Source organism: Schistocerca serialis, chromosome 5, assembly GCF_023864345.2.
Source record: "Schistocerca serialis cubense isolate TAMUIC-IGC-003099 chromosome 5, iqSchSeri2.2, whole genome shotgun sequence".
Taxonomy (NCBI): Eukaryota; Metazoa; Arthropoda; class Insecta; order Orthoptera; family Acrididae; genus Schistocerca; species Schistocerca serialis.
The window spans coordinates 367452831-367597009 of NC_064642.1; the positions used below are offsets into that span (position 1 = coordinate 367452831).

General features: G+C 43.5%; 1 protein-coding gene across 1 annotated transcript; it reads right to left on the minus strand.

The window, feature by feature from the left end:
- Positions 1–5995: 5995 nt before the first annotated feature.
- LOC126481399 (facilitated trehalose transporter Tret1-like) lies at positions 5996–102059 on the minus strand. Its single transcript, XM_050105129.1, has 5 exons — positions 101968–102059; positions 72189–72574; positions 41801–42010; positions 26194–26652; positions 5996–7792 (listed from the first exon to the last, which is right to left on the minus strand). The coding sequence occupies exons 1-5, from the start codon at positions 102038–102040 to the stop codon at positions 7445–7447; spliced, it is 1476 nt and encodes a 491-aa protein (XP_049961086.1). The 5' UTR covers positions 102041–102059; the 3' UTR covers positions 5996–7444.
- Between the last annotated feature and the right edge of the window lie 42120 nt (positions 102060–144179).

Below are 144179 nucleotides of genomic sequence, written 5' to 3' on the forward strand. Positions count from 1 at the left end.
ACTATTTCTTCCGAGTGTTAGTTACGTAGTGCAAGGATGGTGAATTCTAAAATATAAAACGTACTTACTTTGACTGATGTTCGACTTTATGGCTTACTGATATGGGAAGGAATATTAAAGTTGTGTTTCTCGTCTGGGAAGAAATATTCCAGATTCCAGATTTTCTATTGCTCAGTACAAGGAATACGGTGGGATACGGATGAGGGCGCGTCATATGTCTCGGAGTATGGGCATATCGCTAAACGGCGTTCAAAAAGTTACTCCCTAGAAGGAACTGTATCTGTGACCACAATGAGATGGTCTGATAGCTTCATTATGATGGCTGGAATGACTTCTTGTGAAATGATATGATGTGTTGTGGATGAGTGCGGAATGTGGCGAAAACGGGGACTGAAAATCGGTGCTACCGTTTAGTCCACTTTCCTTAAAACGCACTGAGCAGATCTCAGGATCTAGCAGTCCTATGGGAGAGATGGATTACCACAACACTGATGCACGTCATCGCTCCGTGAGACACTGAGGACAAAGTTAGGATTCAGACCAGGATATTTCAATACTGTTTTGAGATTATGCTGTTGCGCCTTCTTCCGTTGTTCGCCAAATTCTTACGCCGCCCTGAATGTGCTATTTCCGCATTACTGCAACATTTCGACTTGGCTATGATACAGAAGAACAACACGCGTTAATATCTCGACAGCGTATGAGTGCAGTTGCGACTGAGATTTTTGTACTCCGTAAAATCCATTCCAGTAAAATCTTCTCAGTTTTTGTTTATGGAGGTGATATACATGTTTTATTGATTTCTTTTTACTAAAGTTCAAATGAAATTTATATTAAATGTATTGTAACACTTTAAAGAAAAGATCGGTAAATTCATTTTGTAAAAATGATCTTCTGTCGAGCACCAATTCAAGATGCTTGACATAGAACGGTTCAGTTGATATTTTTACGCTATAGTTTAACGAGTAACACTTCCAGGTGGAATGACAACCTTCTATACGCCAACCTTGATACTGACATGTACTTTACAGAAAATCAGTCGAATTACTTTCTTCAAATTAACAATATTTTATTACATATCAAAATTACTAGCACAGTTGAAAAGACACAATAAATCAATACTAATGAATAGCGAAGCAGTTAAAACACGAAGTTTCTCAATGTAGCCAGTTAGTAAATAACATTGGTAACTGCCACATAATGGAAGAAACACAGAAATTCATGAAGTGCATAATTTATTAAATTTCGTGATTACCTTTACAAGAATTTATATCCTATTTTTGCACTACTAAATGAATTGAACAACAAAGAAAAAGTAACATCTTAATGAAAATCATTATCGAAATACATTTTTGACGATAAGACGCCAGATTCACTTTCTCGTCAAATTAGTTGTACTATTAATTGCCGAAATTGTAAAAGTATGTTTTCGTTATTAATCATCGATACAACACTACTTTTTTATTAAATAAAACATCAATATCTGACCTATTTTAACACTAGTATTTTTTCCTAATAAACATGGTGTGACGAAATTACGTTATAGTTGATGCTTTGGTGCAGGACGTTTGCCAAAGACTTTAGTTATTTCTGATGCGAAACTTACTTGTGATGTGAATGTCCTGATAAGGATATAAATTTCAAACGCTCTGTAATTGTACTTACTGCGCAACGGTGTCGAGGATTGTGCAATGAATTATGCCGAGTAGAGATTTGCCTACCAGTGAATTAATGGAGATACGCGCATAGCAGTTTACACTTTCTGTGGTTTTCGTTGACAAGCAGCGGAGAACATCAAACCTTGCTACACGAATTCCAGGACCGGGGAACACACTAGGCAAAGTTTCCATTTAGAAGAAACCAACGCAAAGAAAGATAAGTACTAATATTTCGATCTGGCTCCATTCATCTATCTTGCAGTAATGAAGTCTGAAGTTCCAACCTCACCGCATGCGAGAGAACTCCTAAATTCCAGTGAAGAAATTTGAATGCTGTGTTTCAGTATGTAACCACGTCTGTAAATGTATGTTTAGTGGTTTATTTTATGTAACGTCAATGAAAACATTGTGCCGGATGTGAAACAAGTTCTGTGTCAGTAGGCTAAATACCCAGTATTAATGTCTTTGTAATGGGTAAGGAGACAGTTGAAGAGTGGCGTAAAGGGAGTTTTAATGGAGAGCGTTAGCGAAAGGACGATCCCGATTGGTGTGGGAAGAAATTTTTTTCGAGTTAATTTCGTACTGTGACCTGTATGAAGCAGAAAAAGGAACGATTACGAGACGTGGTTAAATTGAAGCATTTTGGAGGATTAGAAATGAACGTTACGAAGAAGTTGTCGGAGATGATATAATGGCTTCACGTTATAATGACTCAATTAACTTCTCGACAGAACATTAGGTTTCTAAAGTATTGGACGGAGGAAGGTGTATTACGAGAAAGAAGAAAAACAATAAACTGAAGTCGCCGCAGAAGGAACATAGAACACAATAGAAGAAAAGGAGACATCGCAAGAAAGACGGCATTTGCGTTATCTTGCAGACAATTAATAACTTCTCAGACTTTCATCGATAATACGTGGACTTGGTAGTCAGATATTACGTTATCCTGAAGAAGTTAACTACCCAGACCCTTTTGGTAATGTGTGGATGGAGGGAGTGAAGACTGGGTGCGAACTCTTATTTGTGGGCCTAAATGAAGACGTGCATATTAACATTTGTTAAGTGCCTGGACTGTGATTTAGCAGTGAGCGAATTTGTAAAACTTGTTATCTGCATAGCACATTGAGCTATATTATGTTTGTAAGAGCATCGCATGTACTCGAGAATGGAAACTTTGAATTAATTGACGCCACGCCACTTGGAATATATAATCGCATTGTTGTCAGTTGCCACCTGTAATAGTTGTGTGTGTGTTCTACGAAATAACTCACTACATCCCGTCCAGATACATCGCCTGAAGTGATTTAAAGTATTTCTTGCCGCCGACCAGTGTTCCAAAGTTATATTCTTGATTTGAAGAAATTTTCGATTAACTTATTTAATTTCTCGAGACGGGACGTCGCCATATTAATTGTTAGAGCGGAGTATTGGTCCAGAGATCCTCTCGCCAGCAGCTGAAGACAATGGAAGCTCGACAGCGCAAGATACAGAACTTTCTGATTTAATACTTTTGTCCTCGAATCAAAATAAACAGACTGCCTGTACACAGCCAGTGGTCTTTCTACGATAGGGATGTCGAACTCTAGCTGTCTGAATGTGCCGGCCAAAGAAGCTCGTATTTCGTTTCTTGCCTAATTACAATATGGTTACCACGAAATTTCATGAGAACATAAAATGAAAATACTTTTCGGTTCTGTTTTCACATCAGTCTATTACATCGCATATTGATATAATGTTCAAATACAGAAAGAAGTAAAGAGTTGTTTATCATGTAAAGACCGATGAAAACGTTTAAGCTTAACTATAACATGGCGGATAATGCAGATGACAAGAATCTGCGGCACATTCAGACGACTAGATTGTAGAGTGTTTCATGCACTGAGATCTAAGATCTACATCCACATAGTATAGAGATCACTTACACAGCTATACGAACGCTATAGAACTGCAAAGAAGCTTTCAGCTCGGTTGATAAAAACATTCTGAAGGGCAAAATTTTAAATATAGTGAGCAATTTATCAACAACAGAAATATTCGTGTGTTACAGTAAAAACCAAACTCTTGGTTGCAGCTAGATAAAGTATGGTTGCTCGAGTGAAACTTAAATCTGTGGGATTATCACTTTGCGATGAGTTTCAAAAAAGTACATTAAATTCAGTAAGCAGTGTAAGACTTATCCACAGGACTACATATTCTGTGCAAATACATTACAATAATCAAAGACAGTGCAACATTAACATTATTCGGCATATCACAGTAGATGTGGACACTAACTTGTTAAATGTATGAAATAGTCAATCATCATCGTAGTTCATTGCTGTTTATTTTATGTTCTGTTTGTCTCGTTGGTATGTATGAGACTGTGTGTGTGTGTGTGTGTGTGTGTGTGTGTGTGTGTGTGTGTGTGTGTTTTCGACTCCGATGCAGTGCAGTTTCAAGGAAGGCTGCTTATCAGTTTCTATTGTGTGTAGATTGCTTTTGCGAGCGCAGAGTAATAACGATTTTTGTTGACGGTAGTAGTATACAATTATCATTAAAATAGTATCTCCACAGGTAAACAGTCAAATCACAGTTTACAGCAAAGACAGTGCTACAGTAGTTTGATATAGGAACAGCTCAAACACAGAGTTCGTTTCTGGGTGAACGATAGCCAGCAGTTAAGAGATACAGAGCACATGTATTTACGTCAGAATTGTTTTACATTTACTTTTCTTCCCATTCTAACTATCTCTTTTCATTTAACTAATTTTGCGGGGCGTCCATACTTACTGCATAAAGGAACCATTTGGAACTGTCTATCTGAAATGGGTTATCCATTTCTAAAAAATCCTCTCTGAACAATGGAATCACTACTTCGTTGTCACTGAATACTTTACTTTGTAATAATGGGTGGCAGTCAAACTGGCTGCGTAGATATGATACAGTTAAATATCTATTGAAAAATAACGACGATGCTCTCTTCTGAATCAGTACTGAGGGTAAAAGTTTTATGAAAAAAAGTCCGTCGACTGTTCGTATGCTGATTTTTTCAGGTTTTTATACCCGGTACGTGTTTCAGAACGAAATCTCCATCACCTGGGTCTCACCAAGATCTGCTGAAGTAGTCGAACTTGAGGGATGGACGTTATTTTTCCAAGTTGAAGAATTTCATCAGGGACCACCCAGTGAAGAAGATTCCGGCAATGTGCAGGTATTTCATAAAGCTCTTGATTTTTAACTAATGCTCACGTTTTTTCGTTTGTATAACAATATGACACCGCTCGTATGTACTGCTTCACTATATCACGAAGAAAAGCCCCAAGTGAGGGTTGGAAACTCTGCTAAAGGAGCTTTCACTCCAAAATTAGGATCGGAAATGAAAACCTAAAAAATCGAGATACAGACAATGGACGGAGTTTCATTCACAAAATATGTATTTTTCATTATATTTGTATGCCATGTACATCAATTAAAGAGTCGTTAAAATGTTCCTAGTCTAGAAAAAAATAGCTCTTTTTCTCATGTCACATACTGATTTGTGGTACTTATTAAGGAACATTTGCAGTTTGCAGTGCTTGAAGGCAGCCTGTGCCCTAGTTGTACTGTAATCGACAGCGACCATGGCGTGACTCAGGTAAGGTTTCAGCACTTACCAGTTTTATAGTCGTTATTATACCTCGTCAGAGAGAAAAATTTCTAGATTCAGGTTTTAATGCTTCAGATATCTACATAGCTCCCATCCCCTCCCCCCTCCCGATTAGAATGCACATAACGTTCATACAACCGTGTGACAATGTCAGAAAAATATTTCTTTGGAATGTTGTTCAACTCGAGAGTCAGATTGGCCTGAATGTCGGTTATGTCGGCAAAGCGTTGACCCTTCATGTGAATTTCTGCACTTTTCGTTTTGTGGTAGGTTCATGTTGATAACACTAACTCTAGGCACTCACCTGTGTTTTTTTCCAGGGGAGAATTTTCAGCGTTTCGCATTTCAATCAGGACGCAGAAAGCATCCGTGCGTCGTTTTTGTTCAGTAGTCAAGGAGTGCACGACAAACTTTGTACACAATTTTCTTTTCTTCTGGAGAATGTTTTGTTCACTCGATTTAGAGAATTTGCTACATTGCGATTTGTCACACAGTGCCGCCACACTTGCACTGTTTAACACTGCCTGCTCGCAATTGTCTGGTCGAATACGCGTCTGTTGCTCACAGTTGCTGGTTTAAGGTGCCAACGTAGTTACTGCACTGACGTCGCTTATACACCAGAAATAAAACCAGTCTCGTAACTTTTTGGACGGACAACGTAAATTTTGGGATGCTGGTTGAGGTAAATGAAAAACTGAAGTACAACACTGAATAATAATGCGGAAGTCTCTTTTAATTTAATAATTTAACACAATTAAATACTATCACATTGGTAACAGTTTTAAGGAACTTTCACAATGAATCGAAGTCTTGCGTTTCTAACGAAATCTTCAGGCCTGTGGCGAGACGTATTGTTGACTTGGAGACTCGTGGCTAGTGTTGTACTATGGTCGCTGTGCTGGATTTTCCGTCAATGTAACACAGGGCGGTATCACTGTTGTACTTAAGAGAACTGCTTATAAAACAGTCCTGCAGGAATCCCTTTATTGAAATCAGCGTGAAGTAATCAGGATATGCAGTGAGTGCGCTGTATTCCTCGACTCACTTATAAGATTCATAACACGACTCTTAGTTTTGTTGAACACTCATGATTTTTAGTTTCTATCAGCCGTTATGCAATAAAAACTTAAAAATTATTAAAGCCGATCTCTCTAATAAGAAGCGTGTAGTGGAAAACAGTAAGAAATCTGCAACATTGGTAGGAGAAGTGTTCAGTTCGATTTTCAGATTTTAATTGAAATACCAAATTTTAGTTCCATTTCTGTCCAGTGTTTTCAACTTCTAGTTCATATTTAATTTCTGTAGAAATGGCTAAATACTCAACAAAATTCGGCTCACAGAAGTCAAGGTGGAGAATCAGGATTAAACAAGTTGCACGTGAGATGTGGATCCCAAAAGCCCACCCAGTGGTAATTTATAAGATACGCCGACGCTCTGTTTTTTTTTTTCTTTCATAAACTACATGACTAGAAACTACTACATTTACAAGGTTTTCTCGGCGTCATGGCTTATTCGAATCATCAGGACGCCAGAAACAATTGGAGCTAGTAGAGGCTGTATTTGTTATCTTTATTTGTTATCAAGGTCTTGGAAGAGAGAAAATTTCTAAGGAATCAGTTCACATTTAAGCACAACAGAAGAAAAGAACGGGTAATTTAATTTGTTCCGCTCATACAACGAACCGAACGCACGTCCTCTATTTATGTCTGAGTAAATGTGGTAGACACGTCGCAACTGAATCCTACGAGGTATGTCCACATACAATGCATTGTAAATGAGGTTCCCATCCATTATACGGAGCCCAGCTTTGTGTATAACGAAGTACACATGTTGTCCAGTTCGCAGTTGGCTGGATTAATCGAAATGATGCCACAGGCCTGCAGGCTTTCCTTCCTGGTGACGAGGAAGATATCAGCCGAGGAAGTTGCAAAAATTCTTTGTTTTTAGTCAGGCAACTGACGTAGTAGCACCTTGGGAAGCGTAATGTTGAATGCAGTGGGTCGAAGAGATGGCCATAGTCGTTCAGTCAACATGGATACACTTGAAATCTCGAGCTCATCCAAGAGCGATCAGCACAATACACAACACCGAGGGTGTCGCATGGTGCACCATAACCGTGTATGGGCTAGCAGCGTCCATCCTCTGCGTCTCCGTGTGTGGACTACACCTTTATCTTCTGCATCTCCTCTGCCGTGGCGGGCACGTCGGCAGTGCGGCCGGGTTTGAGCCCCGCTATCTCGAGTGCCACCTCCTCTGGGTGCCTGCCCTTGGTCTCGGGAACAAGCTGCCACACGAACACCATTCCCCCCAAGCAGATGGTGGCGAACATCCAGAAGGAGTAGTACAGGTCAAAATAGGTGTACATGAGGTGGTAGGTTTTTAGTGTGGCGAACGCCGATCCGCAGTTGACGATGGACAACACCGACATGGCGACGCCCTTGACACGCGGCCTGAACACCTCGCCGCACACAGTCCATATGAGGGCTCCTGGGCCCAATGTGTTGAAGATCTGTGGGCATACGATATGGCATTATAAGTACAACATTTATCGTTCTCGATATGCCGAATAACACAATATTTCATTGCATTTGAAATTTGATATTGTTATAGTACTCGTAAGTAATAGCAAAACATCACTGCTTCTTCACTACGAACTTTCAACCTATACTGTTTTTGTTCTGGGAAACTTTAAACCTAACTTTTGCCATCGATAATAATAACGTTTTATCCTGTTTCCGACGGTCAATATCTCAATCTTTATGGGGGGATGAAGACAGGTTTTAGCTAATACTGTGTGTATAGATGTGTATTATCTCCTTTAAGAGTGCTACACTTTACGTTATGAAATAGTGTGTATAGAGACATGCAGGGTGTACTGCGTCTGGAGTACAGAAATGAATTGGCAGCGTAGGACTAGTTTCTTACATTATAAAATAACTTATTGGCAAATATGAATTATGCAAGCCAGTTTAGGCGACACCTGGACCATTTTATTCATATTCAAAAATTTTTGTTCGCGTTTAAATTCAAAACAATAATTCGGCACATTCTCTCTCTCTCTGTGCCGGATCCAACCATCACTTCAGCATAAAAGCTGTTTGTTCTGGTTAGAGATGGTGACAAACAAAGCTTGTCAAACTGTGGCCAATTGGCAATCTCTATGAAGGTTGCCAGAGGGATACTAATTACAAAGCCGCCCATATTGTCGCAATAAATCATGCAGTTCATTTTTCAATAGAGCTCGCCGTATAAACATTACTCATGGCGATAGATTACAATCATTTTATCTACCTTCTTGTCTAAGAGCCAGTACTCAACATCACGCTAAGGTAATAAACATGAAACTTCCATGTGCAGCATATAAAGAGGAGACTGGAAAGGTAAGGAAACTAGTTAATAGAGTAAATGAATATCTCAAAAAGTGATTGCTTGCAGTTTTATGTATATACATTGAATTCATAGACACAGGTCGTAAAACATTCGTAAGGGATAAGGTTATCTGTTTATTTTTCCTTTCTCTGTATGGTGCAGCTACTAAACAGGATACTTCAGATACGTTTTGTTTACAGAAAGTTGAAAAGTTCTGAACCATAGTAACTTATGAGCTGTTTCAGAAAAAATATCAGACAGTAGGTTTTTGCATTTGTAGAGCTTCAATGGCTTAGTTAACACTGGAGGATTTAAATTTCCTTCTGTAGCTTCAGATCAAACTTTCTATGAAAGAAATTACAGAAACGGTGAGAGAGACATAGACAGATCAAATAAAACAGTGAGACATCCTCAGTTCTTACAGTTTTGGAAAAATAATTTCAGCGTCATAGACTTAGGCTATTACATAAGCTTGGAATTTTGTGTAGCATCACTTTTCACACTTATGATGGAGGCTACATCTCGGGGTATGGACTTCACCGAAAATAAATGCGTTGGGGACCCAATCTCACAGATCAGGGGTCTCTCCAAACATTTTCGCTTAACGGCCACACTTGCTCTTCCGTTAAGTCCCAAGGCCAAGAAATGTTCAAATGTGTGTGAAACTGCTGAGGTCATCGGTAAGACATACATACTACTTAAACTAACTTATGCTAAGAACAACACACACATTCATGCCCGAGGGAGGAATCGAACATCCGGTGGGAGGGGCCGCGCAACCCGTAACATAGCGCTTCAAACCGCGCGGCCACTCCGCGTGGCCAAGGTCAAGACCTAACTACAGTGGGTCCAAGTTTTCTTGTGGCCTGATACCCTGGCACGGCTCAGAACTCGTCTGTAGAGCTCAGAATTTTTTGTGACCCTTACCACTACTGCCTGTCGTTATGAACTGACACTGAATGACACCACAGTATACATTACCCAGTGAACTGGTTATTGTTTGACCTTGAGCTGTGGCCTTAAGTTCATTTTATATACATTGCTATAATTAAATGCCACTCGTGAAGGTAGTTGTAAAGTGCATTCACGAACCTTGTTACTTCCGCGCTTCATTAACATCACAGCAAGTCTCCAGAATGAGATTTTCACTCTGCAGCGGAGTGTGCGCTGATATGAAACTTCCTGGCAGATTAAAACTGTGTGCCCGACCGAGACTCGAACTCGGGACCTTTGCCTTTCGCAGGCAAGTGCTCTACCAACTGAGCTACCGAAGCACGACTCACGGCCGGTTCTCACAGCTTTACTTCTGCCAGTACCTTGTCTCCTACCTTCCAAACTTTACAGAAGCTCTCTTGGAAGGTAGGAGACGAGGTACTGGCAGAAGTAAAGCTGTGAGAACCGGCCATGAGTCGTGCTTCGGTAGCTCAGTTGGTAGAGCCCTTGCCCGCGAAGGCAAAGATCCCGAGTTCGAGTCTCGGTCGGGCACACAGTTTTAATCTGCCAGGAAGTTTCATCACAGCAAGTGTTCAGAACTTAGCGCGAGCTGCATATGGTGTCAGCACTGCGGGATGCTTTCCCACCGCAACATTCCTCGCCACGAGGCGGCAATAGCGGTTACTCTTTCATTCCCTGCGATCACCGTTGGTATGGCTCAGGAAAAGTTAGACAGACTATACTTCATTGTACCAACATACTGTAGTGTTGAATTACGCGCAAATTTTCGTTTGAGGACAACACCGTGATTGGGGTGAGGTGAGTGGGTACAAAATAATGATAATAATAATAATATAATAAAATTAAAAAAAATGCTAATACATTTGTCCCACTGGTGCTTCCACTGTTCGAAACATTTTTTTCTCGACTTCTTCAATGTTGTCAAATCGGTGTCCTTTTAGGCCAGTTTTTATGCGTGGAATTAAGATAAAGTCGCACAGAGCTAGGTCAGGAGAGTAAAGTGCGTGGAGCAGCGGAACCATGGCATTTTTAGCCAAAAAGTGTTAACAGAGATGGTTGTGTGTGCAGGTGCGTTGTCATGGTGGAGGAGCCAGTCACCTGTCTGCCACAAATCTGGTCTTTTTTGATGAACACTGTTGCACAATCTTTTTAAAACTTCAAAATAAAGGGTTTGATTGAAGGTCTAACCTGGAGGAACAAACTTTGAATGAACTACGCCCTTGGCATCAAAAAAGCAAATCAGAATTGTTTTCATGTTTGGTTTGTCGACATTTCTTTGGACGGGGTGACGATGACGTCTTCCATTGGCTTTGACTACCGGCCGCTGTCGCCGAGCGGTTTTAGCCGCTTCAGTCCGGACTCGCACTGCTGCTACGGTCGCAGGTTCGAATCCTGCCTCAGGCATGGATGTGTGTGATGTCCATAGGTTAGTTAGGTTTAAGTAGTTCTAAGTCTAGGGGACTGATGACCTCATATGTTAAGTCCCATAGTGGTTAGAGCCATTTGAACCATATTTTTTTTGGCTTTGACTGTTGCTTCACCAGAAATTGTGGATCAGTTTCAAGCTGTTGTTTCAAAACATGACATGTTTCATCTCGACGGTCCTTTTGACTGTCAATCAGAATCCGAGGAACAAACTTGGCAGCAACCCTTTTCATTCCCAAATCTTCCGTTAAAATTCGCTGAATCGATCTCCAAGATAACACGCTAATCTCTGACAGTTGATCAATTGACTGTCGACTGTCTGTGAGCATAATCTCTCGAATTTTTTCAATATTTTCGGCCATTCGGGCAGTTGATGGACGTCCAGAACGAGGTTTGTCGTCAATCAACATGGCGCCTGTTTCAAATCGAGCAGACCACTCGTACACTTGACTTTTTCCCATACAGTCATCTTGGTAAGCTGTTTCCAACACTGACACGGTTTCAGCATCATTTTGAAGGAGTAGAAAACAAAATTTCACAGCTGCACGTTGTTCACCTAAAATTTCCATCATAAAAAAATGGAACAAGAACAAAACAGTTCTAGCAAAAACAATCACACCATATGAACAGAACAACACAGTTGGACAACACAGGCGGCACTGAACTGACAATGAGTTGCACTATACACGCGTAGCGGCAGAAATGCGCACTACACAAGCTCCGCCAACGGCAATGTTATTCCGATTTTTTTTGGTAACCATCGTATCTACGGCTCAGGGAGCGGGGGTGGATTTCACTTCGCGATTTCTGTTGGTAATTACGGGAAAGCGTCCAGGTAATTTCATTGCTACGGTGATAGCCGATGCGTGTACTGGACTTTACGTATTGTTGCGACTACTTCTGGCAATGCTAAATGTATAGCAGTGAGACCTTTCGGAGGTTAGAGAAATCAATTGCAGTAATACAGCACCAACTTGTGGTTGGCGGCATCTGAAAAGCAAAATATGTTGGGACTAGCCTGCTTTGTGACTACAGTTTCTTGGTGAAGAAACAGTATTTAAATTAATTAAAATTGCCTTAAAGATAAATCCAACGCAATTCTTTACCCAGGACCCTTGCGTTTAATACTATTAATTGCTACATCCCTTTTGTGTGGATTTGTGTAAATATGGAAAAGAAACGGAAGATAGTGAGTGCATAAATTTTAAAGAGCAATGGGGACATCACTGTTCCGCGGCTGAGTGAGTAGAAAGGTGTATAACTTGTATTGAAAGAATATCAGTAATCAGAGAACAGGTACAATATAAAACATCATTATAGGACTAAACATTCTCAGAGTTATTCCAAATTTACCGGAAGCCAAGGGTTAGATACATATACACCTTTGAAATGAAGTTTAAAAACTCAGCAAATGTTGGTTAAGAAAGTAAATGTTAAACCAAAAGTAGCAACTCGCGCTAACTTTCACGTGGCTCACTTAATAGCAAAACATTGATAATCATTTACTGACGCCAAATTAATACAGGACTGTATGACTGCACCAGTTGAAGCAGTGCCCGCAAAGAACTAATTTATTTAAAAATATCAGTTTGTCAGCAAATACAGCAAACATGGTTGCTTGAAGAGAAAATGTTATTGCTGAAAATATATTGACTCAACTGTCTCAGAAAATTTAATATTTAAGAGTGGCTCTATTTAGCTCTGTATGAGTCAACAGATGTTTCAGACACTGCGCAGGCGTTAATTTTTATTCGAGGGATAAACAAAAAATATGAAGTGTATGAAGATCTTCTTGAAGTTCGTAGCATTCGTGGAGAAGAAATTTTTAAAGGAATGGAAAATGCTATTCAGAAGGACAAATTTCAGTGGAAAAATTTAATGTGCATCACAACTGATGGTAGTAAAAAACAAGTGTGGTAGAAATAAAGAAACAGAAAGCGACAGTGGATCAAAGCCATGAATTGTACATTGCATCATTCATCAACAGTCTTTTTGCAGAAACTTCTTGGATATGTCAGAAGTTTGAAAGCTAACTCATGTCAGCTGTTAATTATTCAAAACCACAATATTCCAACCTCACCAATCCCGCGCTTGTATTGAAGAGACTGAAGACAATGGCGTAGCTGTGGAAAAGCTCTGATGCGATGCTTTTGTAAGTAGACAGTTTAGGTTTTTATGTTGGTAACGTCACCTAGTGCTCTGTATGAAAATCACTGGCTGCGCTGTGTGCAGTCTGTGGCTGGTGGGCATTGTTGAAATAGTCTCTATTGTAGTGTTGGGCAGTTGGCTATTAACAGCGCGTAGCTTTTGCGCAGTTGGAGGTGAGCCGCCAGCAGTGGTGGATGTGGGGAGAGAGATGGCGGAGTTTTGAGAGCGGATGATCTGGACGTGTGTCCATCAAAGACAGTAAATTTGTAAGACTGGATGTCATGAACTGCTATATATATTATGACTTTTGACCATTATTAAGGTAAATACATTGTTCTCAATCAAAATCTTTCATTTACTAACTATGCCTATCAGTAGTTAGTGCCTTCAGTAGTTTGAATCTTTTATTTAGCTGGCAGTAGTGGCGCTCGCTGTATTGCAGTAGCTTGAGTAACGAAGATTTTTGTGAGGTAAGTGATCTGTGAAAGGTATAGGTTAATGTTAGTCAGGGCCATTCTTTTACAGGGATTATTGAAAGTCAGATTGCGTTACGCTAAAAATATTGTGTGTCAGTTAAGTGTTGATCAGAATAGGTAAAGAGCAAAATGTCTGAGTACGTTCAGTTCTGCTCAGCTGTTTGAAAATCAAATATTGTAATAGGTTTATCAGCACAGTAATTCATTAATTTTTCTAAGGGGAGGTTTCACTTTCAGCTCCAAACACTAATCGAAATTTTCTTGCATGAAAGGAATCGTTCTCTGGCTGAGACAAAAGAATGAGTTCTTATTGAGGTCATTTCATTCAGATTTAACTGAAAATGCCCATGACCTTAACTTAAAATTACAAGGAAAGAACCAGCTACTGCATGATTTGTGCACTCATACTAAATACTTTCTTCAAAACATTATTTTGTTTGAGTCTTAACAAAACAAAAAATATTTTATGCATTTCAATACACGCCAAACTTTTAGTCAGCAACCAGAGACTCCATTTCCTTTATATTTCGCAGCTGAAGGTTTGAGTACTTCAAAAATAAATTCCCAGTCTCTTTTCACAGATTTTGATGTAATTGCAAACGGTATCGACATTTTGCAAAATCCTTATATAGCCGATACAGAAACTATTGCCCCAGAATTTCTTAGAAATGGCAGATTTACAAGGTAGCGATGTTTATAAAGATAAATATTAATATTTCTCATTGCCGAAATTTTGTAAGAGTCTTTCACTGACACCGTTTGAGGTTCATAATTTTGCTCTTAGCTTTTTTCACTTTTGGCACTGCGTATCTCTGTGAGAAAACGTTCCCCAAAATGGAATATACAAAAGTTTTTGCAGATCTAAACTAATTAATGAGCATTTGAGGTCACTGCTGATAATTTCCACTAGTAAACTTGATCAACAACTCTAAACAATTGTATGTGAGAAGTTACAATTACATAAATCTAATTAATTACAATTACAGTGCCTGATTTCATTATGTGAATTGCCTATGTATGTCATGTAAGGTAAATTTTCAGGAAATTTCATATAATTAATTGTGGTTAAAATGTTCAGTTGCATCGTATACGCTAGTTAATGTGTACCTTAATTGGTCATAAAATAAAGAGAAATGATTGTTTTACGTTTGTTTGATGATCGTAATTTGTTCCTGAATCTTACTCGTAATTGACACTCGTTAAGTGAAACACTTTTTTCGGTAGGAATCCATGTAGAATGGGTAAATGCGCTTCATTCCGATAAAATAGGTACTCAAACAGATTTATGATACAATATTGTCATCTTTTATTTATAGCGCACTACATGTTATTTTAGAAGAAAGTTGTCTAAAGATATTTGTTTATGCCTGTGCTTCAAAATTAGTCGAAAATAAGAGATGTATCATTACTGTTAATGGAATTCGTAACGTGCGTAGCTACTGCCCTGTGGGCATCTATGAATTCGTGTTAGCTAACGACAACAAATCAAAATTGCAATTTATAAGCAGGTACTGCTAAGTAAAGAAGGAAAGATCTTGTGACATCGTTGCAGTGAATCTACAACATCGGTGCGGAAGCCCGGGCAGTGGTTTGGCTGACAACAATTGCAGCGCGAGGCGCATTGCGAGCAGTACAGCTAACTGAGTACAGCATTGTTGGAGCCTCTACCTTAAAGAGCAATAGTTTACAGGAGAACACTTGACTAATACAGTGTTCATTTACAGTGGCCAAGGGACCGATTCACGCCAGGAAGTGGTGTCTGAAATAGTTATAAAAGACTGAAAAGAATAACACTAAACTGTCTTCATGCGAAGCATAGTTCGTTAAAAAATATAAAAAAAATCGGTGAGCTGGATATCATGGATATCCGATCCGTCACCGCGGACCGGATTGTGGTGCTTGCGGGCCGGTGTTGACCCGCGGGATGCAGTTTGGAGACCGCTGTGATAGATAACCCTTCAAGTGTCAGTCACAACTCACTGCTCAGAGCGTGGTTCAAGGAGTGCAGTCTTCTTTGTGTCATCCCATATGCGTCCAGTGAGACAGAGATCTTGTGTTATGGTGGATCGCTCAACACACGTCTATAATATTTCTGAAGCCATTCCAACAATATCCAGAACCCATAGCGTGACACATTAGTGAAGATATGGATAGTTCGAGAAGTGCTGTTGACGTAAAAATGGATGAATGTTATTGGAAAATGAATTCTCGCATAATTTTGCAGTGGGTCGTGATGGCAGACAGATGACCCATTTTATCATCGGCCAACTTTTTCCTTATGAGAATAGCACCACCACCCGTCCTAAAGGTGTGTTATCGGCAAGCAGAATGCATCGTGTGGAAGATAATAAAAATTATGACAGAAGAAATCGAAACAGGTTATATATAAATTATGAAAGCCCTGTAACTCAACCTGGGCAACGCAAACAAAGTGATGATATTGTATTAAGTGCGGTCATCACCAACCAAAACGCAATTATTATCCAGCTTACTACGACAATCAAAGCATGCTTGAGCAAGAGCAGACGACTGTGCAAAGAATGCATACTCCCACTGTGTTCACTATTAGATGTAACCTAATCCAGAACTAAATAAAAAAATAAATGACGTGTGACTAAGGCCTCCCGTCGGGTAGACCGTTCGCGGAGTGCAAGTCTTTCGATTTGACGCCATTTCGGCGACTTGCGCGTCGATGGGAATGAAATGCGGATGATTAGGACAACAAAACGCCCAGTCCCTGAGTAGAGAAAATCTCCGACCGAGCCGAGAATCGAACCCGGGCCCATAGGATTGACATTATGTCGCGCTTACCACTTAGCTACTGGGGACGGACAATCCAGAACTAGGAAAGCATGAAATTTGTCACACATCCTGTTTTACACGTTACAACATGGGCATTACTGTCTTAAAGGAAGAGATTATTAAGGCAAGTGGAAATTATGACTGAAGAAATTATAATGCCATTTATAGAAGTTTTTACTTGCGAAGGACATGATGCTGGTTTGTTAGACTAAACACTAATCCTCCAGCAAAATTTTCTTTTCTGTGATGAAAAATGACGAAGTGAAGCAGCCAGAAGACATGGTCGGATGTCAAATTTAAAAGAACGCAAAATCCCCAAGATTGGCAAAGTTTTACAGAAGTTTGAAATATAGCGCGTACTTCAATGCGATATGCTTTTAATAATTTGCACAACGAAATTCTTTCTCGAAATCTGGCAGAAAACCCAAAGATTCTGGTCATACATAAAGAACACCAGTGGCGATAACAACGATGAAGTCACTGATGACAGTGCCACTAAAGCAGAGTTATTAAACACGGTTTTCCGAAACTCCTTCACCAAAGAAGATGAAGTAACTATTCCTGAATTCCAATCAAGAACAACTACCAAGATGAGAAACATAGAAGTAGATATCCTCGGCGTAACAAAGCAGCTTAAATCAATAAAGGCAAGGCCTGCGGTCCATATATATACCAGTCAGGTTCCTCTCAGAGTATGCTGATAAAATAGCCCCATATTTAGCAATCATATACAACCACTCACTCACAGAAAGATCCGTACCTTAAGACTGGAAAATTGCTCAAGTTACACCAGTACCCAAAATGGAAGTAGGAGTAATCCGCTGAATTACAGGCCTATATCGCTAACGTCGATTTGTAGTAGGGGTTTAGGACATATACTGTATTCGAACATTATGAAGTACCTCGAAGAAAACGATTTACTGTCATATAGTCAGCACGGATGCAGAAAATGTTCTTGTGAAACAACAAGCTCTCTATACTCATGAAGTAATAAGTGCTGTCGACAGGGGATATCAAACTGATTCCATTCTTTTAGATTTCCAGAAGGCTTTCGACACCGTTCCTCACAAGGGTCTTCTAACCAAACTGCGCGCCTACGGAGTATCGTCTCAGTTGTGCGACTGGATTCGTGATTTACTGTCAGAAACTTCACAGTTCGTAGTAATAGACGGAAAGTCATCGAGTAAAACATCCGGCGTTCCCCAAGGAAGTGTTATAGACCGTCTATTGTTCCTGATCTATATTAACGACATAGACAATCTGAGTAGCCGTCTTAGATTGTTTGCAGATGATGCTGTCATTTACCGTCTTGTAAAGTCATCGGATGATCAAAACGACTTGCAAAATGATTTAGATAAGATATCTGTATGGTGTAAAAAGTGGCAATTGACCCTGAGTAAAGAACAGTGTGAAGTTGTTCACACGAGTACTAAAAGAAATCAGCTAAATTTCGATTACGCGATAAGTCACATAAATCTGAGGGCTGTAAATTCCACTAAATACTTAGGGATTACAATTACAAATAACCTAAATTGTAACGATCACATAGATAATATTGTGGGTAGTGCAGACCAAAGACTGCGATTCATTGGCAAAACACTTAGAAGGTGCAACAGGTCTACCAAAGAGACTGCTTACACTACGCTTTTCTGCCCTATTCTGGAGTATTGCTGTGCGGTGTGGGATCCGCAATAGGTGTGACTGATGGATGACATCGAAAAAGTACAAAGAAGGCAGCTCGTTTTGTATTATCGCAAAACAGGCGAGATAATGTCACAGACATGATACATGCATTGGAGTGGCAATCATTAAAACAAAGGCGTTTTTCGTTGCGACGAGATCTTCTCATGAAATTTCAGTCACCAGTTTTCTCCTCCGATTGTGAAAACACTCTACTGGCACCCACCTACATAGGGATAAATGATCATCACGATAAAATAAGAGAAGTCAGGGCTCGCACAGAAAAATTTAAGTGCTTGTTTTTCCCGCCGTTCGAGAGTGGAGGTAGAGAGACAGCTTGAAGGTGGTTCATTGAACCCTCTGCCAGGCACTTTACTGTGAATAGCAGAGTAATCACGTAGACGTAGATGTGTTGTTGCCAGGCCTGGTAGGGTATATAAGCGGAGTGAACGGCGTCAAATGTTGATTGATCGCTGTGAAAGACACAGAGATGCTACGTACTCGCATGTGACAGCGTTATCAGCACTAGACGGAGTTTGAAAGGAGCCTCATTGTGGGAATACTTTTGGACGACTTATCGAATAGTGCAATACCCAGATTTTTGTTTATTCAGAGGTGACAGAGGCCCAATGTTGGACTGCGTAGGAACGTGAGGGAAAGCACACACTTTTTTCAAGGTTCTGGTCGACCAAGTCTGACTGATAGAGGGAAGATTCACCATATTATGTGCCAAGCACATCTTAACCCCTTCACATCTGCGTCTGCCATGCGGGAGCAAGTAATGGATTCCCTGCAACGTCCTGCGTCATCCCGCATAATTGATCGGAGACTAGTAGCAGCTGGACAAGGAAATTACCATCCCATACATAAGCTGTAGTTAACACCACATCACAAACGGCTGCATTTGAGTTGTGTTGTGACTAGGAAGCGTGGACTGCTGATGAATGACATTGCATTGTGTCCAGCGATGATTCGTGGTTCTGCACCACCCCAGATGACTATCATCGGCGAGAATGGCTACAATACGGTGAGCAGACCATTTCTTGCCGTGCTACAAACAGGCACAATGGTCTTACTCGAGATGTAATGCTATGGGGAGCCATTGGATACCACATCAGGTCATGTTTGGTAGTAATTGAGATTACTACACTATGTGATAAAAAGTGTCCGGATACCTGGCTGAAAATATGTTACAAGTTCGTGGCAACCTCCATCGGCAACGCTGGAATTCAAAATGGTTTTGGCCCGCCCTTACCCTTGATGACAGCTTCCACTCTCGCAGGCATACGTTCGATCAGGTGCTGGAATGTTTCTTGGGGAATGGCAGCCCATTCTTCACGGAGTGCTGCACAGAGCAGCGGTATCTATGTCAGTGGGTGAGGCCTGGCACGAAGTCCGCATTCCAAAACATCCCAAAGTTGTTCTATGGGATTCAGGTCAGGACTCTGTGCAGGTCAGTTCATTACGGGTACGTTATTGTCGTGTAACCACTCTGCCACATGCCGTGCATTTTGAACAGGTGCTCAATCGTATTGAAAGATTGAATCGCCGTCCCCGAATTGCTCTTCAACAGTGAGAAGCAAGACGGTGCTTAAAACCTCAATGTAGTCCTGTGCTGTGGTAGTGCCACGCAAACCAACAAGGGGTTCAAGCCTCCTCCATGAAAAACACGACCACAGCACAACAACAGCGCATCCGAATTTTACTGTTGGCACTATACATGCTGGCAGATTACGTTCACGGGGCATTTGCCATACCCACCCCCTGCCATCGGATCGCCACATTGTGTACCGCGATTCGTCACTCCACGCAACGTTTTTCCACTGTTCAATGTTTAGCTCCTTACACCGAGCGAGGTGTCGTTTGGCATTTACCAGCATGATGTGTGGCTTATGAGCAGCCGCTCGACCATGAAATCCAAGTATTCTCACCTCCTGCCTAGCTTTCACAGTACTTGCAATGGATCCTGATGCGGTTTGGAATTACTGTGTCATGGTCTGGATAGATGTCTGCCTATTACACATTATGACCCTCTTCAACTGTCGGCGGTCTCTGTCAGTCAACAGACGCCGTCGGCTTGTGCGGTTTGTGCTGTACGTGTCCCTTCACGTTTCCACTTCACTATCACATCGGAAACAGTAGACCTAGGGATGTTTAGGAGTGTTCAACAGACGCCGTCGGCTTGTACGGTTTGTGCTGTACGTGTCCCTTCACGTTTCCACTTCACTATCACATCGGAAACAGTAGACCTAGGGATGTTTAGGAGTGTCGAAATCTCGCGTACAGACGTATGACACAGGTGTCACCCAATCGCCTGACCACGTTCGAAGTCTGGAGCGCCTCACTCTGCTCTCTCACGACCTCTTATGACTTCTGAGGTCGCTGATTGGAGTACCTGGCAGTAGGTGGTAGCACAGCGCACCTATGAAAAACTTATGTTTTCGGGGGTGTCCAGATACTTTCGATCACGTAGTTATGACTGCACAACTGCACTTCATGGACATTCTATGTCCTCAGTGCTACCTCTCATGCGACTGTATCGTGGTGCCCTATTTCAATAGGAAAATTTTCGGCAAACATGGCACGAGCCTCTATGAACTGTGTGTTGTAGAGGGACTCCTATAGTCTGCGAGATCTCCAGATCTGTCTTCGATACATGTAAGACCAGCTTGAACGCCGCCATTGTACTAGCCAGGATATCAGTGGTCAGTTACAACAGTTATGGGTTAGCTGGCCTCAGGAGAGGATGCAACGGCTTTACTACCTCCTTCCTAACCGAGTTAGTGCATGCGTCCAGGCCAGAGGGATGAACGAGCTAATACGACTACGTTCTTTGTAAAATTAACTCGTTTATCTAATCACTGAAATAATATCAAATACTCTCTCAGCCCGTGGAGTTTAATTTTGTTTCCCTTTCTCTTTTGGGTGCTGAACTTTTTTGTTAGGTAGTGTATTAAAGGACGCCCAGATATCCTGTATTCCATCCCACTTCATGTTTTGAGTAAGATCACATTATATAGCAATCGATAATAGATCTACGTAAGAGCTTTAACTAGCATTAAACTGCCTCAATATGCCACCAAAAAAATCTTGAACGTTTATTGCAAAAATTGGGAGCTGTATTGTATCGTCAAAGTACAAGTAGCAGCTAACCTTTTTGTAGAAAACTTCGAGGATAATTCTCTTTGAACAACTGAACAACCCAAATCTATTTGGAGATGTGTAGACGGTACATCTGTCATATGGTCACAGGGGGCCGCAATGCGGCCTTCGTTTGTAGGGTTCCGTACTTTAGTCGGTAAAACAAATGGAACCCTTATAGGATCACTATGTTGTCCTCTCTGTCCGTCTTTTGAGATCCCTTTTTCTCAGAAACGGTTAGCGGTATCGAGCTGAAATTTCTGTAAAAAAATTTAATCTTCTAAGTCAATGATATCAAAAGATTCCGATATTTATGTCACATTTTATGATACAAAGAAATTCATCAAAACTTAGAGATGAACTGTATGTACATAAATAAATTTGTACGGAACTATCAGACCGAATGTCCTACTCGCAGTTACCTGGGTTTTAGAACATCTAAATTCTCTCCAACCTACCATTTTTTTCACCAAGAAAGTGGATAAAAATGGAGAGTTCCATTTTTTGGATCCATGTTTCGTAGGAAAGAAAAAGCGTCACAGCATATATCGTTAACCAAGACAGTGTATTTACGAACTACTAGCTGGGAAAGGCCGGGTGATACGGGTAGATTTCAGTTAGATTACGTTTTGATCAGACAGAGATTCCGTAATCAGATACTGGATTGTAAGGCGTACCCCAGGGCAGATATAGACTCAGATCACAATGTCGTAGTGATGAAGAGTAGACTGAAGTTCAAGAGATTAGTCAGGACTAAACAATTCGCAAACAAGTGGGATACAGAAGTACTACGGAATGTCGAGATACTCTTGATCTCTAAGGCTAAAGAAAAACTTAGGTACAAAGAAGCCAACTGCGAAGAAACTACAGACAACAGAAGAAATACTTCAGTTGATCGATGAAAGAAGGAAGTACGAAAACGTTAAGGGAAATTCAGGAATACAGAAATACAAGCCACTGAGGAATGGAATAAATAGGAAGTGCAGGGAAGCTAAGACGAAATGGCTGCATGAAAAATGTGAAGAAATCGAAAAAGAAATGATTGTCAGAAGCACTGACTGCTTATAACAAAGTCAAAATAACCTTCTGTGAAATTATGAAAGCAAGAGTGGTAACATTAAGAGTGCAACGGGAATTCCACTGTTAAATTCAGAGGAGAGGGCGGATAGGCGGAAAGAATACATTGAGAACTTCTATGAGGCCAAGACTTAAATGAAGTTACAGAAGAAGAAACAGGAGCCGATTTAGAAGAGATAGGGGATCCAGTATTAGAATCGGACTTACGTTCAAATAAGGCAGAAGGGATAAATAAAATTCCCTCAGAATTTCTAAAATAATTGGGAGAATTGGCAAGAAAACGACTATTCACGTTGGTGTGCGGAATGTATAAGTCTGGCGATACACCATCCGACTTTCGGAAAAAGATCATCGATACAATTCGACGGATTGCAAGAGCCGACAAATGTGAGAATTATTGCACAACCAACTTAACAGCTAATGCGTCCAAGTTGCTTACAACAATAATATACAGAAGAATCGAAAAGAAAATTGATGTGTTAGATGATCAGTTTGGCTTTAGGAAAGCTATGGGCGCCAGAGAGGCAATTCTGATATTGCGGTTGATAACGAAAGAAAGGATAAAGAAAAGACAAGATCATAAGATTTGATGACCTGGAAAAAGCGTTCGACAGTGCAAAATGGTGCAAAATGTTCGAAATTCTGAGAAAAATAGGCGTAAGCTATAGGGAGTGATTGGCAATACAAAATATTTACAAGAGCCAAGAGAGGATAATAAGAGTGGACGACCAAGAATAAACCGTTTGGATTAAAATGGGTGCAAGACCGGGATGTAGTCTTTCACCCCGAACGTTCATTCCGTACATGACAGAAGCAATGATGGAAATAAAAGAAAGGTTCAGGAGTTGAATTAGAATTCAAGGTGAAAGGATATCAATGATACGATTCGCTGATGACATCGCTATCCTGAGTCAAAGTGAAGAAGAAGTAAATGATCTGCTTAACGGAATGAACACTCTAATGAGTACAGAGTATGGATTGAGAGTAAATCGAAGAAAGACAAAGGTAATGAGAAAAAGTAGAAATGAGAACAGCAAGAAACTTAACATCAGGATTGACGGTCAGGAAGTAGATGAAGTTAAGGAATTCAGCTACGTAGGCAGTAAATTAAGCAATGACTGACGGAGCAAGGAGGACATCAGAAGCAGAAGAGCAATGGCAAAAAAGGGGATTCCTGTCCAAGAGAAGTCTACTAGTATCAAATATAGATCTTAATTTGAGGAAGAAATTTCTGAGAACGTATGTCTGGAGTACAGCATTGCATGGTAGTGAAACATGGACTGTGAGAAAACCGGACCAGAAGAGCATTTGAGATGTGGTGCTACAGGCGAATGTTGAAAATTAGGTGGACTGATATGGTGCGTAATGAGGAGATTCTGCGCAGAATCGGAGAGGAATACATGGGAAACACTGACAAGGAGAAGGGACAGTATCCAGTATGTAAGGACATCTGTTAAGACACAAGGGAATGACTTCCATGATACTATAGGGAACTGTAGAGGGCAAAGACTGTAGAGGAAGACCGAGATTGAAATAAATGCAGCAAATAATTGAGGACGTAGGTTGCAAGTGCTACTCTGAGATGAAGAGGTTGTCACAGGAGAGGAATTCGTGGCAGGCCGCATCAAAACAGTCAGGATACTGATGACCACAAAAAAATAAGCCTCTGGATCACGGGGCCTCGGGTTCGACGGTTTTCTCCGCCCTGGGACTGGGTGTTTGTGCTGTCCTCGTCATTCCATCATCACTCGGTGAAAGTGGCGTGACCGGACTGTGAAAAGATTGCGAATTTGTACAGGCTCTCATAACCGCGGAGTTGATCGCCCCACAAACCAAATACACTACTGGCCATTAAAATTGCTACACCAAGAAGAAATGCAGATGATAAACGGGTATTCATTGGACAAGTATATTACACTAGAACTGACATATGATTACATTTTCACGCAATTTGGGTGAACAGATCCTGAGAAATCAGTACCCAGAACAACCACCTCTGGCCGTAATAACGGCCTTGATACGCCTGGGCATTGAGTCAAACAGAGCTTGAATGGCGTGTACAGATACAGCTGCCCATGCAGTTTGAACACGATACCACAGTTCATGAAGAGTTGTGACTGGCGTATTGTGACGAGCGAGTTGCTCTGCCACCATTGACCAGACATTTTCAGTTGGTGAGAGATCTGGAGAATGTGCTGGCCAGGGCAGCAGTCGAACATTTTCTGTATCCAGAAAGGCCCGTACAGGATCTGCAACATGCGGTCGTGCATTATCCTGCTGAAATGTAGGGTTTCACAGGGATCGAATGAAGAGTAGAGCCACGGGTCGTAACACATCTGAAATGTAACGTCCACTGTTCAAAGTGCCGTCAATGCGAACAAGAGGCGACCGAGACGTGTAACCGATGGCACCCCATACCATCACGCCGGTTGATACGCCAGTATGGCGATGAAAAATACACGCTTCCAATGTGCGTTAACCGCGATTTCGCCAAACACGGATGCGACCATCATGATGCTGTAAACAGTACCTGGATTCATCCGAAAAAATGACGTTTTGCCATTCGTGCACCCACATTCGTCGTTGAGTACACCATAGCAGGCGCTCCTGACTGTGATACAGAGTCAAGGTTAACCGCAGCCATGGTCTCCGAGCTGATAGTCCATGCTGCTGCAAACGTCGAACTGTTCGTGCAGATGGTTGTCGTCTTGCAAACGTCCCCATCTGTTGACTCAGGGATCGGCCCGTTACAGCCTTGCGCATAAGATGCCTGTCACCTCGCCTGCTAGTGATACGAAGCCGTTGGGATCCAGCACAGCGTTCCGTATTACCCTCCTGAACCCACCGATTTCATATTCGGCTAACAGTCATTGGATCTCGACCAACGCACCGAGCGAGGTGGCGCAGTGGTTAGCACACTGGACTCGCATTCGGGTGGACGACGGTTCAATCCCGTCTCCAGCCATCCTGATTTAGGTTTTCCGTGATTTCCCTAAATCGTTTCAGGAAAATGCCGGGATGGTTCCTTTGAAAGGGCACGGCCGATTTCCTTCCCCATCCTTCCCTAACCCGAGCTTGCGCTCTGTCTCTAATGGCCTCGTTGTCGACGGACGCTAAACACCAACCACCACCACCACCATCGACCAACGCTAGCAGCAATGTCACGATACGATAAACCGCAATCGCGATAGGCTACAATCCGACCTTTATCAAAGTCGGAAACGCATTGGTACGCATTTGTCCTACTTACACGAGGCATCTCAACAACGTTTCACCAGGCAACGCCGGTCAACTGCTGTTTGTGTATGAGAAATCGGTTGGATACTTTCCTCATGGCAGCACGTTGTAGGTGTCACCACCGGCGCCAACCTTGCGTGAATGCTCTGAAAAGCTAATGATTTGCATATCACAGCATCTTCTTCCTGTCGGTTAAATTTCGCGTCTATACCACGTCATCTTCGTGGTGTAGCAATTTTAATGGCCAGTAGTGTTTCATGACCATCATCATCACTACTAATGTAGTGCCCCTGCCCAATACTCTCTTTACTCGCGGGATTTTGCCGATTCTCGTTAGAGTTCGAGCCAGATGTGCATGTCCACTGAAGAGATCATTGTCCGTCTTCACCTTAGTTGTCCGAAAGGACAGACATCACATACATATATAACGTCTGTAACCATTTTGTTGGAGTAGTACATGTAAGGATTAGTGAAACGAGTTCCTTATGGAATGGACTACTGGTTAAATGCTACCTAGGTCAAATTGATCACTGTGACTGAGGTAAGTCAGGTGCTAATGACAACATAACATTAAAGCTGAAACTCAGTCCAGCACGCTTACCAAGAAAGCGATATGAGCCGTGAGTGGAAGCCAGCCGATGGAAGACACGTCGGCGTGGAGACCGTCCTTCATGTAGAAGTAGAAGCCTTCTGAGATGAGCGCCAGGCAGGCTCCCGAGAAGCACACCATGAGCGGTATCTTGCGCGTGCGGAAGCGCTCGACGGCGACGGAAGCGACAACGCTCATGATGAGCTGGATGACGGCGAGCGAGATGGACGATAGGTCGGGGTCGAGCGAGCTGCCGGACAGCTTGAAGAAGAAGGTGGCGTACGTCATCATGACGAGGAAGCCGCACCACAGCAGCAGCGCCTGCAGCGCCGACGCGAGCAGCAGCGTGCGCCGGTTCACCGGGTCGCACACCAGCTCGCGCATCGTCGCCGCGTATCCGCCGCGCGCCAACGGGTCGCTGTTGCGCTCCTCCACCGCGCGGCGCATCGCCGCGAACTCCTCCTCCACATCCTGCACAAAGGAATTAACTGTCATGTGTCAGTGCTTCCGAGGAGGCACTGAGGGGTAGGTTCAGCCACCTAATCGGAAAATGTTTTCTCCCCCGTACAGAATGATGTCTTTCCTCACGCGGCGTGAGGGTTGTGTGTGTGTCTGTTGGGTGCAACTGACTATAAAGGTTGTGTTTACAACAAGCTCCTCGCCTAGCCGTGGACACGTAAGGGATGTCTACCGGCCTCTGCATCACCGCCTTTGAGCGTCATGCAGGGGCGTGGGACGAGGACACAGCTCTCTCGAGCGTTTTACGGACTTTGCAGACCGTGCAGCCGCTACTGCTCGGTCAACAAGCAACTCAGTTGCCATCATGAGGCTGAGTGCACCCTATACCAGTCTCCTAACTAAGGGAAACTCCTTGGGAGTACCGGGTGTCGAGCCCGAGTCCTCCACATGGCACCAATCTAAGCTGACCAATCAGCTATGGAGGCGGAGTTTGCGTTTAGAGATGTAGAAAAATAATCTTGCTGTGTCTACCAGAAGATGCAAGACAGCCATAACCGAGAATACTTCACAGGGCAAGGCAAGCTCCATAAAGGCTCAACATATGGCATAATGTGTAGACGACACGGACTGTATCATACACTTTTTCAATTTTATTTGCTATTTTCCTTTAGTCTATTATCTACATAAAAGAACAGACCGAATGCTGCATATAGTTGACGTGAATATAGCACATGAGATTTTATCATAATTATAAATATTTTAGTAACAACTTAGCATTATGTTATTTGAAAGAAGAAGAAAAAACTACGTAGAATTACAACATAAAAGAAACAAATAATTTAAAAATTTAGGAAAAGTCTACATAGCCGCCCGCGGTGGTCTCGCGGTTCTAGGCGCGCAGTCCGGAACCGTGCGACTGCTACGGTTGCAGATTCGAATCCTACCTCGGGCATGGATGTGTGTGATGTCCTTAGGTTAGTTAGGTTTAAGTAGTTCTAAGTTCTAGGGGACTGATGACCACAGCTGTTAAGTCCCATAGTGCTCAGAGCCACTTGAACCATTTTGAAAAGTCTACATACAACCATTTGGCCGTCTCACGTACAGATGTCTGTCCATCTGGACATCAGGAGGCACACGCTACTAGTTTACTGCATTATTCTGGACTACACTACTACACTACACTACACTACACTACTGTACTTGGTATCAAAACCATTTGTCTAGATGGTTAGCCCCCAGCGCGCTGAGATGCAACTAAGAATCCACTGATGCTGTGCTGCTGTTCCTGACAAGGTACGGAAACTGGGACTGACAAGGTACGGAGACTGGGACTGACTGACTGACTTCATGAAAGTAGATCTTAAGTGGACACTCTCTGCTATGCGCAGATAGAAGCAGGTGCACCGCTCCACTCTGCACTTAGTCAACAGTATCAACACTGTGCCACTATGCAGCATAAGATTTAGCATGTTACTTAAACTCCGTCTTGATTGCAATTTTTTTTTTTTATTATTCATATGACCGGTTTCGGTTCATTCAGAACCTGTGACGTAGCATGTGAAAGTTGCTAGATTTGGACGGGTTACTCCTGTAACTGAAATATCAGATCTGAAGATGGTTCTGAATGAACCGAAACCGGTCGTATGAATAATAAAAAAATTTGCAATCAAGACGGATTTTAAGTAACATTATAAAATCACTGATTGCTGTTATCCCATAAGACATTATGTCTGTTTTTGCAAAATAAGATTTAGGTACAGTTGTCGCCCAAAAGATCCCAACTGGACCTTCTCCTAATTTTGTTGGTCTTGTTCGTTGGATTCGGGACTAGACCAGTGTTCACAGACAGATCAGTTAATGTAACTCAAGTTACTTAACGTATGAGTGGCATTCAGACGAAAACAGAACACCCGCCACAACGGGTCCATGAGATGTTTCCGTCAACAGTAATCACCTTACACTTTAAGACATATATCGCCCTGGCAAACGAGACGAGCAATTCCTGTTTCGTTTCGTCGAAAAGCCGTGTAGCTCGCGGAGAAGCTCAGTTGTCGGAAGAGTCACTGACTCGCAGTAACCCGTAACTTCGGTTACAAACTCCCTTAGCGAGACTATCTCGTTCTGTGCTAGGGTTGATCAGTACCGGGGGCCCGTTCGGACCACCCCGCGTGCTGTAGGCCACTTCTCTTCCTCCGCACCTCCTTTAGGTGCCGCGCCACTGCACCAACGGCGCACGTTAGGCCGTAGGGCATTCCCCCTCTTCTGTAGGACCTATTTGGTAGCTTTTCTTTTCAGAAAAAGCATAATTGTCGTGCCCTCCCACACCTAATAAAGCTCCTGAAAGCATCACGATGGCAGATTCCGCCGGTGTTTCCCCCGCTCTAACCCGCAGCAAGGCTGCAGCTAAAGAGGCGCGTGAGTCGGCTGTTCCCGTCGACGTCAACGTCCCGCTTGCCGCCGTTGAGGAGGTGTTGGCCGACAAGGATCGGCAGATCGCTGCGTAAGCGCAGGAACTGCTGAGCCAGCGTCGATTGATAACCGACCTCTGTGGCCCAAGTGAGTCCCCCACGCGGACAAGTACCCTCGACATCACGCTACATTCACCTGCAACTGGTGACTCACGCACTACCGTCCCACTGGGGCAGCTGACTCCAACGGCGGTACCAGCATCTGCAGATGCAGACACAGAACAACACTACACTGGGCCCTGGCAGGTGGAGGGCCCACGACGCAAACAGAGAAACACCACGCAAACAAGCGAGCAACCACACTCGCAAGGTAGCCGAAAGGCGCTGCTGCCTACACCAAAACCCGCACTTCCGGTTAGGAACACCAACACAACAACAAATACGACCCAACCTGCGGTTGTAACACAAAACTACGGGGACCTCAGTGTCCTCAACACAACATTCGCGGAAAGGCACACACCTTGCACGCTACACACGAAGTACTCTGGGGTTAGGGCCTCACTGTACGTATCAACTAACAATGAATATAAAGATCTCCTTATATTCCCCAAAGAAAAGGGGATCGAACATTATACGTACAGGACTGCTGAAGAACGGACACAGCAGTGCGTGGCAAAGGAAGTGGACCCCAGTACCCCAAACACCACAGTACAAGCGGCGCTCAACTTCCTAGGATTCGACTGCAAAAGTGCTTCCAGGATGACGGGCTTCCACTCCCACCACCGTCTACCACACTACCTGGTCGCCTCCCGCGGTCTTCTGCAGATAAAAAGCGTTCTGCGGATGGACGTAAGGGTAGAGATATACGAACCGCCACAGGTCCCACAACAATGTAACAACTGCCAGCGGTTCGGTCATTCGGCCCTCCGCTGCGGCCTGGCACCCTGTTGCCGCGGATGCGCTGGCAAACACGCATCCAACGCATGTACACTAATCCACGAAAACATACGCCGTTGCGCCAACTGTGGCCAAGGCCATGCGGCCAACTACAGGGGCTGCGACGTGTACAAAGAGGCGCAGAGGCGCAAAAATCAAAAGTCGAAGCCACCCAGCGTCATAACACGTCCAAGGCCCGCACCAAACCCTGTCAGGAACGAAGTGTCGTTCGCCATGGCTACACGCCCTTGAGGAGCGGAGCAGGCCGCGGAACCTCTGCGCCCAGCACACACACCTAACACAACTGCTGCGACAACAACACAGTCGTCTCAGCCAACACACAACAGTACAACCACACCGGTACCAACACCAGCCCCCAAAAACAACAAAACCCCACCCCACGAAGCCACTGCCTGCAAACCTACACACGACACACAGGAAGACACACTTACACAAGGAACCCCAGAACCAAAAACCCAGAGAAGGTGTAGGCGACCACGCGGAAACAGGAGCGGGAACACACGTGCACCACAACAAAGTACCCAACAACAACAAAACACTGACACACAGACACACAGTCAGCAAGCCAGTGATACCAGCACACACACACTACTCAACCCCTCACCACGTCTGACACACAGGCACCTCAAAATGTTCCACATAACAACAACATAAGCGCCAGCCCACACATAACGCCAACACCCGCACCAGCGGCCGCCAACACCCCAACCGAGCCACAGGCCGACACACACAACACTAACACAACACTTGAGGGTTTATTGGAAACAATATTCCCCCATCACACGACCGCTCAGACCTTTAAGGCCGGTTCCCACTAGGGCTGCCGCGCGTCAAAACCGCGCGTCAGCGGCGTAGTTGCCATGGAAATGGCGTCAGCGGCACGGCGCGGCGGGCTCTGCGTCGCGGTTTGACCATGTCGAACCGCTTCCGCTGCCGCGTGCCGCGCTCCAGGTGCGCGCCGCCAATCACAGAACGCGCAAAGCGTGACGTCAGGTACGGCTCCCCGGGCCACACGAACTTCCGCCGAAACGCTGGCGCGGACGCGGCGGCAGCTATGAAATACTTATCATCCGATTCCAAGGAAACTATTCGGTAGAAAAATTTGATTCTTGGGCATGCTACAGCCTGATATCTTCTCTCGATAAAGGACCGAATTTCTTTTCGTTATTCGTCGTGGTTACTTGCTGTATCGCTTTTACGTAAACCTTTACACGAAACTTTAATGAGTGTGCAGAGGTAAAAACGCATTGCGTGGACATTGCGTATAGTTCATTTTAGGTAATACATTATTGCGTATGAAATTTAGTCAACATATCGAAATTGTTTTTAAAGCTGAGAGCAGAACGATAGCTATCACCGTTCTCGAGATATTGAATGATATGTCGGCGGACGGGCTATGCGGTGGCCGCGCGCGGGTCGCTCGCGACGCGACCGATACTTCGTCCTGCTCGTCGTAAACCATGTGGTTGTATCAACCGCAAATTTCGTAAACAGTTCAAGTTTTTTGCAAACGATAACTTGTAAAAAGTCATGTATTTCGTCGCATGATAAATATCCAAAATCTGTTTATCTACCAAGAATGAAAGTAACCACAGTTCTTCAGAAGGGCTACATGAAGTTTTTTAAACGGCATTTAATAGAATGTGGAATGAGAAGTTAAACCGAAACTAATTTGCTGGTATGTCATAAGATGTAATTTGCTGAGTATCTACAGCTACTGATTGTTTCCTTTGGTAAGTAACAAACGTTTTTTTTTCTTTATCCAGTGTACTCTATTGGTTCAAGACGCTTTTCGCCTTTTACTTTAAGGCATCTTCGGTGGAATCTAGAATGATTCAGTTTTGTTTTGATATGTGATACATGAAGATTATAAAACAGTTCACATCTTTTTTTTTTACGTGAATAACTGATTACGTACAGTGAATCGAGTTTTTGGCGGACATCTGCGTTTCCCCTCACCTGGTCACATGCTGGAGGTTGAACTGAAACTTATATTATGGAACGTAAGCACATTTTCGTGCCGACCGTAGTGGCTGTGCGGTTCTAGGCGCTACAGTCTGGAACCGAGCGACCACTATGGTCGCAGGTTCGAATCCTGCCTCGGGCATGGATGTGTGTGATGTCCTTAGGTTTAATTAGTTCGAAGTTCTAGGCGACTGATGACCTCAGAAGTTAAGTCGCATAGTGCTCAGAGCCATTTGAACCACATTTTCGTGTTCGCTCTTTTTTCTTCTGCCAATAGCTGTAGACATTTTACCGAAAACACTGATTTGAAGTCGTAACTACAGTGTGTTCACCTCATGTCCCTTCCTGTTTGGTTTGTTTATGTACATGTTGCCAACCTAAAGAATTATATGCTGAAAACTAATATTTGTTTATTTCTGTTCTCCTTATATCTGTATGTGTGTGTGGCTAGTCAGTGATAGTTATAGAAAGTTGAAAGTGAATGCAGTAGTTGTCAGACAGTGGTTGATAGATTTGGTGTTCAGCTGATTTCAGTTTTGGTTTAAATGTTTTGTGGAGGAGTGCATGGAAGAGTAGATTCACTGCTTACATTAATAGATAAAATAGTAGAATAGCATTTCAACAGATGATTATTATCAGGATACTATCACGCAACCCCTTTGTCCTCACTCTTTGACGCCTCATAATATGTCCTGTCAACTTACCCCTTTTGTAGTCAAAGCTGTGCCGTAATTTCCTCTTCCTCCTCTATTTAATTCCGTACCTCTTCTTTAGTTACACGATCCTCATATCTAATCTTCAGCATTCTTATTGATCACCACGTTTTGAAAGCGTCCATTGTCTTTTTGAGAGAAGTGTTCATCGCCCACGTTTCACTTACATACAAAGCTGCACTCCACACAAATACTGCACTGGACACAAATACCTTTGTAAAATAGTACCCAATCATTAGAATTTATATTCGATATGAACAAATTTTCTTTTTCAGAATGCTTTTCTTGCTATTCACAGTCTTCATTTTATATCCTCTCTACTTATGCCTTCTCAATTACTGCTTCCCTTTCAAGTCATTGAAGTCTTAGAAATGCAGTTTGGTTTCTGTACAAGTTGTAGATAATCTTGTGGCCCTGTGTTTTATCGATGACATCTCCAGAGCTTCAAAGAATGTTTTAATTAAGATTGTCAAAACCTTTCTCTAAACATGCAAATGCTGTAAACACAGTTTTGCAGTTCTTCAGTCTGTCTACTTAGGTAAGAGGTAGGACCAGTATTGCCTTGCGTGTTCAGACATATCACAGGAATCTAACATTGTGCTTACGTTAGTTTGTACAACCCCTCCACCTCTCCTCTCTACATATTCCTTCCACTTTCTAGCCTTCTCTTATTTGCTTAGTTCTGGCTTGCCAAATGAGTTCTTGACAGTTGCTTGTCCTTTGAGCAAAGTTTTCTTTGCTCTCATTTTCATTCTCCTATGTTTTCCAAGTACAAAATCGCGTTGCAATTGTGGACTTTCTGTCAACGTCATGTTTAGACATTTCTATTTCCCATGGCCTACTTTATTTGCTGCATTTTTATATTTTTCCCTCTTGTCAAATTTAATATATCACGTTTTATCTAACGATTTCTACTGTACCTTCTTCCCGTTCACATACTCTGCTGCATTCACCATTTCTTGTCTCAAAGATATCCATTCGTATTCTAGCGGATTCCTTCCTTTGTTTCAGTCAGTCGTTGCATTACAGTAACTTTAAGATTATCGAAAAACTGTGGGTCTTGACTTATTCAAGTTCCATTTCCTTAATTTGCTACTGTTTACTGTCTCTTTAGTTGTAAACTGCAGCTCGTAACCAATAAATTATTGTAGGTTAGCGTCTGCACCGGGAAATGTCTTATAATTTAAAATCTGGTTTCCAAAACTTTGTTCCAAATATGTATTATTCTTTCATGATTCTTAAGCAAGGTGCTGGCGATGATTACATTATGCTCTGTGCGAAATTCTATCAGGTGGCTTCCATTTGCATCCCTTCCCCCAAGCTTTTGTGTTCTTACTGTTTTCCTGTACATGCTACCATATCACATTTTAAATTTTTGTCTCACTTAACCATCTGAATTATCTCTTTTGTCGTACATTGTTTCAATGTGTTAGGAGATAGTGAACAATCATGAACGGTAGTCCTGATATCTGTTTATGGTGAAATGAGAAAACATGAATAATGAAATATGTGAAAGAGTACATTGTACAGAAAATGAAAAATTGGTATGTCTTCACCCAACTTCGTCTTTCCTTCATGTAGGTGTAAGATACAGTTAATCAAACGCACCGGGCGTTTCAGTGGTTACCACCCTGTGCCTCAGTGGCTGTCCGCCATTGGCTACCGCTAGCGTCTGCCGCTTCCAGATGGGAACGCCAATTCCGCGAGCCGCTGCGTCAAAGCGGAAAACGCTTGCCGCTGCCGTTGCCGCACGACGCGCTGCCGCGCTCTAATGGGAACCGGCCTTTAACAAGTTCGCGGCGGCCGTCGCCACACTCGTCGCACGGCTCTTGACTGCTCAACCTGGGCAGTACTGGGCCGCCATACAAACAGCGCTCACCACACTGTTTACACCCATACATGGATAACACGCCACACCCCGCCCCCATCGCAAACAACCAGACACTGACACAGATCCTGTTCTGGAATGCAGACGGGATCAACAACAAAACGGCGGAATTTGCCGCGCTCATGGAGAGTAAGGGTATCCTTATCGCACTACTGAGCGAAACTAAGCTGAAACAACGCAACCAACTACACTTCACCGGCTACTGCGTCTATCGTACCGACCGACCGGACGGCTCCGGTCATGGCGTAACAGCCATCATCATACACAAAGACATAGAACACACAAACATAGTGCTCCCTGAACTTGAAAAACTAGAGGCAACCGCCGTCAGGGTCATGTTCAACGGAGCCTACACTACACTGGTGTCAGTATACAACAGCCCTAAAAGCATTAAAACACGCGACATCAGCACAATACTCAACATATCACCGCGCGTAATAGCCGCTGGAGATCTTAACGCAAAACACCCGGACTGGAACTCACGAATACGAAACTCCAACGGCAAGAAACTATACGAACACGCACTAGGACGAAACTACATCACACTAGCGCCGACCGAACCGACGCACATTCCCTACCGGAGGGGACACAGGCCAGACGTGTTAGACATGGCCCTCATCAAGGGCATAACAACGACACTCAACGTTGCCGATGAAAACGATCTGCCGTCAAATCACCAACCCGTTATACTGTACATTGAAGAAACACTGCAGCACATGAAACAACGCAGGATATTAGACTACAGGCGCGCGAATTGGACCCAGTTCAAGGACACGCTTGACAGTCGCATCCCACCCACGCGATTAACGAGACAGCCCAAATTGACGAGGCATTTGAAACCCTCACTGGCGCCACCCAGGACGCATTAACCGACACCATACCAATCCGCACGCCACAACAACACAATGCTGCCCTGCCCCAGGAGATACTGGGCCTGATCTCAATGAGGAACCGCCTCAGGAGACATTGGCGGCGTACCAGGCGCCAGCACTTCAAACAGCACATTAACAGGCTCCAGGGTATAATCCGGGAAAAAATACAAACATTTAAGACACAACAGTGGGACCAGAAACTCGAAGGGCTGGGCACTACGCGTGTGGCAGCTAGCCCGACTCTTCACCAGGGAGAAACTGTACACCCCCTCGTTACAAGGGCCCGACGGACCAGCATATTCTGCGGAAGAAAAAGCGGAACTGATGGCCCTCACACTCGCAGCGTCATTCACACCGAACCTGGATCCCTCAGACCCAGCGTTCAGACTTGCTACGGACCAGGAGGTCACACGCATCTTTGCCCAACCAGCGCGCAACATCATCCGACAAGCTAGTACAGCTGAAGTCAAATGGGCCATCATGCATACCACCGCTAGGAAGGCCCCTGGTCACGATGGCATTCAAAACCGTGTCCTCCAGGAGCTCACAGACAAAGCTGTAGACTACCTAACACATATCACGAATGCCATACTCAAGAACCAACACTTCCCCGCCTTTTGGAAGACGGCCAAGGTCCTGATGTTCACGAAGCCGGGGAAAGACCACTCCCTCCCACAAAATTACCGACCCATCAGTCTGCTGAGCGCGCTCAGCAAGATCGTTGAGAAGGGAATGTTAAAACGACTCACCAGGCACTGTATCACAAACGACACCATGAGACCGGAGCAGTTCGGTTTCAGGAATCACCACTCAACAACACAACTCCTCCGCGTCGTTGAATACATAATACACGGATACAACACAAACAAAGCAACTGGGGCGGTGTTCCTGGACATCGAAAAGGCTTTCGATCGTCTATGGCACAATGGCCTAATACGCAAACTTAGCGACGCAGGGTTCCCCGACGGGCTCGTACGTCTCATACACTCATATCTCACGGACAGGAGTTTCAACACCGACGTGCAGGGCAAACAATCGACACGACATGATACACGGGCAGGAGTACCCCAAGGAAGTATCCTAGGGCCCTTACTGTTTAACCTCTACATTAACGACCTCCCAGCTACACACAACACGACGGTAGCAATCTACGCGGATGACACCGCCATCCTTGCGCAAGATTGGAAGCCGTCTAACATTAACTCACGACTACAGACTGCACTCAGAACGGCGGAGCCTTGGCTGCTGAAATGGCGTATTAGAGTAAACGTCGACAAGTGCGAGGCCGTTCTGTTCACTAGAAGACCGAAGCAACTGCGCAAACATCAGCACTGCAACCCAATAACACTACACACATGTCCAATACGTTTCCGCGAGAAGGTCAAATACCTCGGTGTCTGGCTGGACAGGAAACTACTCTGGGGGACCACATTCAACACGTGACCAACAAAGCTAACGCGAGGCTCAAACAACTCTACCCTATGCTTAACAGGCGTAGCACACTGAACAGGAGGGTGTCTAGGTCCATGTACACGACACTTATTCGACCCCTGATGACGTACGCAGCCCCTGTCTGGGGATACGCTGCGCCAACTCGCCTGCGCCGTCTGCAGCTCATACAGAGCAAAGTACTCAAAATCATAAGCAACGCTCCGCGCTACACACGCATCGCGGACCTTCACCGGGAATACCGGCTAGATACTATCTTGCAGGTATTCCAAAAACTCTCCACACGACTGTACAATAACACGAGACACTCACGCAACCTGTTTATCCTTTCTCTGGGTAACTACGACCACAACCATAGATGGAAGCATAACAGACCAAAGACATTACTGGCTAGGAACTAAACATCTATGGTCCATAGAACGCTAACACGTTAGTACTGGCGAGCCCCTGCAACACAGTTATTACTGGAAACCCCAGATGTTCGACCAGCCGAAAAACAGGCAACCGCAGGGAAACCGTACTGTACACAGCACGCAAACCAGCCCCACACACACCCCCTACACCGTCTGTGAGCCGATCTATCACCGATCGCCCACTAATCTACAACGACTTTGAACTGTTGCAGGGACGCAGCAACCGCAGCAAGTGCCGCAACGAGCTCCAACAACGACAAAGGTAACGATGCACGATACCTCGAACTAACATAACCACACCTTGCATTCACTGTCGCAGATAGCAAGCCGCTACTGCCCTTACCACCCGTCCTACTGTCGCAGAGGTTTTTTTCTCTTGGCTCTTGCCTTGGCACTGTTTTCTCCTCTGCCCTTACAACCGCTACCCTTCAATCGTTTTCGTCCACTTTTTATCTCCTGATGGACCATGTTAATGAGTAATCTTACCCAGACGCATGGATAACATCACTGTGACTCCTGATTCAAAAACTAACATGTTATACGGAGGCGGCAGCAGAACTTTTGGTTTGGTCACCATGTTGGTGTGGGTGTGGAGGGGCTCCATCCTTTGTGTTGTCCTGTTTCGTAGAATACGGTCGGCCGCCGACGGATCCAGAATCGAAACCACTCTTGCACTTTCTCGTCCTGCTGAAACCAACATCCGCGCATGTCTTTCTTCAGGTCTCCACAGATGTGAAAAGGATATCGTGAAAGATCTAGGCTGTACGGAGGATGTTGCAGTTTTTCCAAAGAAAGTGCTGAATCGTGGCCTTCGTCCGATAATCAGTGTTGGGTCAAGCGTTATCGTGCAACATGACTCCGTCCGACACCATTCCTAGGCCTCTTTATTTATTACTGTTGTTGGATAGGAAATTTAGGAGTATTGATCATTAGGCTGAAATGGTCTGTGTCCTGTATGGTGTCTTCTGTGACGTTAAGTTTTCTTGAATTCATTCTTGTCTCTACCTGCCACCCCGTTGTATTTTTTAATTTGGAAATGAAATTAGAAGTTTTCTTCGTTAACCTATTGTCGTTCATTCCGTAAATAAGACAGTAAAACTTTAATCTCCTCTTCCTTATTGCATGAGTGTTTCTATGTTTCTGTATAAATCTTCATTTCTCCTCTTCGTCCAGATGTTGGCATTGATCTATTGTGGCCCTAAAATTTTTATGAGTATTTTCCTTTCTTCCTTTCTTTCTTTTCTTTTTCTTGGCAATCTCTTTTATACAGTGTTCAACATTTATATCCATATATGCTTCTGGTTTAATTTGCTCTGACGCAATGTTTAATTATTGCCTGGAACGACATTGATCGTTTATTACATCAGTTTCGGCTGAGTTTCATGGTTGCCACAAGTTTCCCCAAGTGAGGAGTTTTCTCCATAATCAAAGTTTTGTAATATATTACAGTATATAATGTTTCGTTGTATGCTTACTTTGAGTAAAAATAAGCTTTAAGGATATAAGAGGATTTAATTTCTTAAAAAAACATATAACAAAACATTTCGCACGTATTGTTGAGTAGTCGTCATTTTCTTTTTCACTCCTGAGGAATAAAACCTCACAGTGCAACAAAAACAGGTATACATTGAAGAACTGTAGTTCTATTGCTTGTAAACGGAGCTGTAGGTGCGTTTCACCTGGTCACATGTAAAAACGATAATCATCGCATTAATATTAGGATTTTCGGAGAAATAGGTTAACCGCACTACTACATATGTAATATAAATAAGGCACGTTGTTTTATTGTTAAAATCAATGCTTGATTTCAGTTATAAATGAGAAAAACAGTAACTGTCAACTCCACACAGCTCGTAATGATGGAAACTCTGCTTCCTACACCGCGACACGTGACTTAGACGTTGGTTTCAAACCTCAACACGGCAGAGATAGTGACGTGTGCAGTCTATGGTCCGTAGGAACAAACGCTAATTGCTACGTATCAACCGGCAATTGCTATGGAACACCCGACCAATGATAGTAAAAGAAACTGTGGAGGACAAAACAACTGCAGCGAAGCCTGTGCACGAACGCTCTGTATGCCTTCGACATTTCATGGTAGTTGGGTGTTAGACGAAGGTTGCTGTGGACCCAAGTAGTGCGACATTCCGTGTGGTACGGCAACATGTCTGTAGGAGATCATTGGACTATTTACGATCATGGACGGGTAGTTGGACAGCTCGAAGCCGATCAGAGTGCCACCACTGTGGCCACCGAATGGCTGTGTTCAAAAGAACCATATTGCACTTTAAAAAGGCCACTGAAGGAGTAAGTGATACGCGAAAGCGTAGTCGCAGACGGCCTACCATACCGCAAGAGGATCGATACGTAGCCCTAGTGAAGACAAGCGTATCTCACTCCTAGGCAGATCGCTGCACTTGTTGGAACCGCTACTCGTATACATATCTCTGCCAGAAACATTTCGCGGTGATTATATCAGGCTGGTGTGTATGCTTGGAAGCCTGTTGAATTCGTGTATCTCCTACTACGCCACTACTGAAAAAGATTTCGTTGGTGTAGGGAGAATGTTGGTTGTGGTCAGAAAAAGTGGTCCAGAATGATAGTCTCCGATGCATCCCGCTACACTGTGGCTAGTGATTCCGGCCACTAGTTAGTGTAAAGAGAGACGGTATACCGGTGCCTCTTCTTTAGTCTTTTCTTTCTTGTTGTTTATCCCGGCTTCTTGAGATCTCTTGTGAAGAGACGCGATACAACAAGTTCCGTAGCGGTGTAGGAGAGTTAATGAAGTTACACAACAATAATTTAACTTTTGAAACTGCCGGTTTATTGGCATTTATGGAAAGAAAAACACTCTCGTACTCTCAGGCGGTCAGCAAATTTCGTGTAATATTTTGTGTGTGTGTAATGGGCCTTACTACGTCGCAAAGCGTTCTAATGAATTAACTAAGCTGCTTTACAGTGATCCTAGGCAACGTAATCAACAAGGTGATACGTGTCTCAATTAAAACTGAACCTCGATATTTTGAATAATCTTTCGGTTCATTTATTTTTGTAAAAATCAGCACTTGTCTCAAAATTAATTTCCAGCTTCGTGCATTAAGTACAAACGCATTTTGCAGCTATTGCACTCGATTTACTGGACAGCTCGATCACGCACTGGCGTGTAACGTATTTCAAATCGAGTGCGCAGGTTTCAGTTTTCCCTAATGGGCTAAACGACTCTTTTGTAATAATGTGATGTGTCTATCTCACTTAAAGTTTAAATGAAACTGGATTTACTCTCTATTCGGGTCAAGATCACAAAATAAAATTCACCACATAGGTCAGCGAACTGAACATGCTCACTTTTAGCACTAAGTGATAACTATTCTCAGACTAATAACCGCACATAAATTCACACTTTTTGATGCATACAAAGTTCAAAACTGCATTATATTAAACAAATAAATTATGGCATGTAATTACTAATTAAAATTTCCGATTCTATATAAACTTTAAGAACTTTTATTCCATAACCAATAAAATTTTATCAACTGAGAAAAATTATTAGTTTGCTGAAACGGATTCAGATTACTGTCGTGTCTGGACGATGACATCACGAAGCCACACTTGCTTGGAATGAACGAAATACCTGTACTGAAAAATTCTGTCCGTTGAGTAATTTACTGACTTTTATAACAAATTTGGTGCCCTTTGCATCGCTACAACGGGAACACGTTGCCGACCACAGAATCATCGGTATGGCCTAGGCATTACGGTGCGAGCAAGCATTATACACAATGGCCAAACAGCGCTGCTTAGCTTTGTGCGAGGTACTGTTACAGCACAGCGCCATTACAGCGAGATTATTCTGGATCATCTTCGTCTGTTTAGGGGTGCGGTAGGTTTCGATTTTCTGTTTATAGACGACAATGGCCGCAGACACAGGACCGCTGAAGTGCTGGACACCCTGGAAAGTCAAGATATTGAACGCATGGAATGGCATGCGTGTTTCCTTGACCTGAACAGTATAGAGTGTGCCTGGAAAACTCTTGGAAGACGTGATTCTGAACGGAACACTGCCTCCCCGAAAAGGGCAAGAAAGAAAAACCCCCTTGAGAGGGGAGTGGGACGATGCCCTCAAAGGACAGTATGAAAAACAGGTGAAAAATGTGCACCCATACTCCTTACTGAGAGCCTCATATCAACATTTACATTGGGAGTCTGATCTGTCTCAAGAATGAACATTATATATGCCTGTTACTCTGCTTTCTCATGTGGTTAAATACGGTATCATTTTTCGTTTTAAATATATCACTCCACCCCTATTACGTATGTATTGTTTCTGTCGTCCCTCATTGCCTGTGATTATTCCAATCCAACAATTCCTTTCGTTCCTTGGCACCTGTCAGACAAAGCGGAAGTAAATGACTACGTCATACATGTTGAAAGGCGGATGAGTGGATGTAAACAAGCATTCATAACTGCTACTGAAGCCAAACATAATGCGCTGTACCTCGAAGTTGTTCATGCCGCGCAGCCTGACGAGCGACTGCTGGGCCTCCTTGTTGCGCCCCCTGAGCAGCAGGTAGGTGGGGGACTCCGGCATCCACGAGAGGGTGGCCACCAGCAGCAGGGGGAACGCCAGCAGGATGCCGGCCAGAGTGCGGAAGTGCACGTACGGCGCCACGCAGAACACCACCAGCGTGCCCAGGTTCTGCATCACCTACACAGTACACCCACCCAACAACATATCAGCTCCAGACGTCCACTAAGACTTCCAGTGTCTGACGAATCAAGAGATAATACTATTAATCAATGAAAAGTGTCACGGCAGTCACTGAAAAACGTGCGTTACTTTTGCTCGCATGTTTTTACCAACTTTGATGGAGTTCTAGAGGACCACTGTTGTCCAATATACCGGTGATCAAAAAGTCAGCATAAAATTGAAAACTGAATAAATCACGGAATAATGTAGATAGAGAGGTCCAAATTGACACACATGCTTGGAATGACATGGGGTTTTATTAGAACAAAAAAAAAAAAACAAACGTTTCAAAAATGCCCGTCAGATGGCGCTTCATCTGATCAGAATAGCAATAATTAGCATAAAGTAAGACAAAGCAAAGATGATGTTCTTTACAGGAAATGCTCAATATGTCCACCATCATTCCTCAACAATAGCTGTAGTCGAGGAATAATGTTGTGAACAGCACTGTAAAGCATGTCCGGAGTTGTGGTGAGGCATTGGCATCGGATGTTGTCTTTCAGCATCCCTAAAGATGTCGATCGATCACGATACACTTGCGACTTCAGGTAACTCCAAAGCCAATAATTGCACGGACTCAGGTTTGGGGATCTGGGAGGCCAAGCATGACGAAAGTGGCGGCTGAGCACACGATCATTACCAAACGACGCGCGCAAGAGATCTTTCACGCGTTTAGCAGCATTTTTTTTTGGTTCTAATAAAACCCCATGTCATTCCAAGCATGTGTGTCAATTTTTACCTCTCTATCTACATTATTCCGTGGATTATTATGTTTTCAAATTTATACTGACTTTTTGATCACCCGGTATGTGCAATATATGATATTGTTCAATATATGCGCAAAACTACACTTGACATCCCACTATTGTGTTCAACTGCACAAAATGAGTGCACAATCCCAGGCTGCGGGTTGCAATCCGTCTACCTCCCCTCAACCCATTCCGCCCCCCCCCCCCTCTCTCCTCCTTCCTTCAAGCTGAGAAGACGGATTACGACATGTTACATCAATGGATCAAAGGTGTCGGACAGGATCCGAAATTTATTGAGGTGCAGATAAGTGAACGATCCTGACGAGGAATAAGGGCTCTACAGTCACAGGAATGGTGCGTCCGGTGCTGTTCATATGTCCTAATAACGGCATCTGGTGTCTGCAATACGTTTCGTTAGGCAAGCACTGATAACACACACATGAATTTTGACATATATTGGAACAATTAATGAATAATTAAATAAGTTAATAAAGTAATGAAAGCCGGCCGAAGTGGCCGTGCGGTTAAAGGCGCTGCAGTCTGGAACCGCAAGACCGCTATGGTCGCAGGTTCGAATCCTGCCTCGGGCATGGATGTTTGTGATGTCTTTAGGTTAGTTAGGTTTAACTAGTTCTAAGTTCTAGGGGACTAATGACCTCAGCAGTTGAGTCCCATAGTGCTCAGAGCCATTTGAACCATTTTTTAAAGTAATGAAAATTCAGAGGGAAATAAGTAATATGAAACGTAATCAACACTGTAGGGAAGTTGAGTTGAATGTTATAAAGTGTTCGTTAAAAACACAAAAATAAACATAATGCTCTTACATAAAATCATTAAATGCATGTAGGTTCGACGGTAAGTTTAAAAATTTAGTATTCTAGGTGAGTGTGGTTATGATTGCGGGAATAATCAATAAAATTTGACAGATTTCCTAGTTAGTTCGCCTGTGTGAAAGCTGAACCTAAATCTAGGCCCCGACCATGTGTTAATGTGAAATTCTGTCACTGATCTGCTTCACTGTCTGTTAAACTTCAGCACGAAATAGAACTATCAGTCACGCAAAGTTAAAATCTTACAGTCAAAAACATTCCTTGCAAAATTTTAAGTGTTGAAATGGCTCACCTGGATTACAGCTCGTAGATTAAGTTCAAACCCTGTTGAACACCGCCCAGACTCACCAGCAACTGTCCGTCAGACCCAACCATGCGAGAAGACTGGCGTTCTTACAGTGGCGTCGAACACTGCATCGAACTTGTGACAATTTGAGGTCCTCATTTATTGTGTAAGATGTTTGGCTTCAGTTTTAGTATTTTCTGTGTGGTATTGACGAGTAATGTTTCGTAACAGAGAACTGACATTTAGACCGTCGGCCATCATCTACAGACAGTTTCAGAACCAAAAATCTGTCATGGCTTTCTAATTATAACCTACAGCATTCATCGCCCTGCTTTGTTCATCACCAGTACACTCCCCTCCAAGACGAAGCCAGGAGTCAGCCAGGATCGTAAACTCACAGGGTAAGGCTTCACTTCGTGGCATCAGTGATTCGTCTGGTCTCAGGCAGGCAGGCACCCACGCAACGACGATACGGCAAAAATCATAGCATATCTGCAAGCATTTCTTTAACCAAAAATGAAAGAGAAGATCCTCAGGTGTAGAGAATAAAATGATCGTGGACGTTGGCAGACTGACGCAATATAGAGAATGAATAACTTCGTCTTGCTCGGTGGGCGGCGGGGGGAGTGGGGGGTGGGGGGTGGGGGGGGGGAGGTGACTGGGGAAACATGAATGATTTATTTGTTGTGATTGTCTGTTAGAAGCTTGGCCTACAGATAAATGTAGTGGACATTGACAGAAGCCATCACGGTGGGCGGAGGCTACCAGGTGTCATGAAACCTAGGCTCATAAGCATAACATTATATCAAAAAAGAGGAAACTTGCCAAGAAGGGTGATCCATCTCTGTCCTCTTTGGAGTTTTGGTGTCTGATGGATAGTGGTAGGGAGGTGGCGCCGCCACACACTGTCGTAAACTCACGGTCCACGTGACATCGCATAGCTAACTAATTGTAAAGAATAAACTCGGCAAAAGAGTGTTTTGTAATGCGAATGCGCCGCATTGCTAACCAACTGCTATGTATAAATCGGCAAACAAGTGCTTTGTAATGTGAATGCGATACTTATTTGCGAATAATAAAATCTTTTCCAATAACAATCGCTTTATACTGCAATATAGATAGATCCGGAACAATATTCACTCCAAGTATATTCCAGGTGTTTTGCAACACCTTAAACATTTTTTCTCCTGAAATAAATTAACAGTCAGTGTAGATTTTCCACATGAGAGACTAAAACTGTTAACTAGCGCCATCTCTCGTTTAGTTTACAAAGTTTATGCACTCAGGATAGCACTGTCATAGTGAGAAAAGCAGAAGTAAGGAAATCAGTGATGAACATCAGTGAAATGAAAGACATTAACTTAAATTCTACGAACCACAAGTCATAGTAAAGGTTTGTTCGTTGTACGAGTTTTCTTCCACTATTATATTCTGTTTTGTTACTAATTATTTTGTAAATATTTTTAGATTTATTTATGTCAGCATAGTTGGTGTTTACCTGCTATATTGACAATAATCTGCTCGATCTTTCCTTGCAATTAGATGATTCCCGTTTTTCCCACTTTTATAATCTAGTTCCTTATTAGCATTTTTTTACAAATTATGTCTCAGTTGATTAATTCATTAGAAGTTAATTTATGTGCTATATATATATATATATAATGATCCTGTTCCTAAACAATTCAACTTGCCACCATGTCACTAGCGATTCATTCCAGTTCGGCACGTAGCTTTCTTAAGGCTTGTGAAAGTAAATACAGACAACAGTGGAAAGATTGAAGGACGAACAGGGGTTGTACACCGCCAGAAATCGCGATACAACGTGGGGAGACGTTACTACACGCTCCAAAGAAGATATGCCTGCCTGTGGCATACGGATTACAATAATTACTTCATTACAGAGGTGCATCATTCTATGGATAATGAAAAGCGTTCTCATCGCTTATCAAGAACTATGTCATCTCCCTGACAGAACACTACTTATCAGCTTTGCACACAGTCCACTTATCGATAAGCGACCGCTATCACAGCGTGTTCTATAGTGGTTTGCGTGACCGTCGCATGTTCGGATTCTTTATCGTCTGGTAATCAAGTACATCCCTTTATGTAACCGCAATGTTTCAAGGTAAGAAAGGAACAGCTTGTGAAAAAAACAGATCTCTATTTCGAGCCTTGAGGGTAACTCCTTGGAATACACACGTACTTCGTGGATTTGCGTGTTTATGGAACAAACTGGGTTTGACGAAATAGAACCATTTGAAGGGTTAATGTGACTGGGCAACAGCGAACCTCACTAATGTAGGAAGAAAGGAAACCGTTTCAAATAAGATTCAAAATAATACCATGTAACAGGTTTACAAAAAGATCACCATGACAACAGATACCGTGTGCAGTTGATACATTCTTGAGCTACCTGACTATAGGAAGATAAACGTTACCACATACACCTCATACGTATGACATAACGCCCCTCGACGGAGGAAACAGCCATCAATACTATCGCAATAGGAACTTCCTAAACGCGACGAAAATGTGAAACCGAAAAAAAGACGGGCCGTGGGGGGTTAATTATTTACTTGTCACGGTTACGTTGTTGGCTCTAGGTGGCATTCTGAAATGAAAATATTGACGCAACACGGAAAAGATAATGGAACAATCAGGGTAGAAGAGACACTTCATATTACATGTTCTTGTTGTTGTTATAGTTGTTGCCTTCAGTCTGGAGACTGGATTGATGCAGCTCTCCACGCTACTCTATCCTGTGCAAGCTTCTTCATTTCCAAGTAACTACTGCACCCAACATCCCTCTGAATCTGATTATTCATCTCTAGGTCTCCCTCAACGATTTTTACCGTCCACGCTGCCCTCCAATACTAACTTGGAGATCCCTTGCTGCCTCAGAACATGTCCTACCAACCGATCCCTTTTACTACTCAAGTTGTACCAGAAATTCCTCTTCTTCCCAGTTCTCTTCAGTAAATCTTCATTAGTTACATGATCTACCCATCTAGTCTTCAGCATTCTTCTGTAGCACGACATTTCGAAAGCTTCCATTCCCTTCTTGTCTAAACTATTTATCGTCCATGTCTCACGTCCATACAAATACTTTTAGAAAAAGTATACTCGATGTTAACAAATTTCTTGCCATTGCCAGTCTACATTTTATATTCTCTCCACTTCGACCATCATCCGTTATCTTGTTCCCTCAATACCAACACTCATCTAGTACTTTCTCATTTCCTAATTCAATTCCCTCAGCATCACCTGGTTTAATTAGACTACATTCCATTATCCTAGTTTTGCTTTTTTTGATGTTCATCTTATATCCTCCTTTGAAGACACTGTCTATTCCGTTCAACTGCTCTTCCAGGTCCTTTGCTGTCTCCGACAGAATTAGAATGTCATCGGCTAAAGTCTAAGTTTTTATTTCTTCACATGTTTTTTAATTCCTACTCCAAATTTTTCTTTTGTTTCCTACACTTCTTGCTCAATGTATAGATTGAATAACATCGAGGATAGGCTACAACCCTATCTCACTCCCTTCCCAACCATTGGTTCCCTTTCATGGTCCTCGACTCACAACTGCCTTCTGGTTTATGTACAAATTTGTTAGTTGGTTGGTTTTAGGGTTTGATGGGGGCTAAACATCGAGGTCATCAGTCCCCTGTTCCAAACCGACATACTTGTAAAAGGCGTATACAGTAAAAGTGTAACCTCTGTACTCAGAAGGAGGGAACACCAAGGGGTACAGAGGTACAATAAACACCGCAATAACACAAAATAGAGGACACTTAAAAGGAGCACAGCAAATAGTTGACTAGAGTAAAACAGACTACAGAGGTTGATGGATCAGGTAAAAGGTCAACCACTCAACTACAAACGAAGAACCTCCAGCTGGAAAGCGTTGATAGAGGTACCAACACAACTTGTTACCATAAAAGACACTATTTTGGTATCCACGTCACAATTAAAAGTCGCTGGAGTGGGTGTAGCCTGAGAAATCATGCGAGAGCCCCCCCTAGACAGTGATGAAACCCAGCTGCACGGATAAAACGTAAAGCTGAGTCAGCTATAGAGGCATCGTCACCTAGAATTAAAGGAAGTGCAGCTGGTAAATTAAAGGACTACCAAGGGATCTAAAAGGGAGCAGTCCATCAGAAGATGGACCACTGTCAGCCCTGCATCACAGCGACACTTGGGCGGGTTCTCATGGCGAAGGAGATAGCTGTGGGTCAACTGCGTATGTCCAATTCGGAGATGGCAGAGAACAACTGAGTCCCTACGTGTGCTCCTCAAGGATGAGTTCCATACGGCTGTGGATGACTTTACCATGCGTGTTCAAGACAGACCATTCAGAGCTCCAGATATCGCGGACCTTGCGATGTAGGGCTGACCAGAGGTCTCTTTCCACGAGACCAAGCTCCAGGGGTGGCAAAGTGGTTGCCTGCTTGGCCAACGGATCGACACGTTCGTTTCCTGGAATGCCGATGTGGCCCGGGGTCCACACAAACGTCGCTGAACGACCACACTCGGCGAGAGCAAAAACAGCATCTTGAATACCGGGCACCAAAGGATCTCGAGAAAAACACTGGTCGAGTGCTTGCAATCCACTCGGGGAGTCACTGCATGTGACAAATGACTCCCCAGGGCAGGAGGAAAGGTGAACGAGTGCACGATAAAGAGCAACGAGCTCCGCAGTGAAAACACTGGTCCCACAAGGCAGGGAATGCTGCTCAATGTAGTCGCCGTGGATGAAAGCAAACCCAGTGCGTCCATCGACCACAGAACCATCGGTGTAGACTACATCTGCATCGCGAAATGAGGCAAGAAGAGCCAGGAATTGTTGACGAAGACTGGCTGGTGGAACGGAGGACTTGGAGTCGCAGGACAAATACAAGCAAAGCGGCAAGCGAGGGAGGGACCAAGGAGGGGTAGAAGAAGAGGGCCAGAAGGATGGAGGAAGGGGAAAGGACTCTAGTGACGAGGGAAGGGAACGAACGCGGACCGCGATCGGAAGACCCGACATAGGCCGCCGTCGTGGCCGTCGTGGGGAGGGGAGTGCAGAAGGTGGAAAAAGGAGCCTGTGGTTTGGGTGGTCAGGCGAGGCATGGACGTGGGCGATGTATGACGCAAGCAACTGTTGTCGGCGGAATCATAGGGGAGGGATTCCAGCTTCTACAAGAAGGCTAGTCACCGGACTAGTGTGGAAGGCACCTGTCGCCAGTCTGACGCTACAATGGAGAATCGGGTCGAGTATCTGCAATGTTGAAGGTACTGCTGAGTCGTACACCACGCTTCTGTAGTCGAGACAGGACTGGACTAAGGCCTTATAGAGCTGTAGGAGGGCTGTTCGTGCAGCCCCCAAACAGTGTGGCTGAAGCAGCCAAGGATGTTGAGGTGCTGCCAGCACCGTTATTTAAGCTCGCGAAGATGCGGTTACCAAGTGAGCTGGGCATCAAACAGTATGCCAAGAAAGCGATGCGTCTCCTCAATACGAAGGAGTTCATTGGCAAGGTAGAGCTCTGGATGGAGGTGGACCGTTTGATAACAACAGAAATGCATCACTCGGGTCTTAGAGGCTGAGAACTGAAAACCATGGTTGGATGCCCAAAAATGTGCCTTATGGATAGCTCACTGCAGTCACCGTTTAGTGACACTGATGCTTGGGGAACTGTAATAAAGATAAAAGTCATCGGCATATAGAGAGGAACAGACCAATGAGCTCACCGCAGCCGCAAGAGCATTAATCGCCACCAAAAGATGGGAACACTGAGAACTGAGCCCTCTGGGACACCATTCTCCTGAATATGAGCAGAGCTAAAATAAGTGCCAACTCTAAGGCTAAATTTACACTGCCCGCGATGCGATGTGATGCAGAGCCGAGCGGAGCGATGAAGCGCTGAAATCGCGTGACAATGGGCAGGCTTGGTTTAACAGTGGCAACAGAACGATGCCCATTTAGACTGCAGGCGGGGCCGAGCGATGTGATGCGGTGCGATGCGATTGACTCCGCTGTAGTCGCAACCGAGTTTGCGTTTCGCGCGAGTGTTTGGAGCGATTGCTTGTTTGCGCTTGCGTCTGAAGTAATTGCTTGCTTGCAATGGACATCGAAAGACTAATTAACAGTGTGCGTGAGCGCTCCGTGTTGTGGGAGCAGAAAAATAAATATTACCACAATAGGGATTTTGTTCGTCAAGCATGGAATGAAATAGCTGAAGATTGTGGAACAGACAGTAAGTACAAAAAAGGAAAATAAATACCTACAAGACTCCAAGAAATAAGTAACACAAACAACTTCGTTTATTTTATAATTTTAATTGTGTATAGATACTATTACAGTATTTTGATAATGAACTGACATTCACAATAGTTACAGTATTTGATAATTTCGACATGACATATATTTGCGTTAATGACTGTTGACATAGTTATTGAAGGCCTCTCTGACACTCCTCGCTCTTCTTGATGCACTACTGTTTGCTCTGTCATTTTGGAATTTCACGTCTATATTTTCAGGCGAGGTACTGAAGAATAAATGGAAGAACCTACGTGACACTTTCCGCTCTGAACTCAAAAAAACTCGTGCTCAACGTTCAGGAGACGAAGGTGGCATGCCGCATTTCCAATCCAATTGGCCGTGGTACGAAATGGCTCTGAGCACTATGGGACTTAACTTCTGAGGTCATCAGTCCCCTAGAACTTAGAACTACTTAAACCTAACTAACCTAAGGACATCACACACATCCATGCCCAAGGCAGGATGTGGCCTCCGTCCAGATGCGGTTAAACAGGGCGAGTAATTCACCCTGACAGTGCGCTGAGAGATGGCGAAGAAACTGGTTGTGAATTTGGTCTGGCCTTGGAGAGGTATTGGGGCAACCTCTAAGGGCACTTTGGAATTCCCATTTACTAACTACTTAAACCTAACTAACCTAAGGACATCACACACATCCATGCCCAAGGCAGGATTCGAACCTGCGACCGTAGCGGTCGCGCGGTTCCAGACTGTAGCGCCTAGAACCGCTCGGCCACTCTGGCCGGCCCGTGGTACGAGCTAATGACCTTCCTAACTGACATAATGACGCCACGGAAGACCAACACTAATGTTCATCACAGTAAAAGAACAGCATCGCAACACGACGACGTACCATTTTCACCAGCTCTTACAGAGAAAGAGAGTGTTTCACCTGATGAAACCAACCAGTCTTCAAGACTGTCTGTAAGTTCAGAGGGTAGCGTTTCGATGCCTCCTCCCTCACCCACCCTACACACAAACGAAAACAAGAGATCCAAGAAATCGACAAACTCTGAGTTGCTGTGTGTGTGTGTGTGGTTTGAGGTTTTCGGGCGCTAAATATAGAGAAGCAAAAGTTGAAGCTAATTGAGCAACAAATGTCGAAATCAGAAACGCAAGATGACAGCTATCATTTTGTAGTAAGTTTGCTGCCAGCAATGCGAAAACCATCACCAGCAGCTCAGTTGAGAGCCAGGATAAAATTCAGCAGGTTCTTTTGGAAGAATTGGAACAATCAACCATTTCCACTGCACATTCGTTGATGTCGCCCTATGCACCTGAAAATCCAGTTGAAATCGTAATTGCTGGAAATCCGCAGAATGAAATAGTCATTTCTGAAATTGAACCTGATGACATTGTTATTTCAAGCCACCAAGATTCTGAAAACTTTGATACTTAAGTGAGTGAACTGTGATGTATTTTACTCCTCATTGTCAACTATGTCAAAATTTATTAAAAGAAAGTTTGAATCTATCACAATTTGTAAATTTTTCATAGTAAAATGATTGCTGTAAACTTAATATTGGACTTAGCTAATGGTGATCATAACTTTTTCAGGGGTAATAGCCATTCTGAAATTTGTGTTTTGCTTCTGTAATCTATTTGAAACAGACGACACTATATAATCAAATGTCTCTGTACTCATTCTGAAGTAACTCCAAAATTTATCCTCCTCTTTTCTCAAGTCACTGTACAAATGATGAAATTCTCCTGAAGCCCTCCTCTCCTTGTTGATTTCATGCACCCATTCACGACTGCGTTGAATTCTCAGAGCACTGTTTTCTAATAAAAAAGAATTTACTGGGTCGGGGAAACACGACATCGTGCCGAGACTGATCAATTGCTAGCCAGATCGCGCGCGCGCGCGCGCGCGCTGTATCGTGTGCAATGTGAACGCTCCATCGTATTGCATCGCTTTGGCCGTTATGCTTCGCATAGCGTCGCGTCGCGTCGCATCGCATCGCAGGCAGTGTAAACGTACACTAACCCGAAAGAAGCGATTGGAGAGAAAATTCCGAAAAAATCGGAAGTGGACCCTGTAAGCCCCATTCGTGCAGTGTAGCAAGGATATGATGGCGCCAGGTGGTATCGTACACCTTCCAAAGATCAAAGAAAACAGCAACTAGATGTTCTTGCCAAGTAAAAGCGGTACGAATAGCCGACTCTAGCGAGACTAAATTGTCGATCGCTGAGTGGCCCTGACAGAAGCCCCCCCTGTTGCTGGGCCAGGAGGCCCCGAGCTTCGAGGATCCACATGAGCCGCCGACTCACCATCTGTTCCAGGAGTTCGCACATAACGTTGGTAATGCTGATAGAGCGATAGCTATCAATCACCAACTGATCTGCACCAGGTTTCAGCACTGGGATGGTAACACTATCCTGCCAACGAGTTCGGAAAACGCCCTCCGTCCAGATGCGGTTAAACAGGGCGAGTAATTCACCCTGACAGTGCGCTGAGAGATGGCGAAGAAACTGGTTGTGAATTTGGTCTGGCCTTGGAGAGGTATTGGGGCAACCTCTAAGGGCACTTTGGAATTCCCATTTACTAAACAGGGCGTTGTATCGTTCCCAACGGTGCTTGTGAAATGACAACTGCATACGCTCAGGCTGCTCTTTAATGGCGCGGAATTCTGCGCTGTAGCCTGCTGTCACGGAACTACGAGCGAAGCACTCTGCCAGATGTTCGGCGATGGCGATTGGGTCAGCATAATGTGTACCCTGAAGAGAAAGGCAAGGGACAGATGCATGAGGGCGAAAGCCAAAAATACGCCGAACCCGCGACCACACCTGAGATGGGGAGGTGCGAGAACCTATTATGGCAACATATCATTCCCAGCAGTCTTGTTTGCTCCGCCGGAATAACTGCCTGGCCCTGGCCCGTAGCTGTTTAAAGGCAACCAGATTCTTAGGGTACTTGAAGAACGGGGGACAGTTGCCTTGGCAGCAGAAACAATGGCCATAGTGACCTCGTCCACTGCCAAATCAATGTCACCACGAAGCGGAGCAATGGTCATAGTAGCTGAAGTGTAGGCTGCCCAATCAGCTCCACAAAGAGACCATCGCGGCAGCTGGTCAGGGGGTTGGGAATAAAGAAGAGAAACCAAGATAGGAAAGTGCTCGCTATCACAGAGGTCGTCGTGGACCTTCCAACTGAAGTATGGAAGAAGACCTGGGCTACTAAGAGAGAGGTGAGTGGCCAAGTATGTGCCATGAGTCAAGCTAAAATATGTGGGAGCACCAGTGTTAAGGAGGCAAATGTCCTGCTGTGCCAAGAGAGCCTCAACATTCCTACCCTGGCCCGAGATCTGGGCCCCACCCCATAAAGGGTGGTGGGCATTAAAGTCCCCCAAAAGGAGGAATGGCGGGGGGAGCTGGGAGAACAAGGCAGCTAGGTCAGCAAGAGGGACAACCTCATCTGGGGGAAGGTAGAGGGAACAGATTATAAGCTCCATTCCTGCCCAGATTCTAACAGCCACAGCCTTGAGAGCCGTGTGAAGTGGCACTGGGAACAGTGGCAAGAACATAAACACAGACACCGCCAGACACCCTGTCGTATTCTACGCGGTTCTTATAGCAACCCCGGTAGCCACAGAGGGAGGGGGTCCGCCGAACAGGAAACCAGGTTTCCTGTAGGGCCAGACAAGTGGCAGGGAAGATGCACAAAAGCTGTTTCAACTCAGCAAGGTGGTGGAAAAACCACAGCAATTCCATTGAAGGATAATGGTTTCTGACTGAAGACATGAAAGAACCTGGGGGGAGATATGTCACGCATTAGAAGCGCTCGCCGCCACCAATCAACTTCCATAGGAGCTGTGGGTCGAGCAACATCTAGCTCCTGAGTGGACACTAGATGCTCCACATCATCTTCATGTGCAGTGGTGAACTCCTTTTCTGTCTCTATGTCCTCCTCCTTTTGCTTTTTCTTCTTTTTGTTAAGTTCCCATTTGTCCTTCAGTTTATCAGGCTGGGTGGGCATTTCCGACCCAGTCTCATGGACCGAGGAAGACCTGGAAGCCCTACATTCCTCAGGCGGTGGCTTTTTCAGCCACTGGATGACATCTGGAGGGGCAGTAACCGTGGAAGGGAGGGCACCAAGCGATCCCTTCTGCGTGAGGGAAGCTTGAGGTGGTGGGCACTTCTCCAGTGCAGTGGTGGGGACTGAAGTCCCCAAATAAGGAGGGGTTGTTACTCCCGATGTTGATAATGGGGGAGCAACGGAAGAGGGTGTTCCAACTACCAGGGGGGACAGGAATAGACGGCCAGGCTGGAGGGCCCACAAAAAGCGGCTGAGCTTGGGGCCTCATTGCCAGGGATGGCGACATAGAAGCTGCTGCAGCATATGTCGATGAAATGTGCACAGGGTGAAGTTGGTCGTACTTGTGTTTAGCCTCTGTGTAAGTGTGCCTGTCCAAGGTCTTATACTCAATAATCTTCCGTTCTTTTTGATAAACTGTGCAGTCTGACAAGCAAGGTGAATGCTTCTGTCCGCAGTTGATACAAACAGGGGGCGGCGAACATGGGACGTTGGGGTGGGAGGCATATCCACAATCCCAACAGGTAGGGTTGGCGTCACATCTCGATGACATATGCCCAAACCTACAGCACTTAAAGCAGCGCATGGGAGGAGGGACATAAGGCCTAACATCACATCGAAATATCATCACCTTGACCTTATCGGGTAGGGTGTCACCCTCGAAAGCCAAGATGAAGGTGCCGGTGTCGACCCAACTATCTTTAGGTCCCTTGAAGACATGTCGTACAAAGTGGACACTGCAGCGTTCCAGATTTGCACGGAGCTTGTCGTCAGATTGCAACAACAGGTCACAATGAAAAGTAAGTCCCTGAACCATTTAAGGCTCTAATGAGGCATAATGGAGACTGCAACATCACCGAGCTTGTCACAAGCAAGCAATGCCCGTGACTGTGCTGGGGATGCTGTCTGTATGAGGACTGCTCCAGACCATATTTTAGACATGCCCTCAACTTCTCCAAACTTGTCCTCTAAATTTTCCACAAAAAACTGAGGCTTTGTGATCAGAAATGAGTCCCCATCTGTTCAGCTGCAAACCAGAAATCGAGGAGAATACTTCTCACCAGGTAATTTAGATCGCCGTTCCTCCCCTGGTGTGGGCAGGGAAGGGAACAATTGGGGGTCATACTTTAAAGCATTGAACTTCCCTTTCTTAGAGACTCGTGCTTGCGCACTATTCGTATTTCTTTTCATGGTGGTCCCACGAGCAGCTACGGAAAGGAATGTCTACCCAGATGGTGCCCGCATCTCGTGGTCGTGGGGTAGCGTTCTCGCTTCCCACGCCCGGGTTCCCGGGTTCGATTCCCGGCGGGGTCAGGGATTTTCTCTGCCTCGTGATGGCTGGGTGTTGTGTGCTGTCCTTAGGTTAGTTAGGTTTAAGTAGTTCTAAGTTCTAGGGGACTTATGACCACAGCAGTTGAGTCCCATAGTGCTCAGAGCCATTTGAACCATTTTTTTGTCTACCCAGACAGAGCCCCACTTGCCTGGGTAAGCCTAATACAACTGGGGGCGGCAAGTTCCCCAGAGGTCGCCCGCTAGCAACTGTTCTATCTCAACAGTCATGCATCTCCTCGGCGCGCAGCACACCTTGAGATTGAGGGTTTTTTTTATAGAAGTTTATACCATCCTCGCGACCCAGTCAGTTAAGTCAAGACCCCCAGGCTCTGTACCGTACAACGTTCCACCGTCGCGCCTTATGGTGGTCGTTGAAGCACGCTCAGAGCTTACAGTATTGAGGACTGATGGCGCTTCCCAGTCCCCAGCTCAGGGACCCTGGGGTCGCCAAGCCCATACCCAGCAACTAAATGCTGAGCCCCCTGAGGGCTTTACAAATTGTAAATAGCCTTTCGCTCCCTGTGTTTTACCCCTGCTACCTTCAGAATTTGAAAGAGAATTCAGTCTATATTGTCAAAAATTGTCTCTAAGTCTACAAATGCTAGAAAAGTAGGTTTGCCTTTCCTTAATCTCCTAAGGTCAGTATTGCCTCACGTGTTCCAAAATTTCCACGGAATCCAAACTGATGTTCCCCAAGGTCGGCTTCTACCAGTTTTTCCATTCATCTGTAAAGAATTAGTGTCAGTAGTTTGCAGCCGTGACATATGAAACTGATAGCTCGGTAATTTTCACACCTGCCAGCACTTGCTTTCTTTGGGATTGGAATTATTATATTCTTGATGTCTGCGGGTGTTTCTCCTGTCCCATACATCTTGCTCATCAGATGGTAGAGTTTTGTCACGGCTGGCTCTCCCAAGGCTATCAGTAGTTCTAATTGAATGTTATCTACTCCAGGGGCCTTGTTTCGAGTTAGGTCTTTCAGTCAAGTTCTTCACACAGTATTATATCTCTAATTTCATCTTCACCTACGTCCTCTTCCATTTTCATAATATTGCCCTCGAGTACATCGCCCTTGTACACACCCTCTATACAGGGTGGTCCATTGATAGTGACCGGGCCAAATATCTCACGAAATAAACATCAAACGAAAAAAACTACTGATTTCCCCCTTCAAGCTATACAAGTTTCGTTCTTTGTAGTGTTTTCCTTTGACGCTTATTTCTTGAGATATTTGGCCCGGTCACAATCAATGAACCACCCTGTATATTTCTTCCACCTTTCTGCTTTCCCTTCTTTGCTTGGAACCGGTTTTTCCATCTGAGATCTTGATATTCATACAAATGGTTCTCTTTCCTTCAAAGGTCTCTCTAATTTTCCTGTAGGAAGTGTCTATCTTACCCCTAGTGAGATATGCCTCTACATCCTTACATTTGTCCTCTAGCCATCCCTGCTTAGCCATTTTGCACTTACCGTCGATCTCATGTTTGAAACGATTGTATTCCTTCTTGCCTGCTTCATTTACTACATATTTATAGTGTCTCCTTTTAGCGATTAAGTTCAATATCTCTTCTGCTGCCCAATGATTTCTACTAGCCCTACTGGGTGTTGTGTGATGTCCTTAGGTTAGTTAGGTTTAAGTAGTTCTAAGTTCTAGGGGACTGATGACCATAGTGCTCAGAGCCATTTTTCTACTAGCCCTCGTCTTTTTACCTAATTGATCTCTCAAGGCTACCTATTCGTCTTCTACTGTATTTCTTTACCCAGTTCTTGTCAATCGTTCCGTAATGCTCTTTGTGAAACTCTCTACAGCCTCTGGTTACTACAGTTTATCCAGGTCCCATCTCCTTAAATTCCCACCTTTTTGCAGTTTCTTCGGTTTTAATCTACAGTTCATAACCAATCGATTGTGGTCAGAGTCCACATCTGACCCTGGAAATGTCTTACAATTTAAAACCTTGTTCCTAAATCTCTGTCTTACCATTATGTAACCTGTCTGAAACCTTCCAGTCTCCAGGCCTCTTCCACGTATATAACCTTCTTTCATGATTCTTAAACCAAGTTTTAGCTATGCTTAAGTTATTCTCTGTGCCAAATTCTACCAGGTGGTTTCCTCTTTCATTCCTTACCCCCATTCCATATTGACCTACTACTTTTCCTCCTCTTCTGTTTCGTACTATCTAATTCCAGTGACCCATGACTATTAAATTTTCGTCTACCTTCACTACTTGAATAATTTTTTTTATCTGTTCGTACATTTCTTTATTCTCTTCGTCATCTGCGGAGCTAGTTGGCTTGTAAACTTGTACTACTATGATAGGCGTGGGCTTCGTGTCTATCTTGGCTACAATAATGCGGTCACTATGCTGTTAGTGGTAGCTTACCCGTGCTCCCATTTTTTATTCATTATTAAACCGACTCCTGCATCAGCTTTAAATGATTTTGCAGTTATAACTCTGTATTCTTATTCCCCCTGCCACCGAACTGCACTAATTCACACTATAACTTTATCCTATCCATTTCCGTTTTTAAATTTTCTAACCTACCTGCCCGATTAAGGGATCTGACATTCCACGCTCCGATCCGTAGAATGACAATTTTGTTTCCCGTGATAACGACATCCTCCTGAGTAGTCCCCTCCCGGAGATCCGAATGGGGGATTATTTTACTTCAGGAATATTTTACCCAGAAGGACACCATCATTTAATCATACAGTAAAGCTGCATGCCCTCGGGAAAAATTACGGCTGTAGTTTCTCCTTGCTTTCAGCCGTTCGCAGTACCAGCACAGCAAGGCCGTTTTGGTTAATGTTACAAGGCCAGATCAGTCATGGTTGGTTGGTTGTTTGGGGGAAGAGACCAAACAGCAAGGTTATCAGTCTCATAGGATTAGGTAAGGATGGGGAAGGAAGTCGGCCATGCCCTTACAAAGAAACCATCCCGGCATTTGCCTCGAGCGATTTATGGAAATCGCGGAAAACCTAAATCAGGATGGCCGGAAGCGGGATTGAACCGTCGTCCTTCCGAATGCGAGCAGATCAGTCAATCATCCAAACTGTTGCCCCTGTAACTACTGAAAAGGCAGCTGCCCCTCTTCAGGAAACACACGTTTGTCTGGCTTCTCCTTTGTGGTTGCACCTACAGAACGGCTATCTGCATCGCTAAGGCACGCAAATTTCCTCACGAACGGTAAGGTCTATGGTTCATCGGCCAGTCGTATAACATAAAGGAGAAAAAAGCATATGAAAATATACTAAAGCCTCGGATTAAAACTGATTTGCAGGAAGTATAATGACCGATAACGGGTAATAAAAATCAGTATTTAAAAGTAATTTGCATATGTGTTTCCGTCCACGGATATTGTAGAATGTGTGGTTTGCGGCTGTGCACGCATAAAAACATATATTTTATCAAAAGAATTGTAGCTACTACGAAATCAGCAGTCACAAACTTCGTAATAAAATCTTCTAAGGCTTCCAGCCGCGTCACGTGGCCAATATCCACGAGCTTAGGAAAGAGCTCTCCTCGGCCATTGTCAAGTGGTAAATGATTTGCTGCGTCGCCGTTACTTCGCCGTTATATGGTCGCACTGCTGTCTGTACGTCATTGGCGCCCCTTCCTCGACGCATGTGTTAATGTTTTCGTCCCTCGCGATGACCGGGTACCAGGCTTTGCTGAGCTGCAGATCGCTGCAACCGCCATATCAGTGTGGCTGCTACTACGTCGCCCAAACAGTACGTACGCACTGTGGAGCAACACCTACGCAGTCTGAAAAATCAGTCATGGCAGAACACGCTTTAGAAAATCGACACTGAACTCTGTTCGAGAAACATCTGTCGTTATGAGGACGAAGGGATATAAAGCAATCTATAGAAATAAAAATAAAAAAACACTATCAATAAGGACGGCGGTTTGCAGCTAAGTATAGCCTGAGACCAGAACATCGCGAGGTTGAAGCGGGCGCATGGACGCGTGACGAAAATATGGCGAGGAAGAGAGCACGAGGCCCACGAGAAAGACAGGCCGCGGCGGTTACACCAAGAAGGTAAACCTGAACTCCCTCACTCGCTTAGCTCAGCAGACAAAATGCATTTCTCGACCTGTTAATTCGCAACTGTGCATGTACGTACTAACGAGAATTGCATCTTCTACTGGAATCTGCTATTATGAAATATTGCTGATAAACAGTACAACAACAAAATTTCATTTAAGATCAATACTCGATATAAATGGTATAACTGCCTGTTTACAGCATTTAGTATCTTCTGCGCAACAGTCGTCATTTAATAGAAGAAGAGGTGCCTTATGCAACTGATGATCATTTTGGCATGATTTAATTTTATTGTACCCCAGTACAGTCGTAAAAAATTATAAGTAGGCCTATGGAATTCCAATCATTGTAGGACTAATAACAGTGAGATTCAATAATATCGGATTCCAGCAGAAGATGCAGTTCTCGTTTGTACGAACACACCTAGTTGCGAGTTAACAGATGTAGGATCGTAGTTTGTCTGCCGAATTGAGCGAGCGAGCGAGCTCAGGCCTAACTTCGTGACGTTCGCGCCACGACCTGTGTTTCTCGTGGGTCTCGAAGAGAGCACCAGTGACGTCACAGACAACAGAGCGGCTACAAAACGGCGAGGCCACGGCGAGACGGCATTCATTTATTACTTGTCAACGGCTGAGGAGAGCTCGGTAGAAATCTAGCGATCGTTATTAAAGTTAATAAATCCATCAAGAAGTCTAGGCGAGCATTTATGCTGGAAAGAGCAGACAAGCATTTGTGACCATCCTACTTGGACAATGGATGGACACCATTTAGTTCCAACATGATGAAAGTACAGGAATTGTGGGCCTGGTTTAAAGAGACTGTAAATTGCGCTCTAGAGAGGTACACGCCGAGTAAATGGGTAAAGGACGAATGAGACCCACAATGGTTTAGTAACAAAATTCGGGAAATACTGAGGAACCAGAGGTTGTTGTATTCTCGGTTCAAAAAAGAACGCGGAAATGTCGTTTGGCAAAATTAGTAGAAATTCGTGCGTATATAAGAAGATCGATGCACGAAACATACAACACTTCCATATGTACATGCATTCTCCACAAGCCATCTTATGGAACAAGGTGGATGGTATCACATACCACTACTAGTCATTTGCTTTCCTGTTCCACTCTTACACAGAGTGAGGGGAAAAGCCAAAATTATCTCAGCTTATCTTCGTTGTCCTTGCGCGAAATGTATATTGGCAGCAGTATAATTGTTCCGCAGTCGGCTTCAAATACCAGATATCTAAATTTTCTCAATAATATCTCGCGAAGAAAACGACGTCTTCCCCTCCAGGGAAGCCCCAAAGCATTCCTAAAGTACTTGCACGCTGATGGAACGTAACTAACAAATCTAGATGCACGCCTCTGAATCGCTCTGATATTTTCGTTGAAATCGACCTGATGGGAATTCCAAACGCTTGGGTCGCACCAGTGTTCTATACGCTGCCTCCTTTATAGGTGAGCTACACATTCCCAAAATTCTCCCAATAAAACTAACTCATACATTCGCCTTCCCACCAACCTAAAGCATTCATTCTACTTCATGTCTATGAACGCTACAAATAATTCAATACCTTCTCTTGCTGACAGTACGGGAAATGTTACTGATGATAAACAGAAGGCCGAAATTCTAAACCTGGCTTTCAAAAACTCGTTTACGATAGAGGACTGCAGCACCATTCCCCCTTTCAATTATCGGACAAACGAAAGGATGGCTGACATAGTTTTTTTTTTTTTTTTTGGTTATGGTTTTAGGGCGCAAAACTGCAACGGTCATTAGCGCCCAGTCTGAGGCTTAGGAAAAGGCAGAAATGGGAACGAAACTCAAAAAATTGGAGAAACTAAAAATAGAAGAAAAGCTTAAAAAACCACTATAGAAGGGGATTGGTTGTCCCCAAAAAGAGCTTCAAATGACTGACGTCATCTCACTGGCACTAATAAACTCGAGAACGCGATTGGCTGAGTGCGTGTCATCTGCTAAAATGGAAGATATATCAGGCGACAGCTGTAGACGGACGCGTAACGGAGTAAAATAGGGGCACTCAAGTAAAAGGTGTCTTACTGTCCACAGCTGAGAGCAGTGGGGACAGAGTGGGGAGGATCACCACTTAAAAGATGTCTATGGCTAAAAAGACAGTGCCCTATCCGGAGTCTAGTTAAAATTACCTCCTCCCGATGACGCGTTCGGGAGGAAGAGGTCCAAGCACAGGGAAGAGCTTTCACGTCCCGCAATTTATTATTGGGAAGTGTCGACCAATGTGCGTGCCATAAAAGAGTAACACGACGACATAAAACACTCCGTAGATAGGCGAAGGGAATCGTGCGAATAGCTGGCTGAAGAAGAGAGACTGCAGCCTTGGCGGCTATATCGGCAGCCTCATTTCCACAGATACCAACGTGTTCTGGGATCCAGAGGAACGCCACAGAGACGCCCCCCCAAGTGGAGCAAGTGGAGGCAGTCCTGAATCCGGTGGACCAGAAGGTGGACATGGCACAGAGCTTGGAGACTGAGGAGAGAGCTGAGAGAATCTGAACAGATAACATACTGTATTCGCTGATGGCGACGGATGTATTGGACAGCCTGGAGAACAGCGTAAAGCTCTGCAGTATAAACCGAACACTGATCGGGAAGCCGAAATCGATTTGGGGTGTCGCCAACAATATATGCACTCCCTACACCTAACAATGTTTTCGAGCCATCAGTGTAAATAAATGTGGCTTCCTTCATTTGTGCGTATATAGCAGCAAATGCCCGACGATAAACAAGTGAAGGGGTACCATCCTTGGGAAATTGACAAAGGTCACGGAGCAGGCAGGTCGGGGGACGGAGCCAAGGCGGCGCTGTACCCCAAGTTGTCAAGAAGGTTTTAGGAAAGCAGAAGGAAAGAGAATGGAGCAGTTGACGGAAGCGGACTCCCGCTGGTAGTAGGGAGGAAGGGCGGCCTGCATACCCTAAATCCAAGGAGGCGTCGAAAAAATGTCATGGGCCGGATTAGCAGGCATGGACTGCTCGCCGATTGGACAGCGGAGGTTCAGCAGTCTCAGCATAAAGGCTTTCCACAGGGCTGGTGTAAAAAGCTCCAGACACTAAACGTAATCCACGGTGGTGGATAGATTCGAGACGCCGAAGAATAGACGGCCGAGCAGAGGAGTAAACTATGCTTCCATAGTCCAATTTCGAGCGCACTAAGGTGCGGTAGAGGCGGAGAAGGACCACTCGGTCCGCTCCCCAGGAGGTACCATTCAGGACACGGAGGGTATTGAGGGATCGCAGATAGCGAGTCGAAAGATAGGAAACGTGGGAGGACCAGCACAGTTTTCTGTCAAACATAAGACCCAAGAACTTAGCGACGTCCGAAAACTGACGGTTGACAGGTCCTGGATGTAAGGAAGGTGGAAGAAACTCCATACGACGCCAAAAATTAACACAAACGGTCTTACTGGGAGAAAAGCGGAAGCCTGTTGCGATGCTTCAAAAGTGGAGGCGATCGAGACATCCTTGGACACGTCGTTCAAGAAGGCTGGTCCGTTGAGAGCTGTAGTAGATCACAAAATCGTCCACAAAGAGGGAGCCCGAGACATCGGGAAGGAGACAGTCCATAATTGGATTTATGGCAATGGCAAACAGTACAACACTTAGCACGGAGCCCTGGGGTACCCCGTTTTCTTGGGAGTAAGTACGGGAGATAGTAGTGTTCACCCGCACTCTAAATGTGCGCTCTGCCATAAATTCGCGAAGAAAAATGGGCAGCCGACCTCGAAAGCCCCAAGAGAACAGTGTGCGGAGGATGCCTGTCCTCCAACAGGTATCGTATGCTCTCTCCAGGTAAAAAAATATTGCTACTGTTTGGCGTTTCCGGAGAAAATTGATGATATAAGTGGAGAGAGCAAAAAGATGGTCAACTGCAGAACGATCCTTTCGTAAACCGCATTGGGCAGGTGTTAAAAGACTGCGACTGCAGGACTCCAGCCACCAAGCTATACGGCTATTCACCATACGCTCCAAAACCTTATATACACTACTCGTGAGAGAAGTGGGGCGATAGCTAGAGGGGAGATGTTTGTCCTTTCCATGTTTCGGAACAGGAACGACGATAGCTTGCCGCCATGGTCTGGGAAAAGTACTGTCGGTCCAAATTCGATTATAAAGGCGAAGGAGGTAACGCAGAATATGGGTTGATAAATGCAGCAACATTTGGATGTGGATACCATCCGGTCCTGGGGCGGAGGAGCGAGAAGAAGAGAGTGCATGTTGGGGTTCCCGCATGGAGAAAACAGTATTATAGCTTTCGCGATTTTGAGAGGAGAAAGCAAGAGGTTGCACTTCCGCTGCACGTGTCTTCGCGAGAAACGCTGGATGGTAATTTGAAGAGCTCGAAATCTCAGCAAAGTGTTGACTCAATGAGTTAGAAATTGCGACGGGGTCCACTAACGTATCATGCGCGACAGTGAGCCCAGAGACCGGGGAGAAGCTAGGCGCGCCAGATAACCGTCGAATCCGACTCCAAACTTCCGAGGAGGGAGTGCAGGTGTTAAATGAGCTAGTAAAGAAGTCCCAGCTTGCCTCCTTGCTATCGCGGATGACGCGACGGCATGGCGCACGGAACTGCTTATAGCGGATACAGTTGGCCAAAGTAGGATGGTGGCGGAAAACGCGAAGAGCACGTCGCCGCCTACGTATTGCGTCACGGCATGCCTCGTTCCACCAAGGAACTGGGGGGCGCCGGGGCAATTCGGAGGTGCGTGGTATTGAACGTTCCGCAGCTGTAAGAATAACGTCTGTAATATGTGTGACCTCATCGTCGACGCTAGGAAAGTGATGGTCATCGAATGTCGCTAGAGACGAAAAAAGTGTCCAATTGGCTTGGGCAAACTTCCAGCGTTGCGGGCGCATGTATGGCAGTTGAGGATGCAGTCTAAGGACACATGGAAAGCGGTCACTCGAGTGTGTATCATCAAGCGCCGAGCTAGCGGAACAGTACCGACCGAAAGGTCCAAAAGAGAGAAATTTGTCGTGGAGGCAGACAAAATTGTAGGGTCCCCTGTGTTGAGGCAAACAAGATCCGCTTGGCGGAAGACGTCTATCAATAGTGAGCCACGCGGACAAGGATGTGGAGATCCCCAAAGCGGGTGGTGGGTATTGAAGTCCCCAACCAGCAAATAGGGTGGTGGAAGCTGACCAAGAAGATGAAGGAGATCAGCTCGTGCCATTGGTGTGGACGATGGAATGTATACAGTACAAAGAGAGAAGGTGTATCCAGAAAGGGAAAGACGGACTGCGACAGCTTGGAAGGAAGTGTTTAAGGGGATTGGGTGATAATGGAGAGTATCATGGAGAAGAATCATAAGTGCCTTCAACAGAGGGGAGATCAAATCGAACAGACTGAAAATGGGGGAGAACAAAGCGGTCGTGGGGATGCAGCTTTGTTTCCTGAAGACAGAAGATGACTGGCGAGTAGGATCGTAAGAGGATCGACTCAAATGCCGCGGATATTCCAGTGCATAATGGACATTGGGTGAACAGAAAATGAAGGCATGTGACCAAGGTTGCCTCAGCTCAACGACTGCTCAGAGCTTGCGACCGACAGCAAGGAACGGCAATCAGCCGAAGGCAGAAGATCCTGATCCATAGGTTGTTCAGGAACAACTCCTGCCACCAGCGATCTGCCGGTTGATCGGCCGCCAGCAGTGCGCCTTGGCGACACAGAAGACGGCCGAGGGCGGTTACCGCCAGGTGGTGCTGTAGATGAGACACGCCTTAGCGGAGGAGAGGAACTGGGTTTCTTATTAGCCTTCTTGGAAACATGATGTTTAGATAAAGGAGGAACCGATGGTTGTGAGGTTGGGGTTCGTAAAAAATCTTCACGAGTATGCTCTTTTTTGGAAGTCTTGGTGCCTGACTTTTGGACTCGAGATTTAGCAGAACCCGATGAAGGGTGAGCCATAGAGTGAGCAGGCGAAAGTGGGGAGGTTGAACGGGCGATCTTTGTGCTGGCCGATCTGACGACCGTGGCACTAAAGGTGAGATCACAAGTCTGCGTGGCCGCCTCCTTTGTTGGCCGAGGAGAGGCAAGGACAGTGCTGTATTTTCCTGTCTGAGGCACAGTGGGCTTTCGACTAGCGAATAATTTTCGAGCAGCTAAGGTCGACACCTTTTCCTTCACTCTGATTTCCTGAATGAACTTTTCGTCTTTAAAAATGGGGCAGTCTCTAGAGGAAGCAGCGTGGTCACCCATACAGTTGATGCAACGAGGGGATGGAGGTGGACAAGCACCCTCATGGGCATCCTTGCCACACGTAACACATTTGGCCAGATTGGAACAGGACTGGCTGATGTGATTGAACCGTTGACACCGATAGCAACGCGTAGGGTTTGGGATGTAAGGGCGAATGGAAATTATCTCATAGCCCGCTTTGAATTTATATGGGAGTTTAACTTTGTCAAATGTCAAGAAGACAGTATGGGTTGGAATGATGTTCGTGTCAACCCTTTTCATGACTGTGTACAGCCGTTACGCCCTGGTCAGACAGGTAGTGTTGAATTTCCTCATCGGACAATCCGTCGAGGGAGCGCGTATAAACGACCCCACGTGAGGAATTTAAAGTACAGTGCGCTTCCACCCGTACAGGGAAGGTGTGTAGCAGTGACGTATGCAGCAATTTTTGTGCCTGGAGGGCACTGACTGTTTCTAACAACAAGGTGCCATTTCGTAATCTGGAACAAGACATTACAGGACCTGCAATTGCGTCGACACCTTTCTGAATAATGAAAGGGTTGACCATGGAGAAGTCGTGACCTTCGTCAGACCGAGAAACAACAAGGAACAGTGGCAACGATGGAAGGACTCGCTGTGGCTGAGACTCATTGAACTTATGCTTGTGAGCGGACATAGTAGAAGATGAGGAAACCATTGCGAAAGTATCCCCCATGATTACCGGCATCTCCAATGGCGCGCTCCTTCCTTGTGGGGGCCCTCTCTGAGGACACTCCCGCCTTAGGTGATTGTTCACACCTCGGGTCACACCTCCCGAGAAACGGACGGAGGGACCAATCGGCACTTTCGGAAGGTATCAGCTCGGGTAATCACCCCTCCCTCGGCCTGGCCGTTACCAGGGGGTACGTACGTGTCCTACCTGTCTACCCGGGGCGAGGAATTACGCGTTACCCCGTCACCGGCTATGCATGGAAATTCGTGGGCCGGCCTTCAGACACGCACGGGGAGGAAAATAGAGAAAGGGAAAAAGCAAAGGGAAAGGAAAGAAGAGAGGTCTCAAACGCCGCAGCGGAGAAAAGGGCAGAGAGAAGAGGTAAGGAAAAGAGAAGGACAAAGGAAGGACGAAGACTTGCAAGCAGAGAAAGCAAAGAATGTGTTATATTTTCGAGCGTCCGTCTCCCGACGTAGGCACAAAACATACTCCCAGAGGGGGAGAAAGGGAAGGAAAGAGGCGGAGGTGGGGGGGGGGGCGAAGATGGGGGATGATGAAGGATGCGGAAAGGGAAGGTATGCAGCCCGGAAAGGAAGGAAGGCCACATTAGCTCAGGGTCCCGTGCTCGCTACGCACGTATCCACAAAAGAGTTGTGGACCCCCTGGGGTGGGGGGGGGGGGGCTGACATAGTGTTTAGTGTATCTGTGATTGTAAAACAGTTAAGATCCTTAGACGCCAGAAAGGCATCTGGCCCATACGGTTTCCCTATAAGATTTTATATTGACTATGTTACAAATATAGTACACTTATCCATCATCTATCAGAGATCATTGGAATGGCGGAAAGTTCCACGGGACTGGAAGAAGGCCCAGGTCATAGCAATCTATAAAAAGAGTAGAAAATCGGATGCTCATAATTAGCAGCCAATTTCACTGACATCGATTTGTTGTAGAATCATGGAACATATTTTGTATTCAGACATAATGACCTTTCTAGACCCTGAGAAGCTCATCTGCAGAAACCAGCACAGTTTGAGGAAACAGCGGTCATGCGAGACACAGCTGGCCCTCTTTGTGCATGATAAACAACAGACTCTAGATACGGGCTCCCAGGTTGCTGCCATATTTCACGACCTTCGAAAGGCGTTCCACTCAGTTCCGCACTGTCGCTTGCTATAAGAAGTGCGCGCTAACGGTCTATCCAATGACATATGCGGTTGGATAGAAAGTTTTCTAACAGACAGGGAGCAGTATGTCGTCCTGAACGGGGTAACTTCAACAGAAGCAAGAGTAACTTCAGGTGTGCAACAGGATAGCGAATAGATCCTCTGCTTTTTACGATTTACATAAACGATCTGGTTGAATGTATTGACAGCGGCGTTAGAGTGTTTGCCGATGATGCTGTAGTCTACAGGAAAGTAGTATCACACGAAAGTTTTGAACAAATAAATGAGGTTTTGCAGAAAATAAATACGTGGTGTAACGACTGGCAGTTATCTCTCAATATTAATAAGTGCAACGTACTGCGTATAACAAGGCGAAAATCACCATTAATATACGAGTACAAAATAAATTCCCAGTCTTTGGAAGCGGTAACATCAGTCAAGTATCTGGGTGTGACTATTCGAAATGATCTCAAATGGAATGATCAGATTACACAAGTAACGGGTAAGGCGAACTCTAGATTGCGGTTTATTGGTAGAATCCTGAAGCGATGCAGTCCTTCAACAAAGGAAATAGCTTACAATACATTAGTTCGTCCAGTCTTAGAGTATTGTTCGTCTGTATGGGACCCTTACCAGTTGGGTCTGATTCAAGAGATTGAGAGGGTCCAAAGAAGAGCGGTAAGATTCGTGACTGGTACATTTAGCCATCGCGAGAGCGTTACCAATCTAATAGAAAGTTTGAAGTGGGACACACTTGCAGATAGACGACGCGCTAAACAGAAGGGGCTGCTCTCTAAATTCCAAAATCCAATCTTCACCGCGGATGTAGAGCATATATTATTACCACCAACTTTCAAATCGCGTAATGATCATCATTCAAGGATAAGGAAAATAAGAGCTCTTACTGAGGCGGTCAGAAAGTCGTTTTTCTCTCGCGCGATCCGCGAGTGGAACAGAGGGTGAAAGGGGGGGGGGGGGGGAAGAATTTGGCGCGAATTGTGCCCTCTGCCACACATTGCTTCGTGGCTAGCGGAGTATATATATGTAGATATCCCTCTTCTACGTTATGGCTACATATTCTATCGTTGCGACTGTGTCTAGAAGCACACTACTAATGCTGTATTTGAAAGTTGCAGGATAGTTTTACCTACTCATCTGCATTTTGCTGCATGTACAGCAAGCTGCTATTCGTCACACCAAATAGAAATTCTAACTGTGTTCTGTATCCTCCAACAATCAGTCAACGACGGTATTTTCCCATATAATACAGTATCATCAGCAAACAGTCCGAGACTCCGAGACTACTGCTCATCTTAAACGTCAAAACATTTATGTACGTAGATAATTACACTTCCCGGGACCTCCTGACGACGCTCTTGTCTCAGATCAGGCGCGGCTCGTGATTCCCCTACTTGGGAAAGTACCATTACAAATCAGTCTGTCACCAGAACCAAGATTTCTGGAGTGGGACTTGGAGGTGGGTGGGTAATACCACACACTACCCAAACATTAAGATCTAACTCGAAACAAGGCCCTGGGAGTAGACAACATTCCATTAGAACTACTGATAGCCAGCTCCTACAAAACTCTACCATCTGGTGATCTGGTGAGCAAGATGTATGGGACATGTGAAACCCTCAGACTTCGAGAAGAATATAATAATTCCAATCCCAAAGAAAGCAGGTGTTGACAAGTGTGAAAATTACCGAACTATCAGTTTAATAAATCACGGATGCAAAATACTAAAAAGAATTATTTACAGACGAATGGAAAAACTGGTAGCAGCCGACCTTGGGGAAGATCATTTCGGGTTCCGTAGAAATGTTGGAACAGGTGAGGCAATACTGACGCTACTACTCATCTCGAAGATAGATTAAGGAAAGGCAAACCTACATTTCTAGCATTTGTAGACTTAGAGAAAGCTTTTGACAATGGTGACTAAAATACTCTCTTTCAAATTCTGAAGGTGGCAGGGGTAAAATACAGGGAGCGAAAGGCTATTTAGAATTTGTACAGAAACCAGAAGGAGTTATAAGAGTTGAGGGGCATGAAAGGGAAGCAGGGGTTGGGAAGGGAGTGAGACAGGGCTGTAGCCTACCCCCGATGTTATTCAATATGTATATTGAACAAGCAGTAAAGGAAACAAAAGAAAAATTCTGAGTAGGAATTAAAATCCATGGAGAAGAAATAAAAACTTGGAGATTAGCCGATGACAATGTACGTATGTCAGAGATAGCAAACTACCTGGAAGAGCAGCTGAACGGAATGGACAGTGTCTTGAAAGGAGGTTATAAGATGAACATCAACAAAAGGAAAACGAGGATAATGGAATGTAGTCGAATCAAATCGGGCGATGTTGAGGGAATCAGATTAGGAAATGAGACAAAGTAGTAAATGAGTTTTGCTATGCCTTGTGGAGGCATGTCAAGGAGGATCCAAGAACCTTACAATGCACGGAGTGGGGCAACATCGTTTTTAATGTTACACACCAGCAAATTTTAATTTTACAGATGTGCACTTTTGTCAGACTGTCTTTAGTCTGGTTGCTCTTTTGTTTTTGTTTCAAAGTCAAGTAATTTTTTTTTTTTAGTTTTATAAATCTTATTCTGTCAACTCCTGCTCAGTTTGAATTTAAGCCCACACGGAATTGATTGTTACTGGGACAAAAGCTTTTCAAACAATTTGTGTCAGAGCGGCAGTCAAATGAAAATCGAACACCCACCACAACAGGACCATGGAATGGTTCCATTCAAAGTAATCATCACATTCATTAATATATTTACCCTATTGGCAGATGAGACGATTAATTCCGGTTTCGTAGAACGCGGCCGTCCTCTTACAGATCCACAACCACACCCACTCTTGCACTGCCTGGTCCGACTGAGACCAAAGTGCATGTGTTTCTTCGGGTAGCTACAGATGCGAAAATCACTCGGTGTGAAATATCCGGGCAGTACGTAGGGCGCTGAGGTGTTTCCTAAGCAAATCACTGAAGTGTGGGGACGGGTGTTATCGTGCAACCGTGCGACAGAATTCCGACAACCCGAGAACAAATGGCAAAGCCACCAGTGGAAACATCACAAACCTCCTTCGCCAAAGTGATCCAAAGCTGTTTACTCAAGTTCTGTTAAAGTCGTGACGCCCTTCTTCGATTGTTGGGTCCTTCTGAATGTCGAGTTCGTCGAGCGTGGAACCACAATCAACGTGCAGCGCTATGAAGTCACTTTGCAGAAACTGCGAGGTGTCATGAAGTCAAATCGCTTGAGGAGGTGAGCAAAAGGTCAGAACAGTCGAAGACGAAGGTCATCATGAACTGTCGGACGGCGAGGACGAGCGGTTCTAGGCGCTACAGTCTGGAACCGCGCGACCGCTACGGTCGCAGGTTTGAATCCTGCCGCGGGCATGGATGTGTGTGATGTCCTTAGGTTAGTTAGGTTTAAGTAGCTCTACGTTCTAGGGGACTGATGACCTCAGAAGTTAAGTTCCATAGTGCTCAGGGCCATTTGACCCATTTTTCATCATGAACTTACCAGAACTTCCGTGAGCAGCTTTGGATTTCTTTGCGGGGAGATGTAGGATGTTTCTACTGTTGGTTTTGCCATTTTCCCTTGTGCTGTCAGAATGCTGTTGGAGGGAATCATCCTGTTGCACGCTAATGCCCGCCCCCACATTGCCAATGTGACAAAGGCTACGCTTCAGCACTTTGGTCGGAAAGCACTGCAACATCCTCTATATAGCCCAAATCTTTCACTGTGTGATTTTCACATCATTGACGACCTGAAGAAAGATTTTAATTTCATTCAGACGAGGAAGTGCAAGTGAGGGTGCGGTTGTGGATCCATCAGCGGTCGACCGCGTCCTACGAAACAGGGATCGCCGGCCGCGGTGGCCGTGCGGTTCTAGGCGCTGCAGTCCGGAACCGCGGGACTGCTACGGTTGCAGGTTCGTATCCTGCCTCGGGCATGGTTGTGTGTGATGTCCTTAGGTTAGTTAGGTTTAACTTGTTCTAAGTACTAGGGGAGTGATGATATAAGATATTAAGTCCCATAGTGCTCAGAGCCATTTGAAACAGGGATCGATTATTTCGTCTCGTATTGGGATAAATGTTTTAACAAGTGTGGTGATTACTTTTGAATGGACCCATTCCATGGTCACTTTGTGCCGGGTGTTGGGTTTTCAGTTGACTTGTTGGCGCTGTAACTTATGAACATATTAACACTTGGTTGCAAACCCAGCCCCGAAATTGGTGGGAGAAGGAATCAGAATTGCGTTTTAACTACTTTGACGGCAATTCTGTGAGCGAATGGGAAGTGCCATTTTCTTCATACTAAAGTGACAGCCGGAATATCTCGTTTATAGTCAGTCACACTTCACACATCAGGTGCTGATGAGGTGAACTTTGCTTCTGGATAACAAGTCACTCTAGACCCCAACAACAATTGCGCATCAAAAAAGTCGCTTCATTGTTTGCTTACCTGGTAGATAGTGATCAGTGTTCCCCGGATCTCGAGCTCGGCTATCTCGACGAGATAGCAAGGGGAGGCGACCAGGACGATGCACTGCGCGATGGCTCCGATGACGCGGGACAGCATCAACTCCCAGGGTTGTGTGGCGAAGATCTGGATCAGCCAGAGCGCCGAGTGGGGGAACACAGTGAACAGCAACATCCGCTTGCGGCCCACGATGTCAACTAGGTGGCCGATGAAGAGCATGGGGAACACCATGGAGAGCGAGCTCGACGCGATGATCCAGGAGGCCTCGTCTTCTGTGGTAGGGATGTGCGACGTGTTGGAGGTGAGTCGCGGCAGCACCGGCGCTCCCCAGCCCAGGAAGGCACCGAACGTCACGTAGCCCAGCGTCGCTGTGGATGTACAGCCTTGTTACAAGTGCTTGTATGAAAGGCTGCAACTCTTAACTTAAAAGGAAAAGTGTCTAGTACAGCACTGGACATGATGGACAGCTGTATGAATTCGAACAGGTACTCCCAAGAACAAGCAAAGAAACGCTACTAGCAGCAAAAAGAGGAGAATGTACCGTTAGAGAAGCCCAAATAAACAACAATTAGAAGGCCGTGACAATTTCAATCAGTGTGCCAGTGTCATTGTTGGAAAAGAGGTACATCGATGTTTTCCAATTGCAACGTCGGTGAGTTATGTTTGTTGCGTATCTGTTCTTAAGTTGTAAGTAGGGTGTTTAGGTTTTTCTACGTAAGTAGGCTGTTTAGCTTTTTATGTTCGTAACGCCACGTAGCGCTCTGTATGAAAATCGCTGACTGCGCTCTGTGCAGTCTGTGGCTGGTTGGACTCATTGTTGAAATATTCGCTAGTGTAGCGTTGGGCAGTTTGATGTGAACAGCGCGTAGCGTTGGGCAGTTGGAGGTGAGCCGCCAGCAGTGGTGGATGTGGGGACAAAGATGCCATAGTTTTGAGAGGTTACTATGAGTTGACGATCTGGACGTGTGTCCGTCAGAAAACGGAAATTTTTAAGACTGGCTGTCATGGACTGATATATATATTATGACTTTTGAACACTATTAAGGTAAATACACTCCTGGAAATGGAAAAAAGAACACATTGACACCGGTGTGTCAGATCCACCATACTTGCTCCGGACACTGCGAGAGGGCTGTACAAGCAATGATCACACGCACGGCACAGCGGACACACCAGGAACCGGGGTGTTGGCCGTCGAATGGCGCTAGCTGCGCAGCATTTGTGCACCGCCGCCGTTAGTGTCAGCGAGTTTGCCGTGGCATACGGAGCTCCATCGCAGTCTTTAACACTGGTAGCATGCCGCGACAGCGTGGACGTGAACCGTATGTGCAGTTGACGGACTTTGAGCGAGGGCGTATAGTGGGCATGCGGGAGGCCGGGTGGACGTACCGCCGAATTGCTCAACACGTGGGGCGTGAGGTCTCCACAGTACATCGATGTTGTCGCCAGTGGTCGGCGGAAGGTGCACGTGCCCGTCGACCTGGGACCGGACCGCAGCGACGCACGGATGCACGCCAAGACCGTAGGATCCTACGCAGTGCCGTAGGGGACCGCACCGCCACTTCCCAGCAAATTAGGGACACTGTTGCTCCTGGGGTATCGGCGAGGACCATTCGCAACCGTCTCCATGAAGCTGGGCTACGGTCCCGCACATCGTTCGGCCGTCTTCCGCTCACGCCCCAACATCGTGCAGCCCGCCTCCAGTGGTGTCGCGACAGGCGTGAATGGAGGGACGAATGGAGACGTGTCGTCTTCAGCGATGAGAGTCGCTTCTGCCTTGGTGCCAATGATGGTCGTATGCGTGTTTGGCGCCGTGCAGGTGAGAGCCACAATCAGGACTGCATACGACCGAGGCACACAGGGCCAACACCCGGCATCATGGTGTGGGGAGCGATCTCCTACACTGGCCGTACACCACTGGTGATCGTCGAGGGGACACTGAATAGTGCACGGTACATCCAAACCGTCATCGAACCCATCGTTCTACCATTCCTAGACCGGCAAGGGAACTTGCTGTTCCAACAGGACAATGCACGTCCGCATGTATCCCGTGCCACCCAACGTGCTCTAGAAGGTGTACGTCAACTACCCTGGCCAGCAAGATCTCCGGATCTGTCCCCCATTGAGCATGTTTGGGACTGGATGAAGCGTCGTCTCACGCGGTCTGCACGTCCAGCACGAACGCTGGTCCAACTGAGGCGCCAGGTGGAAATGGCATGGCAAGCCGTTCCACAGGACTACATCCAGAATCTCTACGATCGTCTCCATGGGAGAATAGCAGCTTGCATAGCTGCGAAAGGTGGATATACACTGTACTAGTGCCGACATTGTGCATGCTCTGTTGCCTGTGTCTATGTGCCTGTGGTTCTGTCAGTGTGATCATGTGATGTATCTGACCCCAGGAATGTGTCAATAAAGTTTCCCCTTCCTGGGACAATGAATTCACGGTGTTCTTATTTCAATTTCCAGGAGTGTACATTGATTGTTCTCTATCAAAATCTTTCATTTGCTATTCCCATCGGTAGTTAGTGTCTTCAGTAGTTACAATCTTCTATTTAGCTGGCAGTATTGACGCTCGCTGTATTGCAGTAGTTCGGAGGGCCATTCTTTTGTAGGGAATATTGAAAGTCAGATTGTGTTGCGCTACGAATATCGTGTCAGTTTAGTGATGATCAGAATAAGTAAAGAGAAAACAGTCTGAGTACGTTCAGTTTTGCTCAGGTGTTTGAAAATCAAATAACGTAAGAAGTTTACCAGTACAGTCATTCATTACATTCAAAGGGGAACTTTCAAAGTGAACTTAGTGTTGCATATGGATTTTTTTCATTTTTAGCCTCACGTCTTCTGACTGTTTTGATACTACCTGTCACAGTTTCCTGTGCCAGCCCCTTCATATCAGAGCAGCACTTGCACTCTATACCGTCGACTATACGCTGAATATATTCCAATGTACGTTTTCCCCTACAGTACCACGGAAGTTACGTGCTGATGTCTCAACATATGTCCTAGCATCTAGTCCATCTCTTTAATGTTTTCCACATATTCCTTTCGTTGTCAACTCTGTGTAGGACCTCCTCATTTTTATCTTATCAGTTTCCTAAGTTTTCAGCATCTTTCTCCAACCCCAAGTCACAAACGCTTCGATTCTCTTCTTTTCCGGTTTTTCTTGCAGTTCGTGAGTCACTTCTATAAAATGCTGTCGTCGAGACTTATACTCTCAGAATTTTACTACGCAAATTAAGGGGTGTTTGACACTAGCAGACACTTTTTTTTGTGGAAATGCTCTATTTACCTGCACTAGATTGCTGCTTATATCCTCCTTGCTTCTGTTATTTTGCTTCCAAGGAAGCAGGATTCCCTTATTTCATCTATTACATGGTCTGCAGTTTTGGTGTTACATTTACTGGTAGACATTTTTCTTTCTTCTCATTACTTTGGTATTTCTTTACTGTCATTCACTATTCTGTGTTCATTAGAAAATTCCACTCAACAGGTGCTGTAATTCTTTCTCACATTCACTAATGATACCGATGTAATGACGCGGGGTAAATCAATAAGTGAATCCCACAACGATCATTTTTTTGATCCGCCACTGTTCCTTATATAAGTGAAGGACCTTCCACTTAACATTCATCAAGCGGACTGCTACTTTTTGCAGACGATATTAATGTTACAATAAGTCCCATTAGAGAGCAAGCAACAGGAGAGATTGTTATTTATGTTTCTGAAAGTATTATCAAGCGAGCCTCTTCAAGAAATAGTCGTACCAACAACTGCAGTACAGTAGCACATGCACAGAAGCCGGTAAACAGGGTAGAATCGCCAAATTTGTGGTTGCACATGTTGGTGAAAACTTGAAGTGGAAGAAGCACATTACTGAGCTGTCAAACGACTAAGTTCAGTTACTTTTGCTATTTGTATAATTGTTAATCTTGCAAACAAACGAATCAACCTCGTGAAATATTTTGCTTATTTCCACTAAATAAGGTCCTATGGAATGATTTTCTGGGGTAATTCACCACTTAGAAAGAAAGTGTTGATAGCACAAAAACGAGCAGTGCAAATAATAAGTGGTATCTATCCACGGTCAAGATTTAAGTACCTCTTCGAGGATCTAGGCATTTTAACTACACCGTCATAATTTATCAATTCGCTACTGAAGTTCCTCATAATTAATCCATTCCACTACGAGAAGAATAGTAAAGTCCATACCTGCAACTACAGACGAAAAAATAGCCTTTATTACCTATCATCAAAGCTGAAGTTGTCCAATAACATAAAGTGCCTCATAGATAGCTAAGCAAGTTTGAAATCTAAACTAAAATCATTTTTCCTAGACAACTCCTACTCGACAGACGAATTTTTATTTAGAAAAGGTAATCTGTAAAAAAAGGGCATAGTTTTTGAATATAGCTGGAAAGGTAAATCTAAAAAAATATGTTCATTGACGTTAACGATTATCACGTATACATATCCTGTAAAAGATATAGTTCAAATGATCTATGGAACATTGAACTAACTAACTAAGCAAGCAACTCGTATCGCTGACATCCTTTCACCCTGAATTTTAATCGTATTTATATGGAATCCGTAACTGATAACTGTGATGTTGGAAAGACACCATTACATGGCCTGGATGTGTGACTTGGAATGGTTGCGTTCTCAGTGTGTCGCACCGCTGTAATGTGTGCACATAGGTGAAATGATTGCTTCCGAGAAACGAGGCCTTTGTAAGGAACTGTACATCGCTTATGGTGTTTTTAGATTGAGGAAGAAGATACGCTGCTGCTGGTTGAAACCTCACAGGATGATTCGTATTTAACTGCTCTGCAACTCCGTGAACGAACACGTTTGACTGGAAAACGTGATGTTTTGGCGGCGACAGAAATAAGCCGGAAGGTACCCGCTAAGTGACCCTTCAAAGGACATTATTTTAGAGGACAACATTATGTCCCATCATGCTTGAGCTGTATCTAACCGTAGTAATGATGAAAGGTAGACAGAACTTTAAGAGAATCGTCTGGGAGAATCACTGTGGAACGAAACAAGATACTGAAATAGTAAGGAATGAAGAGATACGTTTGAAGTTCTCTAAGGCCGTAGATATTTCGGTAATGAACACCACAGTAGCCATTTCATCTGAGGAGGATTGGAAATCTTTAAAAAGGATACTGACAGAAGCTGGACAGACAGAGGTACAAGGAAGGTACCTGCGAAGAAACCTTGGATAAGAGAAGAAATATTTGACATGCTTCCCAGAATCAAATTAAGAATAAGTCTCTTATCCTCGTTCTGACCAAGGTTTTCGAGAAGTTCCCCTTGGTTGTAAGGCAAATGCTGGAACTTAAAATCAATTTTGCCCCCTACTGGCTTGGCTGGTATTTTGCTGAAAAGTCGCTGACTCTCCAATGTGCCATCACTCTAACAGCCATTAGCGGTAATGAATGGAAATACAAAAAAAAGGAAACAGATCATATAACTTAGTACCACGATCGTTACTTACACTGACGACACTCCCGCCCTCCTAGCTGAGTCTCTACTGTATCCAGCTTATCTCTCACCAAGTCCTAAGCTGAATCATTTGTTTTTTCTTCATTTTTTATTGAACATAATGAGAATTACACACACGAAAAAATGGTGTTTTATCTGCAGAGCCTATTTTCACACGTAATCTCCATACCGTTCTGTGGCCTTCCTTCTGCGCGAAACAAGGGCGTCTATGCCCTGTCGGTACCAATCCTTGTCCTGGTGGCGGAGCTAGTGCTTCACTCTCTGAACTTCGTTTACTGACTGACGATGCAGCGCCAACTGCCGAGTCGTAATGTGTCTTTCATCGCGAATGGCAACATCAGCTCGTTGCAATACGTGAGGTGTGACAGCCGTGGATGGTCTCCCCGACCGCTGCAAATCGTGGAGTTTCGCCGAACCACTTTCTGATGACCTCCGTGCCCAGCAACAAACTGTACTTCTGTCGACAGCAGATGCTCCATAGACTTTGCATAAGCGTTTGTCAATATTCCCCACAGTTTGTCTCTGCAGTGAGAAATTCAATGACGGCACGTTGTTGCTCGTACCGTATATCACGTACAGACGCCATTCTGAAACTGTCCTGCAGCTACGCTGTCAGTCGGAAGTGACAAACGTGGCGCGCTCTATCCCAGGAGACATCAAATAATACGCAAGTAACGTTTCGCATTTGTAGCATTGTTTTCGCCCGAGAAAAAAAATGCGGTCCATTATTTTCTGGGCAACCCTCGTACAACAATGTATGTCAACCTTAGGAGCAGTTTAGTATCTTAATACGATTTTTCTATAATATAAGTACCTCTGCATTCATTCACTATTTTTTGCAGCCTAGTAGCTCCAGTATCTATCTGAATCATCGGATAGATAAACAATCACATACTTTCAAACATTCAACAGTAAAAGCGTTGACTTCCGTCTATCTGTCCTACAGACAAATTGACGAATTTACGTACATAGGTAGCACTGTGGCATAAGGGAGCATAGCTATAGTGTCTCGCTGACTGACTACACAAGAAGATAAACATCAGTAATTTAAGTTTTACGCAACTTCATCGATTTGCCTGAAGGACAAACGGATGTCAAGTCAAAACTACGATTCAGTGTGAATTAGAATAAGTTTAAGGTTAAATGAAACGAAATTTTGTCCACTGCCACTTTCTAAACGCTGCCGTCTAAGAATTTTTGAACATTAATATGAATTATTTGATGGACGTGCTTTCCTCAGGAAAATGTAACTAACTGATCATTGATGTCACCACCCATTATGTTACACTGTAATGTATCTCGACGTCAGGGGCAGTGTAACACTTTAATATGATTTTTCTAGAATGGAAATACGTCGGCATTCAATGATTATTCTTTGAAGCCTTGTAGCTTGTAACGCCGGAAATGCATATCCTCCTATTTCCATCTATTGTACTATAATTTTTTTCCTTGTTTTGTTACCTCAAGATATGACATTTCTGTCTATATATTGTAATTGTTTTACTGTTTATATATATATATATATATATATATATATATATATATATATATATATATATATATATATATACCAAAGATCGGGGTTTGGCAGCATGTAATTGCGATCGACTGGCTATGGTAGTTTCTAGCACGGTGTCGCGGACGGGAAGCATATATATATATATATATGCATTTATGTCGATGTATAATTGGCTGTTTTGTAAGTATTATTTGTATTTTACGCTGGGTCTTGCCTAGGGAAAACTACGCTATCGTACGAATACATCGATAGGTCGTGTGAAGAACGAAAGTGTGTAGGATCTTTGGTAGTGTTAACGCTGTCGCGTGGAGCGCGAGCAGAAGGAGTCTGGTTGGAGTAGTGCGATTGAGCAGGTGTGTTGTGTGACGCTCCCGCAAGTTGCCGGGCTTTCGGGGTTTGGCAGCATGTAATTGCGATCGACTGGCTATGGTAGTTTCTAGCACGGTGTCGCGGACGGGAAGCATTAGCTGGCACACATCAAGAGCCCGTTTCGCCTGGTGACCGTGTCGAGAAGAAGGCGCGCCAGCATCCAGCTTCTGCAACAGCGACGGCCGACAATGAGTGACTGTCGCCACCTCCTCGATCGGCGACTTCAAACCTTCAATCAGCCAACAAGGAAGACTAAAAGCACGTAAAGTTTCAGAACTGTATGGCAGACCTCAGCTTTTCAAACTGTTCCATTTTCATAACTAAATTACAGCAACTTAGCATGAACCTTTGTTGCTCAGTGTCCCAATTGCATTACCAAGCAGGGTCCCTTCCTTTTCCGAAATGAACCCGAGTGTCGTTGAAATTCAAACGCCAGCATTAAAGCAGCATCATTCAATTTCACTGCTTTAATTTCAAAGTTCAGTTTAAGTATTCATAGCTGGCTACAAGATTTAGATTACACGAGCACAAATTAAGAGTGCGAGTTTTGTTACGGTATTTTAGCTTACCTGTGACTGCAGCTCAGCTTGGTACGTACAAAATTTTACTATTGTTAATTGTCCAGAATCATTTAATTCAAGTTCAAAGTTAAATCTCTTATTTCTAAATTGCGTAGAGTCAAGTTGCTTTTGAAATTATTGTTGAGGTAGTCCAAGACTAACCGTATTTTACTGAATTTCGATGTGCTTCAGAAAGAAAGCTCACTATTAACTTCAGTCACTAAATTAACTTTCAATTTTCCGGTTTTATTAATTCTTTTGCTAAATTAAGTCAGAGTGTAGCGAAATTTATTACTTCTGACAAACTTTCAGTTTTCACACTACACGTGTCAACCTTCAGTTGCCACGCTTCTAGTGCTAATTATATGTGTAATAACCTTTCTTTTTCAGTTACTATAGTAATTGTCCTTAGGACTGGCGACCGTAATTTCCCTCAAATCTCAAATATCTAATTACCGCTAGTTAATTGTTAACGTAACGGCCGCACATTTACTTTCTTTATTAACTTTACCCCTTTTCAAAATTAATTTCCACCAGTTTCATTTGCATTTTTGATTTCATTTAGATGTAACCCTTTCCTCCCTCTTTACCGACAGATTAACTGCGGTGACGATTGCTTTCCCAAATTTCCATTAGGTACACGCGGTTTAATTTTTCACTGTCATTAAGGTCGATAAGTGAGGGGGAGGTTACAAGCTGCTAAAACTTACGAGTGTCACGCGTTGGTTCAGTTTCGTCCATCATTTGTTAAATTGGATAACACAGAAGAATCATTTTCCTGTAACACTGTTTGGCATTTGGATTCGAAGTAGTAGAGAACGAGTGTGGACTGTTCTGCATTTATGAATTTATTAGCTTTCTATGGCGTTTCAGCAGACACTTGCAATTTCGTTTTTGCGTTGTGTAGCTGGAGTCAGCCCAGACAAATAGTGCTCATCGCATCTTTCATACATCGTCCAATGCCATCGGAAAGCGTCGGTTTGTTTCCCGTTACAAACAAAATAATTTTTAAAGCGGAATTTTACAGTGCTCTTTCGACAGAGCGGTCTCAGACTAGTCTAGTGCGCTATTCGTGTTATCGGTCTGCATTAAGAGGGACAGTGAAACACTAAGAATAAACAGCAGTGCAACAGACTCAGATAACGCTGCAAATCTGGCGGCAGCAGTCAGCGTGGGCCAGGGCTGCACTATCGATACTGGGATACTAGTTATTCTTCGAGTTTTACTGTTCATGTTAATAGGTATCAACAAAACGAGTATCGGACTAGACTTACGCGGACCGCTCTATCGAATGGACACCTAAAATTCCGCTTTAAAAATCATTTTATTTACAACAGGAAGCAAATCGACGCTTTCCACTGACATTGGACGTTGGATGAAAAACATGATGGGCACTACCTGTTTGGGATGACTCCAGGTACACAATGCAAAAATGAAATTGTAAATACCGGGTGATCAAAAATTCAGTATAAATTTGAAAACTGAACAAACCACGGAATAATGTAGATAGAGAGGTAAAAATTGACACACATGCTTGGAATGACATGGGATTTTATTAAAACAAAAAAAAAAAACAAAGTTAACAAAATGTCCGACAGATGGCGCTGGACAGCAAAACGTCAGTGACTGCGCATGACAATCGTGTATAAAAGGAACTGTAATGAGAGAGAGAATCAGATGCGCCAGCAGTCGCAGCATGTTGACTTTACCTGAAAAGGCACTTTTTATGAAGCTATATTATCAGAATGGGGAATGTGCTAGTTCAGCGTTATCATATCGCCATAGGAAGGGGATTCGAACGGGTCCGTTGACAAATGCAGCTGTAGCGAGAATGATTTCGAAGTTCGAGGCCACGGGTTGTTTAGACGATAGACCCCGTAGTGGCCGACCGAGCACAAGTGGTAATGCTGCCGAGACAGTTCAGGAATAACTGGAGACTGTAGCGGGTTCGTCTATGCACGGGAAAGTCGGCGCTCGTGCAGTCGCACGTCGCACCGGCATTCCATACACTTCTGTTTGGTTGGCACTTAGGCGTACCCTCCGATGCTATCTGTACAAAATCCATTGGCATCATGAACCGTTACCTGGCGATTTGGTGAAGCGGAGGGCATTTGCGGTGGGTGTTTCAAAAGATGGCAGAAGATGAGTGGTTGAGTAACGTGTTGTGGACCGACGAAGCTCATTTCACGCTCCGAGGGCCTGTCAACGCCCACAACTGCAGAATTTGTGCTACCGAAAATCCTAGAAATGTCGTGGAAACTCCATTGCACGACGAGAAAGTCACGGTATTTACCGTTATCGGGCCTTTTTTCTTCGAGGAAATGCGTGATTCTGGTTTTGTAACTGCTGAGAGGTGCGCCGATATGTTACAGAATCGCATCATCCGTAGCCAGGCTGATAAACACCTGCTGGAACGTACGATGTTTATGCAGGATGGCGCTCCACCTCATATTGCTAGACGCGTGAAAGACCTCTTGCGCGCGTCGTTTGGTGATGATAGTGTGCTCAGCCGCCACTTTCGTCATGCTTGGCCTCCCACGTCCCCAGACCTCAGTCCGTGCGATTATTGGTGTTGGGGCTACCTTAAGTCGCAAGTGTATCGTGATCGACCGACATCTCTAGGGATGCTGAAAGACAACATCCGACGCCAATGCCTCACCATAACGCCGGATATGCTTTACAGTGCTGTTCACAACATTATTCCTCGACTACAGCTATTGCTGAGGAATGATGGTGGACATATTGAGCATTTCGTGTAAAGACCATCATCTTTGCTTTGTCTTACTTTGTCATGCTAATTATTGCTATCCGCATTCCGAAAACAAAGGAAGTAGGTTACAGTACGCTTGTTCGCCCACTGCTTGAATACTGCTCAGCAGTGTGGGATCCTTACCAGATAGCGCTGATAGAAGAGATAGAGAAGATCCAACGGAGAGCAGCGCGCTTCGTTGCAGGATCATTTAGTAATCGTGAAAGCGTTACGGAGATGATAGATAAACTCCAGTGGAAGACTCTGCAGAAGAGACGCTCGGTACGGGCTTTTGTTGAAGTTTCGAGAACATACCTTCACCGAAGAGTCAAGCAGTATATTGCTCCCTCCTACGTATATCTCGCGAAGAGACCATGAGGATAAAATCAGAGAGATTAGAGCCCACACAGAAGCATACCGACAATCCTCCTTTCCACGAACAATACGAGACTGGAATAGAGGGGAGAACCGATAGAGGTACTCAAGGTACCCTCCGCCACACACCGTCAGGTGGCTTGCGGAGTATGAATGTAGATGTAGATGCTATTCTGATCAGATGAAGCGCCATCTGTCTGACGTTTTTTGAGCTTTTGTATTTTTTTGGTTCTAATAAAACCCCATGTCATTCCAAGCATGTGTGTCAATTTGTACGTCTCTATCTACATTATTCCGTGATTTATTCAGTTTTCAAATTTATACTGACTTTTTGATCACCCGGTATATCCTCCCAGAATAAAATTAGTGCATTCTTTCCTCCCCATCGACGCGCAGGCCGCCGAAGTGGCGTCAAATCGAAAGACCTGCACCAGGCGAACGGTCTACCCGACGGGGGGCCTTAGCCACACGACATTTCATTTTTCATTTCCGAGGTCCCATTTCAGTCAAGATTTATTGTTGCAACAGTGAACACGGAGTACATGAAATGATTACCTTTACAGATCAATAGCACAAGTGTTTCTGATGTACCAGGTATCGATCCACACTAGGACGTGGTGCAGCCTCCACAGGCGACAATGCAGGCGCTGACTCTGGCCTCCAGTCAACCCTACAGATGGCGAGTACTTTACCGGGATACGTTATGAAACGCCGGATCGACCTGTTCACGTAGTTCTGCTGGCCAGGGAAGTTGTTGCACGTCCTGTGGACCACATTGAGTTGCACGGACAGTGTGTGGGCGAGCATTATCCCATAGGAACAACACATCTTCCTCTTGCAAGAAGAAGTCTAACAACAGCCTGTACGTACTGAGCACTGGTTAGCATCTCCTCCAGAAATACCAAAGGTCAACGAGAGACTTACATTATCGTACTGGGGTGGGGCCAGTGTGTATTGGAGGAACGCGCTCTGCGAGACAGCGCTGTCCAGGTCTACATAATAAGCGCAAACGACCAACACTTGTGTGCCTGTAGTAACTGCTTTCATCTGTCAGACCATGGCGTGCCATTCCTTCTTCCAAGTGATCCTCTGACGGCATCAGTAGACCCGTGCACGTCGATGCTGTAGCGTGAGTGGTCGATGGGCTAGAGCTGTGCGTGCCCATACTACTATTGCAAACAACTGGTTCGCAACAGTTCGTGCTGACACGTCTGGGATCACAAGCCTCATATGTGCTGTGGTAGTTTATGATCTGCCACTGCTGATCTTATAATTCGACGAACCTGGAGGGCGTCTGTGCTGCGTGGACGTCTAGAAACTCGTCCACGGTTGTGAGAATGTTCATGTGACCAATGACACCAGTCGCCGCACAAGTGACGCAGCACGTCCAGCTTCTGTGACGATTCTGCGAAAGGGCCATTACATCACTCGGAAGGCCACAGTTTGACCCTTTCAAACTCCCTCAGCTGCACAAGCTGCGGCGTAGTCGCGAATTGAGCAGTGATCCGAAAATGTAGACTAAATTTCTTTATTCCACGTCTGTGATCGCACATATTGTAAGTTCTCAGCAATGACCATCTTCAGATCTGCAACAAAGCGCAAATAGAACTAGTCAATGTCTGTTGTTGTGGTCTTCAGTCCAGAGACTGGTTTAATGTAGCTCTCCATGCTACTCTATCCTCTGCAAGCTGCTTCATCTCCCAGTATCTACTGCAAACTACATCCTTCTGAATCTGTTTAGTGTATTCATCTCTTTGTCTCCCTCTACGATTTTTACCCTCCACGCTGCCCTCCAGTACTAAATTGGTGATCCCTTGATGCCTCAGAATGTACCCTACCAACCGATCCCTTCTTCTAGTCAAGTTGTGCCACAAATTTCTCTTCAATTCTATTCAATACCTCCTCATTAGTTATTTGATGTACCCATCTAATCTTCAGCATTCTTCTGTAGCACCACATTTCTAAAGCTTCTATTCTCTTCTTGTCCAAACTATTTATCGTCCATGTTTCACTTCCATACATGGCTACACTCCATACAAATACTTTCAGAAATGGCTTCCTGACACTTAAATCTATATTCGATGTTAACAAATTTCTCTTCTTGCTTCCCTTCCGATTGCCAGTCTACATTTTATATCCTCTCTACTTTGACCATCATCAGTTATTTTGCTCCCCAAATAGCAAAACTCCTTTACTACTTTAAGTGTCTCATTTCCTAATCTAATTCCCTCAGCATCACCCGACTTAATTAGACTACATTCCATTATCCTTGTTTTGCTTTTGTTGATGTTCATCTTATATCCTCCTTTCAAGACACTGTCCATTCCGTTCAACTGCTCTTCCAAGTCCTTTGCTGTCTCTGACAGAATTACAATGTCATCGGCGAACCTCAAAGTTTTTATTTCTTCTCCCTGGATTTTAGTACCTACTCCAAGTTTTTCTTTTGTTTCCTTTACTGCTTGCTCAATATACAGATTGAATATCATCGGGGAAAGGCTACAACCCTGTCTCACTCCCTTCCCAACCACTGCTTCCCTTTCATGTCCCTCGACCCTTATAACTGCCATCTGCTTTCTGTACAAATTGTAAATAGCCTTTCGCTCCCTGTATTTTACCCCCGCCACCTTCAGAATTTGAAAGAATGTCTATAGCTTTATAAAAAGGCCACTAAGAAAAGTATTACTGACATACATGTGAAAATTACGCGCTTTAAATATAACGATGCATACCTGTTTTATAATATACTCTACCATCATGGCATCGTCAAACGCTAAACACACTAAAGTCATCTTGTTAACAGTGCTACTGCACGAAAGAAACTGCCGCACAGTAGCCACGAAATGGTTGTGTCGCAAGCTCGCCAGATGCCGCTACTGTAGGCATACACATTCTTCAACGATATAATTATACGATACAAGGTAAAAAGAAGAATAAAATCGGTAATGTCTGTACTAGGCTTACCAGGTGTAAAAGCATTACAATAATAAAATTAAATAAATTAAGACACAACAAAAGTTAGATTGTTAGAAAGGGAAAAAGGTTAGTGACAATATGCTCTAGTGGCGAATTTTAGATGAAAATATAAAGGCATAAATAATAACCAGCGTAAGGAATACACAGAATAATATAAAAAATCACAGAGCAAATAGCTGTAGATATCGTCTACCTGCATTTGTGTATTCCAGAAGATCTGAAGATGGTAATTGCTGAGCGAAACCGGTAGTCTGAAGACCTGCAATATTTGTGGTCATAGACGTGAAATAAAGAAATTTATTCTTGCTCAGTTGGCTGTAGGAACCGCAACTGCGTCTCGTAGCATGGGTGGCTACTTGCTTCAAACGTCTGCACCAAACTGAGACTTCTGGCTGAGAACATTCCCTGTTGACGAGTAGATAAAGATGGCGCTCTGGTAGCTATCCCACAATACCATCTGTTGAAACCATTATCAGTACATCAGCTATCCAGCAGGTGGTAAATGCCGTCACCGGATCAAAATCGATCTCGTCTTTTCAGGTGTACCATATATAATGTGATCATTGGGGGACTTAATATATGCTAACCTCAGCGTGTTAGCTCTTTTCTTCTCTTTATCTGTCTACCTGCGAGGACGTCACACAATTTACTACCCGATGTTTACTGCACAGTTATAACTACACCGCGACATGGACTATGGCTATCAGTACGAACTAACCATTTTGCGGCCACACGTTCACACTGCAATACTTGACCTGCTGCCCAGGGACAAATAAACGTTGATGGATTACTTGTGCTATGTTTGCTTGGAAGTACTAACTAATAAAAACAAACTACTCACAATAGCTTTAATTATTAGTCTGAAAATGAAGTATATACACGCATCAAAAAAGTTTTTTCACCTCAGTTCCGAGAGTTCCGGAACCTGTACAGAAAATTGGAATAGAGATCAACATAAACATGATATCCGAACTTTTTATTGCTCATGAAAACCACACATTGCACGTTGTACCACCATACAGCGACTCCTTCAGAGGCGGATGCGATCGAACCGCGGTATTGACCGTCTCGGCATGGTTGAACTACAGACAACACGAGACGTGTACCTCCTTCCTGGTGGAATGACTGGAACTGATCGACTGTCGGGCCCCCTCCTTGTAATAGGCGCTGCTCATGCATGGTTGTTCACATCTTTGGGCGGGTTTAGTGACATCTCTGAACAGTCAAAGGGGCTGTGTCTGTGATACAATATCCACAGTCGACGTCTATCTTCAAGAGTTCTGGGAACTGGGATGATGCAAACCTTTTTTTTATGTGTGTATAATGCGTGGTTAATTTACATCTTGCTTTTGTAGGCTATGGTACCAACCAAAACAGGTCCAGCATCCCCCAAAAATAAAATAAAAACACAGTTGCTTATACATTGCTTACGTAATTTCAACTGTTTATTACAACTTGCTGGGTTCACGCAAATCAATTAGTTATTTGCTACTTACATTAGAAGTTTCTCGAGCAGAGTGTCTCCTGTTGTCGGTCATATTTCGTTAACGCTGCAGTCATATCCCTTTCTTACATGAATTCGTGGGCCTAAAGTTTATGTGTGAGAGGGAATATCAGTCCAGGGCATATTTAACTGATTAACGCTAACCTGACAAGCTTTAACAAACGGCTGAATTTACAAGGCCAAACTGCGAGCAAATGTGCTTATAGCTCAGTTGTGTGCCTTGGACAAGAGGGGAGCAATTTGTTAGTATCGCCTACAAATGCGAGACTTCAGTATTGTACTTAACCCTAGGACGCCTAAGGGGGGGGGGGGGGGGTTCGTTGAACCCACAATTTTTTATGTTCCCTGCTTTTGCCCAAGTAACTTTCATACTACATATTCCCTTTGAGTTATTGTTTGTTGGCTATTTTATGAAACGTTAGTGTCAATATATTATATAGAAAATTCCTGCTTTGAAAGGGAAAAAAAAAATAATTATGGGTCCAACAACCCCCCCCCCCCTTAGGTTTCCATGCTATAGAAAATTTCCCTTAGTAGGATTCCGTATCTCATCTCTACAACAATGCAAGTTAGTTTCTTGTTGGTTGGTATTCTTGATATTCACAACAATCGGTTTACTTTCAGGGGATGTGATTGTTGATGTCAGTCAGCTGTTATTTATCTTGTAAACTTGCAGTGAGTTAGTGCAGTTCCCTACTGTCCACACCCAGACTTAGAAATGACTAAAAGAATACATGACTCGTCTTTAGAAAGAGTTCTGAACGAAATTTTAGATGACGATTCTGACTCGGGGAGTGAAAGTGAATATGAGGATGGTGTTATGGAGTATGATTTAGATCGGGAAAGTGATGTGGATGTTAGAAAAGATGAAGATAACGCAGCTTCAGGCAGTGACCATCAGGATGTTATTGTGGCCAAGTCTGGAAGAAGGTACGTAACCACACAGCCTAGACTTCCTCGGAGGTCTGTTGCTAAAATAGTAAGAGAGCAGGCAGGAGTAACTCCAGCTGGTGTTTGCCATTCACCAAGAGAAGCCTTGAAGTTACTTCTTACGCCTGACATCGTGGATATTATAGTAAAACATTCAAATGAAGACGCAGTTAGGTGAAATGTTACTTTGACTAATGAGAAACAATTGTATGCATTTATAGGAATCCTGATACTTATGGGGACAAATAAGGACAATTCTGTCAGTGTACACGATCTTTGGTCAGACCTAATGGGTCGACCAGTTTACAAGGGTAATATGGCAAGAGAACATTTCAAGGAACTTATTGCAATTATAAGGTTTGATGACAAAAGTACCCGCCAGCTAAGAAGAGAAGCAGACAAGTTCACAGCAATTCGTGACGTTTTCAACAAAGTGAATAATAGGTTTCCACTACTGTATAAACCAGGGGCCCACCTCACCATTGATGAGATGCTCAGCTTGTTTAGGGGGCGCTACCCGTTCAAAGTATTTATGAAGGATAAACCGGGCGAGTATGGCATCCTTATGATGTCCGATGCAGTTGACAAATACGTCTTTAATATGGAACGCTATGCAGGTAATGTTCAGAATTTGTCGAAAGAAGAACGGGGTTCAGCAGCTGTCGTCAAACATCTGGTAGCATGTGTGAAAAATACTGTCGAAATATTACTACAAACCGATACTACACATCGGTGGATTTGGCGGAAGAGTTATACCAAAACTACAAAGTTACTACAATAGGAACTCTCCAGTCAAACAGGAAGCATATTCCAGACATAATGAACACGTCAAATCGAGAGCTACATTCATCAATGTTCTTATTCACAGACCCATCAACAGGTAGGCCTCCAGTAACTTTGGTGTCCTAGATAGCAAAAACGAAACCAAGTAAAAACTTACTGATGTTGTCAACAATGCACCAAGATAAAGGCACTGTTGGAGGAGAGAAGAATAAAACCGAGATAAATGCATATCATAATTACACTAAAGGTGGAATTGATACCATTGATCTAATGGCGCGTATGTACACCTGCAAGAGGGGAACAAAGAGATGGCCTCTATCTGTATTTTACTCTCTCATCGACATTTGTGCTATCAATGCAACCACCAGATTCATCCAGCAACATCCAAGATGGAATGAAAAGAAACACAACAAACGGAAACCCTATCTTCTGCAAGCTGGAATGGAACTAGTGAAATTACAGCTAGAAGAAAGAAGTGCCAGTGCAAGAGGGTTATCTAACCAAATTGCTCAATCAATGGAGACTATTCTACAAAAGAAAATCAAAGAAGTGACAACAGAAGCACGTCAGCCTACTGCAGAGAAAGGTCGGTGCCATATTTGTGTAAGAGACGCTTAAACAAAGAAGCAGAAGCACAACAATCTAAGTAAACCAAAACAGTATTGTGGACAGTGTCATAAACATGTGTGTAACACACCATTCAGAAAAAATTGTGAAGTGTGTCTCTTGCCGTGAAGTTGAGGATTCAGGGTAGTCTATTGTATATTAACACATCTGTATTTTGTATTGTAATATGTCAATTTTTTATTCACTCAATCCAATATTTATAACAATCAACAACCCCCCCCCCCCCTTTGGCATCCAAGTTAGAGAAAAAGGCTTGGGCGTCCTAGGGTTAAGTTACCTACTGTCATTGACATTGATTGAATCAACAAGTTTACTCTTAACCAGCCATAATTTATTTTGTTTCCACTACGGGTTTCATACGTTCAAACCTTCATGATCAGGTGAATTCATATGTTGTGTTTACGACTTAGGGTATCCTGTGACGCTGTCTGGTAGCAGAAGACAAAAGCAAAACACTTACAGTACATGGCTCATAATTTTGTGGAGGTCTTTGACTGAAAAGATGAACAGAAATATAAATGTAAAAGTAAAAATACTTTCAGTGGTCACAGGGTTCCTTCCTTTCACGTTACATCACACCCAACATTACACGCATTTTGTAAACACTAAAGTAAGCAATTGTAAACACTAAAGCAAGCAAAAGTGTTTATGATATTGTACGTGATGTAGTATGACAGAAATCCTGTGACCACTGGAGTTATTTTTACGTTTAAATTCATATTCTTGTTCAACTTTGCAATCAAAGACCTTCACAAAACGATGAGCCTTGTAATGAAATAGTGTTTTGTTTCTAACTTCTGCTAGATACTGTCACAGGTTGCCTCAAAGTAATAAACGCAACACATACATCCACACGATGAGGGATGAAACATCTGAAAGGCATGATGAAGAAAAAAAGGTGGTTGGTAAGAGTAAACTTGTTGTTTCAAACGGTAATTGCCTGCGTTTCCTCACTGGAATTTCTGTAGCAGCGTTAATCTTTTATTTTTTGCCTTTAACTGATTAGACGACAAAGTGACGCAGCTCAAACTGATACGCGCTTTGCGAATGCGGAAACATTTCTTCACATATGGGCTCGCAGTTTCATTATCTGCTCGCGTGGTGTCTGGTGCAAGACAATTCCAATAGTTTACGATACTGTGGTTTATTATCAGCCTGTCCTATTATAAAGAACACTTTACCAAAGGGATCCACAAACAAAGTGCGATCAGAAATCAGGTACCAGTGCAGTGTTACAAACTTTCACTGAACTTGCAATTCGGTGGGAGAAAGGGGGGGCGAGGGGGGGGGGGGGGGCAGTAGGCTCGAACTGAGATTGCTTATATCGAACTAAGTTTTTATAGTTTTTCCTATTCGACGAATGTCAGACTTGGCTACCATTCTCCTAACGAGGAAACATCAACTCGACATATTTTAAGGAGAAAAAGCACACATGCAAGACATGAGCAACAGCGCGAAAAAAAAAAAAAAGTTTTGCTTATGAATCTCACTTGGGGTATTTATTACTCTTTGCAGCATGTTTTAAAATAGACTTCTTTTTCGCTCGTTTATAGCAGAGACTGCAGCCGAAAGACTCGGTTGGAATTTTATCATTGTTGATTTTCCGGTTTCCAGGGACCCCTTTCGTTGCATTTGCGTTCTTTGCACCTTGTTTCACTTTTGTAAATTGTGACACAAGTTATCCTTGTAGAAATTGCGCTGTGTGAAGATTTGCAGCATTGAAATGCAATAAACGAAGATGTCACAAAAGAATAAACTGTAGGAATGTCTTTTATGCGGTATATTTACACAATGATTGCTGATACCGTGTAAAAAAAAAGTGAAGTATGTTTGGCAAACCACTCTTTTAAACTATATTACGCTAAAGGCAGAAAAATAGAAACCACGTAGTACCATAATAGATACATCACACCTACTGCGGAAGATGGCTAGCAAATTAAACATGTCTCGTTTCAGGTGATGTTTGACTCCGCCGCAAACGTTGTGGTGTTGCTTTGACTCAGTAGTTCGATTAATGAAGACTAGAATGTGGTAATCAAGACATACGACACAAATCAATATTCAGATGCTGAATTAAGTTAGTGTCTAATAAGTATGTAATAAAAGCTTCTAGGTGACAGCTGGTGCCTACGTAGACAAAAGAATTCAAAGCGTTGAGATTTATTTGGAGTCACAAATGAAAGTGAAATTTGTCTATTATGCCTAGGTGGACTTCAGACTCCTGCTCCGTCCGCTCTGTCACAGACGCTACATTTATAATACTCATTACGTTTGCTGCGGAGAAAAATTAAGAGGATCGCAGTTTATGATTTTCGATTTTCGTACTTTAACCACACGCGAAACCAAATTTCCGATTTCAATCATTACTAGGGGAAATCTGTAAATGAGTTGAATTGCATTCACTGGCATGAAATGTACAGAATCAGTTAGAACGAAATAAATTAAATGCTATGACGGGAAATACGAGGGTTGTCCGATAATTAGACAGATTGGTGTAGGGAAAAAAACTGTATTTTTACAAAATGACTTTCTACTTATCAACATAGTCCCCAGCAATATTAATACACTTGTCCCAAATATAAACTAGTTTAAGTCTGATAAAAAGAAAATTTTGTCTTGTTGTCTGAGCTACTTTACCACAAATCGTTTGACCTTCTCGTTGTTGCTGAAGTGTATTCCACGTAATGACTCCTGGAGTGGACCAAAGAAATGAAAATCCGAGGTACCCGAATCTGAACCGTAGGGAGGATGAGGTAGCATCTCCCAACACATTTTTCAGTGGTTTCTTGGGTCTACTGGGTGATGTGAGGGTGATTTAGGTTACTTTTTATGTTTTTCTTCGATAACTCAAAACCTGCTGCTCCTATTGAAAATGTAAACTACACACATCAAAAAAGTTTTGCATCACTTCCTTTCCGAGCATTCCGGAACCTGTACAGAAAATTGGAATAGGGATCAACATAAACATCACTTCCACCCTTTTTATTGCTCTTGAAAACCACGCACTGCACGTTGTACCACCATACAGCGATACGTGCGGAGGTGGTGTTCCAGATTTCTGTACACACCGGTACCTCTAATACCCAGTAGCACGTCCTCTTGCATTGATGCATGCCTGTATTCGTCGTGGCATACTATCCACAAGTTCGTCAAGCCACTGTTGATTCAGATTGTCGCACTCCTCAACGACGATTCGGCGCAGATCCGTCAGGGTGGTTGGTGGGTCACGTCGTCCATGAAGAGCCCTTTTCAACCTATCTCAGGCTTGTTCGGTAGGGGTCATGTCTGGAGAACATGCTGGCCACTAGTAGAGATATGTCGTTATCCTGAAGGAAGTCATTCACAAGATGTGCATGATGGGGGCGCGAACTGTCGTCCATGAAGATGAATGCCTCGCCAATATGCTGCTGATATCGGTCGGAGGATGGCATTCACGTATCGTACAGCAGTTACGGCGCCTTCCGTGACCAACAGCAGCGTACGTCGGCCCCACATAATGCCACCCCAAAACATCAGGGAACCTCCAACTTGCTGCAGTCGCTGAAAAATGTGACTAAGGTGTTCAGCCTGACTGGGTTGCCTCCAAACCCATCTCAGACGATTTTCTGGTTTAAGGCACGTGTCTCACTCATAGGCATGTCGTTCGGCCAATCTGTAACACGCTGCATGGTGTCGTGGTTGCAAAGATGGACCTCGCCATGGACGTCGGGTGTGAAGTTGCGCATCATGCAGCCTATTGCGCACAGTTTGAGTCGTAACACGACGTCCTGTGGCTGCACGAAAAGCGTTATTCAACATGGTGGCGTTGCTGCCAGGGTTCATCCAAACCATAACCCGTAGGTAGCGGTCATCCACTGCAGTAGTAGCCGTTGGGCGGCCTGAGCGAGGCATGTCATGGACAGTTCCTGTCTCTCTGTATCTCCTCCACGTCCGAACACCATCGCTTTGGTTCACTCTGAGATGCCTGGACACTTCCCTTGTTGAGAGCCTTTCCTGTCAGAAAGTAACAATGCGGACGCGATCGAACCGCGGTACTGACCGTCTCGGCATGGTTGAACTCCAGACAACACGAGCTGTGTACCTCCTTCCTGGTGGAATGACGAACTGATCCGCTGTCGGATCCCTCCGTCTAATAGGCGCTGGTAATGCATGGTTGTTTACATCTTTTGGCGCGTTTAGTGAGATCTCTGAACAGTCAGAGGGCCTGTGTCTCTGATACTATATCGACAGTCAGCGTCTATCTTCAGGTTTTCTGGGAACCGGGGCGATGCAAAATTTTTATTGATGTATGACATTAAATTTCCTACAAAAAATATTGTATTCATTATTTCTCTAGAACCAGTAGTCTCCGTGGTGCAGGGGTCATTCTGTACAGTAGCGGTAGCGTTATCCCAGAAAAGGCAACTTCCTTTCTGATGAGAGCTGTTCATTTTTTCAGTTTACAGGCAGACTATATACCTTCACAGTATTTCCAGTTCAGGTCTCTTGTGTGAGCACACAAAATAACTTCGCCGAGCATTGTCCTGCAAAGTGATGGTCAGGCCTGCAGAAAGTGTCGTCGCTTCTATCTCTAAGCTGGTCGCAGGCTGTATTCCAAAAATGAACAGTATAGAGACTGAAGTGATCACACTTGCAGGACCTGACCATCATTTTGCAGGACAATTCTCAAGCACGTACAGTGCAAGCTATTACTGATTTGTTTGACTAATGGGTCTCCTTAGTGCTATACCACCTATTGCACTCCCCTAACAAGCCGTCGTGAGTTCAACTCAGTTTCTAAACTGAAGGAAACCTCACGGCATTTGCTTCAGAACTGCTACCAATTCGTCGGGCAATAGACCACGCCGCTCGAACTATCAACACAACTGGCACTGCTAAGAGTATCCTACGACTTCCACATCACTGGAAACGGGTTACACACAATGCTGGTGACTACTTTGAAAGCCAGTAAAACTTTGAAACATGTATCTATTTTCCACGAGCTGTAAATAAATAGTTGCCACTATTAAAGTTCCAACCCTTGTATAAGATGATCATAAACAAAAACGAACCAAGATAAATGAAATGTAGTTGAACTGAATTAGTGTATGCTAAGGGAATTAGATTAGTAAACGATACACTTAAAATAGTAGGTGCGTTTTGCTTTTTGGGCAGGAAAATAACTCAGCATGGCCGAAGTAAGGAACATACAAAATTTAGACCGGCAATGGCAAGAAAAGTATTTCTGAAGAAGTAAATTTCTTAACATCGAATATAGATTTAAGTGTTAGGAAGTCTTTTATGAAGGTATGGAAGTGCAACGTGGACGATAAACAGGTTAGATAAAAAGAGTAGAAGCTATTGAAATGTGGTGGTACGGAATAATGCTGAGGATTAGAAGGGTAGATCACGTAAATAAGGAAGTACTGAACAGAATTGGGGAGACAAGAGATTTGTGACAACTTGACCAAATGAAGGGACCGGTTGATAGGAAACATTCTGAGGTATCAAGGAATCACCAATTTAGTATTTAGTATTGGAGGGAAGAGTGTGTGTGTGTGTGGGGGGGGGGGGGGGGAGTAAAAACCGTAGAGGGAGACCAAAAGAACGATACAGTAAGCAGATTCAGAAAGATGTAGGTTGCAGTAGTTATTCAAAAACGAACAGGATGGCACAGGATAGAGTAGCTTGGAGCGCTGCATCAAACCAGTCTTCGGACTTAAGACCACAGCCGGCCAATGTAGCCGTGCGGTTCTAGGCGCTTCAGTCTGGAACCGCGTGACCGCTACGGTCGCAGGTCTCGCTAGATCCCAGCCCTCCAGTCAATGCGGCGATATGCAGTGCGTTTGATAGGAGGACCATTAGCACGCTATTTGGATGTCAGCAAAAATGGTGTGGTTAGGTGTTTCACTCAGTGTAATGCACAGGGCGAAACACGCCAAGCTGCAATCAGTGATGATTTGAAAGAGATGACAATATTATCGTTATGTTGTCGGCAACCACGTTATGAGCTATAGAAACTAATGAAACCTATTTGAAAGAGGTTTCTCACAGGATATATGGGAATAATACCACTAGGGGAACAGATTTGATGGAGGTACGTGCCATGTCCTGCCATTGGGAAATGTCTAGCGGTACACTAGCTGACGAAAAGCATATGAACTCCTAACAGTCGACATTAATGTAGAGTATGGCCACCTTTGGCCTTTATGACGACTCCATCACTGCTTGCGACACTTTTAGTGAGGTGTCTGTCTGTTGATGAATGGAAGCCCATTCTTTCTCTAGGGCCAAAACCAGTAGAAGGTAGTGACACTGGGGTGTAGAGCACAATCGACGTCGTAACTCATCTGAAATATGTTCGATTGGGTTCATGTTGGGACTCTGGGCAGTCCAGCCGAATTCAGCAGTGTTACTGTCCACAAACCTTATCCTTCGCCTCACACGTGGTACTTCATGGCAGTGTGCATTGCCATGCTGATGCAAATAATCTTCGTCACCTAGGCCTAACTGTTCCTCTACTGTATGCAATACACAGTGCTGTAAAAGCAAAAAGTATTCATACCCTTCTGAATGTAGCGTTTTCAGAAGCGCAATAAAAGGACCAAATCTAACCACGAGAAGCATCTGAACATCGTAATACCACTTGGTTCGTATTTCAGCGTTGGCTCTACACATGATCACAGGTAAAGTGCTCCAGGCATTTATATAAGAATATACAGCCTACAGTTGCAGGTTAACTTTATCGTTTACCTAGGTTTCAACGTTAGTAATAATGTCTTCTTCAGAACATAAAATATTATTTAAATGTTTGCCTAAAACAGGCCATGTCCTAAGTCACACGACGAGGCCCATACAACGGGCTTAAAGTGAATCTGCTACAGCTTATTTAATGAAGTGACGAAACCTTATGGTTATGCATCAAGTTTTACAAAGTTGACTTAGGACATGGCCTGTTTTAGGCAAACATTTAAATAATATTTTATGTTCTGAAGAAGACGTTATTACTAACGTTGAAATCTAGGTAAACGCCAAAGTTAACCTGCAACTGTAGGCTGTATATTCTTATATAAACAATATCAGTTGCTGTCGCTGCATAAAAATGTTAAAAATTATTAAGCTCCAGGCATTTCCCAAACCAAAACCATTCCATCGGATTCCCATAAAGTGTAGCATGATTAATCATTGCAAATGCTTTGTTTCAAGTCATCCACTGTCCAGGAGTGACACACTACTCCATCTCAAGCGTCGCTAAGGATTGATTACAGAAGTGTGTGCCTTACACTGAAGTGAAAAAAGTTATGGGGTACCTCCCAATAACGCTTCGCACTTTATTTTTCCTGGCGGAGTCTGTAACTCGACTTAGCATGGACTCCACATGTCGTTGGAACTCCCCTGGAGAAATAGAGGGCCATGCTACAGCCGTCCACATTTGAGAAAGTGCTGCTGGTGCTGGTTATTTTGTACAAAGTTTCCTATCGCTTATGTCCTGTAAATTTCCTATTGGGTTCCTATTGGGCGATGTAGGTGGCCAAATCATTCTCTAGAATTGTCAGAATTCTTCAAACCAATCGCGGATAACTGGCCAGGTGACACGGCGCATTGTCATCCATAAAAATTCCATCATTGTTTGGGAATTCTAAGTCTATAAATATCGGCAAATGATCTCCAAGCAGCTGAACATAACCATTTATAGTCAATGATCGGTTTAGATGGACCAGCAGATACAGTCCATTCCATATAAATACATTCCACACCATTATGGAGCCATCACCACCTTGCACATTGTCTTATTGACGATTTACGTCCATAGCTTAGTGGGGTCTCCGCCACACTCGAACCGTACCATCGGCTCTTAACAAGTGATACTGGGACTCATCTGGCCAGGTCACGGTTTTACAGTGGTCAAGTGTCCAACCGATACGCTGACGATCCTTGGAGAGGTGCAGCAGGCGATGTCGTGCTGTTAGCAAAGGCACTCAGTTGCTCGTCTGCTGCCATAGCCCATTGGCGCCAAACTTCGCAGCACTGCCCTACCAGCTGCGTCCATCGTACACCCCACATTGATTTCTGCTATTGTTTCACGCACTTCTACTTCTCTGTTAGCACTGACAACTTTAAGCAAACGCCGATGCTCTCTGGCTTTAATTGAAGGCCGTCGTCCGTTGCGTTGACCGTGGTGAGATGTAATGCCTAAAGTGTGGTATTCTCGGCACACTCTTGACATTGTGGATCTCGGAATACTGAATTCCTTAACGATTTCTGAAAAGGAATGTCCCAGCTCCAATTACTAATCCGCGGTCAAAGCCTCTTGATTCCCGTCGTGCGCCTATAATCACGATGGAAACCTTTCCACTTGTCCTTAGTGTGGGAGGAGCTAGTGGAACATTGTTTACTGTTCTCTTCAACTTACTACGAATAGTCATTGTGCTAGCTAGATTGCTGTCAACACTCTGGAACTCACGAGTCATTCCTCCCGTTGATTTTGCATTATTTTTACAACCACACTTCTCAAGGAACAATGGTCCGTGTCCATCAGTACTTGAGGTCTGCGTGGGGTTGGTTCAGCCGTGGTTGCTCCTTAACGTTTCCACTTCAACAGTCGACAGTGTACGTCGAAATGGTTGAAATGTCCCTGATGCAATTGTTACTCAAGCGATATCACACAACTCAGCCACGTTCGAAGTCACCTAGCTCTTATAACTGACGCATTCTACTGTCACTGCTTTTCTACTGACAACAGTACTCCGCGACTCCTTTTATACTGCTGGGTCTAGAGAGCCTGTATACAGAGAGAGTGGCCGTAGGTGAAGTTGCACGTGATTGGTTGATTAGCTTTGGCGCCATTTTTCTTCCTATATTCGCCGTGCTTATGAGTTGAATTTAAGTTCAGAGGACTTTTGGAAACGATCAAAAGGTATTTGAATTATTGAGAGACTTATGCGTTGTGCATGCATGTTAGATTTAGTTGTATATCGTTTTTAGTACGTAATTAGCGTTTGCGTGCATACTGGTAGCATCACAAGCTTTTCTGAAGCCAGTATCTGACAGTCCTTGCTGCAAACGGAAAGTTCCTGTAATAGTTGTGCCATGCTCATTCGACTTTATAGCGTCAAACTTTATTTCGTTCCGAATCAGAACACTAGGCATTATTTTGGCTTCAATATTATTGCCTGACTGTTGACGCAGGCAAGTTTTAGGAACGTTTTCCGCAGTTGTCGTGGTTGCTGAAACATTATTCGTTGTAAATAATGGTAGGTACTCTTGAAGACAGTTTTTAATAGGCCTACTTACTGTGGGGTAGAAGGGATACGGTAGTTTTCTTGTTATATTTGCTCGTTATTACAGTAACCTACACTTAACATTACCTGATTTTTGTAATCTTTTTCGTTTGTTATCTACGAGAGGTATTCAGTATACATATGAAAGAAAGTCGTGAGTAGTTGTTTACATATGACATGCAAAAAGTTTGAATACGTGACAAGACGTACTAATACGTCTCACACTTTTTGCATGTCACAAGTAAACAACTGCTTACGACTTTCATTCATCTGACGTAATACAGGTACGTTAAATCTTTAGCGTTATGCACTTCCGATACAAAACAAATGTTATACACTATATTTTTTTATTTACGTTACATTCATTGCAATATGTCTAGTAAACGAACTTTAAAGGAGATAAATGCAAGTAACGAATAATTTTTACAGCCACTGTATCAAATTGTCCTGTGCTGTACGTAGTAGGCTACTATGAGTATATTATAGCTGTAAAGAAAGGCATTTAACTAATGATTTCGCCATATTGTCTCGTGCTTTTGATTTGGTGACTGTACTCCACTACTCCACTACTCCACTATTGGCCATTCAAAAGTCCCGCCCGCAGTTTGGCAGAAAAATGGCCGCCGTATCGTCCGGATGGCCACTCTCTCCCTATATATGCTCTCTAGCTGGGTCTCGCCTCTAGTGACATCTAGTGCTCAATTCTACAGTGCATAGGAGTGTCCGGATACTTCTGATCAGATAGTGTACATTAGTCTGGTGGCGCAATTTCGAAATGGAGGTCAGGCTGATTCTTCAGAATGTTAGTGGGAAAATGTTATTGATAGGAATGTTTGGGTCGAACTGGGAGCTGTGATGGGATAGCGTGATGGTTATGGTGAATGTTGGTGGAGGCAGGGAATCGTGGTTCGAGTCCCAGTGCCACACAAATTTTCATTTCGCTATTTGCAGAGTTACGATTACTCTTCACTCTGTATTGGTTTGACTGGTTATAGGAAAACGTTATAAAATAAGCTTGTTACATCTCAAACAATGATCAACCAAAAATCTGCCACGATATGATAATGGGTCACTGTAAGCATGGGTAAAGTAATGCTAGCGTTCGTCATTGTTACCACTTTTGCACGATGATAACTGCGAGTGTAGCCATGTATGGAAGTGAAACATGGACGATAAATAGTTTAGACAAGAAGAGAATAGAAGCTTTTGAAATGTGGTGCTACAGAAGAATGCTGAAGATTAGATGGGTAGATCACATAACTAATGAGGAGGTACTGAATAGGATTGGGGAGGAGTTTGTGGCATAACTTGACTAGAAGAAGGGATCGATTAGTAGGACATGTTCTGAGGCATCAAGGGGTCACCAATTTAGTATTGGAGGGCAGCGTGAAGGGTAACAATCGTAGCGGGAGACCAAGAGATGAATACACGAGGCAGATTCAGAAGGATGTAGTTTGCAGTAGGTACTGGGAGATGAAGAAGCTTGCACAGGTTAGAGTAGCATAGACAACTGCATCAAACCAGTCTCAGGACTGAAGACCACAACAAAAACAACTGCGAGTTAGAAATCAATGGGCTTAATAAGGAAACATGCTTCGATATTACAGTGTCACTGGAGAACAAATTCCATCGGCTGTATTTTATATCTTTGTCACCGTGACTGGATGAGTAGCTTCTAATGCGTTTATCAGATGCAGTTGCAGGAAAAAGTCTTCCCTATGGTGACGTGACACCTTATCTAGTTCATGTTATCACACAGGGTTACCACGATAACTTAATCAAGAATGATGTGATCTTTTACAACTCATTTTTGCTTGGTTTCGAACATCTAAATATTGGCGATATCCGAAATCATTCTTCGCGACGATTGCTTAATTTCTGCGCGGGAAGGAAAGAAAAATAGAATTTTGCGAGGAGGTCGTTAGAGACAGCACAATGTCGCTAAATCATCCGTGCTGTTTCATGGGAACCATCCCGCTATTCACCTTAAGCGATTTAAAGAAATCATAGAGAAACTAATCTCTGACGACTAGACGATCATTTGAACCGCCGTCTTCCCGAAAACGAGTCCAAGGTGCTCAGCACTGCGCCACCTCACTCGCTAATTTTTGCTCGAAACCTACTCTAATATTCTACTTCTGTGATACAGAAATTCTCTTACGTACACGGGGTAACTGACGCATTTTCTTCAACGTGGAAAAGATGTACAAAGGCAATCTAAAAACACCTAGGTACAGACGGATGTGACTGGATGGAAAGAGGTACAGATGCAAATATTTTGACAACCAAGTACGAGCCAAACAAAAAGCGCACATTCCATGCACGCTTTAATCACGTTTACTGCAAAAACGATAACATACGTTAGCGTAAAAGCAACCATTGTTCCACTTCCGTTCGTAGATGCAACGAGGGGAAGGTTTAATACACCATACGCGTACCCTCTGCCATCCATTTTACAGTGGTCTCTAGTATTTACGAGACGTAGAGGTGAATAGAAGGTGTCAGTATCAAAATGTTTGCGTGTGCCAAATACAATTCACAAATAATGCGCATCTAACATGAATGACGAAGTGAGATAGCATGTAAGGCCGTGCCACCTACCGGAGAAGGCTGCGGCGTACTGTAGACGCCGGGAGCCCCTGGGCGCTTGCCGCTTCTGCTGCTGCTGCTCCATGCTGCCGCGCCGGCGCCCGCTGCGCGACTGGGAAATCCTCGCCGCGGCCGGCCTTCAGTGACATCGGCGGCTCGTTATCGCCTGCCAGAGCTCGCCGGTCATCGCGCAGCTGAGCACGAGAGCACCGCGGGGGATATCGCCGAATGGCTAAGCGGACGCGAACAGTTGTGCAACAGTATGAAACATCGCTTCCGCTCACGGGCCTCACTCATGTGGACACAACACCCACACACTCTTTATGGAATCATTGGCTTCACAACCGTTAGTTTGGAGCATACTTAACAAATATAATACAATAATGGCGTGCCGAATAATTCAAACAATATTGAAAGAAACTTCCCGCCAGAGGAAAACTGTGTGCCGGACCGAGACGAACTCGGGACCTTTGCCTTTCGCAGGCTAGGCCATGTCTCCGCAATATCCTTTCTTCCAGAAGTGCTAGTTCTGCAAGCTTCTGTGAAGCCTGGAAGGTAGGAGACGACGTACTGCAGAATTGAAGTTGTGAGGGGGGAGGGGGGGATCATGAGTCGTGCTTGCGTAGCTCAGGCAGTAGAGCACTTGCCCGAGAAAGGCAAAGATCCTGAGTTTGAGTTTCGGTCCAGCACACAGTTTTAATCTGTTAGGAAGTTTCATATCAGCGGAAACTCAGCTGCAAAGTGAAAATCACGTTCAAGAATATTGAAAGAATAGAAGATTTTAGTGACTGGGGAGAAATCACAAAGGGAGTCGCACAGGGCTGAATTTTCGGTCCACTTCTGTTCCATAGACAGAGTGAATCACCTAAAATTTGCACAGCAAATATTGCTGAAATGGAGACTGCTATTGACGTTCGGTTTTCACAAAATGGTTCAAATGGCTCTGAGCACTATGGGACTCAACATCGGACGTCATTAGTCCCCTAGGATTTAGAACTACTTTAAACCTACCTAACCGAAGGACATCACACACATCCATGCCCGAGGCAGGATTCGAACGTGCGACCGCAGCGGTCGCGCTGTTCCAGACTGAAGAGCCTAGAACCGCTCGGCCACACAGGCCGGCATTCAGTCTTCACAGAATGGGTTGATTGTCAGGGGCTCTTATTGCTAGATAATAAAGAGACTGTAATAATGCGTAGAAAGCGTATACTTTCTTAAATGGAACAATGCCTGCTGACATTAGCAATCTAAAAGTAGGGTAAATTAGAATTCAGTGGCGTTTGTTGCAGAAGTCTCGTGCGAGATGTTTACGATATATCGTATTTTCAAAAGCTGTGACACCGATACTTGTTTGTGCCATTCACCCTGCATAGCTGCTGAGCACGATGATGTGTTTTCTTACAGAGTACTTTTGTGTTCCTCGAGTGCATTGCAGTGTGTGGCAGTCCAAGCTTTAGGTCGTAAATGGACGATGGTATTTACCGATGAGGAAAAAGCCAACATGCTCATGGTGCATGGAGATTGCAGAAAGAATGTAATTCGTTGATGTACGACGTATGCGGCAAGATGTCCCAAAAGACGTCAACCATCTCGGCAGGTGTTTATCATCCTCTTCAACCGGTTACGTGAAAGTCTTAGTGTAACAACTCGACCACGTAACAGAATGGAACAAGTGACGGTAGAGGAGGGAAAACCTATGTTCTTGCTGCTGTTGCAGTTCATCCGCACTTTAGCTCCTGCGCAATCAAACGAAGAAGTGACATGAGGCAGGTAAGGGTCCTACACATTCTCCATCCTTATCACATCTTCCTCCTTCAAGACCTGCATGGTAACGGTTATGAGAAAACTTCTGTACGTGGGCAAGACAGGTCACTGCAGATGCATAATGTATCTTATTTACTGATGAAGTAACATTTACCAATCATGGCCAGCTAAATTGCCGAAACATGCACTATTGCTCTCCAGAAAGAGATTTTCACTCTGCAGCCGAGTTATCTGTTATTACTGACCTGCATGCCCGGGAAGCAAGTTTCTCGAATTTGGTTGAAGACAGCGTTGGAACTTGCTCTGCTGTTTGCGTCTATAGAATTCACAGGCAAGGTGGGAGTACTGAGACGTAGACATCGGCGCCGCTAGGCTTGTTTGGTCAGCAGCTTAGTGTGTAGGCTGTACAAACAGTTGTTATAGTGAAACTTCCAGGCAGATTAAAACTGTGCCGGACCGAGACTGGAACTCCGGACCACTGCCTTTCGCGGACAAGTGCTCTATCAACTGAGCTACCCAAGAACGGCTCACGACCCGCCCTCACAGCTTCAATTCTGCCAGTACATCGTTTCATACCTTGCAAGCTTCACAGAAGCTCTTCTGCGAACCTGCAGAAGTAGCAGTCCTGGAAGAAAGAATATTGTGGAGACATGACTTAGCCACAGCCTGGGGGATGGTTCCAGAATGAGATTTTCACTCTGCAGCGGAGTGTGCGCTGATATGAAACTTCCTGGTAGATTAAAAATGTGTGTCGGACCGAGACTCGAACTCGGGTCCCGAGTTCTTGTCTCGGTCCGGCACACAATTTTAATCTGCCAGGAAGTTTCACTATTGGTCTGTTGATAACCCCAGTTGGCTTCGTCAGTTGGAGCATCAGTGTTCAAGGAATGTAAACGTTCCGTGTGGGGTAGTGAACCATCAGATCATAGACCAGTTTTTCATAGACGGAACACTGAATGCGCACAAGTATCAAAGCCTTCTAAGAGACCATCTTTTACGGGTGCTAGAAAACGTGCCTCTGCATACTAGGAGGATCCTGTGATAACAACATGATGGCTATCCACTCCATAGTGCTTGTAGTACTACAGAATGGACGCAGAGGACCTGTACCCTGGCCGGTCTGTTCTCTGGATTTGATGCCTGCAGACTTCTACCTGCGGGGAAAGCTGAAAGACGCTATCTACAGTGGCATACCAACTGCACCTGATGATATGGATCGACGTATTACTGCGACCTGCTCGGACATCTCCCGCTGAACTGCTAGCACCTGTGCAGCAGTCGTTCCATATCAGACTGGAAGTGTATACTGCCGCTGCTGGTGGTCATTTTGAACGCAATCCTTGATGGTCAGTTGTCTCGTTATTGGTCAGAATTCACATAACTAGCGTAGGTCCTTGTTCTTTAGTGTGTTCGGCTAGTTTTGCTCTTTGTATAATTTCTAATCTTGGAAACAAAAGAATTAAACTCGTGATATATATTGCAGATTTCCACTCAGCATCTTATGGAATAATTTACAGGGATTCCTAACCAATAAGAAAGGAAGTATTGATTACACAAAGGCGAGCAGTATAAGTATATGAAATACTCCCACGTACGTCATGTGGGTACCAATTCGAGCAGCTAGGCATTTTAACTGCACTGTCTCAATACATATATTTGCTAATAAAATTCGTGATCAATAATCCATTACAGGTTCAGAAGAACAGTGAGGTCCACATCTACAACTCTGGAGGGAAGAATGATCATTATTACCCATTATAACAGCCGTCAGTGGCTTAGAAAGGAGTTCAGTGCACAACAACAAAAATTTTGATAATTGGTCCAATTGTAAGTAGGCTGTTTAGGTTTTTATATTGGTAACGCCACGTAGAGCTCTGTATGAAAATCACTGGATGTGCTGTGTGCAGTCTGTGGCTGGTTTACATTGTTGTTCGCCATTGTAGTGTTGGGCAGTTGTTAACAGCGCATAGCGTTGCGCAGTTGGAGGTGAGCCGCCAGCAGTGGTGGATGTGGGGAAGTGAGATGGCAGATTTTTGAGAGCGGATGATCTGGACGTGTGTCCATCAGAGACAGTACATTTGTAAGACTGGATGTCATGAACTGATATATATATATATATATATATATATATATATATATATATATATATATACAATATGGCTTTTGAACAATATTAAGGTAAATACATTGTTTGTTCTCTATCAAAATCTTTCATTTGCTAACTATGCCTATCAGTAGTTAGTGCCTTCAGTAGTTTGAATCTTTTACTTAGTTAGCAGTAGTGGCACTCGCTGTATTGCAGTAGTTCGAGTAACGACGATTTTTGTGAGGTAAGTGATTTGTGAAAGGTATAGGTTATTGTTAGTCAGGGCCATTCTTTTGTAGGGATTATTAAAAGTCAGATTGCGTTGCGCTAAAAATATTGTGTGTCAGTTTAAGCTCAGTAATTCATTAATTTTTCGAAGGGGACGTTTCATATGGCGACCCTGCCAGGATACCTCAATGGAATCTTCTGATTTTTTCTTGGAGTTTGTGTAATTAGTGTAGCTTTTATTTATTGCTAGTGCATAATTGTAGAGAGAATCCCCTTTGTAGTTGCAGTCTTTCATTGTTGTACAGTAAAACAATTGTGACATTCATGTAGATTCACACCAAGTATTTCGCAGCTGCGCTTGCAATTAACTAGATATTATTTTCAGTGCTATGTTAATGTCTTCTCTTATTTTTGGTCTTCAAATTGTGCTTTTCTGTGTTATCGTGTGAAATATTGTGACAGTAATGGCGTGTGAAAAACGTAACACTAGGCTCCAAAGTAAACTGAGAAATGACAGCGAAGACGAAAGCAGTGTGTTAGCGCCACCGTGTAATGAATTAACTAATGTTCAAAGTAGTAATTTGGTAATTGTGCATAGGGAAATTGAGCGGGCTGCAAATAATGGCATAGACAGTGAAACAATTAGTGAACAGGGAAGCATTATCGATCGATCGGTCAGCAACAGCTCGCCTCAGGATTCTGAAATGACAGGACACAATCTTGCAAATACTGTAGATTCAGGTTTTGCGTCCTCACCGTTTTCTCAAATAAGTCAAGACACATATTCGGCTTTCCAAAATGCGAATATTGCCAGTTCAAATGCACTGCTGAATAGCACTGAGGAACATGTTTCAGACACCAGTGCATTGTTATTACAGTTAATGCAACAAATGGGACAAAGGCTACAAAAGTTAGACACAACGCTTGAACAAAATCAGAAACAAATGGGACAAAATCTTCAAAAGTTAGACGCAATGGAACAAAAGCTTCAAAAGTTAGACTCAGTGGAACATACGCTTCAACAAACACATGAAGATTTAACTACTGAGTTACATAAAATCGAATCGAAATGTCAAAAAGTCTGTAATGACGTAAAAACACAGATTTGTGAGCATTTCCAACCTATTTTTTCGCGTCATGAAAATGCATTACAGAATCACGAAGCAGCCATAAAAGAACTGCGAACTACTGTTCATGAAAATCACGACACCTTGCAAGCTAAAATTGACTCAGTTGCATCTACCGATTCGGTTACACAACTTGCAAAAACTCAAGAAAACTTAAAGGACACAGTAGATATGATTTCAACACAAATGGACACTCTGAAACTTGGTTCAGAAAAACACACAGAGGAAATAATTTCACTATCGGATAAAGTAGCCGAACTTCCAGATCAGTTCACTAACTTATCTACAAAGGAAGATGATGATCTGAATGACAAGACCTGTAGCCTTCACTGACACTGAAGAGTATGAACAAATTAGAAAATTCAAACAAAATCAAAATCAAATAAATACACAGTACAAAAGAGGAGAAATCCGGGAAGTACAAGATTAGCTGGCACAAGTAATACAAGAATTACATATTTCAGGGGACACTCGCGCTTCAGTACGGGAAGAGGGACGTAGAAATACGGAACAACCACAAAATAATAACACAGGATACTTCGGAAATTATGAAAGAAATTGGCAAGGCGCATTGAATTTTGAGATAGAACCGCCGAAACCAAGTAACTATGACCGATATGCGACTCGCCGACATGATGATTTTGACTATAAGCTGTTTATTACTACAGGCAAATTCAAAACATTTAAGAATTCCGGCAACGACATTCATCCACAAGCGTGGCTTCATCAATTCTCTCATTGTTTTCCTCCCAACTGGTCATTAGAGCACAGATTAGAATTTGTGTGTGGCTATTTAGAGAATGACCAGCTGTAAGAATGCGATCGGTCATTCACGATTGCCACAGTGAAGGAGAATTTTATCATGCCTTCCTCTCAGCATATTGGTCTCAAGCTACACAAGACCGAGTAAAACATAGCATCATAATGATGAAACATTTCGAACAATCTGAATTTTGCAGTCTTGTGAAATATTTTGAAGACATGTTGCACAAGAAGCAGTATCTTTCAAACCTATACAGCCCCACAGAACGCATCCGCATTTGCTTAATCAAATTGCCTGAACATTTACGACATATTATTATAGCAGGACGTTGCAAAGACGACATTGAAGCTTTTCAGGGACTGTTACAAGAACTGGAAATTGACACTGACAATCGCGGAACACGTAAACAGGAGCACAACAATTACAGGTCACATCTGTCACAATTCCGCAATGACAGAAATAATACACGACAAGGCTATTCGTACAACGTAAATCGTGACCAAGACAGACACCACCCGTATGACAACCGTTGGCAGAGTAGTAATAATTACAGGGAAAGATCACCTCTCCGTGGTAATGACTATCACAGAGACAATCAGAGAAACATATGGAAATCAAAATAATTATTATCATGGGAGACAGAATAACTTCAGATGCAACGGTCCAGTGTGCAGTTACGATTCAGGGAGAAATTCTCCACCACATGACCGACAAGAAAGAAACTATGGAATCTACCGATATGACGATAGACGATATGATCGTAACGACGGACCTGAATTGCATCAGAACTGGCGGGATTCAAACGGGGCAGGGCCCTCTAGACAAGGTCAATTTGTAGAAGTTAGGTCTCCAAATCCCAATAACGACGTGCGCCAACAAAGAGACAGAGAATGACTTGCACCGCAGGCAGCCACGAGCGCCGGCTGGCTCTGAGTTTTTAACATAGAAACTAACCTTGAGAAAAATTTTAGCATTCCTTACCGATGTATACCACATGATAACTGCGTTGAAGTTGAAACTCTGCGTACTAGGAAGAGTAAAGGTTTACACCACATTTCACATGTTAAACCGTTTATTGAGAAAATCTGCTTTTTAACTTAGTCTTTGCCATAAAATTTTCACTTCACACTACTAGTACAATTTGTCACACTGAGAAACTGTTAACATGCAACAGTGTTTTGAAGTTAACTATCCAGTCTAGAACCTAGGGAACATATTTAGACAGTATTTATGAATGCATTGTTATAATGAACAGACTACACAGTGTTGTTATTTGTACATTCTTGCTTGTTATTTGCACGATTACGTAACGACTATCAGGCTTACATACTTAGAACATATACTGGTACTGCTAATGACATTTTAATGCAACATTTTGGTTTACTTGAAAATACATTCTGGATTTAAAGTACTTTCTGTGAGATACTAGATGACACAGTGGTTAGTTTGTGTGACAGCTACACGATTTTATCATGACACCACTAATGAGTGACAATTTACAATGTTGCTTTTGCGGTGTTTCTGTTTTATATCTGCACAGTTTTTCTGAATTCTTCTGGAAAGGAAAACATGTTTTAGTAGTAACTTTTGTGGTATAGCTACAATGAGACAGCCATTTCCCTAGCACAACAATATGTTACATTATAGTACTTTCTTGATCACAGTAAGGTACGTAATAACTACGATATCTATACGCAAATCATTTCACTTTCGTTTATGTTGAGGTAAGTACATTGACTTCAGCAGAAGTTTGCTTACAGAGGACGATAACTACGACACTTCCACAGAATTATCTTACAGCAAGACGCACATTTAGCACTACAGGACATGCATTTGAGTGATTAATTTTGTACTTGAACCATTTATTTTTCAAGATTTTTGAATTACAAAGAAAGTTTTCTGTTATACATTTCATACCATTGCTGTAATCTGTATCACCTGAGGGTATAATTACATATATCCTCAGGGGGGTACACGCTTACTTGGTGTACCATGTGTCTGGCAAACACAAGGAGCCCTAGCTAATATGGTATTTGCTTATACAACTTTACACATCGGTACCATATTTCTCTAACACATAATTACACACCTACCTGATTATTTAACAGAGAAACAAATATTTTTTACCACATCAGTGACAGATGTTTATGCAATTACACAGTTTGATAACTTCACACTTATGAAACTGTATTTTGTATGTACTTTGTGAACTCTTCATATTTTTTCAGAACCATTGTGATACTATGAGAGCTTTGAATGATGTATTTGGTAAGGGAGCATGATTTTTAAAGTACATTTGAGGTAGATGACACTACTGAAATGAGCAGAGAATTTTTTTTAGGTTTTGAAATTATTGGAGGAAGCTACGAAGATTTTGAGAATTGACTGAGATGTTATGATATTACGACAACGATGTGTATTATGCTGTTGAGATATGTTTATGATCAATAAGATGATGCTACCATATATGAGGAATTTGATTATGCTGCATATTTATTATGATGAAATATTGAAGAAGTGTCGACAAATATGTATATGTATAATAAGGTAAGGAATAATGAGTAGTGGTTAGGGACTCTGATTTGTGGAAAAGAATGCTGGAAACCAAGAATCGTACTTTAAGAATTATGAAATGCGTGTACATGCGTGATGTATTACAATGCTGTTGAAAATTTTTTGGACACTGTTATATTTATAGGATTTTGTTTTCTACACATTTGTAACGCAAATTTTCAACCTGTGAAAATATTTTTATATGAGACTGTCACTGTAGCGGAAACTGCTGTCGTAAATATTTCAGTAAGAAAGGTAAGTGACCTTGATGTAATGCGTTTTGGGCGCCCATCTGAGAGATAGTCGTCTGACAAAAGCAAGCCATTATGTGGAGAAGAAAGAGGCCATTATCCCCGCTATTGACATTTCTTTGTAGAAAGCATCGCAAATATGACACACTCAAACTTGAAAACATGATTACACTGTAGAGTTCTTAATTTATGATATTTACTGAAATGAAATGATGAGAAACATTTCACATCTATTGTCTTGCTAGTTGAAAGATTGTTTACTGCATTATGAAATGCCATATGGCTAGTAAATGACGTTTCACGCCTTGCTTTGCCTATTTTGTTTCATATCTAGTTTCTAGCTGCACTGCAGCATTGGTTAAAATAAAATTTTATAGATGTACTAATATAAATATTTTCTGTCTACAGATCCAGTAAATAATAATTTTATGATATACTTCCAAAAAAATGAGGTAGCACAAAAAGACATTTCCCTTCACAGGAACTGCATACATAATTTTCTTTTCAAGTACTTGGTAATTTATTTCATGGAATAAGTTTTTGCGGTGCACCACTTTAATTACATAGGCATTAAGATGTGAATATACATTTCCCTTATCTGCGTTGTTGTCTTTAGTGTACCATTTCTTCTGCTTTTGGGTTTGTCATGTTTAGATATAAGTTATTACATTTACTGCTGCTAGCCTTGCCAATTTGCATTTTTTCATTGTTGTTTGTGTTAATTGTTTTGTGCTGCTGCATTGCCTCATCCCTTAGTTTAGCATCTGAGCTCAGTAGATTTAAGTTAGCTTAAGAAGGGGTAGGCTATATAAGGGAACGAGTTGTGATGAATGGAAAGAAATGCATTGAGAAGCTATAAGAAAATGGTTTGGCCAAAAAAGTATTTAAAAGAGGATATGAACAAAAAAGTAGGGTTTAGGGACAACAGGTTTAGGTAGGATTTTCTTGGAAAAAAATGATGAGGTAAAATAATGGAAAATAAATAATGAGGTAAGAACTATGTGAACATATAAATACAGAAAGCATGCTTGGATAGGATTTTTTTGATGGAAACAAATGTTGAAATAAGACGAAAAATCTAGGGAATGAAGTTTTGTGTTGGACTGCAGTAACAAATGTTACACTGAAAACAAACTCTGTCCCGTATTTTTGTGTTATTACACTATGTGAATTTGTGTTTTTCCTGTCTGTATGTGTCTAGCTAATAAGATTTATGTTGTAGAATTTTTCTGATAATATATTATTTACCTTGTAAATATGCTTAGACATTATTTATTCTGTTTTGTTTTAAAGCTCATGTGTAAAGTTGATGTTACAAAAGTTATTCTGATCTTTTATGTATTTACTTATGTCATAATTCCTGTAACACTGATGTATATGTTAGTTCGATTCTTTTGTAAAGCCCGTATTACTACAAATGTTATCTGTATTGTTATGTTCTTTAATGATATATTTTGTACCTTTGTTATTGTATTCTTATGTTATAAAATTGTAATTGACACCAGTTCATCAAATTAACTTGTAAGTTACATTTCACTGCACACGTTTCTGTTGGTCATAGTATATGGACAATATGTGAAAAAAAAACAGGACTGTTAGTGTTTGGACGTTTGTTAATAATTCAGCAAGGGACTGATTAACAGCATTGCTGGTTCTAAGGACAATTCCAAAAACTGAGTGGTGGTTTATGGACTTGCTATACAGTACAAGACTCTTCGATGGTGATTGTGCACCTGCACAGTCGCAACAGATGGTTGCTGGCCGTCTCTACAAGGACTGAAGTGGGTCTGCACCTTTGATGATCCACCAATACCATTATTTCTACAAGGACTGCAGTGGGTTTGCACCTCTGGTGGCCCACCAATACCATACTCTCTACCAAGACTATAGTGGGTCTGCTCTGTGATGACCTACCAATATTCTTCAAAACTTCGACTGACTCTGCTGTGAGTTTGCTCTGCTGCGGCCCATTACCTGTCTGCATGTCAAGAGTCAGCACTGTCTTTCCGTTGGAAGGACAACACTACTTCTTCAAGACTGCATGGAAATCCACTACTTCCGTGTGCATTCTCTTTTACTCCTCAGACTTTCAGAAAAAAACACTGTAATTTACTGTGATGAATGATCAGGACTGTCTTTATGGGACTGTGAGAAAATTTTAGCTTTTGACAAACATTGTATCAATAAGTGTGTGCATTTGATATCTTTGTTATTGTAATTATGAAAACTTTTTTCAAATCTGTATTGGCCATGGCCCAAAACAATTTGTAAAATTTTTTGTGGGGAGCATGGGGGCTATGTAAGTAGGCTGTTTAGGTTTTTATATTGGTAACGCCACGTAGAGCTCTGTATGAAAATCACTGGATGTGCTGTGTGCAGTCTGTGGCTGGTTTGCATTGTTGTTCGCCATTGTAGTGTTGGGCAGTTGGCTGTTAACAGCGCATAGCGTTGCGCAGTTGGAGGTGAGCCGCCAGCAGTGGTACATGTGGGGAAGTGAGATGGCAGATTTTTGAGAGCGGATGATCTGGACATGTGTCCATCAGAGACAGTACATTTGTAAGACTGGATGTCATGAACTGATATATATATATATATATATATATATATATATATATATATAATATGACTTTTGAACAATATTAAGGTAAATACATTGTTTGTTCTCTATCAGAATCTTTCATTTGCTAACTATGCCTATCAGTAGTTAGTGCCTTCAGTAGTTTGAATCTTTTACTTAGTTAGCAGTAGTGGCGCTCGCTGTATTGCAGTAGTTCGAGTAACGAAGATTTTTGTGAGGTAAGTGATTTGTGAAAGGTATAGGTTATTGTTAGTCAGGGCCATTCTTTTGTAGGGATTATTAAAAGTCAGATTGCGTTGCGCTAAAAATATTGTGTGTCAGTTTAAGCACAGTAATTCATTAATTTTTCTAAGGGGACGTTTCACAATAACATAAAATGTCCGATAGGTAGCAAAGCAAATTTTAAATTAACCTTATATCATTTCTCTTGGACAATTCATTCTATCCCATGGACCAATATACACTCCTGGAAATAGAAATAAGAACACCGTGAATTCATTGTCCCAGGAAGGGGAAACTTTATTGACACATTCCTGGGGTCAGATACATCACATGATCACACTGACAGAACCACAGGCACATAGACACAGATAACAGAGCATGCACAATGTCGGCACTAGTACAGTGTATATCCACCTTTCGCAGCAATGCAGGCTGCTATTCTCCCATGGAGACGATCGTAGAGATGCTGGATGTAGTCCTGTGGAACGGTTTGCTATGCCATTTCCACCTGGCGCCTCAGTTGGACCAGCGTTCGTGCTGGACGTGCAGACCGCGTGAGACGACGCTTCATCCAGTCCCAAACATGCTCAATAGGGGACAGATCCGGAGATCTTGCTGGCCAGGGTAGTTGACTTACACCTTCTAGAGCACGTTGGGTGGCACGGGATACATGCGGACGTGCATTGTCCTGTTGGAACAGCAAGTTCCCTTGCCGGTCTAGGAATGGTAGAACGATGGGTTCGATGACGGTTTGGATGTACCGTGCACTATTCAGCGTCCCCTCGACGATCACCAGTGGTGTACGGCCAATGTAGGAGATCGCTCCCCACACCATGATGCCGGGTGTTGGCCCTGTGTGCCTCGGTCGTATGCAGTCCTGATTGTGGTGCTCACCTGCACGGCGCCAAACACGCATACGACCATCATTGGCACCAAGGCAGAAGCGACTCTCATCGCTGAAGACGACACGTCTCCATTCGTCCCTCCATTCACCCCTGTCGCGACACCACTGGAGGCGGGCTGCACGATGTTGGGGCGTGAGCGGAAGACGGCCTAATGGTGTGCGGGACCATAGCCCAGCTTCATGGAGACGGTTGCAAATGGTCCTCGCCGATACCCCAGGAGCAACAGTGTCCCTAATTTGCTGGGAAGTGGCGATGCGGTCCCCTACGGCACTGCGTAGGATCCTACGGTCTTGGCGTGCATCCGTGCGTCGCTGCGGTCCGGTCCCAGGTCGACGGGCACGTGCACCTTCCGCCGACCACTGGCGACAACATCGATGTACTGTGGAGACCTCACGCCCCACGTGTTGAGCAATTCGGCGGTACGTCCACCCGGCCTCCCGCATGCCCACTATACGCCCTCGCTCAAAGTCCGTCAGCTGCACATACGGTTCACGTCCACGCTGTCGCGGCATGCTACCAGTGTTAAAGACTGCGATGGAGCTCCGTATGCCACGGCAAACTGGCTGACACTGACGGCGGCGGTGCACAAATGCTGCGCAGCTAGCGCCATTCGACGGCCAACACCGCGGTTCCTGGTGTGTCCGCTGTGCCGTGCGTGTGATCATTGCTTGTACAGCCCTCTCGCAGAGTCCGGAGCAAGTATGGTGGGTCTGACACACCGGTGTCAATGTGTTCTTTTTTCCATTTCCAGGAGTGTATATTTAAAAACTGGTAGCATGTAAAAAAAAAAAGGGAAAAGCATACTGTCTAAACTAAGAAATTGTATGAGTAGAACTAAATAATGTTTTCATTATTGTTAGCACTGATTGTGTATTTGTATACATATCCTTCAAACTTACTTGTTCCACACCATTTAGATAAAAGCGTCGTTCAAATGCTCTCAGGAATACGTAACTAACTAATTTACTAACTTTCAGTTTTTACATCAACATACTCATTCATCCAGGGACTCTGCCTGAAGGAGACACGTTGGAAGTTTCTTTAATTTACTCCCGAACTGGTCTTTGATAACATTTTGCAAAGCTGTTCTGTAACTGGTATAGATATGCAGGGTTGGTTTTTTGATTTGCGGCAGAAGAGTACTACCTGTGGTGGTTTACGCACGCGAGCGCGCTCTCCAAACTAGTCAGTCTGTTAGTTGGGGCTCGCTCGTGTATGTGTTTGAAAGACACTTGGTTCCAGGGAATGTGTGATGGCTAGGCGCAGGTCACAAGCAGCAGCATTCAAGGGATCAGGTGACAACGATCCATTTATTCTAAGTAATTTGCTAATAGGCAGGGTGTTGCAGTCAGTTCATTTGTGTGGTACTTGTATCGCACGATTTATTTTTCACTAATTTCGCGTGATAAAGTTGTGATGAAATGCGAAGGCGAGCTGATATTTAGGCACGAGGTGTTACGGAAGTTCAGAGTGTGTTTTTCGTGGACTTGAGGCTGTTTGCAGGATCATGTTCTGCTCATTTACTGCGAAGCGTTATGCATTCAATTTCGTCATTCTCTCCTACAATTTAGGTCATTCTTTGTTTTGCTAGAAGTTGTACATACATATTTGAATATGTGTGATTACTAAAATTCTCGACTTATGCTCTCCATATATTCTGAAAGCTAAGTGACTTGTATTTTGCTTACTCAATACAGAATATTTAATTTCTCAGTCATTTATGGAATATTTTCATATATTTTGTTGCAGCTTTTGTCTGAAGCTATCTTGTGCACATATGATAGAAGGTATCCTTTTTTAGCTGCTAATGACTTCAAACAGTGCAGATGATTAAGTACTTCACGCAGTTTTCCTTCAATTATAGTAACAAATAACCCGCTCTCTGTACGCAAGTTTTGAGTTGTGAAAGTAAGTTTTGTCATTGATTGCCGAGTGCAGACCTGCTGTTGCAGATTTTCTACGGTGTTATTTCATGTTCCACAGCATTCTGCCGTTGTGTTTAGGATTCCGTATTAATTCACGTGAATTCAAATAACTTGTAGATGTAATACATCTGACGTATTATCAGCGGTGAGTTATTTCCATATCTAAGTACGGTAATTACAAACAGGTGATAAGATACCCATTCAACATTGTTGAACTATAAGTTGGTCTCCATTACGATATTCTAATAGGATCTCACAAATTATTTTCACAGCGGTTGATGTTCAGCAATACAATCTACGCCTGCCTTTTATTAGCTACGAGATTTAATGGAGGTGTAAGCTACTGAGCTAATTTCTTATTCATCTTTGAAGCCTTACAAAATTGCTCACTTGTCATGAATTTGTTTATAACAGGATACTACTTGCGTTTTATTCCAGTAACCTAAAACAGTGTTCACCTTGCAACGCAGACGAGGTGTGCTCGAAAAGTAACGGGACCTTTTAATTTCGCAGGCTTTATACATCCGATTTTCAAAATTTATTTTCTTGGTATACATGTTCTTCATTTTTAATTTTCAAAGAGATGGATCAAAGAATTTACAGTAAATTTTACTTGAAAAATGGAAAAAAGTGCATTACCGAATTCGAAATGTTGACTGTGGTTTTTGGCGTATCTGCTATGAGTAAGACAGAAGTTTAGGTTTGGTTTACAAATTTCAAAGAGGCTCGAGAAAACGTTGAAGACGACCACCGCCCTGGTCGTCCGAGCACTTGAATTACTGACAGTGTGGAAGAAGTAAAGAAACTGGTTCTAGAAAATCACCGGATGACCATCAGAGAGAGGCAGCTAATGATATCGGCATATCCTTTGGCTCGTGCTAATTAATTTTGTTCTGTTTTGGGTATGAAACGTGCAGCAGCAGAGTTTGTTGAGAAACTGATGAATTTCTACCAAAAACGGCGACTCGCAGAAATCGCCCAGTAACTGCTCAACAAAGTCGGCGACGATGTAGAATTTATGAAGGTTTTAGTACTGACGAAATATGGGTATACAGGCATGAAGTCGAAACAAAGGCCCAATCATCTCAATGGAAACTGCATGAAGAGCCAACACCGACAAAAATTCGGCAATTTGTTGGTGATATGTGAACATTTTCCAGCGTGCATAGTGGCGCACAAGATATGATGTGCAGAGTGCATTAGACTTTATGGAATATACCTATTGCGTGTTTGTTGTTGGGGCAACGTAATATAATTTTGGTAGTCAGATGTATTAATATGTGTTGTGCGAATAAAGCATAAGTTTATTTTGTCCCTTAAATCGTGTTACCTGTCATTTAGCTGCGTTAACCTGCATAAACTACAACACAATTTCGGCCACATTGAGGGATGTTCTGTTTTATTCGATTACAATGGGATGGTGTATCATGAGTTCTTGTCTTATGGTCATATGCCCAATATTCGCCGTCTGCGTGAAGCAATCCGAAGGAAACGACCAGATTTGTCACAAAACCACTCTTGAAAATTGCATCATGATAATGCTTCCACTCACCCATCAGTGATTGTTCGTGTTTTTTGCAAAAAAAAAAAAACCATTATGTAGCCTCCACAGTGAGTTTGTTGGTCATAGCCTCTTGCTACTTCTTATTACTCCCGAGGCTGAAAAACAGAATCGCTAAAGGAGCTGAACAACAAAGAAAAGTGAGTTCCAGAAGTGCTACCAAGGTTGGAGAAAGCACTGGCACTAGTGTACTGCATATAAGGGGGATTACTTTGAAGGGAAAAAAATTTTGATGTTGATGAATAGATTCTTTAAGAAAAACAAAATCCCCGTTGCTTTTTGATCACACTTCGTACATACCTTACAGTTCTATACTGCCTATGTATGACTAATCTCCTTTACCAACTACACTGGTTTTTACAAGGTAAAGAAAAATAACAAAACAGTAACTGCTTTGGACAACTTACAGGAACTAATGCGAAAGTATACTTGTGATCGTTACAACTCCAGAAGTGCCACTTTTGGCAGCAACGATCTCTCTAACCCGATTGGGCGTCGCGTAGAACTACCCTTCGATGACACACAGGTGTCATACTGTGCTACTTTAACTACACTGCGCAACGCAAAGGATCACTTTTCCACAACGCCGTAAATATCTCCCATTGCGACGTAGAAATTTGAAATTTAGCTCAAAGGACCTCTGTAATGATACGAAAGCGTGGCACCCTGCAACGTCACCTCTACCATCTGAGCTACCCAAGCACGACTCACGCATAGTACAGCACTTGCCAGCGAAAGGCAATGGTCCCGAGCTACAGTCTCGGTCCGGCACACAGTTTTAATCTGCCAGGAAGTTTCATATCAGCGCACACTCCGCTGCAGAGTGAAAATCTCGTTCTGGAGTTGTTATAGTGATTAGGGAGGGAGAGAATGTGAATTATTCAGAGCTGTCGTAGTTATGCTAATGCACATTTAGCCGTAACCGAAACTGCAAATGCAGACATGCACCCAGGTCTGGATGCGTGTAGGTTAAGAAACGTTGTGGCAGTAATGGAACATTGATTCAAGATTAATTCCTTCTAAACTCAACGACTTGATATTTACCTTGTCTCCCTAACGATGTGTAACAATGCCGGGCCGGCCGGGGTGGCCGAGCGGTTCTAGGCGCTACAGTCTGGAACCGCGCGACCGCTACGGTCGCAGGTTCGAATCCTGCCTCGGGCATGGATGTATGTGATGTCCTTATGTTAGTTAGGTTTAAGTAGTTTTAAGTTCTAGGGGACTGATGGCCTTAGAAGTTAAGTCCCATAGTGTTCAGAGCCATTTGAACCAACAATGCCGGCGTGGATGCGTCGGCTGTTCTCCCTTCTTTGACTTCTCCGAAAAGGTCCATTTGAATAGGCAAGTCCTCGTCCCATGGGGATGTGAAGATTAGGACGTAGCTCGGTAGGAGAATGAAAACTTGAGACGTCCTCATATTATGACTTAACACAGCGCTGGGAGGGCGCAATTACAGACGTCTTTATCGCCAAGCAACAAGATCGTTGTAGAAAGTAGAGGTACATAGAAATTGACAGTATAGCTTTCAATTTTGTCAGCTTACTGACATACGTATAATCATACCTCCCTACAATATATGTGCCGCACGGGGACGGCGAGAATAAGGATCATTACAAATATTAGGCCATTTAAAGATCCTACACACTATCCACTGTGCCGTTGGGGTCTTTATATAGTCTTAGTTGTGAGTGCTGGTTCTAAATTGGCTATCTTAAATGGCTGAAACTGTCTGTGCTAAAATTATTCCTGTCTATCGGTTTGAGCCTTGTTGGATCATTCTTTTCAATAAGACTGAGGAACCTGTATCTCACATGTCATAGAAATTACTTTTATAAAGTTCATTTTTTCTTGCACCTGCAAGTCGACGAGCCATGTATCGAAAGCTGTGTAGCAACAGCTGATTAGGCTGTGCCCTGTGGTACGAAGTATTCTTTTCCTGCCCGCAATGTTCGTGATGTTTGCCTTTCGCGCTGGGCGTAACATTTGCGTTAGTTGTGTAAGTAGGCTGTTTAGGTTTTCATGTTTGTAACACCACGTAGCGCTCTGTATGAAAATCACTGACTGTGCTGTGTGCAGTCTGTGGCCGGTTGGCATTGTTGAAATATTCGCTATTGTAGTGTTGGGCAGTTGGATGTGAACAGCACGTAGCATTGCACAGTTGGAGGTGAGCCGCCAGCAGTGGTGGATGTGGGGAGAAAGATGGCAGAATTTTAAGAGCAGACGATCTGGACGTGTGTCCGCCAGTAAGAGTAAATTTGTAATACTGGATATCATGAAGTGATTTTATTATATATATATATATATATATATATATATATAAAATTACTTTTGAACACTATTAAGGTAAATACATTGTTTGTTCTCCATGAAAATCTTTCATTTGCTAACTATGCCTATCTGTAGTTAGTGCCTTCAGTAGTTAGAATCTTTTATTTAGCTGGCAGTATTGGCGCTCGCTGTATTGCAGTAGTTCGAGTAACGAAGATTTTCGAGAGGTAAGTGATTCGTGAAAGGTTTAGGTTATTGTTAAGTCAGGGCCATTATTTTGTAGGGATTATTGAAAGCCATATTGCGTTGCGCTAATATTGTGTGTCAGTTTAGTGTTGATCAGAATAAGTAAAGAGAGTAATGTCTGAGTACGTTCAGTTTTGCCCAGCTGTTTGAAAATCAAATAACGTAGAGATTTATCAGTACAGTAATTCATTAATTTTTCTAAGGGGACGTTTCAGTTGCAGTTGGTATCTATAGTTGGTAGGTAGCATTCATGACATGTGGGCGTGTTGATGTGCACTTCATGGCTCAGTATCGCATTAGTTATTTCAGATAGAATGTTCGATATTTGATTCATGTCAGGATTTTTGGCTGAGCTGAACTATGAGTGTGATATAATTTCTTAAAAATCGTAGCATACAGGCGTTATTCAGGCATTACATGATTCGTTTGTTGTTCGCCGGATGGGGACGTTAAGCTAGGCGGCTTCTGTGGTGCTATTTGAGAAGAGTTGGCACAGGGTTTTACTGTCACCCATGTCTCATCAGTATCTAACAAACATGACTACGCACTACGATAGGAAAAACCTTTCCAATTAGGCGACTGAATCTGCCCTTCGGAGTCGTCAGTTATGCCACACGATTTTACATTTTTTTATGTTCGTGTAGAATACGAGAGAATCTGAAGTTTGTTACCTCTAATTGACTGTACTCATTTATAGCCCGCAGTGTTCTCATCAACATCAGATTCTAAATTTTCACATTACTGTAAAAGGAAATGTAACTATATTTACGACCCACCGTTTGGAAAAAAATAACATAGGGTTAGAATTGAAGAGTGTTAAAATTTAATTCCCTGCTTCCTAAGGACTTTGAGGACAGTTTACGTTCAACAAAGGTCCCTGAATGGGACACCTATGTAGTTTATCTGTAGGTGACTTCCGCGTGGAAATGTAATTTTGCAGATTTACGTAAATGACTTACTTGGGACCATTCTTACCACGCTGCAATTGATAATTACTGAATCCAACAAGCTGATAATAGTAGTTAAGAATTGATCATTTTATAGACGATTGCCTATATCAGTAAACAATTTAGCGCATGGAGTGATTATTTCTCCTCCGACTTGAAATATATAGACTCACGGCACATGAGCGGCTTGCTGAAGCTCTTATCTGCTTGTTGGGATGAGTGCATAATATGATCTTATGCTACACGGACGATATGCTACCGCCGTTGAGACCTCTTTCCAGCCATCCATATTTAGTTTTTCCGTGATGTCAGTAAACAGCTGAGGGCTGCTTACAAAACACACAGCTGTTACCTTTAGTTATTCTTCCCCCATCCGAGTACTTGCTCGCCCCTCTAATAATCACATCGTCGACGCGATTACACATCGAAACTTTTCTTCCACCATCATTACTAACATCATTATTCCTTTCTTTCATTGCACTTCTGCGAGTCCTTTCACGAATCAGACTAAGAGCATATTATACGACATACAAGGGTATCGTCAGGAGTGACCCATGGGAGTTTGATAGGACCGCTGTTGTTCTCTATATACATAAAATGATTTGAAGGACAGGATGGGCGGCAATCCGCAGTTTTTTGCTGATGATGCTGTTGTGTACTGCAAGGTGTCTAAGTTGAGTGACTGTAGAAAGATACAAGACGACTTTGACAAAATTTGTAGCAAGTGTGATGTATGACAGCTACCTCTAAATGTGGAAAAATAAAAGTTAATGTGGATGAATAGGAAGAACAATTTTCGGTTACATTATTACTACAGTCCTGCCTGAGACAGTCAAGTCATATAAATATCTGGACGTAAAGTTGCAAAGAGGTATGAAATGGAATGATCATGTCAGAACTATAGTAGGGAAATCGAATTGTCATCTTCGGTTTATTGGCAGAATTGTAGGAAAGAGTCTCACCTGTAAAGGAGACCGCATATAGGGCGCTACTGCGACCTATTCTTAACCACTGCTCGAGAGTTTGGGGTCCGTACCAGATCGGATTGAAGGAAGAGGGAATTCAGAGGCGGGCTGCTAGATTTGTTACAGATAGGTTCGAACAAAATGTGTTACGGAGGTGCTTCAGGAGCTCAAATGAAAATCCGTCGATGGAAGGCGGCGTTCTTGTCGAGAAACAGTATTGAAAAAATTTTGAGAACGGGCAATTGAAACAGACTGCCGAACAATTCTACTGCCGCCAACATACATTACGCGCAAGGACCATGGAGGTAAGATACGAAAAATTAGGTCTCACAGGGAGGCGTACAGACAGTCGTCTTTCCCTCGCTGTATTTGCGAGCGGAACAGGAATGGAAATGACTCGTAGTGTGTAAGGCGTCAGGCAAATCCAACACCTTCCATGAAAACCCTGACATGATAGCAAATCCGGCAGTATGTCATATAGTTCCGAATAAATCCTGACATTAAATTAACCAAAGCATTACGATCAACAAGTGAGCAAATGGAGTACCACAGACTAACACAAGAACGCCTAAATGCATGTCATATCTTCCCACCGTGAAACAGACGCAGTTCCGAGGGAAGAAACGAGAACAGAAGCCGAGAGCAGAACCGTGTAAGCTAGAGTTCCCTACGATAAGGGACGGACACCCACGTCGCTAGCCGACCGCGAAGACCACCTCCAGACCATGTTAAAAGATAGAGTCCTCCAGAAGAACAGTATAGATCTTACGATAACACTAAAAGGGCCACACCAGCTGCAAGTTTTAGCGTGAGACTATACGCGTCTCTGTTACATAGCAAACATTAAAAACAAAATTGTTAAGGCTTTCGTGGCCACTTGTTGACAAACTGCCTATTGGCTTCTGTCTCGGGTTCTTCGGCCGACGTTCATCTAATGATTTTGCTGACGTTTCGCCAGCACGAGTGGCTGGCATTGTCAAAGCTTCACCCTCCATTGCCGGTGGTGAACTGGAGCCGAGCTCGCGGCCGCAGACTATAAGTACCCGGCGCACCAACGTCCGAGGGCTTCTCCGCGGTCATTTCCGGTGCGGTTCTCCTCTTGCTACCTGCGACGGTCGTTCGCTGCAGTACGAGAAGCCAGGATCCGTTTACCTTAAGGCTTTCCTCTTTCATGTTGAAACTGTTCGCGTGTTTTTTTATTTCTACAGCTTCTCTAAACAAGCTCGTGTGATAGTGCTTCTCTACAGCCAGAACTTCCGTGTCGGCGAATTTTATTACGTGGTCGGTCTCATTCAGTACGTGCTCTGCCACGGCCGATTTCTCCACCTGCCCTAACCTGCAATGTCGCTTATGCTCTTTGATCCTGGTGTTAATTGATCGTCCAGTCATTCCGACATAAACTTTTCCGCATGTGCATGATATACGGTATATTCCCGACATTCCAAGTGGGTCTCTTTTCTCCTTCGCCGATCTAAGACACACTTTGATCTTCCTTATCGGTTTGAAAATCGTCTTTACGCCATGTTTGCGCAATATACGGCCGTTTCTGTCCGTCACTCTGGGAATGTATGGCAGAAAGGCCGTACCCGACATTTCTTTTTCTGGTTCCTTACTTCGCCTCGTGTTTGGCTCTGTTACACTTCTAACGTAATTTGTGGAGTACCCATTGCTCCTCAGAACAGTTTCCAGGTGTTGCATTTCTCGTTTGAGGTGTTGCGGCTCACATATTCGTCCTGCTTTCGTTACGAGCGTACTAATCATGCCTCTTTTCTGGCTCGGGTGGTGGTTTGACAGTTTGTGCAGGTATCGGTCCGTGTGTGTCGGTTTTCGATACACGCTGTGTCCCAGGTTTTCGCCGTCCCTTGTGACCAGCACATCTAGAAATGGCAGTTTCTTGTCTTTTTCTACTTCCATGGTAAATGTTATGTTGGCATGTAGGCTGTTCAAGTGCCTTAGAAAGTCACCGAGCTGTTCTTCACCATGGCACCACACCACGAAAGTATCATCGACGTACCTGTACCACACCTTAGGTTTGCAAATCGCCAAGTCCAGTGCCTGTGCTTCGAATTGTTCCATGAAGAAGTTGGCCACCACTGGACTGAGAGGACTACCCATGGCGACGCCTTCCAGTTGTTCGTAGAAATCGCCATTCCACGTGAAATAGCTCGTGGTGAGACATGCATGGAAGAGCTTTTTGACGTCTTGCGGGAACACGGAACCGATGTGTTCCAGAGCGTCACTGAGTGGCACTTTCGTAAATAACGAAACAACATCAAAGCTGACCAGTATGTCGTTTGGTGCAAGTTTCTGTTTCTTCAGCTTCTCAATGAAATGCCCTGAGTCCTTAATGTATGCGTCGGTCTTCCCCACGTGTGGCTGGAGCAGAGAGGCCAAGTGTTTTGCCAGTTTATACGTTGGTGAGCCAGGAGCGCTAACGATCGGTCTCAGTGGAACGTTGTTCTTATGGATCTTGGGTAATCCATACAGCCGAGGTGGTAGGGCTTCTGTGTCGCGCAGGTTTCTCTGTATGTCCACCGCCAGAGAAGACGCCTTGATTAATCGATTCGTATTCCGAGTGATACGCTGCGTCGAATCTGCGCTTAGTTTTCGGTACGTCGTCGGATTTAATAGGTCTCGGATCTTTTGCTCATAATCTTCGGTCTTCATTACGACGGCCGCATTCCCCTTATCGGCAGGCAGTACCAATATACTCTTGTCGGCGTTGAGATTCTTAATGGCTTGTACCTCTTCTTTCTTCAGGTTGCAGGCTGGTGGTTTTGCTCGGCGCAGTATCCTGGCTGTTTCAGTGCGTATTTCCTCTGCCCTTTCACAGGGAAGGGTCCGAATGGCTGCTTCGGTGTTGGCAATGATGTCCTCCATAGGTATAGTTCTCGGGACGATAGCGAAATTCCCTCCTTTTTGAAGAACAGACACTTCTTCTTCGGCCAATTGCCGTTCAGTGAGGTTGACCACTGTGTGTGACATGTCGGGAATCGCCTTGCCGGTCTGCTTCCGGCATCTTTCAAACTTTTTCTTTTGCCGCTCGGTGCAGCGCTCGAGTTCGTTCTGCATGCTCCTGTGAGTGATGCTGTCGATCTTGTCCCAGTCGTCTCGATGCATTCTGCTACTTAGTTGATAGAAAATGTCCAGAAGTTCCTGAACCGTTCCTGCCAAGTCTCTCCGTGTTGTATGTATTCGCTCACGAAGAAAAGCTCGTTCCATTCTGTCGTAGATACGATGTGCTTGGGCGGTGGTGAATAGGCGCTTACATCTCAAGAACTTCGGTGTAGCACATTCATCTCGACATCGTGACAGAAAGGCGAGAGAGGACATCAGTCGCGCTTTCTTCTTCCGTCGTTGGTCAAGGCGTCGGTACAATCTGCAAACCTCCTCCCCGTAGAGGCGTAATATAAAATTGTTAAGGCTTTCGTGGCCACTTGTTGACAAACTGCCTATTGGCTTCTGTCTCGGGTTCTTCGACCGACGTTCATCTAATGATTTTTCTGACGTTTCGCCAGCACGAGTGGCTGGCATTGTCAAAGCTTCACCCTCCATTGCCGGTGGTGAACTGGAGCCGAGCTCGCGGCCGCAGACTATATGTACATGGCGCGCCAACGTCCGAGGGCTTCTCCGCGGTCATTTCCGGTGCGGTTCTCGTCTTGCTACCTGCGACGGTCGTTCGCTGCAGTACGGGAAGCGACAGGTACGTATAGTCTGCGGCCGCGAGCTCGACTCCAGTTCACCACCGTAAATGGAGGGTGAAACTTTGACAATGCCAGCCACACGTGCTGGCGAAACGTCAGAAAAATCATTAGATGAACGTCGGCCGAAGAACCCGAGACAGAAGCCAATAGGCAGTTTGTAAACATTAAAAACATTGCCCCACCACGAAAAGTATAACGTTTCTCATTGGATAGACAGAATTTTTGTAGGTGGAGCTTAAGGTTAACGTTGAGATCCTGATTGGCCAGTTGAAAACACAGCCAGATAGCTTAATCCAACTTCGGTAAATTGTAGTAAGGAGAAGTTAGAGAGGAGTTGAGTTGCTTCCGAGATGTCGAGGTGTGTGGAGCTGCACCGCTCGCCGCCCACTGACGCTGCCTAACCACCGGCAAGGTAATGAAAGCACGCGATGCCGCAAGGCTTCACTCAGAACTGCAGAAGTCTCATCTGTTACATCCCCTTTTTGCGTAATACTAGTGTAGATCGCCAATTAAAGCTCATGGCATTCACATTTGCCACGAGAAGTTAAAATCTGAAAAGCGATGATTTTTCTGTTATATAATTATTGAGAAGCCACATCAGCCACTGTAATTTACGACAAGTTAAGTAAGTAATTAAAGATAATTGAGAGTCTCTGTAGACCATTTTGATAGTTTTCTCTTATGAAACTTAATTTAATCCCATTCAGGGAATATTCGTTCACATTTTTGTTGAACGCAGTTGGTTTTTATCATCCTGTATTACAATATTTCCTTTTATCAATAGTGCAATTTATAAACGATGTTTTGTGAGTAGAATAAAAATTGCAATGGTAAACTGAACTACTTTCTCGACATAACTAAAGATAGGAAAGCCTTGAACCCCTTCCACTAAATTTAGTTAGTATTAAGATTCTTTTACAGGGAATGCAGTGGAGCTGACGCTGAAATCATTAAGTATTTGATTATATCGTCGCTAGTCTCACTGAACTCTTCTGAACTCTACACGTCATGTCATGTCTGGTCTGGCGTGTCCTTACCAGCAACAGGTCGCAGGTTCAAACTAGTCAATTCCCTAAAAACACGCTCAGAGCGTCGTTGCGCGAAAGTGGTAGGGAGACACGACTTAGTACAAACAGACACCACGCAGAATGTAAGAAGTGATATGGGTACTCTCCGCCACGCACCGTACTGTGGCTTGCGGAGTATCAGTGTAAATGTAGAGACAAGTGAAATAACCTTTCAGTCGAGTAACTGACGAGTTTTGCATAAATGTGTGTCTGAGAGAAAGGCTTTGAAATACCAGGTTACTGTTACTGATTGCGCTAACACTGCGTTTTGGTAAACAGCACTACGTCTCGGCTAAATAAGTAATTTTTGTGACAAGAAAGCGAGCAAAATAACAGATGACAGGATTAATAATAAAAGTAAAGCAGTTATTATGCATGACAAAACATTTCTGTAGTAGATGATCAGCATAATGGCGGACTGTGGTACTCTGGACAAAAAATTACTCATCTCTAGGAGACATCACGCTAATAACACGAGACAACCTGTAATCTAGCTAATTTTGGCGAGGAATAGTCTGCAAATTTTTACAGGTATGTCGCGTCCAGCTGTGGGCACTCAGTGGAGACAAGATTTCGTACAGCTGTCTGATTCGGTTGGTAAGGATGTCACAAAACCACTGTGTCCTCTCCTGAGAGAAGCTGGTTAACAGCTGTTGTGACTGCCACTGCGTTGACGTCCGAGCTGGTCTCATACACGTTCAATCGATGGTCGATGTAGGGCTCTTGCTGGTCACAACAGAATCTCAACATAACGCAGACATTTTATTGAACCACGAGCAATGCGTAGACTAGCATTGTGCTGTTGGAAAATGTCACCACGATGCTGTCGCATCAGAAGTAACGCATGACGATGCAGGAAGTCTGTGCCTGACCGTTGTGGCCTCAGAAATGCGAGGAGTAACACTGCTGTGCCTCTCAGAAATTTTGGAAGGATGGGATCTCTCCCCAATTCCCTGGTCGTGCGGGGTAGTGCAGATCCGCGATTCAACGCTGAACACGGTGCGACGTTGTTCACCGACAGACCATGCTCCCGAACACGGCACCTCTCCAACCGCAGCCGTCTGTCGTTTGATATGCGTGTAGTCGAAATTCCCTAGTCCAGTTTTGCTGCTAGTCACCTACCAATGGTGCGTGCATCCATTGCTTGATCTCTGATGGCAGTCACAGATGTGAAGGTGTTATTACGCGCTTGATGCACAATACAGCGATCTTTCCTTGTACTGCTCAAATGTGGTGGACTATATCCCTGACTATGAATATGCCTGCTCTCACGTTCCAGTGCAGCCCAACGTTGGGCCACTGTCATATCCAAATGCCCGACACATCTGAATATTACATGATTGAGTCAGCTAACCAAATGGAGACTCAATAAGACTACATTAAAACTTTGAAGGTGCTGATAACTCTGCTTCACACTAGTACCTGGAGTCTCCGTGTCCTTTACAGTGAACACACAACATGCCCCTTGTATACCCCGCCAGGCCTGATAATACTAAACACGAAAAACAATAATGTACCCATCACAGAAAATTGCAACTATAATCAGTTCCATATCCGCTGATGTTTGCGTGTACAAAGTTACTTTGAGATCCAGCTATGTCTTCTGGGTGCTTCAGTCTTTGATAGGCGATGCAGATCATATTGAAAGGTATCCTTACAATTAATCTGAATATGGGGTGGGGGGATAAGTGTAGCCTCAAAAAACTGTCGTGCAAAGGGAACGCAGTAGGATGTGCCGTACATCAGAGCTGGATGAAGCGTGGAGTGAAATTTTAGCAGTAAGAGCGTGAAGAAAAATTCTGGCAAAAAGAACATTAGATCGGTAAATTTAATTGCACACATGAACGTGTATAGTGAGTAATATGCTGGTTGCTGTGACTGCAATCTACACTCCTGGAAATTGAAATAAGAACACCGTTAATTCATTGTCCCAGGAAGGGGAAACTTTATTGACACATTCCTGGGGTCAGATACATCACATGATCACACTGACAGAACCACAGGCACATAGACACAGGCAACAGAGCATGCACAATGTCGACACTAGTACAGTGTATATCCACCTTTCGCAGCAATGCAGGCTGCTATTCTCCCATGGAGACTATCGTAGAGATGCTGGATGTAGTCCTGTGGAACGGCTTGCCATGCCATTTCCACCTGGCGCCTCAGTTGGACCAGCGTTCGTGCTGGACGTGCAGACCGCGTGAGATGACGCTTCATCCAGTCCCAAACATGCTCAATGGGGGACAGATCCGGAGATCTTGCTGGCCAGGGTAGTTGACTTACACCTTCTAGAGCACGTTGGGTGGCACGGGATACATGCGGACGTGCATTGTCCTCTTGGAACAGCAAGTTCCCTTGCCGGTCTAGGAATGGTAGAACGATGGTTTCGATGACGGTTTGGATGTACCGTGCACTATTCAGTGTCCCCTCGACGATCACCAGTGGTGTACGGCCAGTGTAGGAGATCGCTCCCCAAACCATGATGCCGGGTGTTGGCCCTGTGTGTCTCGGTCGTATGCAGTCCTGATTGTGGCGCTCACCTGCACGGCGCCAAACACGCATACGACCATCATTGGCACCAAGGCAGAAGCGACTCTCATCGCTGAAGACGACACGTCTCCATTCGTCCCTCCATTCACGCCTGTCGTGACACCACTGGAGGCGGGCTGCACGATGTTGGGGCGTGAGCGGAAGACGGCCTAACGGTGTGCGGGACCGTAGCCCAGCCTCATGGAGACGGTTGCGAATGGTCCTCGCCGATACCCCAGGAGCAACAGTGTCCCTAATTTGCTGGGAAGTGGCGGTGCGGTCCCCTACGGCACTGCGTAGGATCCTACGGTCTTGGCGTGCATCCGTGCGTCGCTGCAGTCCGGTCCCAGGTCGACGGGCACGTGCACCTTCCGCCGACCACTGGCGACAACATCGATGTACTGTGGAGACCTCACACCCCACGTGTTGAGCAATTCGGCGGTACGTCCACCCGGCCTCCCGCATGCCCACTATACGCCCTCGCTCAAAGTCCGTCAACTGCACATACGGTTCACGTCCACGCTGTCGCGGCATGCTACCAGTGTTAAAGACTGCGATGGAGCTCCGTATGCCACGGGAAACTGGCTGACACTGACGGCGGCGGTGCACAAATGCTGCGCAGCTAGCGCCATTCGACGGCCAACACCGCGGTTCCTGGTGTGTCCGCTGTGCCGTGCGTGTGATCATTGCTTGTACAGCCCTCTCGCAGTGTCCGGAGCAAGTATGGTGGGTCTGACACACCGGTGTCAATGTGTTCTTTTTTCCATTTCCAGGAGTGTATTACGTCGCGTATTAATTAACCCTAGAACTTTACTTCGGAATCCCCTGCAAGGTCTATGATCTATGAAAGAGGAATGATCAAAGGATGGTTTAATCACGATCACTTACGTTCACACGCAATTGAGAGTCCAACAGGAAGGAAAAGAACTAAAAACCTTCACCACAGCACACGTGGGTAGCAAGAGGGACTGTTCCCTTGATTTTAACAAGCGGGATAAATGAATAAAACTTCTATTTGAAATGAACTGCTATAACAATGAAGCATAATTAAGAATCATAATTCAGATGTTCTACAGCGGAAGATCATTATGGCCTTGGCACTGTAAACTTTCTTATTAGATTGCTTCCACGTGGTCCTCACAAATAAAAGTGTGAGCAAAGAAAGTTATCAAGTGAGGAATTACACAAAATTCAGTCATAAAATCACGGAAATCATACGCAATATACATGCTCTCGCGAAAAGATACTAAACAAAATGAACTGAATCAGGATTTTAACGCATTTTCACTAGTGAATTAGCAAGTAAAATTTGTCACACTTAATAATAAACCATGAACGATGAAAGGAATCATTTACTTTGACTAACTTTGAAAAACGTATATAAAACACAGCATTAACCTCTCATCGAAAATCCACACTTACCGCCAGCATTCGCTCTCCAACCAAAACCGCTCCCCGTACCTACGGAAGTGGCCAGAGGAACCCCTATTGTGGTGCCAAGCTATACAAAGGGTTTGTCCAAGGCGAACAGAAACCTCTGCTATGTGGTACTTGTTTCCTACAGTTGGCTGTTCTGACACAGTGGCAGACTACTACACTCCCACAGATCTACACACTGAAATCCTTGCACACTCTCATTCATACATTCAACTGATCAGACAAGAAGAGGAAAGAAAAGATACACTGAAGCATGACACTTAAATATTTCAAACATGCGTGTGGGGCTCCGACAAGTACCAATAAGCTAATGAAATGTTAAAACTAAATGTGGATAATATACTGCGGCCACCACAAACACTCTCGGCTGCTCAGTCTTTTCCCTTTTCTTCATTACATCCAGGGTAATAGACAATTTGCACCAACAATTGAGGTGCCAGAGGCAAACAGATGAAGCTGTGTGGTATGACAAAATCATGAAGAGGCTCATGCAGAGACCCTTCAATATTACTATGATGGGCCAGTAACGTAAAGTAAAAGAAGGAAGACTGAAGTTTAATGTTTCGTCGACGATTAAATGATCAGGGACAGACCACAACTTTGTGCTGAACGAGGTGGGGAAGGAAAATGGCCATGTCCTATTTAAAGGAAGCTGTTTTATGAAACTACGGGAAACCTTTCACAGGTGTCTGGACGGGGATTTGGGTATCACTCCTCGTGTATGCAGTTCCATTGTTTTGAACACTGCGCCACCTCACTGGGACCTCGAGAAACTCAATTGAGCTTCTAGGTTCCTGTTATTCTTTTATTTCACCTCTACAAGCTATAAGGCTTAGTATAATGTCCAGCGTTTGAAAGCGCAACAAAAGCAGAATGAACAGAAAAACTCCAAGCGGCATCTTGACGCGTTACTACGAGGGGTAGAAATAAAATTTTAATTATTGCCTCGAAAACAAACTTATATTTGCAAGAACATGTCTGCAGTTCAGATACACAATGAAATGTCAAAATTTTATGACAGAACCATTAACCTAACAGATATTGTCTTTTCTAATGAAGAGCACAAGCTTTTGGATAAGTGGCTTAAGCATAATCCGCGAACGAACTTCCAAGATCGAGACATCAAGAGAATGATTGCAGAAGTGAAGGTAGCATGTAGGGACACTAAGTTAATTAAATTCCAGGAGAGATGTATCGCCATCGAAGCCAAAGAAGCAATTGAATGCCAGAAAACATTACGTAGAAGGAAATATAGTGAGCTGAGGTTAGTGAAAGAAATTAACTTAAAACTGGATTCTAACAACGCAATCGTGATTAAGTCGGATAAGGGCAGTGACTCAGTTGTGATTTACGAAAGAGATCATGTAGATAAGACAATGCAGTTTTTTCGAGAAAATGGAATTAAAGAAATCAAAAAAGATCTAACAAAGAAGTTTCAGATAGAGTTAAAGGCTAAGGTAGCAGCAATACAATTTTTATTTACTCCAAGTGAAAAAGCTAGATTAGTAGAGGTGAATTCAAGAACACCTGAAGCGAGAGCGCAGATAAAGTTGCACAAGGAGGACAAACCAATGCGGGTTATTTGTAATGGGAAGGAAGCCGTTAATGAGCTCTTGAATAAGGCTTTGTACCGTAAGTCAAATTCTGCATATAAATACCAGCAAGTTTACAACGTAAAAATAGTGTGTGTTTCGCAAAATAAGTGAAGGACATTACAATTCTAGAGGACGCCGTCCTAGCCTCGTTGGACGTCGTGAATACCAATTACAGAAACTTTGCAAATTATAAGGAAAAACCTGATAAAAAATAGGTCAATGAGCATGGGTGAAATCGTCGAACTCGTGGATATGCTAGAGTTCACATTGAATTTTAATAGTTTCGTCTTTAACGACAAGGTTTTTATTCAAGATGAAGGTTTAGCTATGGGAAACAGTATCAGGAATTTTAGCTGAAATTTTTATGAATGACTTTGAGAACAAAGTTTTCAGCTCTTTTTCCAGAAATTAAGGAGAAGTTACTTTATTACAGACGGTATGCTGACGACACTTTTATTATTCAAAGGGAAAAAAGAAGAAATAGAGGAAATGCCTAAGTTTTAAACGAGCAGCATCCAAAAATTCAATTCATGCTAGAAATGGAGACCAATGGGGCGATTTACTGTTTAGATTTAACCGTCAGAAAGGAGGGTGGTAGGCACGTTTTCGGCGTCTATAGAAAAGACACTTGCTCCGACAACATCATAGAGACGTCGCACCACCCGGCACAGCATAAAAGAGCGTACTTTCATGCAATCTGCAACAGAGCCCTGAGGTTGGCACTAAAGGAAGATGAGTTGCAGAAAGAACTAGGCATTATTAAGCAAGTAGCAGCAGCTAATGGGTACAGGACACAAGATGTTACACGTATGTTTAACAAGATCAAAAACAAATCCGCGGGTATCAGTAATGATTCTAGGAAAATTAAAGTCAAGAAGTTTGTCAACCTGAAATACAAAGGGCGTGTGTCGGGAAGAATTGCTAAATGCTTTCCAAAAAACATCGCTGTGGTATTCCAGAATGAAGGGCAAATGGCACATAGACTAAGGCATAAACCAGCAACGACAAAACAAATGAAATACAACAATTTCGGAGTATACAAGATCAAATGTGCTGAGTGTGACAGTTATTATATAGGGCAGAGAGGGCGGAATTTTAAAATTCGATGCTGGTAACACTGCAGTCATAGCAATCGGACAGCATTTGGAGTGCATGTAAAGCATAGTAAACATGAAGTGAGCAATATAAATGAACAAATGGAGGTGCAACATAAAGCTCCAAAAAGTCTCTATCTCAACGTGCTCGAAGAGATTGAAATATACGATCATCAAAGGAAAAACCCAGACCTACTACTTAATGAGCAAAGTGATTTTATGCACAGGAGTTATTACGAGATTTTTAAAGGCATGTTTTAGGCTCACTCTTGAATGCAACAGCACGCTCCAGTAAGAACCAGCTGCAGCGGAACGACCCCCAGCGTACTGGCGGCGAGGTGAATTGGGCGCGGCGGAAGAGGACTCGGCGTGGCGCTGTATACGTTCTGACGCAGGGAAATCCTCTCCACCACCATTCAATACAAAGAAGGGGAAAGGCACATTTTCGAAAGAATATGTATACGTTTTAATTATATTTTTAAGTTTCTTTATAAATTTTTTTAAATTTGTGTAAATTATTTCAGTTCATGGTCCACTCAAAAAAGATTATTCATATGTTATTTCTTTAAAAATTGTCTTATTTTTAAGAAGTATTTTCGCCATTAATATGTATGGTGAAAAAATAACATCTTACTATATGTACAGTTCTTACAGATAGAGGGCACTTTTTACTTTTACCAATCAGGTTTCTCCAAACTGTGATATAAGGTTTTAACAGATTAAAAATTACTTTAGTTATGACAGTGAAGCAATAGTTCTGTCCTGACAGGTTACTCTGTAACTACAATGCATGTTATGTTGGCATTTAATACATTCCAAAAATTCTTTTTGTAAACTAAGAGAGTTCTATCAGTAACTATATCTCTCTTGTTAATAGTATTTTTAACTTTATATAACAGATCTGAAGATGGGCAGCTAGGCTGAAACCGGTCATTGAAAATAAAAAATAACGATCAAAGACTGAAATGCCCTATTTTTATTTAAAGAACGATCGCGGCAATCCCAATAAGACAAGCACGTCTAGTTTTGTTAATGGAATCTCCGCGTCATAGTACCGATGCTTGCCTCTAGATGAGCCAAAACATAATGGCGCGGCAATTTATTTTCAGCATTCTTAGGGAAACAATGGTGCAACAATCTATGAGTAGGCGGAAATCTACAACAACGCAGCATCATATGACAGAGTGGCTACGTGTCGCAAATGCTTCCAATGAGGTCAGATAAGTCTGAATGACGGCGAACGATTCTCTGTGAAGGAACGGGAACGCAAGGAAAGTGGCGGTCCTGGTGCTCGAACATCGGTCTATCACAGTCGAGGCGAGACTCCAAAAAGCGGAAATCAATAATGGATCAGTGTTCAACATCTTGCGCGGAATTTTGAACTTGGCGTAAGTCGCTACCCGTTGGGTTCTGCGGTCATATTACACCAGGGCCGGCCAAACGCTGCACAGTGTACAGACGTGCGGAAGTGCTGCACATGTGCGCACGTGTGCGACAGCGAGCGAAAGCGACATCTGTTATTAGACATGTGTCCTAAATGAACGGCGGCGACTCCACTCCCCTGTTTATGTGGTACAAGCAAGAGCGCAACATACCCAGTCCCGTTTACCCCTGGTGACCGTAACCTTAACAGAGAAGTACTGAAAAACGTCAGGTACTGAGAAAAAGCAAAGGACGGGAGATCTATGTTCTCAGACGTTTAAAAATGACTGGGAACTGCAATTCTTTTTCGTAGCTGTTGGCGAAAACTCACAGTGTTTGCTGTGCCGCCGAATAATAGGCGTCCTGCGTGAGTTTTCAGTTGAAACACACTACAATACATATCACAAAGACGATTGTAGTGTACTCAACAGTGAAGATCGGCAAGCAAAATTAAATGTCCTTAAGAAAATGGATGAGACACATGAACTCGATTTTAATGTACACTCTTTGACATAAAACTTGACCGGCGGCCGGCCGCTTCAGAGGCTAAGTCCGCGCCGATCGCGACATGGGACAAAGAAACTGGCCAACTCGCTAATTCTCTAAGTCCGGTTATCTGCACAATCTGGCAACACTGTAGACTGCGGCACTTCCTGGAGGAAAACTTGTCCCACGATAGAGAAACTCTTGGCTGATTACGCCTGTGGTCTAGCGGTAGCGTGCATTGTTTCTGTTCATAATGTCAGTGGATCGAGAGCAGCTGGCGTAAAATATTTTTATAGCCTCTTCTGTCTGAATGCTGAAGACGTGAATGTAATGGTAGCGCAGATTCAATCTATTTCGCTTTGTGACACACCGATATCTAAATCTTATCCAGTAACGATTTTGCGGCAGATTTCCTGCAGACTGTCCTCCTCTGGACGCCGTATGCGGCAAAGCTCCGGGATCCATTTGCTGGCTACTGGCAGCGGCCGTGGCGACAGCAGCGGCGCTGCACTCCCCCGTTCTTTATCGAAAGCGCCTGCTACCGCTCATCGCTTTTGATGATTTAAAACGCTTTATTATTAAATGTTGCTCCACAGAAAATTTCTACAATTTCCCTTCACGCTCAAAAGCAAAGGAGACAGACGCCCTGATTAGTAGGCGGGTATTATATTACAATAATCGGCAAGAGCTGAGTATGGCCCGAAATTAATTTTATAGACTGGGACGAAATGAAACCACCTCACTACATTCGATGAATTTATAACTGCTTCATACCTCGTTTCTTTTCCTTTCAAACTCAATTATTTGTGCAACTTTTGGTCAATGTTTGGATGTTTTCGTCAAGCCAGAGTGAGCGTCTGTGGTGTAAAGTGTATTACAGTTCTTGTTTCATTCCTTATGGTAAGTCTATGCGATAAACTGTGTGAATACCTTGCAATGCATGCTCTGTAGCAGTGCAGGAACACTGCACATTTGGAGTTCATGAAGTATTTATTGTTGATCGGAAGTGATAGTTAAGGTCATCAGATTTAAACCAGAAAAATTTGTCGTTTTGAAGATTTCAGAGAACGGAAAGGAATTGCTAACGCCGGTGTTAGAAAACGTCTACAGTTAAATGCTATTGCAAAAATTTAGAAGAAGGGAACTATATTAATGAACATGTGCACTTCATAAACAACCTTCTGACATGTTAGACCTATATGACGAACAAAGCTCAAATTTATATCGTTGACAGTCGGTTTGAATCTTTTCAGGGTCTATTTTACAGTGAAGCACCTTGGAATTTGCAAAGCAGAAATCCATGATATTAACTTCATTTACTAACTCGAAATCGGACGAAGATTGATGTTTAAAGGCATTCTTCAGATTTCGCATAAGAAATTTTTACTAGCAGTTTGCAACTCCATTAATTAAAATGGAAAATAAAAGGTTGTAGTCAGCGACTTCTACCGTGATTCGAACTGCTATGTCTTATAGTACAAGCACTGCAACGCACAAGGGAACCTCTGAGCTAACGACACACTGGCTGCCAGAGGCGGAATATAGTCACTGTTATGTTGCCTGAGCCTCAAAACGCAACCTTAAACACACGAACAGAGGAGGTGGAGATTACTGTTTTAACGTCCCGTCGACAACGATGTCATTAGAGACGGAGCACAAGCTCGGATTAGGGAAGGATGGGGAAGGAAATCGGCCGTGCCCTTCCTAAGGAACCATCCCGGCATTTGCCTGAAGTGATTTAGGGAAATAATTGAAAACCTAAATCAGGATGGCCGGGCGCGGGATTGCACCGTCGTCCTCCCGAATGCACACACAAACAGGTGTTACTTATGTGAAGAACGCCGTTCTTGGAGTCCAGAAATTAAATATACTTTCTAATTGTGTCATCTTGCAGTGGATTATATCGTACGAGTCTTCGATGTGGAAAACGAATGTCAAGTGAATTTAGCGAGGTAACGCCGACCTACACCCGGAAGTAAATGCACTATCAGAGTGTTGACAAATACTTGCTACGACGCTGCCATTTCTAGGCTCTCTGACGAGGCAGCTCTTCAGCGTGATTCTCCGATACGGTTCTTCAGAGTGGAGACGCGCGCACACGTTTGGTTTTTATGCGGCGTTCTCCCCTGATGGTTTCTGACGTCGCCTTGTGGGCTATGTATACATATGAGACATTCAATTATCATTAATACAGAATCATACAAGTTTCAGCTTCCGGCGTGGAAGAAGGCTGTTGACGCCGACATTATATCATTTCAACGTAGGGAAATCAAAACGGATCATTCAATGTTTCTCATTCAACATAAAGCATGTGAGATAATTTTCCGTAACGTTCATAATCATCTAAAAATACAAACGAAGTAAAAATACACCGGAAGCTTATTCGAATTGAATATAACGCTTTGCACCTCGATGTCGAATTTGTCCACTTGCAATCTTTTGCAGCATACACATAGAATGCCATGATTACCACGAGAATGAAGAAATATGTTGGTAAGGATGGAAGCAAGAAGAGACGCAGTCAACAAATATTCTATTCCTCATGGCATTCATTTCATTTGACACGTAAGAAGAGGTAAAGCGGGAATTTACTTTCGTTAACACGAAAGATATGCCGCACATATTGATAACGAGGAAGTCTGCGTCTTCATACGTTTCCTCCTTGAAATCTGTATGCTCTATTATATACTAAGTAGCCCGATCATTGTTTCAGTAATGTTACCCTCTTGTTTGACCCCGTAACGATGAACAGATTCCAAATGCATGTCTCCCTTCCTGGGTTGTTTTTTGTGTTTTATTGCTTGGAATTCCTGAAGCAGATCACTGTGCCTTCCCCCCTCGTGGGTTAGGTCTCAAAACTAAACCGCTTTGTATCCAATGGCATAATTTATTCAGACAGTATCAGCATAAGACTATCAAACAAAGCCTTCCATTTACAGTTGCAGCACTCTAACCAGCACTGACCAAAGTGTAATCCACGGTCATGGTCCTAAATTACCAGCTGTCTGCTACTGTGGCAAAGTCCGTACTACACTTTCGATTCCGCAGCACCATTTTATCTGGTAACACTGTGTAGTTGCACAGTTGTGCTACCAGGTCTGTCCTCACACTGTCAACTTTATGTATCTCACTTCTTCTGTAGCGTAGATCACGAGGAGCCGAAGTAAATGAGTGTATTCTGCATGACGTAACATTCAGTATTCCCTTCTTTCATAGCCACTCTTCATGTGCATCGATACCAAATAGGAATGCGAAAACTCTTGCGAGTGAGAGAATGACAATAACAATCGTAACAAGAACAAGCAAATAATGAATGCTGTTTATTCCAACGCAGAACGAGAATGGCTTTAAATATAAAAATCTGTATCTATATCTATATCCATATCTATTGATCTTTTAGTTGGCACAATGCAAATATATTCTTAGCATTTAGTTACTGAATTTAGTTCTGGATGTTTGCAGAGAAAAGGAAAAGTCGGTACTTCTCGCTAGTGTAATATAATGTGAACCAGCAACTACCCTTTCCTTAGAACACGACTCAAGCAGGTCCTCAAGTAGGTAGCAAGGCACTGCTGCATTCTGTTCCCTGACATTGCTCTGATGACGGTTAATGCAGATAGTTCCGATTATGAAATACAAAACGTATTGCAGGTTAGTTCCTAGGATAGTAACATTAAATTTGCGTTGTAGACGGCACATGAACGTGACGACTATCCATATTACTCATCAATATAAAAAGACAATATTTTGGGAATTTAGCAGGATTACTCAAAATGAATTCTGAAATTGGGTGACTGACTGCACAGGTGCTAAACGTCGTCAAGAGTATACGATGTCCTAATCGCATTAGGAATATGAAGATCGTCTTCGACAGCTCGCAACTTTCACATTGCTATCTCCACCCTACTCCAGACAGCCCTCGGTGGAGTTGCACTACGTTGCCGATGTTATGGAAGGCCTTCAAACCGACAACAGACCACATATTGAAAAATACAAGCGAATTCTCTTGCAGCGTAAGCTTATTGTAACTAATCTAAAAATTATTGGAGAGGAACATTGTCCTATTCAAAAAAAGTAAAATGTTACACACTGTTGACGTCAAACGGACATTATCTATGTCCTGTCTTGTGTCCTACTCATCTATAATATCAAGTGTACTATGAAAATGATTATATATAATGGATGATAGGGTAATGCATTGATACCAGATGGTGGGGGCCGGCCGGTGTGGCCGTGCGGTTCTAGGCGCTTCAGTCTGGAACCGCGTGACCGCTACGGTCGCAGGTTCGAATCCTGCCTCGGGCATGGATGTGAGTGATGTCCTTAGGTTAGTTAGGTTTAAGTAGTTCTAAGTTCTAGGGGACTGATGACCTTAGAAGTTAAGTCCCATAGTGCTCAGAGCCATTTAAACCATTTGAACTATTTAACACAAAATGACATTAAAAATTAAAGTTATTCACGAGCAGCTAGTTGAGAATATGTATGAACATTAAATGACACGACGAACTGAAATAATATGACGAAGAGTTCAGCGCTCACTGGGAATAGAGCCCCACACATATCGTTGTTGACTACACACAAAGAGACGTCAGCTACCGAATTTTTCTCCACCAGCTGCTCAGAATAGCATCTTGAACTTACAGTCATCTCGCAAATAGTTCTGGGTCTCACTGGGAGTTAAAAGCGTCAGATATCGTTAGTGTTGACAACGAATGAAAATACATTAAAAATCAAAATTATTATCCACCAGCAGATAGGTGTTCTCCTGATAGAGCTTGATAATACATAATTAAATCTTTAGTGCCGGGCCAGGATTCGATCCCATGCACGCGTAATATGTGAAAGTGTTGAGGAATCTGCAGTTTTGAACAAACAACAAATTGTAGCCGAGCTGTATTGCCACGAAGGGATCAAATTCCGCGTTAAGGGCGGTCTGAGTTGCATTCCCAGTTTAGAACCAATTTTATCGACATACAGAAGCTCAAATAAAAGATGGAATAAGTATCCTGTGACCATACATAGCGTTTGTGTCGTCACTTGAAATAAATAACTAGTATAAGAAAGGTTACTGGTGATAGAGTTTCTACATGTCGCCACTGCAGACTTTATTGTGGTTCAACCTATCGTCTACGTGGTAAAGAAGGAATATCATCTTTAATGTGAATTTTCAGACCACGCAGCCATTATATCTCCTTCACTTGGTGTAGCCAGGAGAGAATGGAATCTGTCTCTCCCTATCTAAAATCATTGACGGAAGTGGGAATCGAACCCAGACCATAGGTATAACAACCTGCCATCCGTCCAACAGACCACGAAATCCTCTTCTCTGCGAGTCATTTTTCTATCGTAACGCAGTTGCGCCACACTGGATAAGAATTCTGACACACAGGCTCCCTGTAGTAATTTGCAGCATGTTCAGTAAATTCATTTACTTGGTTGACCGAATCACCATGAACTAGCTGCCTCGGCTACCCAGTGCATACATTCGACTATTTTGTAATCACAGAAATAAAATCACGTAACTGCCACCTACACACAACTTCCAACAGTGTAGGATGCAGAAGTTTAAATAGGAAGTGTTCCTTTCCACTTGAGCTATTCTATTGCGCTATCTGTTACCAGAAAACGTCGTTCAGCCCAAAAGAAAAGCTGTAACTGTTTGTCTCTCAGAAGTCAAGACCTGGCCATATGCATAATCTCACAGTGCTGTGGAATCCAAAAGTTCTGGAGGAATAGTTGCCGAGCTCTGAAGCTTATGTAGCTACGTGTCAGCTTGTAGCATAGATAAGATGTCGCGAGTTCGAATACATTCAGTGCTACATTTTTTAAAACGCAATTCTGCTCTCTGCTGAAGGTATCAATCTAATGGAACTTTGAACATAATTCCCTTCACTTCTCAACCCAAAGTAGTCGCATGTGGAAAAAGGGCTAACTACTGTGACATTTTGTTCTATTCAGGTTTAATAGACAGCAGGCAGCAGATGCATCTCGAAGATGTGCAGGGAGAGCGCATCGTGCCATAATATGTCAGAAAAGTATTTTCTACATTAGCCGTCGTGTGGTAGTGATATTTTATTCTTCTTCAAACTTTGTTTGACAGCTTTAACTCAGAACAAGTTTTCTACATGCATGTAATCAATAAACTGCATGTGCTTTGTCATACTGTCATAGGTAACATCAGAGAATTCGCATATATCGTTGATGATTAATTTCTCTCTCATGTTTACTATTGTTTTAACAACACTAAAGAAAACCTTACGAAAATTGTGCACTGTATTATAAGAAATGAAATAAAACTAACCATGATAACCTTACGACGAAAGTATCTGTACACAAGCATGCCTCTATCGACACGAATTAGTAAAATACTACTCACTTAGATTTTGATTGGGTCTGTGTTTAATTGATATGCTGTGTCATACTCAAGAGGTATGCAAATGTGGCAATTCATAAATATAGTTACGTATTCCTAGAAACCCAAAATTCGCTTGGCAGCAGCGGAAAGAGGCCTTACCTGTTGTGCAGCATTGTAAGTTTTTCAACATTGCACTATGAGCTGAAAGCATTTTCTTGCGATTTCCTTATTGATGTTTGATCTGACTGCTTGTAGCTCTTTCACAGAAGGGATAAAAACGTTACAGTCAGTGAGACTGGAACTGCGAACCGTAACAGACGCTTTTTCACAGGTCAGCACGTTACCACAGAGCTGGCGAGGAGGTATGGGTCTGAGCTTCCTATTACGAAGGCAATAGGAACTCGAATTCGTAAACCGCTATTTGAAGGTCGAGATTAGTTGCAGTTTCCACCTGCAACGACTTTCCTGGGCTGAAAACCGTAAATTTTCAATCTTTTGTTACCCTTCAAGCGATAATAACTCAGATTATTCAATGGAAATGACAGGTAAAATCAAGTAAACTTTGAGGCTTAATTCCGTGCACACCAGGAAGTAACTCGTCGATCACAGAGTTGCCAAACATACGTTGCCTTGTTGCCAAATCTCAGTTACAGTACCAGCAGGAAGAAGACGAACCGATGTGATCCTACAGCGGTCTGGGAAGTGACCATAGCTGGTGTCTCCAAGTCGCGGCTGCTACGGCCTGGAATACGTAATGCGTCTGATTCGCTTTCTGTAACCAGGTTTAGGGACTGGAGCGTAGTTACTAATAATACTCAGAACTGACTGCAAACTGAGCATCATAAATCAGTAACTCTCATTGTTGTTTTTATATTTCTTTCGTAAGTGTACTCAAAACTAAGAAAGTTTTCGTGCCTCGCCAATAGTCGAGCACAACATACAAATAAAAATAAAAAAGAATGTGTGTGTGTGTGTGTGTGTTTGTGTGTGTGTGTGTGTGTGTGAGAGAGAGAGAGAGAGAGAGAGAGAGAGATAAATAAAAAGCAATGAGAGAGAGTGTAAAAAATTGTTGTAAAGAAATTGAATCATGGTATTTAAAGAAATCTTTCATTAAAATGACACGTTCCACATCATTACGAAATGTCGTATTCATGATCTATGGAACAAGGGTTAATCTAATCTAATCTAATCACATCATATTGATGATTAGCCATGAAGAGTCATGAATTACCGAAATTTTGGCCCATACCAGTAACCAAATCTAAACTTGAAAATAAAAGACGACAATTTTTGTAATAAACCGTGACTCCTATCAAGACCCTTTCGTCCCTGTTATCTAACCACGAAAGATGTCTGATATACCTCCATTCTGAAGTAACAAAGTGTGCATGCATTTAAAGATGAAGTGCATGATGTGAAGTTCTGTGACAGAGATACGAACCCAACACGTAATCCGATTGTTAACTAAGAAAAATCAAATGTTACGTATCGGTTTTTCTTACGAGCCGCTAGGTGTCTGAATCTAAAATAAGGATAAAAACTTTTGTGCCTAAGCGACAATCGAACTGCACACCTACCGTGCATCCACGAATATAGCTTAAGTATCAGTTGCTTACTCATGAACAGTAAGATGTGTGCGTGTTTGACCAGAAATAACGACACCTGTTGCGATTGTTGGAAACACATGAACAGACATTGAAATTGCGCGTTAATTTTCACTAGCAGGTGGGTGTGCACTTGATAAAGCTAGAAATGAAATTATGAATATTTTTTTACTGGATCAGGTTTCAGACCCACATACTTACCTTTGGAGGAGGCCTAGAGAAGATTGCAGTCTTGGGAAAAGGAACGAAATGACTGAACTATACTGTTCCGAGAGATTCAGATCCTCGAAAGAGGAGATACGAGTTCGAATCACAGTCCAGCACCAAATTTTTAAACGTCTCTAGTTCAATCAAGTACAAGTAAAATAAGAGCCCTGTCCCTTTAAATGGCTATCGGTTCATCAAATAAAATAAAATTTTCTAATGTAAGTAAGCTTACTGGCGACTGTATTTCTGTTTACCATGACTTCCGCTGTGTCATTTCCCAACGTAAACCGGCTCTGCCCAGTTGGTAATGAAGGAACATGATGTTTAAT

Excerpts from the sequence above, each read along its gene's own strand:
- LOC126481399 (XM_050105129.1), bottom strand. The coding sequence starts at position 102,040 with ATGGAGCAGCAGCAGCAGAAGCGGCAAGCGCCCAGGGGCTCCCGGCGT. Across the intron at positions 72,575-101,967 it reads GTACGCCGCAGCCTTCTCCG|CGACGCTGGGCTACGTGACG; the intron begins GTAGGTGGCACG and ends GTACATCCACAG. Across the intron at positions 7,793-26,193 it reads CGGCTCATATCGCTTTCTTG|ATCTTCAACACATTGGGCCC; the intron begins GTAAGCGTGCTG and ends GTATGCCCACAG.